Source organism: Rhinichthys klamathensis, unplaced genomic scaffold, assembly GCF_029890125.1.
Source record: "Rhinichthys klamathensis goyatoka isolate OS25496 unplaced genomic scaffold, OSU_Roscu_1.1 h1tg000059l_1, whole genome shotgun sequence".
NCBI classification, from domain to species: Eukaryota; Metazoa; Chordata; class Actinopteri; order Cypriniformes; family Leuciscidae; genus Rhinichthys; species Rhinichthys klamathensis.
In genome coordinates, this window is record NW_026606604.1 from 1,088,965 (window position 1) to 1,233,143 (window position 144,179).

The 144,179-nt window shown below is 38.1% G+C and overlaps 3 protein-coding genes across 8 annotated transcripts in view; 2 read left to right on the forward strand and 1 right to left on the reverse strand.

The window, feature by feature from the left end:
- Positions 1 to 33,932: 33,932 nt before the first annotated feature.
- Positions 33,933 to 57,887, forward strand: sulf1 (sulfatase 1). Of its 6 annotated transcripts, none has more exons than XM_056248841.1 (20): positions 33,933 to 34,155; positions 35,792 to 36,031; positions 37,354 to 37,505; positions 40,091 to 40,260; positions 42,613 to 42,763; positions 42,858 to 43,033; positions 43,771 to 43,899; positions 44,202 to 44,258; positions 45,910 to 46,045; positions 47,899 to 48,109; positions 49,248 to 49,503; positions 49,602 to 49,698; positions 49,788 to 49,882; positions 51,523 to 51,600; positions 52,244 to 52,416; positions 52,962 to 53,104; positions 53,400 to 53,523; positions 54,996 to 55,029; positions 55,445 to 55,495; positions 56,152 to 56,321. In XM_056248841.1, exons 1-20 carry the CDS (start codon positions 33,987 to 33,989, stop codon positions 56,183 to 56,185), a joined length of 2,676 nt encoding a protein of 891 aa, XP_056104816.1. In that variant the 5' UTR covers positions 33,933 to 33,986; the 3' UTR covers positions 56,186 to 56,321. The 6 variants fall into 6 exon arrangements, with proteins under 6 accessions (XP_056104816.1, XP_056104817.1, XP_056104819.1 ...); XM_056248842.1 differs by lacking the exon at positions 56,152 to 56,321 and adding an exon at positions 55,581 to 56,085; XM_056248844.1 differs by lacking the exon at positions 55,445 to 55,495.
- Positions 57,888 to 61,365: 3,478 nt separating this feature from the next.
- LOC130083821 (solute carrier organic anion transporter family member 5A1) lies at positions 61,366 to 108,947 on the forward strand. The gene is made up of 11 exons (XM_056248845.1): positions 61,366 to 61,424; positions 61,873 to 61,993; positions 62,159 to 63,140; positions 89,666 to 89,798; positions 90,016 to 90,227; positions 93,803 to 93,967; positions 101,820 to 102,018; positions 103,538 to 103,697; positions 104,759 to 105,000; positions 107,391 to 107,455; positions 108,501 to 108,947. The coding sequence occupies exons 3-11, from the start codon at positions 62,189 to 62,191 to the stop codon at positions 108,944 to 108,946; spliced, it is 2,574 nt and encodes an 857-aa protein (XP_056104820.1). The 5' UTR covers positions 61,366 to 61,424; positions 61,873 to 61,993; positions 62,159 to 62,188; the 3' UTR covers position 108,947.
- A 31,618-nt stretch (positions 108,948 to 140,565) lies between these two features.
- Positions 140,566 to 144,179, reverse strand: part of csrnp1b (cysteine-serine-rich nuclear protein 1b) — a 13,165-nt gene continuing 9,551 nt past the window's right edge. The window contains exons 3-5 of the mRNA XM_056248851.1: positions 143,266 to 143,525; positions 142,875 to 143,171; positions 140,566 to 142,127 (exon numbers count right to left, since the gene is read on the reverse strand). Coding sequence (XP_056104826.1) covers positions 141,168 to 142,127; positions 142,875 to 143,171; positions 143,266 to 143,525 — 1,517 coding nt within the window. The 3' untranslated portion in view covers positions 140,566 to 141,167. The remainder of the gene's footprint in view (positions 142,128 to 142,874; positions 143,172 to 143,265; positions 143,526 to 144,179) is intronic.

Here is a 144,179-nt window from a genome sequence, read left to right on the forward strand (position 1 = left end):
ATTGATGTGGCCCACAGAGGGTTTTCCATGCTAGTTCGTTTAGCTTGATACCATCTAAATCTCTAGAGAAGACAAGCTCGGCCACCTCTCAATGATTTGAACCAGACTTTGTGCCAATTCGAGGCTATTTATTGGACTGTTTACTAAAATACACATGGTGGGAAATCGCACATCTGTGCACCAACTGATGGATGAAGTCGTGTCGTGGTGTGAGCGAATTAAGTTTGCGTATGTGTGCGTGAGAACAAGTGTCGGTGGTTTGCTGTTGAAGGTCACTGTTACTAAAATGTAGCAATATGAAGCACGCAAGTAACTGTTCTTTACACTTATTCCCCTTTCCTTCTCATGAACAAGACCCCTCCCTTTTAAACTGTTGTCCCTGAGGTCATTTTCTCACTAATCTGGGATTCCGTCATCTCTAGATCTCTTTGCTTTCCTACAGACAACCAGTGGCCAGAACAAACTTGCAAATTATGACTGGTATGTGTTGATTTTCTTGATTAGGTCCAAGAATATTTCTGGAGCCACGCCAGGAGAATTTGCAGGCATCCCGTTGCTTCATTACCAAAAACTTCTTGACATTGATACTGAAATGAATACCTCTTGAATTCCTTTTTCACAGCGTAAATATCTGAAGTAATGGAAACCAATGGGCGGTAATGGTTTTTGTGGTGTCTTGCTCTCAAAACCTTGCTGGGAATGTTGAGGAAAAACTCATCTGACCTCTCCAGAGGTTAAATACATTTCGTTTTGACCCAACAGCTTTAGTACTTGGACCAACAAAGTGGCAAGAACATGATGAGAAGGCTATGTGTGTCTTCCTTTTTCAGAAGGCTCTTTGTCCTTCATTTGTTCTGGCATTCCCGATGAGGAGATTCTTCTCTGTTTGCCCTCGGCTTTGCCTAAATGTTCATTCTGTATGGTCTGTTGAACAGAACAAACCTTTTTTTTTTCCTAAAAAGAAAAAGCAGCGGTTCACGAGTCTCCGTACAGCTCAAGTCTCCATCTCCGTCACCTGCAGTGACCCTTACTGAACCAAATCTGGGGTTGTTTCTCTAAGTCACCTAAGTGCTAATTCTCGTTAATGCCCCCATTTAGGTCAGCACTGCAGGTCCCTTGCCAAATACCGCCAGAGGATATTTTGCTTTCCCAGTCATAAACAATGACATTCAGTCTCTGGGGGTCCACTCGTTGCCATGTGTGTGTGATCGTGGTCTTTGCGAGCAGAATCAGCTCTGTTTTAAATGGCAAAGAGAACCTCATGCATTTTAATACGTCTTATGGCTTCAAGCAAGAAGCAGCAAACACAAAACAAGGGAGGCAGTTTAAAGGGATAGTAAACCCAAAAATTAAAGTTCTGTCACAATTTACTTTCCCCCACGTTGTTCCAAACATGTATGATTTTCTTCTGTTGAACACAAAATTTATTTTAAAGAATTGGTAACCAGGAAGTTAACAGTATCTATTGACTTCCATTTTTCCCACTATGGAAGTCAATGGCTACGTCAAATGTCTGATTAGTGATTACCAACATTCTTTTGTGTTCAACGGAAGAAAAAAACTCATACAGGGTTGGAACAACTTGAGGGTAAGGGATGACAAAACTGAACTAACCCTTTAAAGTATTGGTTAAACTCTTTTGACTGCAGAGAAGAAAATAACTATTATCAGTATGTATACAGTATGGTCAAGTCCTGAAGATTAAGCTGGTGTCCTGTGGTGGTATTGAATGGTATATCCTTCATGTTAGATGTGATCTCCTCACTTGGAGACTAAGTTAAGCTTTTTCGGTAACACTTTACTTGCAGGGGTGTGCATAAGACTGACATGACTCCTTCATAATCATGACATGACACATGTCATGAATATGAAGGAGGTTTCATGCATGTTTATGACAACTGTCATTAAGTGTCATTCTCTCAATTATGACATTTTTAATGCAAATATGACATTGTTTGAGATGTCTTTATGACAACTTGACATAAACCAATACATCAAAACCTGTCAGTGTCTTGGTAATGACAACTTGACATAAACCAATACATTATAAATTGTCATAAATATGTTATAAACATGACATAGCAGATTAATTATTAAACTTAAGAAACCACTTTTCTTTATGGGTTAACATTACATTAAACTGTCATGTGGTTGGTTTTGACATTGGCTGTCATGAGGCCATTATAACTGTGTCATGAATATTTTTCTTGACCTCAACTACAGTGGTACAAATTGAATTTGTCATTAAAATGTTATAATGGCCTCATTACAGCCAATGTCAAACCCAACCACCTGACAGTTTAATGTTAACCCATAAAGCTAAGTGGTTTCTTAAGTTTGATAATTAATCTGCTACATCATGTTTATGACATATTTATGTCAGGTTGTGTTGTCTTAGTAATGTCAAGTTGTCATGACAAAGACACTGACAGGTTATGATGTTATTGGTTTATGTCAAGTTGTCATGACAAAGACACTGACAGGTTATGACGTATTGGTTTATGTCAAGGTGTCATTACCAAGACATCTCAAACAATATCATATTTGCATTAAAAATTTCATAATTGAGCGAATGCCACTTAATGACAGTTGTCATAAACATGCATAAAACCTCCTTCATATTCATGACATGTGTCATGTCATGATTATGAAGGTGTCATGTCAGTCTTATGCACACCCCTTCAAGTAAAGTGTTACCGCTTTTTCATTACTTAAATTAAATCCATCCATATTTCCAATGGCCTCTACACTTAAGGAATAGTGAAAAATCTGTCATTTACTCACCCTCATATCCTGAACATGCATGACTTCATCATCTGTGGAAAATAAAATATCTTTTAAAGAATGTCTTTGTACATTCAATGGAAGTCAATAGGGTTCAAAAACGAAATTGGGTCCCTTGGTCATTCAATGGACAAGGAGGCATTTTATCAATCATACAGGTTTGGAACAATGTGAACGTAATGAATACAAGTAAATGACAAGTGTTTGTTGTTTTTAGGCAACTGTCCATTTTTAAGTAGACCTTTTCGTTGAGCCATAGCTGAGCATTTGTCTTTTGTTCAAACTCCGCTGCAATGTAAAGCTAAGCCTTGACAGATATGAGCCTAGATGGATGTGAGTTCACACCAACTTGACTTATCTAAGAGCATATGTTGCTACACACATGCAAGGTCAAAGGGCAACTGCTCTTTTCACATCTCCAGTGATCTCATTCTATAATAAAAACCCACTGACTTTTATTGGAGAACAAAAAAATGGCACCGAGACGCCACCGCGCTATGCAAAACACCTTGTTTGGGCTCTGCACCATTTCGAGGGCACATGCAGTTCTACTTATAGCTCAATTAATGATCATTATACTCCTTTCCAGATGTTCCCCTTGTTTAATGTTGCATGCACATGACAATTGAGTTCACCAGCTTGGCTTGGATGCAGCCCCACCACGTTCTTGTGCTTTTTTCTTTTTTTCCAGACCAACGCTAAAACCTGTGAAGGGTTGAGTATATTGGCCTTGTCAGTCAACAGCAGTTCAACGCATGTCTCAGTTCGACTGGTTCATGCTTTGGCATAAAACTGCATAGGACTCTTCATGGGAGATCCAAATCACAGGAAAGGCCTCACGCTTGCAAATGGATGACGTAGGAGAAGGAAGTTGGATCCAGTATTTGGTCTGGATCGCGTTGGCTGGGGACAATACTGGCAAGGTGTTTGGAGATGATTTTCTCCATAAGGTTGTGTTGTCTAAAAGGGTTGAAGGAGAAACACTAGTGTGGAACTTGGCCTGCTGTCAGCGCCATACGGTCTTGGCAGTGTGGTGATGTGAAGCCAGCTGGCTCTGGTTTTAACTGAGAGTGAAGGGAATTGTTTGGGTCCTACAAGGATACGTTCACACAAGTAATCCAATCTAAAATCTGGGTGGTCACTAATGTGCCATTTAGATGTATATTCCTCTTTGAAATGTCACTTTAAAAATGTTTGGGGAGGGGTTGTCTAGTGCCATGGCTACTTCACATCTGATTCCATAAGCAAGAGGGATCCACTGTCTTTTGGAGTTACTCGACTGCAGAGGCTTTGCTGAGCCACACGGCTGATGTAGAGAGGATTACATGGCTGCTTAGGAAAACACTTGGTAAATCAGAGTGTTATCGACTGTGTACACAACCTGTGAATCTAAACCTTTCATAGAAACCGAATCCCACGGTGCACTCACAGTTTGAATTAATAAACAGAATGGCATTTACATGTACTGACTTTAATATAAGCAGTATATTTGGTCAAATGTCTCATGCAGCTGCTGAAATAAAGCAGTTACATTTATCCAGCATACAGGGCTTTTTGAAGCACGAATAGACATTTACATTTGAATTGCTTTCAATCTACATAACATGTTAGACCAACATTATTCCCTCAAATGTGCCAACTAGCATAAAAGCTGTCTGACCGATTTCATATTGAACAATGTAAATTATTTGCTCAAGATTTGCTAAATTTGCCAGCATACATGCATTTTTGCATTGTCACTGTTCTTGAAGTTTGTGGGTTAATTAATTGAGGATTATTTGACTGTATTCAATTACTTTGTCCAATTCATGAATAAATAGTTCACAATGGTTAGGAACCGGTTCATCTAATTCAATTAAAAGATTCAAAAGAACAATTCATTCACTAATCTGATTCCAGATAAAATTTTTGCTAAGTATACATTTTCTGACGAAATATGTAGTTTCCTTGACAAGAATTTACTGGCAGAATGAAACATTTTAGTGAACAAATTCAAATGGGCAAAAACGAAGTAGAGACCATTAGTGAGACTATTGAACTCAATCCAAGTTTTTATAATGCCCTAAAATATCTTGTTCAATTAGGTTTACCTGCTGTATTACAACTCCTGAGTAAAATGTGATTGTAATAGCTTTTTTTTTTTTTCGGAATGTATAATTTCAGGATCTTTTTCCTATATGCATTTTAATCTGTACATTTTAAATGTTTAATGTATCCCTGTTTCCATTTATATAATTTTGTATTGCATGTGTGTGTAGAATCAAGAGGAACAGCTAATACTAGCACACGGTGTTAGTAAAAAAAAGTACACTGTGTTCAGTGTAACCAATGTGCAAATAATTACAGTAACTGATATGTTGCAATGACAGAAAAGATGAGAACTTAAACTGATGAATTCACAGGGATGGGTGAGCCTTTCTGTAGTCTTCAGCAAACAGGATGTGAGATACAAAAAGTATGAGCTGCATTATACTGAGATATGAAAGGGCTAAGAGTCATATTGTTGTCTTAGCTTAGAATTCTGATCCACGTGGGTGGCAAAGAAAATCTTATTCTTGGCTTCAACAACTTATTAACCCTTGTGGGAGCCTTGGTGTGTGTTCTGTGAAAAAGCAGCTCTGAAGATGTAAACCTGCTTGATGATGCCTAACAGTGCTAGCGGTGCTATGACCTGAAGATAATGCAGTACATTTCCAGATGCACTTGGCTTGTGTAAGAATTAAAGACCAAGCTTTTCTTGACTTTTGATTTCAGTTTGTGATTTTTCGAGTGCTCTACAGGTGCTCAACAGATAAGAGGGAAGCAGTTCTTTATTTCTTTTTTTCTTTTTAAGAGACAAACTTCTCAAATGGATCAACCTTTTCAGGGTTTAGTTGCCATGAAGATGAATACTGATGCCCTTTTTCCATCCTTAACAGAGCACAACATAAACACAAATCTCAGGTTTCATTACTAGGATGGACAACAAGCCGCAGTTGATGGATTTCAAAATGTTTTTCTCTTAATTATGTGGTGTATCAATGTCCAATGTGGAGAGAAGGGGAATTTTATTATTTTGTCATGGAAGAAACCATTACCTAGGCCTGAATGAATGCATGGAGACAGTACAGGCCTAAATTGGCATTGTGTCACTGGAAACTTACCCAACACAGACACTCTTCAGTAAGTTAAAGTTCAATTAAAGTTCACCAAATGACTGTTGAATGATTAGAAAAGGATAAGACAGTACAGCAAATCTTCTCTAAGTATATGAGTGAGAGTGACTTGTAGCTCATTGTAATTGTTTAATTTGTAAAGTCTCTTTGGATTTGTGACCTCGGTGCTCTGAGCTCCCATGTTGGGATTGACAGAGAATTGCGGATGATGGCCAATTGGCCATCCTGCTTTTAGACTAAAGGAATAGTTTGCCCAAAATGAAAATGGTAATTTACTGTTTTTCTGAACCTTTCTTCTGTGGAACACAAAAGATGTTCGGAAGAATATTTGAGCTGTTTTTGTCCACACAATGAAAATCAATGGGGTCCAAAAACTGTTTGGACAAAGATTTTTTCTTTTGGGCTCCACAGGAAAAAAAGTCATACAGGTTTGGATCAAAATGAGGGTGAGTAAATGATGACAGGATCATTTTTCTGACTAATTCTGTGGTGTATCAATGTCCAGTATGGAGAGAAGGGGAATTTTAGTTTTTGTCATGAAGAAAACCATTGCCAATTTAGGTCTGCACTATTTCCCCAGCCTCCATTCAGTCCTCAGCACTGTCTAAACATGCAGGATCTGAATCAGCCTTCCACATCGGCTGGAGGAAATCACCTGGAAAGCAAGAGTTCTGGCTGGCTGCTATCTACAACAGAGAATGAAAGTAAACAAGGATAATAGTCGGCAGGAGGGGGGAATAAACTGTTTTTATCTGTTTTCACTGTTTTGCTTTAAAAAAAAAAGGCAATCAAGATCTCTTTTAGGAGGAAGTGCATGGGCTTGTATATTCTTTTATTTACTTCTCTTGTTTTCTGGTCTGAAATGTGGGTAGGCGTTCCAAGACAGTGGAATGGGGATGGTTCTGGATTTGATGTTGAGAACTATTCTTCAAATTATCATGTGAGGAGCTCGGGAACTGCTAATAAGGCAGTGAAACGTACTTCCGTCCAGGATAGAGTGTAGAGTTTTGGCTTCTAGTGGCGGGGGTGAGGCCGGCCGGCCGGTCCTTCCTTCATGCATATGCAAGCACATCCTGAGAAAGAAGCTTGGCTGAGTGTCAGGGGAGCACTACAAAAGATTGGTGCTTGACAAGAGGCTGAGCTCCCTGCCAGCCAGTAGGGTTACAAAGTGGAACCGAGAGCCTCAGCAATGTTTGCTAAGATCTAAAGCTCTTCCCTAAAGCACTGTTTGCATTTCATTCACTTGCACAGCTGAAAAGTATAACCTCTTCTTTTTTTTAGCTTACACTTCCACTGTCCTTCCCTTTTCTTTCTCTTTTGACTCTGCAAGTTGTATTCTGCCATTTGGTCAAAGAATGTGTACCAGAGGAAATGATGTGGCCTAATTGGATTATTAGTTGTTTAGTTCCAAAGAATGCTCTCACACCAGTGGTGCGAAAGCCAGATCACCCACTAGCGGGAAGTTTTTCTTGGACTGCCCATCTGGCTGGAAGAGTCACACTGCCATTCACTGTTTTTGCATGCTGTGCTAATCAAGGTTAATATCATTAACTAAAACTAAAACCAACAAAATTTGCATTTACTTGAAATAAGATCTACATTAACTCAAGTAAAAAAAAAAAAAAATATATATATATATATATAGTTCATGTATTTTTAAAAAGAAAACAAACTGATAAAAGTGACAAACATAACTAAAAATAAAATGAAAAACAAAATATAAAATTCAAACAAACTTAATATTGATTGTACTAATATTAACAAACTTTAATAGTATATTAAAGATGCTAAAATAACATGCATTATTTTGAGAAATTTGAATGGGTGCCGTTGAGTAAATAAACTCCAGACAAGATGGTTATGACAAGTATAAAAGATTTAGTGTAGCGCGTTTTTATTATGCGATTATGGATACATTATGCATTTCTGGTTCAGGTTGCATAACATTGTCAAATTGTACGTCATATGTTAATGCAACCCCCAAATCTACATGAATTCATGGTTGATTTCAGAGGAAGCTCTATGAAGTCCTCCTGCTGAGATGAACCTGATCCATGTCAAGCTCTCGTTCCTTAAATGGAGGACTTTTCTTAGCTTGTTGGGGAAGTGGCTCTGATTGGGCGTTAGAATAGGATTTCTTCTTCCTCACAAACTGGCTTTTTTATGGCTGTCAAGAGGTTCCTCTCTAGTCATTGTTTATTGCCTTTTGTTTAAATGGGCACCCAATTAGCACCGAGATGACAGCGGAGCCCCACCAGCACCTTTTAAGATGTAGTGGGCTTCCTGCTCGTAGATGGACACACATGCACAAAGGCTAAATATAGCCCTGGCCTCACAGTCCTAACATCAGGCTGTGAATTATTATGGGGGAAACAGACAAATCTTGTGTGTTTTTGAAACTGAAGAGTTATACCGGTTCTGAATCAAGGCCGGTTATCCGCCATGTGCAACTGGAATGGCTCCGATAAAAGCACAATACTCCCAAACACAGAGGTATTACTGGAATTTGCACCTGTTGCAGGGCAAGCCCATGTGATCTGTTTCAATGTCCTAAAAGATGACCGCTGCTGGCCACAGCATTGCAGTTCACATTTGGTAGTAAAAATTCAGTTTAACCTTTTTAGAACATATTTTTATTTAAATAAAAAAAATGCATGTTAAAATATCAGTGATAACATTTTTTTTTTCTATTTATATATTGATTTATTTTCTACTTCAATACTTTTTAAAATAAATAAATAAACAAATGAATAAAGATGTTTATTTATTTAAAACATGCAAGTTAAATATCAAATACCAAAGTTTTTGTTTGTTTATCTTATCTATTTATTCATTTTATTTATTTTTCTATGTTCTATATTAATGATTTGTTTAATCAATTTACATTTATTGAAATTGTATTTCTTTAAAACATCCAATATAAAGAGATAAAAATTTTAATAAATAGATTTAACAAATAAATTAATAAATAAAGATCAATAACATGAAATGAATAGATAGATAAATAAGATAAACAAACTTCGGTATCTTTGATTTTTAACTTGCATGTTACAAATAAATTAAATATTTGTTTTTGTTAAAAACATGCAAGTAACATACCAAAGTTTGGTTGTTTATCTTATTAATTATTTTATTTTCAATCTATTTATTTGTTTAATTTTTATTTACACTATTGACATTTACAACATGCAAGTTAAATATCAAAGATTGATAAAGATATAAAAAATCAAATATTTATTTCTTTGTGTTTTGTTTGTTTGAATAATTTGTAATATATCTTTGAGATTTCTGATTTATTTGTTTGGAAATTGTTTCAAATCAACGTACCCCTTTATTTGAATGAGGCATGATGCTTCTAGACCATTTTCAGAAGAATGACATCAGCAGTTCCCAGTATTTCATTTTCTTAACTAAACCATACATTTTTCCATGAGTCTTTGAGTTGACCAACCCCCTCACCATCATTTAATGCTATCTCACACACAGGCACGCACACACACTGTGACGAGGACCTTTAAATGTGGTCATTCTCAGCGTGGCAGCTGCGTCCATTCTCCGAGAGGCCTGGGCGCAGACGTCCTCTATTGTAGCACAGGGCCATAATGTCCCCTTTCAACTGCCCCTTCATAAACAGCCAGGTGTGAGCGCTGTGAGAGGGGAGGGAGGCAGAACGCTGGAGGACTTTGCTGGCACTCACCGCATCTATTTTCATACGAATGCTCCCTCGTGTTCATAAGAAGAGAGGACTCATAAACATTATAAATAACTAGTGATGTAATAATAAAGCCCAGGGCTTGAGCTGTTGTTGTTTAGCGGCAATGCTCCGTGGTAATTATTTCCTCTAAAAAAAGAGCCTCAATTAAAGAGCTTCCTACTCTCATGCCAATCACAATTCGCCGGACCCTTGTCGCTTCCTCTACCCGAAGGCTGAAATTAGAATTAAAAAGCCACAGCCACTGCCGTCTTTTCCCACCACTCATGGTTCTGCACAAAGAGCAATGCACTTGTTTGACAATGTATTGTTTGTGCATTGTATGTGTGTGAGGTCCAAATCTGCATAATATATTACATGTCAAGACATAGAATTGTGAATCATTTATGCGTAGCCCATGTACTGATAAGCTGCTGTAATTATGCATTAAAAAAGTGGCCTGTATCACAATGTAATTATTTAAATGTTGGGTCATGTAAAGATATTCGGAATATCCAGTGTAGCTGAACATTCATTTATATCTTTACATGTCCAAACAAAGGTACTTCTGGTTGATTTTTGATGCAGACAGTTTGTCTAGACAGTCTATTGAAGAAAGGCACTTTAAATAAACAAATATATATAGAATTACAATAAAAGTAATTTATAAGTTAAATAAATAGTAAAATAAACAAACTTAAGAAATAAAATGCTAGTCAATTTTTTTTATAAAAATTAAAAATTTAAATACAAAACAAAAAAAATTCTAATTTTTATATAAATATTTGACAATTTTTGTATTTAATTTTTTTTTTTATAAAAAAAATTGACTAGCATTTTATTTCTTAAGTTTGTTTATTTTACTATTTATTTAACTTATAAATTACTTTTATAATTCTATATTTATTTATTTATTTGACTGGCTTTTCATTTACTTGGTTACTCGTTTATTTGACATAAATTAAGCGCATTAAATATTTATTCAGCTAAAGTCAATAAATACAAAAAATATTTTTAAGTTAAATAGTGAATTTAAAGTTAATTTATTTGCACTTTTTACAGTATCTATTTAACTAAATAATATGGCCTTTAATTGGAAAATGAAAACATTAGTTTTGGTTTGTCATCAAACGTTTCACCTTTTATCTCATCTTTAGTCCTGAACTGTCCTTTTGCTCTTCAGCTGTCCTGATGCATTTAGCCACCCGTTTCCAATCTTCTTATCACTGCCCTAAGCAACCCTAAGCAAAGTTGTGCGGGGGTGACCGTTATCTAGATAACTATCCACCTCACACACACCAAACATTAATTCTCTCTGTCAATGACCTGCTTGCGGCATGCTTTTAGGGATTATACTCAACCAGCTATTTGAGGATGTCGAAGTGCGGACAGGGCCTCCTCACATGAGGATTTGCCTTTTCTGTCTTGTTCCTTCTTTTCACTTCTGGGTCTGAGAGGATTAAACCATGCTTCCGGACGTAGGGCATTAGGATGAGAAAGCTAGAGGAAGTAGCCGGGACCTAGTGATCCCTAAAGATAGAAATATCAGATTTGATACCGTTTTGGAAACTTTAAAAGTTTAGTGTAGTTTCTGTGTAGGGTGAGTAAAAGCTCAAATTAAGTTCACCAAATAACCCAGAAGGCACTTATGTTTGGGGTGAATGTGGAATTCATAGTCTCATTCACTAGTAACATATAATATATACAGTATTATGCTACATAATACTGTATATATTATATGAATAAATCTATAATTCTATAAATTGAGACAGAAATATGGGCATGAAGGTCTGTAACTCATACTTTTCATGAGGTGCCAAAAGTCTTTTCCTGTGGAGGAAGGTTGGCAGGACAGGAAAATTATGAAAGAAAAAATAATAATAAAGGAAATTCCATTAGCCTGGTGTCAGGCCTGATAACCTGCTAATGTATGATTTCATAAAAAGAAGCTGCAGAAATGTTATAAAAGCTTTCCCCTTGCCTCTCAATTATTTTTTTGTCATAAGTGCTCAGTTTGTGCTGGTTTCAGACATTTTACATTCAAGTGAGCTTAATTAGAATGACTCTGTCCCACTTTAGGGCTGCAATTAAATTATACCATGTAATGTGCTTTATCTTGCAAGAATTTCAATTTTTTTAATAGATTCCTTGGTATCTATATCGTTGGCCTTTAAATTCAGTACATTCTTCATGACATTGATTTTGTGACTGTTAAATGTTGTTTATAGTGACAAATAAAAATGTTTTATATGCATTTGACCTAGTTGTATGTTGTCTCATTCCTAGAGTCTTAGAGGATTGGAGTTTTCTTGTCCTGGAGGAATACCTTTCTGTCTTCCGCCCTTCACTCTGACAATGCACCAATTCAAAGCCTGTTCCATTGGAGATAGTGGTTCACACTAATGACCCTTGCTTGAGGTGCCTTTTCTGCAGTGGAAGAATGTTGCAGAATCTTTCTGTCTCTCTTGCAGCTGCTTCCCATCTGCTATGTATGCAAGATTAGTATCGCTTTATTCTTACATGGGCTCCCATGGGCTAATAATTTACACATGCTGTCATGCCACACTGTGCTTTACTGTTTCTTGAGCGCTGAGCAGTGACAGAGCCTGAGGGATTCAAGGGATCTTTGGATTCTTGAGTGCCACTAAGCATGCTAGGGGCATACAAACCCCAGGACAGTCTGGACAATAGCCTGTTCCTTTCACCCAATACATCAATGTCGTCGTTCGTCAAAACAATGGTCAAGAGAACCTGGGTTTGGAACCCAACAGCAAAGTGGTAGGGAGAATGTTGCACAGATAAAGGTTAATTGCCTTCACTTCATAATAAAGTACGTCATGGTTTGGAATTTATAGCATATAGCCATTTATAGACGTATTTTTATACATTTACATTTATTCATTTAGCTGACGCTTTTATCCAAAGCGACTTACAATTGCTATATATGTCTGGAGCAACTAGGGGTTAAGTGTCTTGCTCAGGGACACATTGGTGTCTCACAGTGGATTCGAACCCAGGTCTCTCACACCAAAGGCATGTGTCTTATCCACTGCGCCATCACCACCCTTCTTATAAAAAAAATAGCCTCAATAGGTAATTTAGTTTAATGAATTTCCAATGTGATTTGAGTTAAATCATGTTATAAAGTTTTGCACATGTCTTGGCTGCAATAATATATTTTAGAAATGCTAATGTACTTAACCATGCAGAAGTTTTCTGCCCCAACGTGACTGAGGGGCCCATATTGTGGATCTAGATGATGGTTCTGATAAAGACTACAGAGGAAATGACTTCTATATTCGGTTTCAAGCTCGACGGGCAATGAGGGCCTATGAAACCAATACGCCGTTTGAAGTGTTAGTCAATAAGTAGCCCGTGCGCTCGTTCCCTGATTGCGCATGGCAGCCATGTAGCCCAACAGCTAAAGTAACACTCTCTTCCGACAGTTGTTTCAGCTTAAAGCTAAAAATGGTTATTGCTTGGGATCTGGAGGCATTTAATGTTTCTTTCGTCCAAGAAAGTACTTGACAACGCTCTTAATTTTTCTGGCAAAAGGAACCATCCGCAGAGCGGTCAATCTAGGACATGTGTGGGCAATTAGCTTAAAGTTAGCTTTCCCTGATCTGAAGCATAGACATGTTTTGTCAAGAAATAAAAGTTTGTTGAGTCTTGGCTAAGCAGTTTAACTGCCATTACATGTGATAGCTCTCTAGAGAAGTTTCCTTACATTAGCAGGTCTGTTATTGGTAATTATTTGGTTCCAGTGAGGCATGAATCCCCCTCCGCTCTCTGAAAAAAAAAATGATTGAGACAAATATGCAAATAGTGGTTTAATGTCATTTTGACAGTGTGTAAACACACTTTGTAGTAATAAGGTGAAATTACTTTGATTTAAGTTTCAATAATTGAGGTTCCACCCCATAGTTATTAGTTGATTAGAGCCAGTGACACATGACATTTGTCTGTATACTGATAATTACGTTAACTAGCAACCGGCTTTGATGTTGAATCTCAAAGAACGGTGCTGACAATGGTGACAGTTGTCTGGGAAATCAAAGTGGTGCAATTAGTTTGCAATTAGCCTACTGGTTTACCGTTTGATCTGAGTGATGTCCTAGTCGAATGGCATTCAATGATGTTTCTGAATAGCTTTTGAGTTTTGGTGCATCCAAAGTGAAAACGGTCTTCCCTTTGGGATGTGTTCTGTGTTTGACACCTAAGCTTAGCCGTTTCATACGTTGGCGATAAAGATGTGAATATTTCAGGATAGTGATAGGCTTATTTGCTGAGATCAGAGCATGCTTGAGGTCAAAGCATTAGGCAGCTGACTCTATAAAGTCTTTGATCCAGAGTGCGACTGCATTGCATGCGTGCTTTTGGAAGACTGTGGAAGACAACACCACAAATGTCATTTATGTTTAGAGCCTGTTCACGCTCTCGCTCTCTCTCTCTCTCTCTTCTCTCTCTCTCCTCCTCTCTCTCTTCTCTCTCTCTCCTCTCTCTCTCTCTCTCTCTCTCTCTCTCTCTCTCTCTCTCTCTCTCTCTCTCTCTCTGCTCGTTTGTGCCCTGTCAAGCGCAGCAGTCATTTCTATTACATCACTCACAGATCAAAAAAGTCCGTTTACAGCCATGTTCACTCGGGTATTTCGCTCGCATCATCAAGTGTTTACAGTGGAAGTTCGATCATAGATTTGAGTTCGATGCATTATGTCTGTGGTTCGATGCGGCTGTGTCGGCGCATAACATACGTCATAAACAAACTTATCTGATTGGCTTACGGGTAACCAATGATTTTAAACTTCAGTACGCGCACCCCTAGCGAGAGAGAAAACACTTCTCTATTATGCTATCCCAGACTCTGTGTACGAAGCAAAGTGAAGTAGCAGATCTCTAAAAATCTCCAAATGCTCCACGTGAAACCGCGGTCTTCCGACCTCTTACTATCTTGTCGATTGATTTTTATGAATATGCGCGAGGGAGAGAGAGCAAGACAGCTCTCTCTCTCTCTCTCTCTCTCTCTCTCTCTCCTCTCTCTCTCTCTCTCTCCTCTCTCTCTCTCCTCTCTCTCTCTCTCTCTCTCTCTCTCTCTCTCTCTCTCTCTCTCTCTCTCTCTCTCTCTCTCTCTCTCTCTCTCTCTCTCTCTCTCTCCTTGGCCCAAAGACACCAAATCTCATCCAAGCATAATAATGAATGAGATAAATGAACCAAGTAGGCCCCCTCCAGCTGATATACACATGCACAAGGTTCTCGCTGCACCTGTGAGGCTCATTTAGGCTTGTAGATGGAAGAGGGCCCTTGCAGGGTTAATTATGTGTCCCTCTTTTGTGTGTTGGGAGGGGGACTTTTTTTGGTTTTGCTCTGCACAGCCTAAGTGACCTCCTGCAGGGTCTTTAGGCTTAACTGACACAAGAACAGTTCATAGTGTCCTATTCTAGAGTCCTCAAACACATAGGCTCAAAGATCCTTAAGGTTTTTTTTTTAAGTCTATGGATTCATGTACCAACCATTTCTTTTTTCATCAAGGTGTAAGGGTTTTATATCTTAGAAAATAGTTTTGTTGAATTATTTATTTGAATAATTTTTTGTACTACACTGTAAAGAAAAGTTGCTGCCTTAAATTAAGTACAATCAACTTGGATGTTTAAGTCATTTCAACTTAAATTGTATTAAACTGACTTAAAAAACATGAGCAAAATCTTGTACAACTTATGAAAAAAGTTGAAAATTGCTTAACTTATTTTGATGAGTTAAAGCAGCGTAAAAAACCTGGCACAGATCCCATTTCAAATCTAGAGGTTTGCAAAGAAACTGCAGAGTTTTACAGAAATAAATGAAATGTCTTTGTTTCGATGACAGTGCAAGGGTAGAAAGACATTTGTGGGGGAGCAGAGAGGACTCAGACTCTGAAATAGTGATGTGCTTGCTCACAAGGCTATGACTCTGACAAATTAATTCAATTCAAATTTTCTAAAAGATGTTGTCATTTATATTTTATAAGATACTTGCAGTTCCCTTGAGATCTAAGATGGGTTTATTTTAGCCTTGGGACAGAGAGGGGTTTTAGCTGGCAAAAATGCGGGAAACCTTGTTTTAGATTAACAAAAGACCATACCTACTGGTACAATAAAAGACATTTCTTGTCAGTGATCAGTGAGTCCACTAAAGAATAGGATTGTTTGCCACTTCTCTCCCTCAAAGGCTTTTAGAAATAGTGGGGGTTGGGGGGGCTGGCTTTGGGGTTTGAGGTGCGGCATGTACTAAGTGTGTAGTTGTAAGGGGGTGGGGTCACACTTTGTGAATTCAGTCAATCTAATTTGAGCTCTTCCCCTGAAGCCCTCATCTCATTCCCCTTTTTCCAAACCTCATGTGAACCAAGACCGGGGGTTTGCATGCCCCTGATGAAAATAGCCTTTGTTGCTCTTAATCTAATATCCTGTGCATTTAAACAGCAGTGAAAATGAGAATCCTGCTAAAATGTTGGAAGTATCTGTTTTCACCCAGTAGTTCCGCTGAACACGCTGGCCGGAAAATGGATCAGAGCGAGTCACACAACAGCATGCAAATGGAATTAAGATGTGTTGGATGCATTTGCTGGAAATTTGTGTCCTGTTGCATTGGAAAGAAACCCTTTAAAAACGAGACTCTTTGAGTACACGCTGGTTGTGTAGAATGAAAAAACGTGTGGTGGTATCAAACCTGAGTCACCCTGTTCTTTCCATTAGATATGCTATGCTAAAACTCATGTTTTGTCGTCCGCTGGTTCTTATCTTCCCTTACAGCCTCTCCTGAAACTGTCACCAGTCAAGTATCTCTCCCAGATTGACACCCATTAGCACATGGAAGATGAAACAAATGTAGAATTAAAGTATAAGACGTGCTAGTCTTCTCTTTGGCAACCTGAGTAGGGTACGTGATGAAATGCTCAGTGTTTGTTTGATTTGGGGCTTTTGAGGGGTTTGTCACAAGTGAAGATTGATCAGTGTTTGAGTTTGGTCTGGGATAACTGAAACTTTTACCAGGTGTGAAAGCAGCTTTAAAGAATGCTAATAGGTCACTTAGCAGCCTTTGTTTTCATTTCCTCAACTGATGAACTCAGTTGCTAAGATAGCACAGAACCAGGGTTAGCATGTTTATTGAGCTGAAGTTTCATGAAAGAAAAGCCACTTTCTATTGACCTTCTAACATGAGAATGAGAAATGATTGGCTTTCAATTGTCAGTGCACCAACATTCAAACTGTTTTTCTTGAGTCTTGGTGGCTAAAGGGTCAGTGGCATGAATTTGTTTTTTTAGGTATTAAAATTGCAATTCATACATACAAGGACTTGTCATTTTGGAATTAATTTAGTTTATAAAAAATAGTTTTTAAAAAGTAAAAAAAAAATCTCAGGGTTTTCTTACTGTCCTGATATAATGAAGAAAAAAAGCTTTATTATAAGATTTTTTTTCAGTACAAGGTTAGGTCAAGTTTTACAATGTCAATGTAATGTAATACAATTATTATGAATTAACTTTCTGAAACTTTCTTTTTAATATATTGGTTGTGTATACAAAGTGTTACACATTTTTCTTGGTTACACCAACACAACATTTTTAGAATCCATTAAATTTAAACTTTTGTTAATGCTTTGGTTGAAAGTTTTTCAAAAATTATCATTGTATTTTTTATTTTATTTTCTTGGACATTCCTCTGCCATTGACCATAAAGCAAATGCTTCACTATAGTAAAATTCAATGGAAAGTATGCTATTAACATTAAATATTTAGCCTGTCTTCAAATAAATGACAGTGAAGCTATTTAAATCCCACACAGCATTACAAATGACAGTAGCTAAAATAAATGAAACTAAATGGCGCTAATGATCCTGGCTCAGTCTCTTATCTCTGGAAAATCTCTTTCTCGCTTAACTTAAGGCAGTAGATTGCGAAGGACAGGAATGCTGCCAAGACAGCTGAAGATTTATAACGGGGAGGTGTGAGTTGGGCAGATGTAACAGTGTAGTACAAACAGCAGTGCATTGTGGTCTATACAAGACGTTCTTTCTTTAACTGACCATACTCTTTTGTGGAGTTATTTTTTTTACCCCATCTATGCCTTAGAGGTACTGCATTTCAACTATATGTGTGAGTGAGATTTGAGGAACCCCAGGCTGCTTCTATGGGATTCCTGTGAGCTACAAGTGGCAACATAAATGTTCATAGACGTGCTGCCCTCCCTCCTTCACTCGCATTCTCAATCCCCTCCCTCCTCTTCTCCTCTCCTCCCTCTCTCTCTCTAAATCTCAGGTTACCGTGGCTGGAGTTTTTAGACATCTCTGACTAGTGTTTCCCTTATGTCCTTGTCCCTGCCTCCAGCCTGGGAAGAGCCACCCAGTACCCTCTCTGATTGGACTGGGTAGTTTGTCTTGACGCACCACTGTGCTGAGTGCTGGAGGACGTGTTTCAACAGATGGTTGGGGTTAGTGTGTGTCATCACATTGGAGAACGGATTAGAGGAGGAAGGTTGTCTTCCAGGAGCAGTGTGGTCCCCACAAACACTCTGAGAAACTCAAGAGCGAACAACCCACAGCGAGAGAAAGATCAACTCCATGAGCAAGACTGATATCCAGGTACTAACACTTCTGATTCTCACTCTCTCCAACTAGTTTGTTTTTCCTTGGAGGGTCTGGAATTTTTAGTTAATCTGTATTAAATGTTTTTGGCTGTGTGAAGCTGAAGTGCTGTCAGGTTTGGGATTTAAAGAGGGGTATTTCTGAATGAGAGATTGTTTCTGACTGACGAGACGTCTTTTTGCATGTTATGCAAGTTTTAATGAACCATGTAATTGGATTTTCACTACATGAAAATGACATCCCCTTTAGCAAAACTTGATTTAATTGCCGTTTCTGTCATGCTAAAAAGTTGAAGGGAACATCTCACTATGGATCGTGACCTTTAGACTGTGCCAGTTATGCATTCACATAAGTTTGATTTGAAGTGAAAGCAAAACCTTGCGACACAAACTATTTTTCAGACTGATCCCTGCACGTGTTGCCGGCAAATCCGTTCAATTTTGCATCAGTTGTTCAAATAAGCTGTGTCATGCATTAAGCTGACACTGTCTTCATACTGAAGAAATGTGGTGTTAAGAACATCCCCTGGACCAGGTTGCAACATATGCACATGCTAAAGAAATCATGCCACAAGTTTCACTCAACTCCAGTAAACCAAAAAAGGCAGAACTGCCAATGAAGAACTAGATGTCTAGCATTAATATGTTGCTGCCGGGCATGTATACAGTGTGAGGTGTTTGCTGAGGGGACTGTACAGCTGTAAGGGCAAGGGGGGGTAGAAGAATGATGCCAGGAATGCCACAAAGACAGAGTTGTGTGAATGATGTTTATTTACACACATTAATCAGCCATGTCAACATCACTCACTCACTCACACACTGAAATTCATTTGAGAAAACCACAAATACATCAGCACTAGTGTTGAGATTTTTCAAAGAGGGCAGTCATTACCAGTGACGACTGCAGGATTATGAAGGGACGTGATTTGAGAAACTTGTTTCTTTTCGTTCAGTGTGTTTTCGTAACTGTAGATGTACAGTTATGCCTTATTAGCTGAATTTTTTTTTGGCTGTGACTTCATTAGTGTTTGAAAAATCATTTGAGAGATGAAGCTTATGCAGACATTACCTTTCGTTGAACCAATTTAATGCACAAGTGGATTTGATTTAATGTAAGGTTAAAAATGACCTTTCTAAATTGATCTTGATGGGTTGCATTAGTCGCCAAAAACTGCTTTTCATTACATTTCTTTAACATGAGCCATATGTAATTAGGTGTTTTAGCTCTGAGGTCTTTGAGGAGATCTGAACTAAAGACTGTTTATGGTCTCAAACCCTTGGTTAAGTTTGAAAGCAGACAATACCATTGACCTGTTTGTTCTCTGTGAACAGAGCCATGCCGTAAACTTGTCAGTTACAGTTCTTCATCAATCACTTTCTCTAAGTACAATTAGTTTTAAAGATACAGGCCTGCTTCTTATTTTTGTGCACTGTTTTTAAATGAATGGTACTGTCAAAAAGAAAAATGTCAATTACTCAAATGTTATTTCAAACGTGTATGAATATCTTTTGTGGAATGTGAAAGGAAATGTTGAATGTCCTGGTCCCTCTTTATCTTAATGAAAGTGAAAGATCGGGAGTGTCGAGCTTCAAAATCACAAAACAACACCATGAAATGTTGCTCTTCTGTACGGTCTTCTGAATTATAGACTCTTTATTGATAGCTTTGTGTAATGAACGGATGAAAATTTTGGAGCTTGACAGCCCGGATCTCTATTCACCTTTTTCATTGGAACACAAAAGGATAAATATTTCATAGCTAATTGTTTTCCATATAAGAAGATGCAAACATGTTTGGAATGAGACAAGGGTGAGTAAATAATGACATAATTTTCAGATTTGGCCAAACGGATATATGATCTTGATCCCAGCATCTTTGAGAGATTGTTGTGGTTTTGTCAGTCTAAACAGTTGCCGCAGCTGTTGTGAATAATTTGCAGTTCTAGATTTGGGTCTGCCAACACTAATATTGTTTCAGTAGCTGTTCGGTCTTTTGGAGAGTTATACCGGGGATCAGCTGTACCGTGAGAGTGGGACCACGAAAGAGCATGAACTCTAAGCTGTGTGTGCGCGCGTGCATGTTTGTATGAGAATGAGAGAGAATATTTGTCTAACTGTCAATAACCATTTCAAACTCTATGGTCTAATACCCTGTATGTCTTCTCAGTTTTCCTGAAGCTTTGGACATGTGTTAAGTATTTGACCCCCTGCCATTCGTGTTCACTTACCAACTCAAATCAATAGCAGCGGGAACCCATGTGCCACTGTCCCACATGGCTCTTGTGCCGTTTATAAAATGCCTCTTTGCCTTTAACTAGTTGCATATATTCACTGCTGTTCTGTCAAACAAATCACAGTTGCCAGGGTGCTGGACATTTAACAGCCCATATGTACGATCCTTTCTGTCAAGTGCTGGAAAAATGGCAGCATGTGGAGGTGGCCACCGGTGCCAGCTGTTCCCAGGATCCTCTGAGGAGCACCATTGTGTTAGTTGACCAGCCATTCCCACCACATGGACATTAAAAGTATTGTTTAGATAGGCCGTGAGAGAGGACATTGAGCCACACTGTGTAGTATCTGTTTATCTCTGCTTAATAATAGTGTTCCTGTAGGAAGTGAGGTGGTAATTTAAAAGGGAAGGGTGGGTGACATCAAGGCTGTAATTGAGATTTGACAATGCTTCGGCATGATGTTGTCTCGCTTATCTGTGGCTCTTAGTCCTGTGCTTTGGGTGTACGGTTTATAATTTCACTGTGAATGTTATATAATCGATCTCTCTTCATAGAGGAAGGGAGGGGGTGTTTGGATGATGCTTTCTGCTCTAGGAACAACAGGCTCATGGGAAACTGATGGCACTCTCAATAGCGCCCCCTAGTGTTTGAAGAGCATCACTCTATCGCACCAGGGTCACGGTAGGCGAATCCACTGTAAAATGCAAAGATACTTGAGATAATACTTGAGTTCCTCAGATTGCCACATTGAAAGAACCATTAGGAGAATCTCTAGGCAAAAAATAGCTGTTCTTTCAAAAACATATGGCGACTAGTGGTTCCTCTAATAACTCAAACATAAAGGAAAGGTTTTAAGGCACTTGAAATGATTTTGAGGCAACTTAGTATCTAGAGGTTCTCAATGGTTCTGGCAATGGTCTATCCACGTATTTCGTTTTTACAATAATTCCCTCCTTAATTCAGAGAGGCATTCTAGAGTTAGGTGCTGACTACTTGAATTCCTTGGGGTCATGATAATTAAGGTAACTCAGCCAGTCATTATTGACCTTTGAGGTTCACATTGTAGCTGTCTAACAGGAGTCCACTGCCCATTCTTTGACTTGTCCAAAGGCAGGCAGCTTTGCCGACAGCTCACCTAATAAAAGACAGCATGCAATGCTTTCAAAAATGTAACCTCCCACCCTTCTTGCTTAATATTTGTATTCCACCTCTGCAAGAATGAATTGAGTGGGTCCATAAAGGCCTCTTTTGGACATGACAGCTAAGCATGCAACGTATCCAGACTCAAACGTACTCTGTTGCTGAACGACTTTGATTTGCTTTCATGTCTCTTTCTCGTCTTTACCATGGGGATATGAGTCTGACCTCTGCTGTGGCTTGCTCTTGAGTGGAATGCCTATAAACCTTTCATTGCTTTGGGTTTGTCTCGCCAGAGCCCAACAGGCAAGCCACTGGAGAGTCGTACCATCCAAATGAAGTGGTTCTGTGGTTTTCCTGTTTGGTTGCCATGGTGTGATCGATGTGGCAGTGAAGAAATTAGACGTAGATCAAGGGTAGGGAAATTGCATTTGGTTTTCTCTTTTTTAATTAATTTAGCCAAAATGTTGTTTTTAGTTGAGTGACACTTTTTTTATGATACAAAAAAACAGCAGCTTCCATTTTATTTATTAACTGTTCCAGGACCAGTATGAATGCCTGTTTCTATCTCGAAGGAAAAAATAAAGGAAGATATTGACTTAACCGCTTAATTGCGATTTCAGATTTGGCTTTTTTTGTAATTGCAAATGACTCCCGACTATCTCAAAATATTACTTGTTCATTATTGCAACTTTTTGTCATAATTGCAACTATTTCTCATACTTTCTCTTGTGATTGCAACTTTCTCACAATTGCGTCTTTACATCTCACGATCGCAACTTCAAAATTAAGACTTTTTCCCTAATTACAATGGACATAGTTCTGACTTTTTCTTTTGATTGCGACTTTCAACCGTCTCAAAATTGTTAACTTATTTTCTTATGTGACTGATTATCTCACTATGTAACTTTCTTATTTAAAATTTTATTGTATATAAATTTATATACATACTACTAGATTTTTTTACTCTTAGGTTGAAAAAGGCTTTCATTAGAAAAAGACTGGCCAGCTGAGGTTCCCAGAGGGCATTGCAGAATTCTGCTCAGGCTAATTTACATATGGCATGTTTGTCTCTGGCACTCAGCGTTTTAGGTTTGGCCTGCTGACTGTGGATTCATAAATGCATGTGAATATATGGCAGCACAGCTTTTGAAAATGAATCCTGTGATTTTGAAAAGATCATACAGTCGGTGGATGGGGCGTGACCTGTAAGTACAGGTGTCAGAAAAATGCCAGTACACTCAAAGTTAATTACGTTACAAATGATGTGATCGCACGCTTTAAAAAAAAAAGCCACACGCATTCACGCCTCAAGCGCTGGCAAAGTGAGCATCAGAGTACAAATTACAGGTTGCATTTCTGCGTGTGTCTGTGTGGCTGAAGGGATGGATAGCAAAGTTTTTTCTTTTTCTTTTAGGAGTAACATCCCACTCGTATCTATAGCAGAGTGACAGATAGGGTCAGGGATGGGTATTCTCATTGTCGGTTTTTCTACATAGATTCTGTCTGTACATGCCCCACATTCTGGAAGTGTACCATTACACACTAGGACAGAAATGCTCTGACTGGGGCCTGCTGACAGAGCCCTCTATGCACCCACTTACCCCGCCCAAAAACAATCTGGAATTCAGTTCCTAAGCGCCCCTAGTACATTTTCAGCATTCAGGTAGCCTTCGCTTGAATAGGTAGTCTCAAATTAACATGCACTGGACAGTGCTGGTGGCTTTGCTAGCATCAAGTTTGTGATTTCCAGCCCATTTGACTTGTAAAGCCATGTGATCACGCTTTGTCATTTGAGGTGCAGCAACTAAGGCTCTGTTCACACCTGATATTAAGATGCATTTTGGTCGATCAGATCACAAGTGGGCGATGCTAAATACAGGTGAAAACGGGGTCTAAACCATTTTGAGCTTTCGGCCACTTTCAGAGGTAGTCGAAAACGCATTCAGCAGGATTGCTTTTGTAGTGTAAACGCTCATGTGGTCCGAAGTGTTCGAACAGCCACAAAAGGCCGCCTACTCTCTGCCTACTGACCTAACATGTAAACATTGCGGGAACCGCGCTAACCAGATTTAACTTTGTCAGCTGAAGACCCAAAATTTGGTTTGAAGATGAAAAACGTACCAAGCACAACGTTCCCTCACCATTCCTGATTTGATTTCTAACGCACTCACAGCGTTCGGCAGGATCTTGCGGCTGTCAGAGCAGAAACGAAAGCTGCTGCTCTCCGTATGTTGTTCCGTCTTCTCTGGGTGCATTTATATGTAAATTGCGTGAGCTTATTTGATCCATTAGATTGAAAGATCAGAAAAAGACCATACATTTACCCCCACCATACACCCTCCCATCAAATAAATCAGGACAGAAATGGTTGAAAGTGGACAAAAGAGACATTAAAATACCAGATGGAAACAAGTATGTGTCTACCTTGTCTATTTATGATTCGATCGACCAAAACGCATCATAATACCAGGTGTAAACAGGGCCTAAGTCCCTTACTTTGGAGTTAAGTGCGAGTTGAAAGCTGATCCTGGCATTAAATGGAGTAACACTGCCTCAATATCTCCACTTTCAGACAGGCCATATGGTCCAGTGGTGAGGCCTGCCGTGTGCGCTTGCTGGTAGAGCAAGTATTTATATTTGGAGTTTGAACACATTTCAGTTTGGCTCATTAATGTAGAAATAAGGGTAATAATTCAAGGGAATCAGTCTAATTCTGTTTTTACCAGGCTTTTTTTTTCTCCTCCTTTTACCTGTGCTCTTCTGTGACTGATTATGAATTGACCACGTCCACATTCCTTGTTGAAGAATTGTGTTAAAAAGTACTAATTTGTTTTGACAAGTGTTCCAGTATGAATATTCATCAATCCTTATCAGATATTCATGGGTCATTTAATCTGTATACATCTATGGCCAGGTCTCAATGACTAACCTGCTCTCCAAGACACAGAACCCCCATGGTATAGATGTGGCCTGGTGGCACCTCTTCTATAGTAGTGAGGGATTTATGTCTTCAGATTTGTAATGGTGCCACGCGTCTTCAGTCAGCAAACTGCACATAATATTAGGATCACTTAAGCGTCAAGGATTCTCCAGCTCAAACAGATTTGCTTGGCTCCCTACGGTCTTCATGTGGGAGCTGGCCACTGATTTCATGGAAAAGACATTGATTTATTTATTCAAGACAGTTACGTCAGTGGAAACTCACTGAAGCAATTTGAATATTTTCTTTGTGGCATTTTAATGTGTTTGGTGTATTTGCCACTGTGGTAGAGAGGAATATTTCTTTAAAAATGAAATTAAGATGAAACGTATTCTTTGGGAGGTTCTCTTTAACTGGTTTTATACTGCAATCTGGAGTTTTAAAAGTCTTTTTTTTTTCTACTTGTGATGTACGTTTTGTGGAGAATATGAACTATACGTCAAAGGCTCTGAAAGAAGAGCATTTCTCAAGACAAAGAGGCACATTTATTATGGTATGGCTGGTTGCAGCTGTAATTAATTTTTCTCCCCCTCCCACCAAAGACCCATAAAATGCTTTTACTGTGTCTGTTTCTCTGTTATTTGTCATATACTGAGTTGATCAAAGGCCAAATGTTTGACATTGCCCCTCCTCCTTTATGCTGTCTATGGAGATCTGTTTTTTTGCTTCTTTCTTTAACCACATACTTAAAGGAATGGCCTGAAAACCTCTCCAGCGAGACCTCCCAGCTGACCGAGAGAGGCGAGGATGGCTTGCTTCGGCTGCTCCAACTCGAGCAAAAACGCCAGGAAGAATCTCTGTTAGGCTTCGCTAGAACTCTGCCAAATTTGGTCAGAGCTGATTTCAGTCCTACCTGGCAATTTCAGTCGATTGTACTTGCGTTTAAACAGCAGGGTAAGTAGCCGGAGAATGTCGAGGAGGTCTGAAGCTTTGACTGGTTTATGCTGTGCCGACTTTGCAGGTGGCTAATGAGTTGGGCCTTCATAAGAGAAAGCTAATCTCTCCCAAAGCCAAGCCGAGGAGGAGCTGAATGGAATTTGCTTAGCTCTGAATTCTGTGCCCTGTATGTTTAAGCCTGTGAGCTGCTCTCTCTTTCTCTCCCACAGTCATTGAGATGCTGTACGGCACCCACCGGCGCTCCTGAGTCATGTATGCCACAGTACAGGTCACTTATAGCTCCACCGTCTCTCTCAGACAGTGTGACTTCAGGGGCCTCTCTGGTGCTAGTATATTGGATTATGGAAAAATCATAAAACTCTCGAAGGTGGCTCCAGCCCCCCTGCCTTGGTATTTAGAAATAAAGGGTAGTGATGTGTGCTTAGTTTGGAGATTAAAGAGGGGTTTTGGGTGGGCTTTAAGGTGCGAGTGAGGCCCAGTGGCTGGGGTTCTTGTGCGATGGCACGCTCGACTTCCATCAGCTGCAGCTGGGTGAGGGTGTGTGCAAAGCTGGTGTCACTGGAGAACATGTTAATGTGAGCTGGCATAGCAAAGCAGCGTGGCAGCCTGGGAGAACTAAAGTGGCCATGGCATCAATGTTTAAAAGTATTAGATCTCAAACTGTCTCCACAAGTTCACAGAAGAATAAATTACTTAATCTGTTCTACCACTGTCCTAATGTTTTCTTTCTGCCATCTTAAGGCCACGACTTCAAGCAAATCAGCTAATCAAAGAACAAACTGTTGTGACATCTTTTGAAAAAAAATCAGATCAAAACGAAGTTCGATTAAATTTTGCTTCTGTAGTTTTTACTTGCCACTTTCAAACTACCGTTGGTCCGTGGCGATTACGTAATAAGTATGTGTGCTCTGGAACTCCCTTCTTTGATGTGGAAATCTTCTCCGGTTCATTTCATCTGTTCAGTCTGTAAAAATGTGAGCATATAATAAATATGCTGGAGATGCTTTATGGTAGAAATTTAAGTTGTAATTCTAATTGAAAGTGACACTGTTTTTTATCTTTAATACTCTAAAGCTTTCTTTAAAGCAATCTATTATATAAAGTGCTTTATAAATAAACGTGACATGATTAGTTTGGAATGCTGAAATGGAGATACATATCCACATCATGCTTTGTTAACTGTGGTTTTGTCACCACTGTCATTTTTGTTGTTTACTTTCTGATTGAGAGGAAAGCACTTATTTACATATTAACTTCCGCTCCCAGCAGCGAGGGTGGTGTTGGGATGTTTGCTAACAGTATACCACTGCAAAGGTATTTCACACATCTTTTTACCCTTAGCGAAGAACAAAAAATAACTTTGCCATGAGTATATCAGTGCCTTAAATCTGGGGTTTTGTCCTACTTAAATCTGGGGTTTTGTCCTAGCTGCCACAGGATAATTTTGTCCGTTGCCAGGTTTTTATTTGTTGCGTCATGTTGGGTAGCCCCAATTCTCAATGACTGCGATTCCTGCTCCCTACAAAGAGCCTCTTTAAGACAAAACTTTAGGCCTTTGAAGTCTGTGGGAGGCAGATTATTTTAATGATATTTACATACATTTATAATTAATGAGATGGAGCCATCAGGTAACAGGACCCCAAAGCCTGGGGTTGGAGACTAGCATAAGACCTGTTTTCGATGATAGTCACTGCCATTTGCTTTGAAACCACACTGTCAAAGCATTTATGCCATTTAATGTGGTGGTTAAACACTAACAGTTCTCTGTTGAAATGAGTTTTTATAAAAGCTTCTAAAAATAAACAGCAATCATGAAGTAATGGTTCATAGTAGTTCATGTGTATCTTGTAAAGGCCTAAGCTTATTGCATTTTGCCTTAAAAAACAAAAAAAAACACAACCACTAGAATTTGGTTGTTTTAGTCCATTTCTTCAAAAACCACCAGTTCCCTCGGCACAAGTCAAGTCATAGATGCGCTCACAAACATGGCAAGTGCCAAAGAGAAAAGCTACATAGGAACATCAATTGGATGTTTCAAGCATACGGCTTGCATTTGAAAGAACTTTTTTTTTAAAGACCTTCTCCCATTGGGGTTGTGTGACTACCAGGGCAAAGCTCTGGCTTGTAAAGGTGGCTTTTGTCATGGAGCTTCTGTAGTAATTCAAATGTAGAAATTGGGCTTTCTCTGTTTGTGATTTAATTTTTTTTTCATGTAGAAATGCAATACTCATCTTGCTGTACACATTAGCATTTTGCATAAGTCATTATTTACGGTACTCTCATTTCTTTGTTTTTAAGTAATGGGAGCTTCAGAGACGCACGTTATATTAGCATTAAATATTGGAGTCTTTTTTAAAATTAATTTCTCATGTTCTGTTTAAAAAAGTTTATATTTTATTTTAGACTAATTCAAAATCTTTATAACAATTAGTACACATAGGACTGCAATGTAATAGAACATCATCAGCTGAAGCAAGTTTCAGTGACTAATCTGAAAAAGTTTCTTCTGAGCTTTCAGGCAGAGAAGCAAAGCTGCATGTGCTTTTCCCATTTAGAAAAGGTGTTTGCGTGCGAGTCGGTTGGCATGGCTGTCGTTCATGCGACTGCAGTGTATCCATTCACTCTACAGTGATTAAGCAGAATGGTCCAGTGGCGTGAGAACAAACTGAAGCCACTTCAGTCGGATTCACATTCTTGTTCTAACCGCATAATCAGTCGTCTGTTCCATCAGTGAGAACAAAATGTGCCCTGAAAGTGATTGAGCAAAGAGGAGCTACACACTCTAAAACTGGTCACATCACACTAGTTTTGTTGGCCTTTCTCGCTCCCATGTGGGAGGTTGGCTCTTGTTGACGGAGGCTCGTGCGGTGTGCCCTGGCCACAGTCCTCCACGACACAGTAGGGTAGGGTTTGACCCTGCGGATGGAGCAGCGAAGTCCTGGCTGATTCCTAAAAAAAGAAACGTTGCAAAATCCAAACCTCAAAATTCTGTGGCTAAGTAATCATTTCTCCCCCGATGGGAATAATCAGCATATAATCAGATATATGCAAACAGCCTCTGCAGAAATAGTCATTTATGTGCATGTGTATTTTATGTAAAACTCACCAGATGGTCCTAAAGAAACAGTTCACCCAAAACAATTTTTTTTAATTTAATTACTCATGTCAATCAGTGATATCTGTAATGGGATATTTTGAGCGTCGTCCCGCAAAAATTGCTTTAACAGCACCATTAAAGTTAAAACAAATCTTGTCTTGGGCTCTTTGATAATTAAAATGCAACTGTCACAACCAATAAACTGTGAAGTGCTCTTACTGCTGATTGTTCTCCAGTGATTTGGCTTCTTTACTGGGAGCGAGCAAAGTCTCTATAGTGAGGGAATGGAAAGGGGGATTAGCCCTCGAGACTGTTTTTGTCTATGGAAACCTTGCATTTATGAATGGCTGACTCACTATTTAGCTGTGCCATCTGGTTTGATTTATACTCGTTCTTGGCTCACAAGGGACTCTCATTTGCAATGAAGATGCACAAACAACTTTGCCATGGTGAAGGACGAATTCTTGCATGGTGCTTTGCTTTAAAAGGAATTATTTCAAGCTGACAGGGATCAGGGTTTTCATTTAAGTGATTTTTAGAAGCTGATCACACATGTTACAAATGCGGCCTTGCCATTTTCGTCTTCCTGGACGAAGGATTGACAGAAACCAGACTATTCGTGATGCAGTCTAGAAGTTATTAAACCCAGCGCGGTTGGAAAGAATGTGCCGGGTCATGACATTCTGATCTTAATCGTGTGGCCTCTTCCTCAGGAACTCATCTTTCCTTACCTGTGAATTCGGCAGACCTCGTTTTTGGAGAGTCTTCTGAGAAGTCCAGGTGTTTGAGGTTTGGGTTAACCACTCCACATTACCACGTGGGTCAAAGGGGGTTCAGGGCGCATGAAAGTACATGGTCTGGGCCTTTACCACAAGCAGCAGTGGCGGTTTTTTGCTTGCCAAGAACCTCCGAGTCGCTGTCTCTGATAGCACTACATGGTAGAAAACACCGCTATGTGGGTAGGAAGGTGGGAGGGATTCTGGATGCTTTAGTATACATGGAGGGGGGAAGAAAGCATAGTGAAATCATAAAAGTACAGAATTTGGATCGCATTGAAGGACCCTGGTCCTGTCATCCATTAATCTGAAAATTGCACCTCTTTCACAAGGGGTTATTTTTTGGCAGCTGTGTGTCAGGCTTGAAAAGTCCAATAGTAGCCTTTTTGTTTTGCTCCTTTGAACCTTCGAGACCTTTTTTTTCCCCCTTAATAAATCCCAAATATTATTCGACCAGCTTAGCCCTGATTAGTACAGTAGAGGCTAATTTACTGGGTCATTTCCTCTAATCCCTAAAAACAATAAGGAGCTGAGATGATGCTTGCTCTGGTGCTCGTCTGTGACCCAGAAGAAAGCTTTCTTGTGTTCCTCAGCAATGCAGGTCTACAAAGGCATAGCGCTTGGCAAATGTGCGCAGCCGATTGGGGTGAATGAAGACCATGAACTACAATTTGAAATGATTTTAAGTTATGAAATTGTTATAAATGCGTTTATAAATAATTTTCCTTTTAGAGTAATTTGCCGTCATCTAGTGCTCACTAGGTTTTTTTCACTAATCATTTAACACAAATGTAATCTTTAAAAGATCTCAGAATTAACATTTGTCTTCCATACTTAAAATTGTGGATTTTTATATTTTGCTTAACTTTTATTGTTTTGAACTCAGAATAGCTCATTAATATTTGCCAGAATTCATTTTTGATGATTAAATTATATATTTAATTTTTCAGAATATATTTTTAGGAATTTGACACTTCTTTATGACCTCTCCAGAGTTTATTGCAGAGGTCTGGACACTCCATCTACAGATATCAACTGTAGTTAAAAGTACAACATGTTCCTGGATCATCTTTGTTGATCCTGGAACAACATTCCAATCAACTAATCAGATTTGAGGAACAGGTTTCCAGTTTATGTCAAGTTTAGGCTTTAGGATTTTCTGACAGGAATGTTGTTCCAGGATCAGTTGATCCAGGAACATCTCTGTTTTTGCAAAATCACGGTGACCGTACTGCAATATAACTGTAACAAATTTATAACGAATAGTTGCATAAGACATATTTAAAGCGAGTGAGTTGGAGGTGCTTTTTGTTCTGCACATTACAAGAACATTAATCTGAATAACCATTCAACTAAAGCCAGAGGAAGTCACCAGGTTTTCCACTGAAGGCTTCAGACACAAACATCACATCTTTTTTGCAAACCAGCCCAGTGCTGATTCAGTGTCAGGGTCAGGGAGCCATGGGAGTGTGGATCTTTGTTTCCCATTATTCAAGGAAATGGAGGATAGCAGGTCTGTTTTTCGCAGGCAAAGGGTCAGAGCGTCAAAGAAAAGCAAAGTAGTGGTTTATGTGCTTGCCAGTGCCACCAACTGGAACACATTTTCACAGTAATAAGGGTAATTAAATCCAAATTATAATTCACGACCCTTTTCCCTCCAGGGAAGAAAATAGAAGAGCTATTTTGGGTCGACTGTATTCTAAAATTACAGTGCTGGAATGAGGCTGAATGTGTCATCATTGAGGGCAGAGACAGTTTAATTGATGGTTGCTTGAGGAACACATGATTTCGCTAAACAGCACAGTATTGGCTCATATCTGGAGATTTTTTTTAATATATTTTCTTTTGGCTGAATTTAATAATGTTAGTTTCAAATTGCTGGAGGCACATCACACAATAGTTCATCCTGTAGTGTCACATAAGGTCAGTGAAAGGATTTAGCACTTTAAATTGAATACTGATGAGAAAAGTCAATCTAATTTGCAGAGTTTAGACATAAAACAAATGATGGAAAGGAAGCATACGTCTAAATGAATGTTTGAAGGAGTTTTTCTCCATATATTTTCTGGGCCTTAGGGCGATTTCATGAGATCTGGAAGTCACACTGTGTGTGTGTGTGTGTGTGTGCGCGTACTCTGGTCTGACTGGACCCTGCCATTCCCTGCTGTTTGTCTAAACAGCGCCAGTGTTTGTACAGTGCTGTCAGGGTGACTGGACTGACTATCCCTCATGCTGCCTGTCTGAAATCCACTCGGTCCAAAAAAGCACTTAGAGACCCATCTGAGAGGCAGACCATCATCTGCACAATGATGGAGAAGGACAAGCACATGGTTTTCCATTCAACGGCTCCTTATCGGATGTCACATTAGATGTACTCAAAGAGTGAAACTTAAAGGGATGGTCTAGACCTAAAAATTATAATGGACATTATTTACTCACCCTAATGCCATTCTAAATCCATGTGATGTGTTTTTTTTTGTTTTTTTTTAACCTTGGTATCAATCCATAGTCACAGTTCATAGTGATCAAATCTGTTAAGTACCAAAAAAGCAATACAAAGGCAATGTAAAAATAGTTGTAAAATACATGACCTCAAAAGTTTGAACCTAGCTCCATATTGACTACTTTTATGCTTCCTATATTTAGTTTGATATATATGATAACAGCATTAATGTTTTTGGGAATGTCTTTAATTACACACCGCTCTCTGTGTTGAGATGATAACATTTCTTAGGTGTTCTCAGTTGGTTTAACAGCACTTGTCAATCTCATTTTTTGTGAAATGGCCAGTCGACCGTACAGAAGCCAAGCATGAAGCTTCGGTTTTAATGGTAAAAGAGTGTTAGGTAAGATATAAAACAAGAAGCTAAACAATTAATGTTTGACAACTTTTTTACGATAGACATGTTACACGACCAACAATAATATTCAGTGATGCAAAGTATTTGACTTTCGATTGTCAAATTTTGCCATTTTGAATTGAAAATCCTTCAATCATATATGTGATTCATGTAATTTAATTTATAATTGAATGTGATGAGACGAGAAACATTAAACAGAGCTGTTTTAGTCTTGTTTGGCTTATGATTAAGAGTGAAAGTGCATATTTTAAAATAAAAACTAAATGCAAATAATTTGCAGTAAATTTACTTTTTACCATCTTTGTCTTTCTATTTTTATTTATTCCATTAAAGTCTTTTCATTTTAATTTCTTTTAATAAAAAAAAAAGTATTTACATCACTAATTCTGAAGGGATATCCCGCATCTTTCTAAATGGAGTATTGTTAGTTTGAATATGTGGACACATTGGCCTTGAGTTGATACTGTAACACCAGTGCTGACTCTAATTTACTCATTTATTTCTACTCTCACTGGCCTTATTGTTGCATAAATGACTTAAGCCATTTTCATTGCAAGCAAAATTATCAAGCCAAATGAATGCCATGCGACGAGCCTCAGGTGCATAAATGCCCATATTGTTTAACAGCTCACTGATTGGAGACTAAGATCAGCTTGAGGCCACAGGCAATATGGTCCTCCATAAGGTTTATACAATAAACTCAAAGAGAAATTGGACGGTATATCAATCAAACCTACTTTTGCGCATGTTAGTCGTCAGGTAAATTAAAATGTGAAAAATCAACTCATGCATAAGTACAAAAACTCAAGACATGGCTTTTTAGGAAATTGAGCATGTCTGTGGAATATGAAAGATTTAATTGAGTAATCTTTGCTGGCGTAGAGCGAATGCAGTGCTGTGTAAAGGGGTCCAGTGTGTAAATCTGTGACTGGCGACCACAGCACAAGGGTTAATGTAGCGGAACCCTCTACCCCTTGTACTGGCTTCGTAATTCCCACCGGGTGTCCGCTAGGGGTCACAAGCTCTGGGCCGTCTGACTGACAGCTCTGCCATAAAATGTGATTGGCTGGGTTTGGGCCAGAGCAGCCCCTAATAGCCAATAGCAAAGCCTCAATAGTACTGAAGTAGTGTGACTGATTAGAAAGAAAGAACTGGCTTGTCTGCACACACGGAGAGAGACACTCAGGCCTTTCTGACTTGAAGAAAGTGTCTGTAAATATGAGTGCAGGACTGAAGTAAAGATATTGGGTGTATTGTTGCCACATGTGGTGCTGCTAAGCTAAGAACTGTACAGGTAGGGTTTAGAGTTTTTGTGTGTTACTGTTCGTTAAGTAGCAAATTTTCTGTAAAAGATTGAGCTAGTGTTTATAAATGTTCTTTCATGTTGATTTTGGTGCATGCACATCCTGAAAGCATGTTGGAGTTTAAAATGTGTTGACTCCTTTAAGAGGGTGTGCTGTGTTTATTTTCAAGTGCAAAGGTTGAGGTTTTCTATGGTCTGCTCCTGTGCTTGTGGATAGATGTGAAAATAGATGGCATCGAGCTTAAAACAGATGCGAATGAATTCGCAAACAATGATCTGGAATTGTCGTTTGTCTTGTGAAGGAAGGAAAAGTGGTACTTTTTAGTCTCTCCAATTTCTGTTAATCAAAGTAACATTTGTTTTGACCTCTTTGGAAATCATCTCTTTGCTATTTTTCCAAAACAGATTACCTTGAGGATTCCAGCCTTCTAAATAGTGTTCGCAAGACCGGTACGCAGTGCCATGATGCAGCTGGTGAACCTGGCCTGGATGATGGTCCTGGCCGCCCCACTGGTCTGCTTTGGTTTCACCACCCGTGGTCAGGGCCTGCGTGGGCGGGTTCAAGGTGACCGCCGAAACATCAGACCCAACATCATACTCATCATGACAGATGACCAGGATGTGGAGTTAGGTGAGTATACCAGATGCAATACATCATTAATGGCCCATCTGTTCTGCAGACGAATGAGGTGGAGACCTCATACGACTCTCTTGAGGCTTTGTCAGCACTCTGCACGCATCAGTTATGAATAAGCAAGTCGTCTGGAAAGTTACTGTAGAGATCTTCAAATACCATAATGATACTTGGAGAAACATGGGAATGGAACTTCAGATGAAACAGATTTTTATTGACCTCACTGATTTAGATGCTTGATTTTGCTCACTCCACTTCAATATTTGGAGACATTTGAATTAATTCATTTTTAGTTTTTATTTCAAGTTGTTGTTTTTTTTTCTTGTTTTCCAGTACAAATATCTAAACATTCTTAAATCAAGGTACATTTACTTGAGAAAATATTTTTTCTCTGAAAAATTTATGAAAATTAATATATTTTTTGTATAATACAGGAAAGATATCTTCCAATGGATTAAGAAAATAACGTTTATTTTTCTTATCCTATTGTCAGATGTTGTTCTTGTTCTATGCATAAACTTACTTAATTTAGGGGGTTTTTTCAGAAAACAAGACGATATCCAGAGCAATTTAGATTTTTTTTTTCTTTCAGAAAACAAGACTTGATATCCAGAGCAATTTTGCTTAAGTAAATATATCTTAAATTAAGAATGTTTAGTGTTTTTGTTTTGTTTACCAAAACAAATATCCAAGTAAGATAATCTCTTCTTTTTACAGTGCTCTGCTAGAAAGACTGTCTTAAACCAGCGTGAGTTTCCATACTGGTTCAATGCTGGTTTAAGTTAGTGCTGGTCTAGCTGGTGGACCAGTACAGCCAGTCATAGCTGGTAATGCAGGTTGACCAACATGATATTTCTAGTGATAACAGCTGACGAAGGTCTAAAAAGTTCAGTCTTGATCCTGGAGGGTCATGTTCCTTCAGAATTTGTCTCCAACACATCTGCCTTATAACGTAAATAAACACTCTTGAAGCTATTCAAGGTCTTTAAGATTACGTTTATTTATGTTTTAGCTAACGTTAAACCAAGGCAGTCACGCTGGTTAAACTAGTTAAAAAGCCTTGTGAGAACACCAGCACACCAGCATTCAAAACGTGCTGGTGACCATTTATGCTGGTCTTATTCAGGAGGATTGTCACTGTCAGTCCTCTCTTGTAGGAGCTCTTAGTTTAAGTTGTTCATTATTAACTCGGCCTAGGAAAGAAAAAGACTTTAGCCTTCTCGGACTTCAGTCCTGGAAACATTTGCTTGCTTGCTTGTTAGTCTACTTGATCTGCCACCCAAGTCCCTCTCTTGGTAACTGTCCCATATTGTAAGCATGTTGTAACTGGATCAAGTTCCTTCCTCTCAGAGCATAACATCCAATGGGTCTCAATCTCAGACTGTCATCACAGGTTTGACTTATTTCCTATTTCAATATTTAATGGCTTCCCTCAGACATCTGAGAGGATAAGGGCCTTAGTCCTGGAACCACAAGCAGTCGTTGCATTGCCACAGAACTGCAGGGATCCTTTTCCACATCTAACACTTTCAGGGGCTACTTTTGACAGCATATGAATATTAAGACGTGTAAAAGGCTTGAACTTCTCAAACATGCATAACTGAACTTGCATTTGTCTGGCTGTGTGTGTCAGGCTCATTGCAGGTGATGAACAAAACTCGCAAGATCATGGAGGATGGTGGAACCTCATTCACAAATGCGTTTGTAACTACCCCCATGTGCTGTCCATCACGCTCTTCCATGCTGACTGGGAAGTATGTCCACAACCACAACACGTACACCAACAACGAGAACTGTTCCTCGCCTTCATGGCAAGCTCAGCATGAGCCACGCTCCTTTGCCGTTTATCTCAACAACACTGGATACCGAACAGGTGAGAAACCAAATGAAAGACCGATGACTCATTCTAACCTGCTTGATTCAAAACAGGGTTGAATCCAGTTTGCATCATGTCCTGTTTCATAAAGGTTGTTCACTTCCCTATAAAATAAAGGCAAAAAGCCTATAAATAAAAGGTTTTTATTTAATATAGCTGTCAAAATTACGGTATAATTTTTTTCTATTTAACGCGTTAAAAATATTTAACGCAATTTACGCAATCAGTGCAATTAATTTATCCTGGCATCCTTTGGCTACCATTACAGTATATGATCACGCTATCATTCATTCAAGTGCTTTTAAAGCATTTAAGTGCGATTAGACGCAAAAGAGAATTCAAAACTGTATCTTCTTTGTTTCCACAATTAATCGTGTGATTTTTTTATTTTTATTGATTGACAGCACGGGTATAAATATATATTATATTTTTGAAAAGTCAAAAAAGACTGCATGTTTGATCAACAATACAGTAAAAAAAAACGTAATATTGTAAAATGTTATTACAATTTAAAACAACTTTTTAAAATATATATAAAAAAATAATAGTAAAAGTCTATCACTTTTGATCAAATTAATGCATCCTTGCTAAATAAAAGTATTAATTTATAAAAAAATAAAATAAAAAAAATCTAACTGACTGCACACTTTTGAATGGCACTGTACATTGTTGTGTGTGTGTAATACTGGGAAAATCTTACATAAAATAAAATCAATAAATATCTGTTGACTGAAAATGCTCAAATTATGCTTAATGTTTTGACATGAAGGTCTTCATGAAAGTTTATTATTATTAATAATATTATTAGTTTACATTATCATATCTCATCTATCTTTTATCATTAGCACGATTCTGAATATTTACATGGGAATTTTTGTGTTCTGCAATTTCACAGGATTTTTGCTTCACATTTGTTCCTCAAAGTCAAATGAAAGTTGTACAGGAATTTTTAATTTGTCTGGTTCGTGGAAGCTAAACATTCTGGTAACCCAGTGCTGTGTGTCTTGAGTGGCAGCAAGTTCTGACCCTGAATAGAGGGGTTCAGGCCTTACCACTGCTTGTGGTTTCCAGCTGATGTGTTAGTCTACAATTAACTCTCCAGGGCAGACTGGCTGTGTGCCCTGCTCTTTTGGAAGATGTTTTGGCTTGGCTTTGAGGGGAAAGGGTAGAGAAGACATGAATACAATGTAAAGACAGATATTTACAGGTACTGTTCAAAGGCAGTGTGTTGAGACAGTTGTCATGAAATGGTTTAGTCTTTGCGTCGACCTCACTGAACATACTCAAGTTTATATGTTGTCTTTATTTTTTCCCCACAGCTTTCTTTGGGAAGTACCTCAATGAGTATAACGGCACCTACATCCCACCTGGGTGGCGTGAATGGGTGGGGCTGATCAAAAATTCCCGTTTCTATAATTACACCGTCTGTCGGAACGGGAACAAGGAGAAGCACGGCGCAGATTATGCCAAGGTATGTGCGCCTGGTCACATAAGTTCACAGCCCTGTCAGCGTGCCAAAGGCTTCTTTTAAACTCAATTTTCAGTTTATGCTCAATTGTATGTTCTGTTCTCAACTAATTTCAGGCCTCTAATTACATATAAAATTTGGGTTGGTTGACTCCACATGGAATGTGGTTAGATTAAAGGGGGCATGGGGAGTTACACCAGTGTCTTGTGTATCATCAGGTGGGTACGTTGAATAAGACTTGGTAGGCAAAGAGATGATGTCCTCGGGGCAAAGTTTCTTTTGGAAACAACCACTGTTGTTGTGGTGTTGATTTGAAAGGGGTGGACATTTAGACTGTTAAGAATGGCATACTTCTCTAGTACTTTCACATACTGCTTTTACATTTCTTTAGCAAGCAGTATACAGAGTAGTATTCCATTTCAAACAGCCATAGTTTGCAGGTCATGCAAGACTTTTACCATCCTTCTGCAAGACCTACAATATAGTGAAATGGCCACCTTCCATCGCTAGAGTGTTTTGAAGCTGCTGTCAAAACAAGGTTTTGGATCTTCTCATGGCTGTTTCTCAGGTAGCATGTTTTTGGGGAACGTGGAATTTGTGCTGAGGTTTCATGGTTTGGGCATAAACTCAATGCCCATGGTTTGGGCATCGAGTTGGAGGCAGTCTAAGGGATGAGCAAATAAATGTTTGGACTGTTACTTGGATGTCAATAAGCTGCTTGTTGAATTAGATGAAGGTGTTAAGTTAGAGGCACAAGGCTGAAGGTTTCTCCGTTAGGTCTGGAGGAATTTTGTGGCTAGGTGTTCAAGTGGTTCCTGGAAACCCTTAGGAACACTTAAGTTCCTGTTTAAAGGATAAGATTCATGCTTGAAGGGATTAAATAGGTAGGCAGAGCTATAAACGTATAGAAGAACATCTTGGGCAGAAATGTTTCCCCAAAGTTTGCATCAAAATGAATGCACTATGATTCTTATTGTTGAAGAATACCACACATTTCAAATCACCTGTAGCCTTTTAGTCCTGTTTAGTCAAGTTTAGTCAAGTGAATCATTAAGAATTTGCTGCAAAGGCACAGTTTGTGCCGCCTTCAGTCCAGGCAGAATTGGACAGGTTAGGTACATTCGGATGCTATTTCACTCAAACATTCAATATGATGCTGAATAGTTTTCCAAAATAAACAAACATGCTGGTTCAATTAGTGGTAGAACAGAGACTAAAGTGACATAGATGTGTTTTTAGATCTGTAATGCTGAAGAACAAGGTCCACTGAGCACGTCTCTAAACAATAACTTCCACAAGATTTTCACTCCCACAGATGCCGGTAGCTGCATGTTTTAGCAATGGGGAGGGTAGAAGGGGGGGATGGAGACTTTCCCACAACCAGCCCAGACCAGGAGCACTGCCATCAAAGGGCTTACGGCCTCAGTATCACGTGATTTTTACCCCCAAGCACGCATTCCTGCTGCTGCCTCATAGCAGTAAGATTGAGACCTTAGTGTTGTCAAAACACCAGACCCATGGAGGGCTACAAACCTCTATTACCATTGAGTGACGCAGTCAACACCCTTGTCGTGCTCAATACCGAGTTGTTAGCATCAGGGCATTAGTTCTGTTGGTGTGTTCAATAACAAATAATAGTGTCCATGATAAAGAATCATCATAAATAATGGTTTCATATAGTTTTGAAAAACTTCTATACTATTTCTAAGAATACTTGAAATGTAATGACTCTAAAATGTCATGAAGTGTAACCAAGTAAAAAAGTAATTTCAATTTTCCTGACGCATCCCAATCATGATTGTCCAAAATGTATTAAAAAAAAAGTTTTCTCTCCTGCGTGTTGGTTGCATCACATGAATGATTTTGGCTGACTAAAGTTTTTTTTTTGTTATGTTTTTTCCTTTTAAGAAATAATAAGTGTCAAACTACTTCGGGTTTTTTGGTTACAGTTTATTTTGATGGTCCACTTTAGATATTATAACTATGAGTAATTTTGCAGCTACATGTCAATTAATTCTCATTAGAATATAAGTAGACTGTTAGGTTAGGGTTAGTATAAATCTACAGTTTTTGGCATGTTATGTTAGCATGTTTGATGTTAGCATCAAAACAAAGCGTTACCTTTTTGGTTATGAATATAATATTCTAAAATCTATTTTCAAATACTTAAAATAAAATTACAAATACATATAGAAAAATGCAATAATTCAGATAAATTCATAAATGCATAAATACGTATACATTGTAAAAAGTTATATGATCAATAAGTTCTCAACATAGGTTTTTACATTGCTTTAACTCATAAAAATTTTTAAATTGCTTAACTTATTTTGAAAAGTTATACAAGATTCAACTGATTTTTTAAGCCAGTTTAATGTAATTTAAGTTTTAATTACTTAAACATCCAAGTTGATTGTAGCAACTTTTTTTACAGTGAATAAAATAGATGAATAAACAAATTGAATAAATTCATGAATACAAATAAATAGATCTGTACAAAAATACTTGTTTTCATTGTTCAAGCCTTGAAAGAAAGCATATCTAGCATTCAGTTTATGTATGCCTGAATTTATTCTGCCCATTTCCAGGACTACTTCACTGATTTGATTACCAATGACAGCATCAACTACTTCCGAATGTCCAAGCGCATGTACCCGCATCGGCCGGTGATGATGGTGATCAGTCATGCAGCGCCTCATGGCCCAGAGGATTCAGCACCCCAGTTCTCCGAGCTCTTCCCAAACGCTTCCCAGCACATGTGAGTGACTCCCAGAACATTCAGTTACACTCTGCTAGAGCAACAATGCTGAACTCCACTGAACCCAGTGTATCCTGTCCAAGAGCCATGCCCTGCTGGAATATGCCCTGGAGCTTGAATTGAGTCTAGATATTTTTATTGTCCTGTATGTATTTATAATAGGATATTCCAAGGGACACATATTTCAGAAGAACAGTAGCATTCCAAGCAGATCATTTTCCTATAAATTTTAAACCATTATAATTTGGCTTGCAGGTAGATATAAGCTTGTAGCTTTAGGAATTTTTGTGGCCTCATATATTTGGATACGCCATTGAAATTAGACTCTTAAGAGATGACAGTGCACTGAAATGCACTTCACACATGCCACTACCACCATGAAACTGAAGTGATTTATCATCCAAGTAAAGTTCTGGCACATGCCAAGTAAGATGATGGGGGATGAGATTTTTATGGTCCTCTCTTTGGTGCCAAGACCTTGATGGCTTCACTGCACTATCATCAGTTTTGTGGCTAGGCTCCTATTCCACACACTGTGCTGTGGCAACAGGCCATCCATCTCCAAGTCCTTAACATCCAAAGCATGTCAGGATCCTGGTCAGGGCGACATCACACTTTTGTCCCTCAGGCCTATCCAGTTCTTTCTCACAATTCTTTCAGCTTGTCTTCCTACACAACTTTCTGGCTTCTCTCATATCAATCATGCCTTTCACTATATAGGTTTGTGGAATGCATTGTCTTTGAAGACCCTTTTGTGTTATTAATATGTTTTTAAGTGCATGGGCTCTGAATAGATCACACTTGGATACCCCGAGGTTCACATCGGCAGGCAAGTCGCTCTAGTGCAGAAAGGGTTGCCTGGCAAGTTGTGCCAAAAGAACAGGGAAACAGATGGCAGGCGCAGGTTGCATTTTGGAATGATGCAGCATGGTTTCAGACACTTTTGGGGGTTTATTTATCATCTGCGTGAAACATGAACAAAAGCATGCACATCCAAACAAAAGAAATAAGGTGCTCAAGCAAAAATAGAAAGGTAAATATAAAAAAAGTTATGGCTCCAAGAATATTCATTTATTTATTCATTCATGTGCATTTATATTTATATATTTATTTAAATATATATATTAAAAAAATTATATATATGCATTTATTTATACACTTATTTATTTACACATTTATTTATATTTTACGCATATATATTAATTTTATATTTTACTTTTCATTATTTTTTTTATTTTTTTTATAGGCAATATTTTGCCTATATTATTCATTTTCATAATAGAATATCATAGTAGTTGGCCCTGCTAACGTCATCATGTAAAGGGTAAATAAATCCACAGATCATTTTTGTGCCAGTCTGGAAGAAAAGCATTACATAATCATGTGAGCTTTCTAATGTGAGGATTGATGCAAATAATCGTAAACGCATTGTTTATATTGCTATAAAGTAAACCTGCTTGTGAAATTGATTTGACAAAGTATTTTCAGTATTAGTTTTCAAACAGATTTTCACAGTGTGAGAGTTTTGCGAACGATTCATGAAAAGTGATGCTTTCAATGTTAAAGCAGAAACTACAAAGGAGGATTTAATCTCAAAGACAAATGTTCTTCACCCTGCCTTGTGACAGGTGTCAAAGTCAGACTAATTCTATCCTTTGACCTCCAAATTCCAAATTTGCTCTACCTATGCGAACAGACAGGTTCCTTTTGTGTGGTATTAGTGTGCCTCACTAGCTGGGTGAAGAGTTCAGTGAGCGGACAAAGACGAACTGAGGAGGAAAGGGCAGAAGCCATCCACTCAGACAGAATGGAGCTTTCCTGTGGCCATCATTCATTATGACACCAGGCACAAGAGTATGGTCAGAAAAGCAAAGGAAGACCATGTCTTTCAGCTGTGGAGGGAGGCCAACTGCAGTCAACAGGTGGCCATCTCGTAGCCTTAGCTCTACAAACAAGTCCGCAGCCTCCTGTTTACCCAGCTTTTTATTCTCCACTTCAAATGCAAATGAGTTATAGCCCTGTCGTTGCTGGACTTATTACAAACTTTATTTTGGGCCTGAAGGCTGGGGAAGCTATTATTTTTCTTCTGCATGTGCCAACCCTCAAACGATTAAATGCTGCCAAGAAACCCTGAGACTCTCAGCATGGTGTGAGGAGAGATGGAGAGCGAACCCAAGAAAAACACCTAGCGAGGAGAATTAGTGCGTTTCCGTGGAGGGGGAAGGGCGACTGCTCTGTTATTGATGCTTGTCAAGTATGTTATACAACAGACAACTTTAAGGACAAGTGGTTGTGAAATAGCAGACAGGTGCATGTTTTCCTCACAGTAGCATGTTGTGTTTATTCGCACAGAACTCCCAGCTATAACTATGCACCAAACATGGATAAGCACTGGATCATGCAGTACACCGGCCCGATGAAGCCAATTCACATGGAGTTCACCAACTACCTGCACAGGAAGAGGCTCCAGACGCTGATGTCTGTAGATGACTCGGTGGAAAAGGTCAGTGGTTTAGGCTTTCTTGCTCTGAATTCTGGATATTCAATTGGCTTTGTATATGAATTGAAAGGAAATGTGTGTTTGCTCTGCGTTACAGATATATAATGCTCTGGTCGACACTGGGGAGCTGGATAATACCTATATCATTTACACAGCTGACCATGGTTACCACATTGGCCAGTTTGGCCTAGTCAAAGGGAAGTCTATGCCATACGATTTTGACATCAGAGTGCCTTTTTTTGTCAGAGGTCCTAATGTGGAGCAAGGGGCAAGGTAAAAACAAACTACACAACTTCAAAATCTCAATTTGAAATGCACCTTTTGCACAATACAAGTTCTTTCCACACTTTATTTATATAATTAATCGAAATTAATTTAACTCTTCTACGTATAAATTATCTACATACCGGTATTTATTTTAGGAATTACTGTTACTAGTTTTTAGCAATATAGTATAATACACATTTTGCACAATACATTTTTCACACCTTATATGTCTTTACTGATATATTAAAAATAAATATATAAATGTAATATACTGTTTATGTATGTATGTATGTATGTATATAAAAATAATGATGATGATTAGCGATATAATATAGAAAAAAAAAATGTGCACAATATAATTTATTTCATTTATTGTATTTGTATATTAAAATATATTAATTATTAATATATACCCTTTAGAGATGAATTACATTTATATATTTTTAAATTAATAGTTATTACGGTCACACTTGAGCTTAGGATCCTATTCTCACTATTAACTAAATACTAACTATGACTTTTGCCTCACTAACTATTAATAAGCAGTAATTAAGAATTTATTAAGGTAGTTGCTGTTCTGGTCATGCAGAATAAGGCATTAATATGTGCTTTATATGTACTAATAAACAGCCAATATCCTAGTAATATTTAGCTAATAAGCAACTAGTTAATAGTGAGAATTGGACCTTAAAATAAAGTGTTGCCGTTAGTAATATAATATAACATAATATAATACTCCACAGGAACCACCATCTTGTGCTAAACCTCGATCTAGCACCCACAATCCTGGATATAGCTGGCCTGGACACTCCACCCGATATGGATGGCAAATCTATCCTGAAGCTTTTGGAGCAGGAAAAGACTGGGAATAGGTGAGCAAAATCCTCTCCATAAACACATTCCCAGTATAATATATGGTTGGGTAGTATCTGTTTATTGCTTTTAATTTAATTAACTCGAGTTTAATGGTTCATGAACATTTGGAGTTAATTTATAAAGGGTTTCTGGCGAGTAAAGAACGCTGGAAATGTTCTGGGGTCACTGCCACTCACGATGGCAGGAGATGTTGAGCAGATTAAGGTGTCATAATTCAAGCCAAGTTAAACATCTGCTTATGGTATGCAAATGACACGAAGATTGAGTGAAATAAAATATTTGCGTTTTCATGTTGCAGATTCAAACCCAACCGGAAACCCAAAGTCTGGAGGGACACATTCCTCGTGGAGCGGGGGTAAGACAAACAATATTCCCTCTCTTCTCAATCATACTATAAAATCACTGCAGAATGTGCAAAATAAATTTGAATTGATTTATTTTGTAAAGGAGGCTCACCGCATACAATCCAAACCATTCCAGGATTTCATTGTAAAATCGCCAAAAGATAAGATCAGAAGTACTTGTTATGATTTTAGGATTCCATTGCACAAACATCCTTCTTCCTTGACGTGTCTTGGTTCAAGTTCACCTAAAAATGAAGCAAAACATTTTCTTATTTTTCCAAATTACCATTAAAAATCACTACAGCATCACAAGTAAGATCAGACTTTTACATTCTTTGATCAAATGTGTTCTCAGGAGCTCAACTATTCACATGGCAGATTTAGACTCTCATTATCGGATAGGTTTCAGTAACCTACTCGAGACAGAAAAAAAAAATCCCTCCCCAGGGGAAATATATGATATTACCTGTGGTATCAGACTCAAACTTGATATGTGTGTGTAGTGTTTCCGTTGATTTCTGTGACTGATGTTAGGAATGTGGGTATATGGTATTGAGGTTACCCTATTTAACTCGCGTTGCCTTTGCAATCTCTTATATATTGTAACTGTGGCCGTGGGCTCAACCACGCAGCTATTTCCGTCTAACATTCCTCGTGTCACTCACATGGAGCTGTCAGTCTACATAATGGCACATTATCGCTCCCACAGTCAGCCCGTGCTTAGTTTCTCCTTAAGGCTAAGTAAAAGAGAGATGGCGCAATCGTAAAGCACGTCGTTGATCAGTGCCGGCTGTTGCTTCCGTGACTCAGTAACTGTTGTGTATAAAGCCAGACCGCGGATTCGAAGCGTGTTTATACCAAAATGCCATTAATTCAACCTGTTTTGCATGGTCACGACAGCTCCCATTTTGTGAGAAGTCAGATTAGTGAGTACTTCATTTATCAGCCGTGGTGAAATCATGCAGAGCACTTCATTTCAGTAGATGATGGCGAAGGTAATTTTTAAATGTAAAAATAGGCTAAATGAAATTTTGTATGTAGGTAAAACTTTATTTTAAGGTGACATAGTTACACGTTACTACATGTACTTACTATAGAAATAACAGTAAATTATGCATAATAAACCAAACCGTAACTCTGTACTTAATCAAATAAGTAGAGTAATATTAATTAACTACTTACTACAATGTACTGTAACTGTCACCTTAAAATAATGTGTAACCAATATCTATTATTGAATTCCATAAAATATTTTTAATTCATGCTTTTAGGGGGACTTCATATTTTAAATCAGAATCATCACATTTTTGGGTTCGCTCCACTTCAAATCCTAATTCTACCTTTTGAATGCTTTATTGTTATGGGTGGCTGGGCTTAACAAATGTCTTATGTACTATCTAATACACAGATATTGTTCTAGAAACAAGTTTACTCAGAAATTGCTAGTAAGTTTCACAAATATTTACAGGAAAACTGTAAGTAACACTGAAATATTTTCTTGTAAAACTTATGCGCTGTGAAAGCTATACGCACTTATCACACCAATTGTGAGATGCGGACCTGGACGGGACGGTCATGATTTCCAGGCTTCCGAAACTTCAGTGAGGCTGCCAACTTCAAAACGTGGCCTAGCAACTCACCCAAGCACATTTGTCATTCTAGTAAAATCCTGCGCAAGAAAGATGACTCAGGAGGCAACCTGAACACACAACACTCCAACAGCTTACCCAAGTACAAGAAGCTGAAGGAAGTGTGTCAGCAGGCTGAGTTTCAGACGCCCTGCGAACAACCAGGACAGGTATAAACTCAAACACATGCATCACTGTTATTCTCACCCACTGTATATATCTGTATATGTGAACTTGACCAGTTATGTGCAATGTTTGACCTCAAACATTCACATAGTCTCAACCTGGTCCTTGTTTCTTCTGCTATGGGCTATGTGCTAAGAAATGAATAGAGTTATAACGAAGCTTATAATGATTGAATACATTCATTTGCACCTTCAACATGAAGCCGGAGATTGGAGTGTGCAGCACATGGCCGATGTCCTGTGAGTGGTGCCACTGTAATTTAAACCGATATTTACAACAAATGAAGGATAATTGGAGATTGGTCGTAGTTTTCTTTCATCAGCACACTGTGTGCCTGCTGCACCAGAACCTCTGTGGCGTGGCAATGAATCAGAGACAGCTGAACATTTACAAATTGGTACAATTTCAGGTAGTGTAAATGCAGACAGTATTTCAAGGACTACACTAATGCAAACCAGATTCGTTTTATGGTCAAGTTAAGTGTTTGCCTGCAACACTTTGTCTGGAAATTTGATTGAATTCAGAAAGGTCGTTTGTGTGCGCCTGGAATAACACACAGGTTTCCGTATTCACATTTTAGTCCAGTCACCTGCCAGAACAAAGCTGAAGAAGTGTTGGAGAAAGATCTGAACATATCTTTTATGAATAGACCTCATTTCATTATTTACATGTTTAAAGTCAACATGAAAGTCATTAGATTAGACGTCATTCGCTTTAATACAAGTCCCTCGTTTTTATAGCGTTTTAAGCTTTAAGTTAAATGTATTGCATGTGCTTTTGTTTGTGTTCACTTTAAACAGAAAAATATATGCACAATGTAGAATGTATTTTCTTCCCCCTCACCACTGAACTGACATTGACATTGTCGATTTTGTGTGAAATGCACACTCTTAGAAGACTGACATGGTTTAGGTGTTGAGCACAGACAAAGCTTGAAGTTGTTATGGTCTACTACTTCCAGCTCAAGTCTTAGCTTGAGTAGAGTATCAGTATCTGTTTTTCCAATATACTCTAGCTCTTTCTTTTTGACTAGGAATGTTGTTGAAAAAGCCTAGCAAAGACGGCGTTAACGCAGTCTTACTGCCTGCAGCGGGGTCAATGAGGGCAGTGTGTGAGAGATTGAGCCTGTGTGAAAGTTTATGCCTGTTTTTTCCTGAGTCTGAGTTGTGTCTCCGTCATTCAAGAAGTGAGGCCTTACATAGTTGGCTGTGGTGCTGTTTGCTTATGTCTGTTTGACGTCTGGCTATTTGGAGCCAGTCTCTGTGTGTGGATGTGAGGTACAAGAAATACTCAACGTGTGTGTGTGTTTACTACGTTTGGAGGAACTAAATGAGTGAAATGCTCAAGCTAGCCTTGGCTAACTCCTTTTTGGTTTGCCATCCATCAAACAAACATCCTTGCTGCAAACAGATACAGCATCATCTGTAGATGCAAAAAACTCATTGACGGGACTCCAGCGTTTCACAGGGAATCAGAGCAGGGTTGTGGCCATTGTTTGGATATGGTTTCCCATAGTCGTGAGCACATGTCTGAGCTGTGGTCAGTTTGCAAAGCAAACAGCTCTGCGAAATTAGGAGATTAAGTCTAAATTGGCTTCTGATTGCTTCTTTATGGGAAAGAATTGCGAGGTGGGTCTTGTGCCGTATAATTGTGAATTAATGGGATTACTCTACAAATGCAGATGTTTGACCGCTAAGCTCACCGTTCACAGACAGAAGATTATTTTAATTCATAAAAACAGCTGTGGTTATGCAAATGAGGCGGCTCTAGCGCAATAAGTGGTTAGCCAGACAAAAATGTCTATACTTAAGCTGAATTCCTTCCCTTTTTGTTACAGAAATGGCACTGTGTGGAGGAGGTCAGTGGGAAGTGGCGTTTACAGAAGTGTAAGAGCTCTCTGAAGGAGGGATCCAAGAAAAGAGCGAGGAGTCTGCGCTCTCGAAGCTACGAGAGCCGGGAGAAAGACTGCCACTGTGGAGAGCGACCTTACAAAACGGCCAAGGCAGCGCGGCGGGCACACCGACAGTTTGCCCACAGCAGTAATCCACGTAAGTATGTGCGCTCAAATGAGGTGGAGAGATTGAGTTCATGGAGTGGGTCTGCTAGCTGTTCAAGACTGTGTGGACAAACACTGGACCTTTTAGACTTAGGTTGAAAGTCACTCACAAGTCGCCATCTACTGGTTTAACAATATAGCCTATACAGGAAGAGTCACTCATCAAATTGGTAAAGAGTGAACTGATTCAAAAGTTTTGAATCACTGAGAAGAATCAAAGTCCTCACTACTAATGGACTAATCTTGTTCAACACTGAAACTGTATCTTCCCAAGATACAAACTACTCATCTTTTAGTTTAACTGGTAACATTTTTCAATAAGGTTTCATTTATTAACATTAGTTAATGTATTAACAAACATGAACTAACAATGAGAAATGCATTTGTTACTGTATTTATTCATCTTTGTTAATGTTAGTTAATAAAAATCCAGCTGTTCATTGTTTGTTCATGTTAGTTCACAGTGCATTGATGTTAACAAATCCAACTTTAGATTTTAATAATGCATTAGCAAATGCTGAAATTAACATTAAGATTAATAAATTCTGTAGAAGTGTTGTTCATTCTTAGTTCATTAACTTAAAGTAGTTAACTAATGTTGTTAACTAATGAAACCTTATTGTAAAGCATTAACATTTAGCTACTTAGCTACACTGAAACTTCATAAAAAGCTATATATAAGCTATAAAAGTAATCTATAACTGTAAGAATGTACCTGCTGCGACCCTACAGAGGATAAGTGGTTTGTAGGATGGATGCATGGATGGATAGATAGATGTAGTAATGTAGTAAGTAATTTTTTTTTAATTTTTTTTAAAAATGTTTTTGAAAGAAGTCCTTTATGTTCACCAAGGCATTTGATACAGTAAAAACAGTAATATTGTGAAATATTATTAGTTCAAAATAACTTATTCATTTCAATATTTTTGATGGCAAAGCTGGATTTTCAGCAGCTAAAAGTGAGAGAACTCTGAATCATATTTTTTGGTGCCATCTATTGGTTAGGAGCTGAAGTGGCATATTTTTGTGGAAGTGGAAATTTAAGGAGTTCCAGTAATATTTATAAATATTTAACTATGTGAAATGTGAGTATTTAAGTATGTGTAGCTTATGCTGATGTCCTCTCTAAGGCTACAGACCTCGCTTTGTGCACACACGGCCTGCCAGATCTCTGTCAGTGGAGTTTGAGGGCCAAATCTATGATGTGGACCTGCAGGCTGATGACAAAACCCCCCTTGAGCCTCGACCAATCAGCAAACGGCACTATGAGCCTGAGGGAGGTATTGATTCGGACTTTGGGCTGGAGTCTGATGACGGATCGGAGGAGATGCAGTCGGATGACACTAATGCTGTGGGATACCCCAATTCTCTCAAAGTCACACACAAGTAAGAGCTGCAAGCCTTTGGACATTCAGTATTATTGTAGTTTAGGCTGCTAAGTGTGGTTTGCTCATTTATTGTTAATTTTGACTTTGGGATCACAGGTGTTTCATATTAATGAACGACACTGTGCGCTGTGAAAGAGAGATTTACCAGTCTTCCAGAGCATGGAAAGACCACAAGAACTTTGTAGACCAAGAGGTGAGACCCACTGTCCCATATTAACTTAAAGATTACTGCTGTTTAAACCACATGACATGAATGATGTTTTTCATACACTTGTCCCATAGATTGAACTTCTCCAAGATAAAATGAAGAAACTGCGTGAGGTTAGAGGTCATTTGAAGAGGAGGAGACCAGATGAGTGTGACTGTGGAAAGAAGAGGTGAGTTTTGACATTTGTAGGCAATGGGAACTGGATGATTTTGAGGCAACTCTGAGCGTACAATGGAAACATGATTGGTCATCATTCCACTCATCATCTCGCTTGTATTTTACTTCTTTAGATACACTACTGTTCAAAAGTTTGGGGTCAGTAAGATTTTTTTCTTAAGCAATTAAAACTTTTATTAAGTGAGGGCACATTAAATTAATCAACAGTAAAAACTTTTACATTATTACAAAAAATATATATTTAAAATAAATCCTGTTCTTTTGGATGTTCTATTGACTGTTTTCAACATTAATGATAAAAAAAATTATTCCAAATTACCGTAATAGAATGATTTCGAAAGGATCGTGTGACACTGAAGACTGGAGTAATTGCTGGAATAAACCATACCTGTCAACACTCCCGTTTTTCCCGGGTTTCTCCCGTTTTTTAGCCCTATCTCCCGGACCCCTCCGGGTTTGTTATTTCTCCCGGGAAACTCCCGTAATTTGTATGGCCCAAACTCCTTTATGAATAATCGGAACAATATGTTTGTCTAATGTTGACCAGTTGCCAGATCTTGTATTAAATGCATTATATTAAATGACTAGATTTGATGGCCGAGTGCGAGCGCGGGCGGTAATGCACTCACTCTGTGTGTGTGAGAATAAAGCGATTCGCGGGACTCCCGCAAACTAGAAATATTTATGAATAAAAAAACAAATTTTTATTTTTCTAATACATTTTTATTCATCTGTTGCAGAAAAGCAACAATAACAACAAAAACGATTTGCAGGCCAGAGTTTATATTTATAACATGTTTGCAGCGTTGAGCGATGTAGCCAATCACAGACATATGTGTTGATTTCTTGAACGCAATGGCCAATCAGAATCATTTAAGATAGACTCCCCTCACCGCTCAAAACCTTTTTGTTCAGTGCTGAATTCTGTATGCTGGCAAATCCTCTAATTATAACAAACAAAGTGTATATATTATGAAAGATTCACTGTGCAGTCAGCTACATTGATAATAACAGGAATGTGTGAAAGAGAACACCCCCGCCCACCCCACCCCCGCACCGAACACATCTCCCGGATTTTGAAAACCAAATGTTGACAGCTATGGAATAAACCACATTTTAAAATATATTCAAATTGAAAACGGTTATTTTAAATTGGGATATTACTGCAAGAAATTATTTTTTAAATTAGTTAAATTAATTTTTGTCTTGTTTTCCTGTAAAAATATATCGACATTTCTTAAATCAAGATACATTTACTTGAGAAGCAAAATAAAAATGAATTTTCTTTTTTTTTAAACAAGAAAAAAATATCTGCTAATTGAATAAGAAAAATCATCTTGTTTTCCCTTTGAATTAAGTTTGTTTTCTAATTTTGAATATAAACTTACTTAAATGCAGCCTTGGTGAGACTTTGTTTTAAAACAGTAAAAAATCTTACCAACCCCAAACTTCTGAATGATAATGTAACTGTAGTTTGGATATTGAATATCTGAATTCTTCAATCCGGATTAAATAGTTACAAATTCATCATTTTAAATCTGAGCAGCAATATTTTGCAAATCAATCTGAGTTAGTCAAAGGGCTTTTTAGAAATTCCAGCTGAATTTAGTGCTGTTCTCTCCTTACAACCAGTTACTATAGCAAAGAGAGAGAGCAGAAAAACAAACCCGAAAGATTGAAGAATAGGAATGACCACCTCCATCCCTTTAAGTGAGTTCTTTTCGTGTGTGTCTGTGCCTCGTCAGTTTGTCTGTACTCTGTAGTATTGTCTCTTTGTTAGTGTGTTGGATTAATGTCTAAATCTGTGTAGCGTCTCTAACACACTTTACACAACACACAATTCACGCTGATAATGTCTCTTCTAAAGTCAACGATTGTTCTATGTGAAATAGTGTATGGACATGTGTATCATGTTTACAATCGGATTGGTGGAAATGTTGGTGAGTTTATAGAAATCGTGGAATCTAAGAGTTCTCAGTTGGTCCTGTTGCATGTGTAATGTTGCATGCATGCATGTGTACATTGTATATTGACTTATTTTCAGTCCATGGGTCACTGTTTTATACCATACAATCCCAGCAGCAGTCTCTACCCATAAACATTAGCATTCCAAGTGTAAACAAATCACTACAATTGCAAAGTGAGATTATGAAACGCCCTGATCTGAAAATAGGACAAGAACCTTGTGGTATTGGGGGAGGGTGGTGTGCACGATCCTTCCACTTTCTCACGACCTCTGACCCCATCTATGTGTGGAGCTGACTGGTCTACCTCCCCCTATCATTGTGTAACTCACCTGGGATGGCGTTCCCTTTTGCTCTGGCTCTAATGTCTCATTCATTTATGCCACCAGAGAGGCCACGCAGGAAGTGGACAGCAAGGCTCAACTCTACAACGAGATCCGCCGCAGGAAGAAAGAGAGGAAGGAGAGGAAGAGGCAGAAGAAGGGTGATGACTGCAGTCTTCCTGGTCTCACCTGCTTCACACATAATAATGACCACTGGCAGACCGCCCCCTTCTGGAACTGTAAGGAAATGCTCATTGTTTTTGCTCTTAAACAAGGTACAAAAGATACACCTTTGTACCTTATTTACCCCTAAATGCTGCATATTACTAACTGAAGTACAGTTTTTGGATATTTCTACTTTTACATGTATACATATTTTTGTACTCCACTACATTTTAAAGAAAAAAAATTGATACTTATTCTCTGATATGTTTTTCCAGACATTTTCGTTATATTTTCAAATGCAAGGCACAAACAAGAAAAACTATGCAGATTGGTCATAGCGATATCCAGTTCTCTAATGAATCGTCTGATTTAATTCAGTTCCTTTGAATCTTTAAAACTGGTTCACAAAGAGGTCTGAATGATTAATTTAATCACAAATTCGAATCTAAACCCCGACAAGTACATTGAATAATTAGTACCTTTTGAAAGGGTACTGCCCCGGTGACAGATTTTGTACCATTAATTGAGAGTGTAGTCTATAAGTCACTAACTCTTTTGAAACGTATTTTTTTTTCTAGTTAATATGTTCATTGACAAAACTATTTCTCTTTTTTCATAGTGGGTGGCTTCTGTGCCTGCACAAGCTCTAACAACAACACATACTGGTGTCTGAGAACTATTAATGACACTCACAACACGCTCTTCTGTGAATTTGCAACTGGCTTCCTGGAGTATTTTGACCTAAACAGTGACCCGTATCAGGTGAGGATGTGTGACATGTTTTCAGTTGCATTTGAGGACAATAAATTGCTCTATTGAGTCTGAGATTATGCAGTAGTGCTTTAGCGCTGCTGTGGGGATGCAGGTTTGAATCTGATCCTTCTGCCTCACTACTTTCTTTGTATGCTGTGCACTGTTAAATAAAAGCTTTAAAAGCCCATAATTTTAAAAAGAACTCTGAGGATAATGAGTCTTCCTGTAAAGGCATGCTATTATCCTTCATCTACATTACAGCACTTACAATAACTGACTCAATAATACTTATCATGTTTTGCAGTTAACCAATGCCGTTTACACGGTGGAGAGGGACATTCTGAGCCAATTGCATTTACAGCTGATGGAAATGAGGAGCTGTCAAGGCCACAAGCAATGCAACCCCAGACCCAAAAGCTCAGATGCAGGTAACACTCCTGTCCAGTCTCTGCACCACGTTCCGTGTTAAATGGGGGGAAAAAACATGCTAGCACACCTTTATTTTTGATTGTAAGATGCTTTCAATGTCCAAATCTGAAAAATCCAGTTGCATCTCTGGTGAGAAACCAGGTTAAACCAGCCTACGGTGGTTTGCTGGTTTGGTTTAAGATGGTTTCCCAGCATGTCTAAGCTGATTTTTTTTTTTTTAGCTGGTCTTCCAGCCTGAAGTGCCATTTAAAACCAACCAGCTATATAAAACCAGTGCTGAATATTTAGCAACAATTGGTCTAGCATGTTTTGGCACACGGATGCATGAATATGGGTGAACCATGTGTTGGATCTCTAAATGGTGGATGATGGATTGGTCACTGAGTTTGGTTTCTCTCTAAACCGCCTGCTCATCTCTTTATTTCCCTTTAATATTTTCCATTTTATTCCCTCAACAGGGGACAGTGATTTCAGCAGTCTAGCAATCACATCATCTCATAGTTTTTCATTTTTTCCCATTCCTGGTGAATATGAATGGCTCCTGTGAAAGTTTTGTACCAATAGAGATGGTTTATTTTTATATATATTTATAGGTGTAAGAACCTATTTATGTGCTCTGTAAATTTGAAAATCTAAATCTATAAACATACTGACACACATTCCTCTCTGAGTGTTTTTTTTATACATATTTAGCAGTGGAATTGTGGTTTAAAAATTCTAGCAGGGATTTTGTCTTTATTCATTACTGGGAAGGAAGAGGTCTCTATAACATTGTGTAATTGGCTGTATAAAACCTGCAACCATCAGAACCACTGAGATTTTTACTATTCTGAAAACAGTTTAGAATTTCCTATGAGGAGAGACTGACTCGTCATAATGACATCATAATGACCAGTTATAAATGCTACTGAGATGATTTGCAATATTGAATATGTCAGCTTTTCAACAACTAAAGTAATAATGTGGTCAGCGCCGGTGTTTTGGGGGGCAAAAACAATGGCATTGATTTGTAGTAAACGCATATTCTAAAATTAATAGTTTGCCCAAAAATAAATTGTCAGCATGTACTCATACGCATGTTGTTTCAGATCTGTATGACTCTGTTCCGTTAAAAAACAAAAGAGAGGCAAATAAAAAAATAGGATTTACCACTTATATCACAAAAACAGATGCATGTTATATTAGTCTGCATGTTGGCATATTCTCATGTTATTTGTGACCTTAAGTCATTCATCGTTGTTAACAGCCATTCCGTTCTTAACACTACACTTCCTTACTATCTTTTTCTTCAGGACCATCAGAGGATTTTCCTCATTTATCCTTTAAATCATCATTCCTTCATTGTGTCTTTAACACTACCTCTCCTCAGGAGCTGAGGGTTATGCATGAAGATCTGCTATGTGATTTACTTCTTTTTTTTTTTATTACAATAGACATTTAACATGTTAAATGCTTTTATTTTCCTGATCAGGAAGTAAAGATGGAGGAAGCTATGATCAACACAGGTATCCACATTTTTGAATCCCTCATTGGCTTTTGAAATAACTGCATGGGCAGCTTGTTTCCACTAATACGCCATGTTTCATTGAGCTAAGTGTGTGGTTGCATGCTGGGTTGAGCTAACAATTTAAGTATATTTAAAAATCACATGAATATTAGTATTTCAAGCCCCAATTACAAGTTCATTTTAACTCTTGAACAGTTTGTTGCAATTTATGTATGCCTAGATGTCATTTAAACCAAAATTTTGAAATTTAAAATCCAAGACTTTTGACTCTTCATATACACATCATTTAGTGGGAAATAGCATCTCATAGACATCTCAGTGCACAGATCATCAATATTTGAGACTTTTTAATGACATTTTTCTCGTTCACGCCTGTCTTGACATCTCTGTTTTTTGGCTTACCTGCTTACCAGGCAACAGCATCGAAAATGGTCAAAGTTGAGGAGGCCAAGCCTTTCATTCCTGTGAGTCTTTGAGACCATACAAATCCATTTCTGTTCTCGTTCCACTTTCAAGTAGTTCTCCACACCGCATACCATATCTCCATAGACGCTGAGTGGGAGTTCTGGTTCAGCGCGGGCCGTGTCTCTTAGGCCATCAGTTACTGCCTGACCCACTCGGGGAATGCTCATTTCATTCTCACCCTCCTTTAACACGCTTTTGTTTTTGCAGATTTTCATTTCCTGTACCTCTCACCCACCCTTTCAGCCTCATATTTATTTCTTTTTTCGGTTGCTGATTTCTTGGTTCCAGGATTTTCCATCTTTTCAGTCTCTTTTTGGATGTTTTACTTTGATTTGAACCTCATTGCACAGATTTTCAGTCTGTCTGCGCACCCTTTATTTATGATGTATTGGTTTTGGGTGTCCGTTTGGAGGACATTTGTTGTCTTGATCTGCATTCACACTGCTTTACTGCTTCGAAATAGAGCTTTTCTATTGGTCTAAGGCTTAAATAAAACACTGCAGTGGTGTGTGGGGCACTAATTCAAGACCCCTCGGCAGGAGTAGGCTGGGAATAACTGCATGTTTTAGACTCATTCCAAAGCAAAGCTTTTCTGCGCAGCTATCGCCAGCCCTTACTGACTTTTCTCGCTTCCCCCCCCTTTCCCGTTTCCCAGAACACAACCAGCCTGGGACGTCCACAAAGGTTAAGCTTCCCAATTTCACAGAGGACTTCATCTGGCAAGGACTGGCAGATTTGTACAGCGTGAATGAGAGTCTGTACGAACACAGGCACAACTACAGTCCCGTTCTGGATGACTGGATGAACTTTTGGAAGGATGTAGATAGTATGTTTGCACTGCTGAGAAATTTAAAGACACTCAACCAAACCGATAAGCTTGACCCCCTGGCTGAGCTGGGCTCCGGGGTCCTGGAGGAGGCCAGCGGTGCTGGTTCCCCCATCCAAGAGGAACGGCCCCCGAGCCCCGTCACCACAGGTCCCCCAAGAGGTCTGAGCCCCAAAACGCTTCAAGAGAGTCTCTTAAAGTCTCTTAATGAACTCCCGGAGGGCCGCCCGACCAAACCGAGCGCTCTTCCAAGAGGAGACACCTGGGTTCATCAGCTGGAAAACGAGTTGGACAATGACGGAATGACGTTTAGTGGCAACGGAGTCACCGAACTGGAGACCCGCCATGACTTTCTGTTGCGCAGCTCAAAAATTGTGGATCTCCACCTGCAGGAAGAAGAGGAGGACATTTTTCAGGCCCAGGGTTACCTTCCCCTCTCACCACAGCCAGCCAGACCTCCAGAGCCTACTCTGGAAACTCTTCCAGCATGGAGTGAAACCTTACAGGAGAGGTGGAACGGAAGCTCCAAACCTTTTACCCACAAGCCCAGGGACGTTCAGGAGGGCAGTGCCACGGGCCCGTCCCATTGAGAAAGGACTGCTGCCATGCACTGTGAAGCCAGCCAAGTCAGAGACACTAACCCCACGGAGCATGGACTGATCTCCTGTATAATCCAATGAATTATTTTATTTTTTACAGGTGCTTCCATTTATTAGAATTCAGTGTTATGTATTTTGTAAAAAAAAAAATATATATATATATAAATATAAAAATTTAGAGGTAACGTATTGGATGCATCTTAAATGTTGGGTTTGGTTTTAAATCTCAAGTGGGAAAATGCCATCAAGGTAAGGTTTTAATATATTTTTAATCAAAAAGAAAGAAAGAGGTTAAAATGGTGAAACCATTGCATTCAGTTTTGAATTAACCACATGCAGATTGTTTCCCCAAGATATTTGATGCACTTTTGTTTCATGTTTCTCGACTTCAACGCATTCTTCAGTCTCATTTAGACATAAACAACTCCATGTTGACACCAACACAAGTCATTATTTGTTGGATTCACGTTCGATAATGAGTATTGTTGTTCTCCTCTTCTGTTTACTTCAGCTTATTGGGTTTACTTTACACTTTACTCTATAAAACACAGCTTGAACATGTTTTATACACTTGGATTGTGGGTTTAATGGTTTGACTTCTTGGCGAAATGTTTTTCTCACAAATTTTGTATAATTTGGTCCATATAATGCAAGAAGGGCATTCACTGTATAAGTGCTTTTGTCATGGATGACTCTAACGTTTTCACTAACCCACAGTAATTACTTCTAAAGTAGCTTGTTTCATTTGTGAAGAATGTGAGATGGGCCTTTATTCAGAATGTTATGACCATTTTTGTCTTGTCTTTTAGAATTACAATGTCTAAACTAATTTTTGAAGAAATAGTTTGAACACGAGGTGACCTTCCAAATTTGCAAATATTACGTTACTTTTTAACCAATGGTGTTGGAACAATTCTGGCTTCTGGAAAGCCAAGAAGCTGTTTTGAAATAAAAATCTTCCAAACATTTGTTTCACCTACCTTGTGCTTTTAACTTTTAAGTTTATTTTTAATAAATTAGAATTTACAATGCAATGAATTTACATAAAAAAAATGTAGGACACTGCAAATTAAAGTTGTATAGCTTTTTGTAATGTACAATAAACAATTTTATAGTTAATGTTCCTATCTGGTGTAATTTGGGTGTGGAAGGTGCGTTTCTGCCTTCCAGAATCCTACAATGATACGGAAATTAAGTACAAAGGTATGTCCATATGATGAAAATGCACTTTTTTTTCCTTCTTTCATGTGTGTCATGCTTGTGGACGACTTATGATTAGTTTTAAAAAGTTGCCTTATAAATATGTACACTCCAGAAAGGCAGCAGAAAGCAGTATTTAATTTTATTATTATTATTTAACCGTATACTCTGGCAATATACATTTTAAACAATTGCAGTGGTAATCATTTATTAATTTTAATACAGCTTTTAAATTGTGTAAATTAAGATTGTAAAGGATTCAATCTACTTGATTCCAGGCACGTCCTGATTTTGCCGAGTTAGACGCATTCCTAGGCGAACATATTTTGTTGATCCTGGAACAACATTCCTTTCTGAAAATGGCACAGTTTAAACCCTAAGCCTAATTTGAGGTATTTTCAAATATTAGACATTAGGCCTTCCTGCAGTGAGCTTTTTTTTTTACACGCTGATTTTAACGCAAGCTATGTTGTTCGTTCGTTTATTATTTACAAATAGGCCTACAAGTGTTGTTGCTGAAGCGTTAATCTACCATTAGAGGGCAGCACTATAGTTTGTCTAAACCTGGAAATGATCTTAATTTGGTTTTCGTTGCTCAGTTTTTCAAAGTATCGTTTTGCTGTTTTGGATTTTGGATGTGGGATGGTATGGTTTTAATACATTTTTTAAAACAATGCAATGAAAAGTCTCGGCTACAAAAAAAGCATTTTAATAACATCACGTTGTTGAAAAATTCATTATCATAATATTTAATCATATTTACGGCGATCTGAGAAATGTAGATGTAGTAGACGAATCTGCCCACCAGGAGGTGCCACTGTAATTGATTATTCCACAAATTAATGGGAGAGCGGGGACGACAACCTAACGCTTTTTAACTTTCTCAGTTGGTGTAACTTAGGGTACATAGTATTTATTTTTCCCCACATTATTTTCCCACATGTCTAGTACAATTATTTGGTTTTGTTTTATTTATACAGTGTATACTTTTTTAGGCCAACCCCAAAACAATGGAAGTGAAATGTGACAACGTGGCCCACATTGTAACGTGACCATATGACAGCTTAAAATACTATCTGATCTAATCAAAAGAAATATACAAGACAAGCTAAAATATTTTCTCACTAAAATATAATTATTAACGTTTTCATACAAAATAATGGCCTTTTTTAATAATTAAAAATAAAATAATTTTTGAGTTTGACAACAAACACACCAGAAAACACAGCTATACAACATAGTTCAAAACATAATAATGATTAATAATTTCTGAACATTGACTCTCAGTCTTTATTCACCTTTTTCCTCATGTTTTGTCAATAGAATTCATAAAGGTATAGAATAGAATAGCATAATTCTATTAGGGGCCCATTGTAACGAAGTGATACAACGTTTCCCACCTGCACAACTGGGATTTAAACCCTGCTAGTGTCTTCTGCTAGTTAGCGAAGCATTAAAGAACCATATCAACTGTTAAATAACATATTGGAGATTAAAATAATATCAGATTTGTCTAACTAATTTAAAATAAACACCAAAAATAGAGATGAAAAATTAACATAAGTAAGAAATGTTTTGCTATGGTTAAATAAATGTTCAGTGATATCTTCCAAAGATTTTTGAATTTTGGAGCAATTTTTTCTCTATATAGTGTTGATATGGCAACTAGTAAATACACTAAGTTTCGTCTTGCTAGCATGTGTTGAAGTATTTAAAACAAGGGTGTTACAACTAGCCCCGCGTTAGGTTGTGCCCCGCTCTCCGTTATAACTTAAGAAGAATGTGGGAAGTTATAAGGGGTGGTTTGCTTTCCTCATCGGATGACACAGACATGACTAGGACAAAAAACATTCCTGGAAGAACTATTTAACAGTGATGCAAGATTTTTGTAGGTCTACCTGAAGCTACAATAAATTTTATATACAATATATTTTATGATAATCAACATGCTTCTCACAGACTTTCATTACGCTGGACAAACAATGGCACATGCTCATTCTACGACTTTTTCAGTGAGGGTGGTGATGAACACTAAAAAAGAGTGGCATTGTCCATAGACATGGGTCAAAGGTCAGCTGGACACCTGGATGAGAGAGACCCCATGAGGAAGACCATAAAGTTTAGGTTTGCCTCTATAAATACACCTTTGTCTAAGTGACAAAACATGTTTTAGAAGTTAGTTTTTATTATTTATTAATACATTCATTATAAACGTATATATTTGCAGATAAAGGACTCCACTAATGAACCATGTAAGGGAACAGGTTTTGCTGAAAATGTTTTTCTAAAATTGTAGGCTACATTTATTCACTTCATAACTTAATTTCTGTCAACTCCGTCAGACACATTTAAAAAGCAAGCTATTTTAATTTGATTCATCCAACAACAGTGTAAAGTCTTCAAATATGTAATAGCACACTGGTGTTCAGTAAAGAAGCTAAGTGAAAAAATTCTCTAAATGTTTTCCTGGGTTAGGGTTATAATGAACAATCCAGTTCCCAAATTCCTTAAATCTCTGCCCTCCTTTTTAATATTAAACATGACCAATGTTTTTAGGTAAATCAAAATACAAAACTTTCAGGACTATGAGATCCACAATGAGCATCAAACATGGGGCGGCAAATAAGAAAGGGGTCCTCGGAGTTAAAGATGATCATGACATTGCCTGACTTATTAAGAATTATTAAAAAATCCTGACGGAGTTGACGCAAAGTGAGGACACAGCTTTGATAGGCATTTTTTATGGAAAATATAATTCAAGATTTACTTTTTGTATTGTTTGATATATTACCGATCTCTTCCTTTCAATTTAAATGTACATTTTTGAATTTGTTGCACTTTTAAACACTTTGTTTGGCAGTTTTACATTGTGACCTCATGCTGAGGACAGGTTAAATGACTTAAGTGTATTTAAAATAAAATGAAATTATTTAGAAATAAAAAAGCAATAAATGTCCTGATGTTGCAGATTAGATGTAGCCTAACTTTTTAAGTATTTCTTTGTATTTTGATGGATTTCTTTATTTTTAGTAATTATAAAGCTTTTGTGTGACATAGTTGTCCCTTATCTCAAGAAGCAGTGATATGTATAGGCTATGTATGAGCATCATGTGAGAAATATTCGTGAAAAATAGCGATTGACGACAGTTTTAGAAACAATGGTATTTGGGAAATACATTTCCCAGAATGCACCTGGCGAGCTCCGTGGTCACCCCCTCCTTCATCAAATCCGCAATCTCGAATCTCACACTCACTGTCCGTGTCGAGGACAACTCACTACCTCTGTCTGTCTCTATCGCTAGTGTAAGTACACTACTCTACATTCAATTCACTCTTCATGCTGTTTATTAATGTTATGTCTCGATATTTTAATTAGAGCTTAGAGTCGGGCTGAAAGAGATGTGTTGTGAATGAATTCAATGAAAGAATCAGTGTGTGGACTTCTATATTTCTCTAAATTAAATTAATTTATAAAGTCGTAACTTCATAAACTTTAGGTCGGTAATTAGTTATATTAGATAAACAAATAATTCTGGCAGGTTGACATGGTTTTAAAATGTTCTTGTAATGTTCTATCAGTCAGTGGTCTGTCGCACGTTTACTGTTATTCTTTGTCTTCCTCGACCACTAATCTACCAGACAGCAGCTCGACTTCACAAAACAAATGACAGGCTATGTAACGCTGTTTATGTTGCTTCTTGAACAGTTGGTAAGCAAATACTAATACTTGTTTTTCCCCCCTTGTTTTCAGGATTCAATCTCTTCTGAATCATTCAACTACAAACAATAATTTCAGCACTATGACCAGAAATCAATTCCTCCTATTTATATTAACATGACATGAATTGAACTTCGTGCTGCTACACTTATAGGTGAGGCAGCATATGATATGACCACTTTCAGATTTATTATGATGAGGAATAAGTAGAAAAACAGTTGGACAGCTGTACAGAGGGATCATGCTTGGAAGTATAGTCTTCTTTGACCTCTTAATTGTGTGTCTGTGTAGTCTAACTTAATTTATAATTAAATTATAGTTCTAATTTCATTGACTCGAAGCAGGCAAAATGACTTCATATAACGATGAGCCCAGAAGTGATATATCAGAGTCTCTGGAAGTCTGTGAATTCGAGGGACAGTACGGAGATCCGGGTGGTTCTTACAAATCCAAAAGCTTGCCTGTTCTTAATGGCAGCTGTCCGACCGTCAATGAGACGTTGGAACCGAGGCTGGTTAGCACGACACAGACTTTAGTAAACACCGACCAGTGCTTGGTGTTCAACGAGCTGCGGCAGAAAGGAGACTCAAGCGAACTGGATTCACCCACCAGGACTGATTTTTCCCCTTCCATCTCCAGTATGGTGGGTCTTAGTAGCTCTATGAAAACTGAGGCCAACCGAGCTGGTGGCAAAAAAATAGGCTTTTCATTGGCAAGATTCATCCGCTTTCCTGTGAGGAAGTACGTGAGGATGATTCTGTCAGACTCTAGGTGTTTTCTATTCTGTATGTGTTACCTGACGTTCATCCAGTCATTGATGGTCTCTGGCTATCTTAGTAGTGTCATCACCACTATAGAGAAGAGATACAGCCTTAGAAGCTCTGAATCAGGACTGCTGGTTAGCTGCTTTGACATTGGAAGTCTGCTGGTAGTGGTCTTCATTAGTTATTTTGGGGGTCGAGGCCAGAGGCCACGCTGGTTGGCGGTAGGTGGGGTGTTTATCGCTGTGGGGGCAGCTCTCTTTTCCCTTCCACATTTTATCTCTCCACCCTATCAAGTCCAAGAGGTCAACTCTTCCACGGGGAATGAGGGCCTGTGCCTGAACGGGAACGGGAGCAGAAGGGACGGTCTGGACGTGTCATCCTGTCCACGAGACCAAGAGGGCAACGATCACTCCATGTATGTTGCCCTTTTCGTCTGTGCCCAGGTCCTGGTGGGCATGGGATCCACTCCCATCTACACGCTGGGACCAACGTACCTAGATGATAACGTGAAAAAGGAGAATGCATCCCTCTACCTTGGTAAGAAACTTCTTTGTAGTTTTGTGCCATAACCTACTTACTGTGTACATTACCTAGCTACTACTTGTTGATCACAGGGTCACCTTTAATATCTAATATATTGTAACATTGCCATCAATCCTTTTTTCTGTGTTATTATTATTTTTTTAATTAAATTTCTTTAAACAAAAATAAATAAATATTATATTATATATACACACACACACATACACACAGTATATTCCAAAATATATAAAAATGTACAGTATAAATATTAAATATACACAATTGTTTTAATTGATCTGGTTAATTAAATATATATAAATATATATAAAAGAAATATATATATATATAAAATATATAAAAAAATGTGTATATATATAGGTTCAAAATCAAGAATCCTTAAAAACAAAGGAGCTTAAACACCAAAGGGGCTTCATACAAATTCATCAGCATGCTCAAATCACAGGGTGGAAGGAATGGGATTTGGAAAAGATTAAGGATAAAGGTATATGTAACAGAGGAAAGAACAAGGGTCATGTGATCATGTAAAAAAAAAAAAAAAAAAATGAAAGAATGGTTGGAAGGGAGCATGAACAATCATTTTTACACACGAATTGGCACCTCTGAGTCCAGACCTTAAATTCATTGAAATTATTGGGATGTGCTTGAGTAAACTTTGTCAATACAAAAAAAAAGCATTATCAATTCAAGATCTTGACCAAAAATTGATGCACCTCTTGATGGAAATAATAGTTCACAACATTTATTTGGTGGATATGGCCATGATGTGTCTTCCTACATGGTTGTTTAAGAAATGAAAATATATACACACTCCAACAATTAGGTTTAGAATAACTGTTATAACATAATAGAAACATAATAATCACTGCAATGATGACCAAATCATATTCTCTTAAGCACATTTTTTTAAATTGATTAATTTTTATATATATATATATATATATATATATATATATATATATATAAAGGTGCCAATTCGTGTGTAAAAATGATTCTTCATGCTCCCTTCCAACCATTCTTTCATTTGAGCTTGATGGACATTGACATTGTCATCCTGGAATATGGCCATGATGTGTCTTCCTATATGGTTGTTTAAGAAATAAAAAAATGACATACTCCATCAATTAGAGTTAGAAGAACTGTTGCCAAACATATAACATGTTACAAACATAATAATCACTGCAGTAATGATCCAATCATTGACTCTTTGCATGTGTCTATTTAAATCCAAACAGTGACATTTTTGTTTTGGCTGGGCAGTATATAAATAAACATACACACACTTTTTTTTGGTGATTTAATTGCAAGTCAAGGTTTTTTTTTTTTTTTTTTTTTACATGATCACATGACCCTTGTTCTTTCCTCTGTTACATATACCTTTATCCTTAATCTTTTCCAAATCCCATTCCTTCCACCCTGTGATTTGAGCATGCTGATGAATTTGTATGAAGCCCCTTTGGTGTTTAAGCTCCTTTGTGTTTAAGGAGACTTTTGTGGAAGAAATGCTTGGAAACAAATGTGACATCCATGTTAAGTAATATTCTTGTTTTGGTTTTATTCAGCATCACAGTATTTTCAACGCCTTAAGTCATAACCATCAAAATATGAAGTATGCAGAGAGTGTGCCCAGTGACAGGTTTTGACATAACAAAGCTGCTTTAGTTGTATGATTGATTGGGACGGACCAGTGATTTTGAATGTTATAGGAAGACCCATTTATCTACAGTTTGGTGAGTAAGTGGGGCAGTGACGGCCCTCTGTCTGTGGCACCTCTCGTGTCTGACTGTGTTTTTCCAGCGTCTTTCAAAGAAGCACAGGGCTGATCTAGGAACAGGGTGGGGCCTTTGTGATGGGTGATAATGCTTCAGTGAACATGCACACAGTCTTTGGAATAAAGAGCACCCCATTATAAAGTACACATGCTGCAGCCTTAAAGTCAATGTATTGATCACCGCTTGCATCACCTGAAGCTATTCCAGTGAGCGTGATGTGAGCTAGAGAGACAAAACAACTGGCTTTTCTTTGTATTTGCACGCTACATTCTGACAGCCTGGGGTTTTCATTCTCCCGTGAAGCTTTGCTTCATAGCTGAGAGAATTTTCTTTTACTATGTTGATGACTTGGTCTTCCTGATCTTGTATAAAGCATTACATAGGTTGATTAAGATGATAAAAAGGCAGTTTGCAGTAGTGTAATTTGTTTTTAAATGTTTTTTTTTTTTCATTCCTGATTTACTGTATGATTGCTTTACCATGTGCTTTTCTTTCTATATGATATTTTAGATAAAGTAAAATGACTGAATTATAGGAAAAAGTACATATATTAGACTTTTGGTAGAGACTCACTTCAGAGACTGCAACTAACTGACAGCTAATAATAATATATGAATCATAAAACAAAGTACCATTATTGTGTCAAAATTTTGCCTACTTTCTTTCTGGCATCTCACTTTTCCAATTATTTCAAACCCCATCAGAATTTGTGAAAAGCACTTGGGGCAAAAAGACAAATTGAAATCTCCTGTACGTTGAGAGCAGGGATGGAAATAAGCACCCGCCACCAGCCAAATGCGGGTGATTTTGTGTTGTGGCGGGTAAACTCGCTTCACCTACCGGCCACCGTGGCGGGTAAATAAAAATAGCATACTGTTTCACCCGGACGGCGGACACTTTTAGAGGAGGCACACCTTCAAACAAAAATGTGGCGTTACATCGCAGGCGTAGAGGTCTGCAGAGAAAACATCATGGTGCGTTCACACCAGACGAGAATAGAGCATCTGGCGCGAGTGATTTCATTGTTAAGTCAATGCAAAGACGCGTTACGAACGTAAAAAATTCCTGCGGCGCGAATGAGGTGTAGAGCGCGCCGTGGTAGATGCGAATACGCCTCATTCGTGCGGCAAGTTCGAGCGTCTGACGCGTTCCGCGCGCATGATTTTATTGAGTGGTTTTGTGCATTCACGCGTTTGACGCGAATTCGCGTCTGCCGCCCGAGTTGAAAAATCTGAACTTTGGCGTCAATTCCCGCCGCGTTAACCAATCAGGAGCCTAGCTGCTGTCACGTGGTGAAGTATCTGGATGCTTCAATAAATTATTTTGTACTAAATGCCTGATGTGGTTCTAATGCACAACAAAGCAAATATTTTATCACATAAAACTTGATTTCAATATATGAGACATATTCATTTTGTATTGAATGCTATTTATTCCATTTCATATCTAGATTATATTAAATATTATTCTAATGTAAAGGCAACCAACATACTATAGCTCATAAATCCGTGTCTGGAGAGAGTTGTGTGAGAGAAAAAAAAATCACAGGACAGGTTAATTACTTTTGGAGGCTGGCTCAATTTATCATCAAAACAAAAATAAATGGGTGAGAGAAAGAGAAAATGTCAGTATTTCATTGAGACTTGAGATTAAATAAACTGCTTAAGTATTCTTGTAGTATTAATTTTCACATGCAGTTACACATTGTCGGTTAAAAACAAGAAAGTGGCTGGTAAAAACATTGAGTGGCTGGTAGATTTTGAAATCCACCAGCCACAGTGGCCGGTGGACAAAAAAGTTAATTTCCATCCCTGGTTGAGAGGAATTGGATTGGAATGTTTGCTTCGTCCTCAGCTCTTGTTTGAGCTGCGCACACACTTGGATAGTGTCGCTTAGAGCCGTTATACTTCCCTCTTCACATGGTTCAGGTAGGGTTTATCATTGCAAAACATGTTTATTCTCTTTTCTCTGCACGCTTTCATCTGCCGCCTTTTACCTGTGGTGTCTGAGTTAGTTGCGCTCAACGGACAAGGAGTCCCAATGAAAACAGTTACATACCACAAAATCCCTCAGGCAAATTCATTTTAATGAGCTGAAGTTAACCAAATCCACCGCCTCCTTTTTCTGACACACTTTCACAGACTAAAGCCGACCCCTGTTCAGTCGGCACAGTGAGGCTGACATGAAGAATGACTTGAGAATAGCATTGCACACTAACCTCTTTACTGAAAGACGTTGTTCGGCCAAACATAATTTTTTTTTACTGTCATACTTTTGCGTTTATGCTTTTAGCAGATGCTTTTATGCAAAGCAACATAAAATAGAAGAACATAAGCAATTAGTCTAAGAGCCAACAATATTCATAGTTTACATATTTAAAAAAATTACAGTTACAATAAATAGTAGGCCTATACATAGTAAAACATATTTATTTACTCGCACACAAAAGATGAATTTTTAAGAATATCCTGACTACTCTTTTTTTTTTATCTCCAATAATGAAAGGAAAAAAAAACCCCAGCAAATCAGTTTATACCACTTGAGCATTTTATTCAGTCATCTAGGCCAGAATATTCATCTAAAATATCAAATTTTGCTCTTTACAGAAAAAGACATAGAGATTTGGAATGAAGGTAAGTAAATAATGACAGAATTAAAATGTTATGGCTGAACTATGCCTTTAATGGTTCTTCATTTGAACAATGGATAGAACTTTGACCCTCAATTGGTAGCTTGCAATTTCCTCTTAGGTGGCAATTCATTAATGAAGCGGGGGCCCAGGTGTTTCTTTGTCTGATTTACAGCTTATCGCTGCTTATGGACTGCAGTCAGCCGAGGGGGTCAGTTTTGATTGGATTGGTTCTGTGTGCTTGAGTGTTTGTTGCCAAATGCAGAATGATGAAGTAATATTACTTCAGTAGGCAGCTCTGCAACTTTAAGCTCTGACACTATAATAACTAAGGCATTATTTCTGTTTTGGCTGTTGCGCTTTTTGTCAGAGATAGTTAATGCGCTGACGGCTCCCTGGTGGGTGAGCAGTTTTATTTGTGGTAGTAATTGAGGAATACTGCGAGATGCATGAAGGCTCTGTTATATTGGTATGCTGTGCACAATATCAGGACGCCCTGTGTTAAAACACCTACTCTGTCAGCCCGCTTATGTTAAATTTAGAAGGGGGTAACAGCTGCTGCATGTTGTGTGTGCGTATGTGAGAAGGAGAGAGACTCTGACTCTGTTGGGTGTTTCTTCAAAAATAGGCACTTTTGGTCCTGTGGGTTTAAAAAAGGAAAGAAATTGTCTTAAAACATAATTTTAATACTCACTTTTTTCTTTTAATTTTTAAATAAAAGTAATACAAATTTCAACCACACCATCACTGTTTAATAACATTCTGATAAAGATTGTGATTTTAATAATTTTATACATTTTTGTCTTATGTCTTTATTGGGACAAAATTATTTGTTTGTTGTGGTTGAAAGGATGCTAAAACTCTGGAACATATTTTCAGTTTTATGATGAATTATCATATTAGAAAGATTAAATTATTGGACAAGGGTAAAACGATATAGATTCTAGACATAAAAAGCCCTTGTAAAGTGAAATTGTATTTTAAATGATGCTAAAAAGTTTCTAAGCCTCTTGTAGTGTGATCTTCTAGTTGAAGTCTTTTTGAAGTCTAATGCATTGCAGTTTCTTCTCTTTATGTGCTGAACAGTTCTTAACACACACACACACACACACACACACACACACACACACACACACACACACACACACACACACACACACACACAACACACACAGAGCCACATCCATTCGTCCTCTCTTGCTCCTGAGTTTAATATTTTCCTCCACACGCTCCATCCATTATGTGCGATCATGTTCCCAGGGCTGTGCTTGTGCTCTTGTGTGGCCTTACAGAACATTGGCACACATATCACGGAACAGCCACTTCCCAACTCATCCACAGTTACACGTTAAGGGTTACTCAGCAAGTAGCCAGCCCCACCATTACAGTCCCATACTCTCCTCATCGTCCTTGTAAATGCTTCACGTCACCGGACATGAACTGTATTATTAGAAAGTCTTCTATTTCAATACAAACTCTAATTGATTTTCTGCAGAAATGGATTCTAATCCTGGGTGTCCGAGTGAGCGAATTGCAGTGTTTGGTATCGTTAAAGGTCACATGAAAACGTGGTATTCAATTTCCGTATGATCTGAAACGGTTGGCTTGCTTTGGGGCGCATTTTATAGTAGTGCCGCTCAAAAATCCACATAGTCTATATCTGGACTGAGTGAATAATGTATGAATGTGTGTTAGTTTCGAATGACTTGAATGACACAATGATTGTACATTGGCATTTTATATGGCTTGAACATTACAAATGGGGCCATTACACCTATGTGCATGTGAGCTGCCAGATTGGCTCTGACAGATGTCACATAGAGTTTCAAATGGGATCAGAGCACTTGTTATGGCATTAATCGTAATTAGTGCCTGTCCGCAGGGGTTGCGAACAATGCATGTCAATTTGAACAACTCAGATTAAACAATCTTATTCTGCAAATTTACCCTAATTGCAGATCCGGGTTTTTCACTAAATGACAGCGGGTTGAGCTAAATTATTACAGATCACTTTATTCATTGCTTTATCTCTTGGAGAGTTACAGCCTTCTGCCTTTGAAATTAAATTGCTGTTAAAACTACAAGAGAATAGGGCGAGGAGTTAAATTCCATCTTGAGTCCTTTAATCTTTGTTTTTGTAGTGTGCCGGTAGTCTTTTGTTGATGTTTACCTCAAAGCATTTTGAGATTACTGCATTCCAGGTATTTATCTTAAGCTTATTTTAAGATGAGCCAAGCAGTTACTTAAGACTTAAATAAGTGCTCTTGTGTGATTCTTGATGTTTGAATGCTTCTGAGTATATTTCTTTGATATACAGGTCTATTTATCAGAGTAAACACTTGAATGGAAGACCGAAGGATTGAGTCGATTATTCCACACTAAAGGGGAATTCACTCCTCTCACAAAGAACAAAGAACCTCTTTTAATTTTGTGAATTGGATATATACACTCAGAAAAAAAGGTACAAAAGCTGTCACTGGGGCGGTACCTTTTCAAAAGTTGCACTTTTGTACCTCTTTTGTACCTTTTTCTCACTATGGTGACTTGAATTTCTGTCCGTTTCTCACATAAAGCTGTTGCCTCCAGCTTTGTGTGTACTGTGGACATTTAAATCTCTCCGTTACATCATTGGTCTGAAAGACGGCTATTGTCTCTGCTGACCTCCGTTCTCAAGAAATACATCTTGTTGCTGCTTGTTGAAATGGCACGATATGCGGTTGGAATCATATTAAACCTGAACGAGAGGAAAAAGAGGTTATGTAAACCCTCACACCCTGTCCATCTTTTCACCGAACCCTGTTGTTTTGCTATAAATACATGGTAAGGTGATGATTTGCAGCTTCTCGGTGCATTTGCCATGGCTTATTCCCTTAATCACTCTTTGGCCTGTCTGGGGTTTTGGATGTGACTTTGTCTTATCTAATGGCCTTCCCTCAGGATATAAGGCTCTCTGAAACACAGAATGTTTGCCACATCTCAGTCCCAGCTCAGAGGCTGCAGAAAAAGATACTTTCTGAGGTTCTTTGCTAGTTATGTATCGGTGAAGAATGCCTGTGGGATTTAAAGGTTGAATTTCTGATTTGTTATTTAGAAAACAAAGTCAGGAATTTTGCATGAAACGTCATTTGTCTAGTGTGCGGAGTCATATAAAAGTAACAGCACTTTTGGCTCGCTGGTTGACTTTAGTTGTGCAGTCATTGCTGTAAGACTTAATTAGCCCAAATTCTCAATTCTTATGTTAATCTGGTTTTGAAAACCTTGCCCCAGTTCAGAGCAGCATCTGCATGTTGATGTGGCATCTGCTACTGAAGACTGGCTGGAGTATTTATTGCAGGGCTTGCTTAGTTACTCTTTGCATGGATGTTTTTTGGCTATATGACTCTGAGGAATTCTACTGGGTTATGTTCCTCAGAATCCTCACATTGCTCGTTTTAGGGTTTGGGGGACTTTGGAGATTTGGTTTGTAACGTGCACCCACATGCTGCCATTACAGATGGCCATCCAGGGATTAAACTTTCAGTAAACCCCTGAATTACCTTGTCTTTCATAATTGGGGATGTATGTCACATAATAATAATGTTTAAAAATGTTCAGCGCAATTATGTTACTGTAATTCAGTTGTAGTCTTACAAGCTGAAGAACATTTGCAGAACTTATTTAGATTTCCCTCCATCTCGATCAGTAGTTATTGAGTGTTTTAGAGATAAACTACTGTTTAAAAGTTTGGGGTTAGTACGATTATTATTATTATAGAAAGTGATACTTTTATTTAGCAATGACTCATTAAATTCATCAAAAGCGACAGTAAAGACATAATGTTATAAGATTTCCAGTTAAAATAAATGCTGTTCTTTTGAATTTTCTAAAGAGTCCTGAAAAAAAAAAAATGCATCACAGTTTTGACAAAAATAGTAAGCAGCACTTTTTTCAACATTGATAATAAATGTTTCTTGAGCAGCAAATCATCTTATTAGAATGATTGCTGAAGGATCATGTGACACTGAAGACTGGAGTAATGATGCTGAAAATTCAGCTTTGCCATCACAGGGATACATTACATTTTAAAATGTATTAAAATAGAAGTTATTTTAAATTGTAATAATATTTCACAAAATGACTGTTTTACTATAGTTTTGATCAAATAAATGCAGCCTTTCATGGTGAACATAAGAAACTTCTTTAAAAAAACATACAAAATCTTACCAACCCCAAACTTATTAATATTTAAATGATTAATATGATTGATATTTCAGAGACTGAAGAATAAACCATAATATTGTTGTGCCTGAAGAATTTGCTAACTTTAAATCACAAGCATGGACATTTACAGGTCTTGCAAAACTCTTTTTGAAGCCAGAAAGGTCTGTTTATCATGCATCCAGAAATATAAATGTAGCACTTTTGAGTGAGTCTTAGGGTGAGTTTGAGTTAGTTGGACATTTTTTTTAACTCCACTACTACTGAATTTATTTAATGATAATGAAAAATGGTTTCTAACCGATGTAACATTTCAACTTGTATTTCAAATTGCACCTATATTGAAGGATGGTCCCAGATACATCCACAGATGTCTGGTCTAAGCCCTGAATATCCACTGACCCCGACTACACCAACCTGTCACTGATGCTGCAGGTGTATGTGAGTTCATTCTTATACACCAATGCCCAGACGCACACAAAAGAGTGGGTGCCCGTCTCACTGTCCCTTCCTCCATTGGGCCCTCATTGTCTCTGACCACTATGCAGATAAATACAGTGTGCACAAGCCAGTCGGTCCAGATGGCTCTTTTAGAAAGAATGTGCCGAGGGATCATCTGTCAGTTAGCCCAGAATACTGTGTCATGGCAAAGGCATTTCTAAAGCTCATGCAATCAGTTCAAAGCCAGTTTGTAATCCAGCGTGAGGAGGAAAACATAGGCATGCACTCCGATGGCCTGTGCATGTCTTCATTATAGACTTCCTCTGTGATTGTGACCCTGTCAGCCTATTCGACTATTATAGAGTTGACATAATGTATGGCACATAATCACATATATAATAGTGGCATCAAAAGTTACCAAACGCATCAACATTTAGGCAACCTGATTATATTGCCTCTTGGCCAAATTGTAAAGCATCATTGCATGTATCTTTCAAAATTGTGTTTTATTTAATTAGTTTTTTTTTATAACTTTTATATGTTTTATGTTAATATTTTTCATTTTATTTTATGCTATAATATGATCTTATGCTGTTTGTTTTTATCTTGTGTTTTATGCTAAAACTTTATCTTATGCTGTTTATAATTTTTTCATTTTATTTTATGCTATAATCTTTTTTTTAGGGTGTTTGTTATTTTTAATTTTATTTCATTTTATTCTGTAATTTTATCTTAATCTGATTATTTTGTATTGTATGCTATAGTTTTACGCTATTTTAGTTTTTATTTTGTCTTATGCTGTTTATTTTTTTATTTTATCTTATTTTATTTATGCTATGCAGTAAATACAGGTCAGCTATTTCAAGCTGTTTCTTGTTCTGTCTTTACTTTCCCAATTAAAGTTTTCTGTAGCTTAGTACCACATGTCTTATTTTATTCTATGGTCAGGTGACAGAAAGAGTGAGTGGACACGAGAAAAAAGGAAAGGAAAGGAAATTCAGAAAGCGAAGCTAGAGCTCCCAGAGTGGATGGGATTACAGATTTAGGAAACCAGAGTAGGCATCTGACCTCACGGTGAATGACCTGACGCAGTGGTTGGCAAGGGGAAAGGTACAAAGGGATTACCAACTGTTTCTTTTGGGCAGTTCCACATAATAACATTCCTGCGCTAAAGCCCTTTAATGAGTGCTGCACGCCTTTGATCAGCAGGTCACATGGAGGTGGTGATCGCCAGAGTGTATTGAGCCATTTTGGGCTAGGACGGTCTTTAGCATCAGCCATCCCCTTTCTCAGGTGCTGTCAGAGGATGTGATGAAACATCAGCTCTGTTGATGCAATACATTTGTCTCTTCTGAAATGTAACTGTTTTTAGTTCTGTGTGCACTCACAGAATTCCACTAAAAGAATCACAGATTTCCACAGAGTTTAAAGCCCTATTCAGATGGGACAAGTTTTCTAAATGATCTACAAGTCATAATTCTTATCTCCCGACATCTGTGATTTCATATCGAATCGGGCGGGACTAACATCTCTGTGTTAATACAGAGGTGGCAGTGTGTGTTTACTAGTCGTGGGCGTTACAGCAGGTCATCTGCTGTGCTTGGGTGCATCACGTATGACGTGTTTTTTTATTAATTACTTTTTAATATAACTTTTTTTTATTATTAAAACCCTATTTAAATAAACTTCACATGAGTTTATAGAAGTGGCTGTTTATAACAGAGACATCTAGACAAGTATCTTACCCGACACTTATTTTAAAATGGGCGTTCTTTGCAGTTTCCACGATTTGGCTCTATTTATTAATTTTATAATTGAATTATTTTGTCCGACACCATCCATATTGAAATGAAATAAAAGCACGCGAAAGATTGGTGTTAAAACGGTAGCTCAGGTTGGTCAAAACACACATGGAGAGAAGCTTTAGTATAATACAATATAGCACAGACATTTGCTTTCGGACGGGACTTAAAGTAAAAGGTTGTGTGAGGAAAAACACACATGGCAGATTCGGGCAGGATTAAAAGCACAAAGAACACATGTGAAACACAAATGTCTCTAACATCCTCCATAAAAACTAGTTTTGTCTAAATAAGTTCTGCATCCTCATCCACTGTGTTTTTTTGCCTACATATGTCTCAAAAAAATTGTCTGTGAAAAAAGACACTTCCTCAGTGAGAATGAAAGTCTGTTTTTTACAGACATCACTGTCATAAAAACTCGCCCTATATTTATAGTCCTACTACACAATCCGATTTCAGATTCTGAAAGTTTCGTTTATGAACCCTAAATATTGCAATGAGATTCACGTTAGTTAACATGTGCATGACATGTACTTGTTTTCCAAACACTTCAGCGCATGTGTATAGTGCCCAGTCGCCACGTTCAGAAATGGAGAAAGCCAATTATAGCATATAACATTTATGTCAGCAGAGCTTTTATTAGTCTCATCCACTGACCGTTCAATCGCATTGATTGAGGTGCTTTTACATGAACGTTTTTCAGTCCAATTAACCCACCAATATGATTATCAATGGATTATTTGACTGCACGTAAACGTAGCTATAGTTTACCCCAAAATGAAAATTTTTGCAGCTTGGCACTGTCATTGATGTCAAAATGTCATTGGTTCTCGCTGAATACAACATTGCCAGTTTTACTACAGGTTGTTTTAATTAATAAGTCAGTTTATATTAGGTTAAATTAGCAGGTAACGTGTCCATCCAAACGAGTTTTTCTCTTGCTTTAATGTCCTTTCTTACCTTACTGGAAACTGGTTCCAAGTGCATTTCTTGGCAGCCAATAAAACCAAAGCAGCAAATAACATTAAGGTGGCAATTAGTCTGTGGAACAGGAGGTCAGGTCCACGAGGAGCATATCAGCAGTTTTAGCACCAACACAGAATGTAGGAGGGTGATGGGAGTCCCCTGAAAGATTACCTAGTGATATCTCCAGCTGGAGGAGAGCACATGGGGAATGGAGTAGACCACTGTGCCGCTCCCACACGCCACTTTACATTGGGAAATCGTTGTCTTAAGCTGAAGGCTTTGCTCTTTCTTCTTTCAGTAAAAATAGCATACTTTGCTCAATTTTATTGTTGGGATTGTATGGACCACTTTTAATGGTGCTTTTACATTTTTAAAGCATGAAATCATGCTGATACTCTCAAATATGGACAGTTTCTGGATCTGTAACTACTTAACTTTGCAGAACAAAAGGAACTAGACATGATTATTTTATTGTCTATATTGAAAGCTTTTTTTTTTTTCTCCTTCCACGTCCACTTAATGCAGTGAAAATCTTAGTTTGTAAAGTTACAGGTCCGGAATTCCTGTAACAGACCAAAGCATTTTTAATCAAGGCAATTCCTGCCATGGTCTTCAGTTTAGGATAGAGCTTGGAACATCAGCAGTAGTGTTTCAGATTTGTAGTGAATGTTGCTGTCAGCATCGGTCGGACTTCCACGCGTTTGCATCAGAATCAGCAGAAGCCGTTAAGGGAGTCAGCAATGTGCTGCAGAACCCCTGGAGAGACCCACCGGTTCAGCAAATAAAGTGCTCAGTCGCTTGTTGTGAGTGAAATGTTCATGGCTGGGTGCCCTGTCCTGATTATTTTTCTTTGACTTTTTTATGAAGGAATTAAAGAACCTAGAACAATCTTTGAGGTCTCATTTTGATAATGGCCTGTGCAAGTTTATCTAATGCATAACAGACAAGAGCATCAATTATTTCTAATAGCTATTTTATAAACGTGTTCTGTGCTTGCATATTGTGGCTCTAGTTTGACTTATAATTATTACAACCTCCATAATGTCATAACCTATAGACAAATTTAATTTATAGCTGAGCAGCGGAAGTGCATTAAGAACATTTTGTTGGTGTAAATGTTTAATACTCTCTTGATAGCTTGACTCCCTCAAAATTGATTCTGGTGCTGATTGAATATATTAATCAAGCAGCTGATCTAATGTGTGTCCATTGGAGAAACAACAAAGTCTGTTTTTCGAACATCTCAACTTATTTGCTCTATAGAAATGTATCATACTGTTAGTTGAAATCACGTTTTTTGAGCATAAGCCAAGTTTGATTTTGGATAAGGCCAGGAAAACCATAACTTTGACTTACAATTTAAAATAACTTTTTTTTCTGTTTAAATATATTTTAAAATTAAATTTATTCCTGCGATGACAAAGCTACATTTTCAGCAGCCATTACTCTAGTCTTCAGACATGATCTTTCATAAATCTGCTGATTTCGTGCCCAAGTAACATTTCTTATTATTAACACATTGAAAACAGTTGTGCTCCTTTATTTTTGTGCTTAGTTTTTCAAAGTTTAAAAGAACAGCATTTATATGAAATATAATTTTTTTTGTAATATTATAAAGGTCTTTACTGTCACATTTGACTGATTTAATGCATCCTTGCTCAATAAAAGTATTGAATTGTTAAAAAAAACTGACCCCAAACTTGTGAACGGTATACCGTTTGTAGTACTACCGGTGTAGTTTGGCATCAGATGTAGGCAGAGGGACTGACCATATGCGTACAGGTGGACAGCTTTACCAGCTTGCTTTGAAAAGGTTAGAATATATCTGCTGAAAGTGAGAGCTTCTAGAATAAGATCTGGTCTTATGATACAGTATTGAGTTGACCCAGTTAAAACTGATCTGGCTGTAGCAAAAATATTTTTAAAGGGGTAGTTCACCCAAAAATGATAATTCTGTTGTCTTGTACTCACCCTCATGTCATTTCAAACCTGTATGACTTTCTTTCTTTGGCAAAACTTGTTCTGTTGGGGTCTGAACAACATTGATATTTTCCAAAATGACTTTCTTTGTTACATAGAAAGGCACAGTTTTTCCTCTAACACCCTCTGAAGTTTTCAAAGGACATGGTAATAATAATAATAATAAAAAAACAACAATGACAGTTAAGATTAAGGGCTGTCACTTTGATTATACATCAGCTTATGTGAAAGAGATAGTTCACTTAAAAAATTAAATTGTCAATTGTTTGCTCACCCTCATGTCATTCCAGACACCTACTGTATGACACTTTCATTGGCAGAACACAAAAGGAAGTGTTTAGCCGAATTCAAATCACTTCTATTCATTTCACGAAGTGGAAGTGAATGGGGACGGACGCTGTTAAGCTCAACCTTTAACAACAAATGAATCACAATAAAAGTACTATAAATTTAGTCCATACAACTACTGCATTGTATTTTGAGTCTCATGAGGTTATATTTTAGATTTGGATGAGAAACAGACTGGTATTTAGAAGTGACAATTCATATTCTTAAATATTTTTGGAAGGATTCAAATGAGTTTTAGTTTTTATATATTGTGGGTATATATAGAATCACCCATTTCTCACATCCGAAACTCATAACCTTCCTGTTGACCATTCTGGGAAGTGTTTGTTAGTCACATGAGCATTGCATCATTGTTTCACTAGTAACATCTCTACTCCCTAAACTGATGTCTTAGAGACCTGGGGCCTGTACCATGATGGTTGAACAAACTCAGGGTTACAGGATTAGTTTTGAGTTGACAAAGCCAAACCAATCTAACCAGGCTTTGTTGGTACCATGATGCTTATCATCAACTTTCTCTGTCAACTCAGGCTTTGATCCTGAGTCTAGGTGTGACATCAGTAGCGAACAGCCAATCACATGCTGAGAAAGAGTGAAACCGCAATTCACTTCTCTCTTCTGCAGAATATTACGAAATTGAAAAATATTACGAATTTAAACAAATTTACACAGCAAGAAGAAAATAGCTGTCTATGAAAGAGGACAACTAAAAGAAAAAGTCTTGCTATATCAGTGCAAGTTAAAGTTGTGAAGTTAGTTTATACAGTTGATAAAGGTAGGCTATAGAGAGAATTGAACATTTAAGCTCATATGTAGGCTAGTCATTGTATAGCTTTATCTATTGATTCTAAAGCGTTAAAGTTTCAACGCAAACTAAACGCAAAGTTTCAATGAATAAATATATAAAGGAAATATAAATACCTTTATATATTTATTCGTTGAAACTTTGCGTAATAATAATTGATAAACTAAAATTGTACATGTGTGATCAATTAAGGGTGTAATAATAACATAAATAATATCTATATCATACAAAATTATTATTATAAATAAGCATTACTAAAAGCCAGACGATTTTGTCTTTAAAAACCATTTGCTATAGTTAGGCTACCTTTAATTTGGAGTAGAAACAGGTAGAGTGACTTTATCGCATCAGACATATGTCACTTTGCTCACAGCTGATTGGTCCAAGTTCGGTTTGCAACCTCTTACCTGGAACTTAACCTGCCCCGGACCAGGTTAGCCGTGGAGCGTGTTACTATGGCGATGAACACTGCTAAAAGCCAAACCACTTTCATGGTGCCTAAAACCCAGGGTTGCCGCAAACTAAACTAAAACATTCCTGGCTAGCCACCTAAACCGGCTTCATGGTATAGGCCCCTGGAAGTTGCTCTGTCAGTATAGTTAAGATATTGTTAGTGGGTCAATGTCAATGAAAAGTTGTGAGATGTATCATTGGAGTCCTGCTAGTTGTTTGCTGAAGCACAGAGTTTCTCTCTCTCATTTTTCTCTTTCTGTCTCCTCTGTGTCAGCTACATTGCTCTTTTTGTCTGATGGATCATTGCTGCTCTGTGGCCTTTGAGGCCCCTGTGTCCTCTCTGCACCTCATTAGCCTCAAAGTCACACCTGCCCCAGGGACGCAAATGCCCTCCGAGAGGACTGTGGTTTCCTGCATTCACAGATATGTGCTTGAGGTCCAGCTTAGTGAGTTATTGCTACTATGCCTTGTGAAGTTTCTGACCATAATTTTAGGAGTACCTCAAGGCTTTGTAGTCAGCCCATTCCTATTCTTGCAGCTTCCTATACAAAAGGTGTTGTCTGTCCACTTATTTTTCTCTCTCCTGCCTGGATGCAAACTACATATAAATACATTTTATGCCATTAATGCAAAAATGTATAGTAATTATTTAAATGAATAGTTTCAACTTTAAAATCTGATTGGATGAGATACATTTAAAGACATTTGAAGACTTTGTAAAGTAGTTGTTGCTTAAAACACAATATTTTCTCATTACTCTGTTTCTTCTTCACTCTTGCTTGAGCCTCATTGATATACACACTATGTGGTTTTAACTGTATAGCACATTTGCAAGTCTCACAGTTTATAGCATCATAGCACCTGGCCCTAGTTCACACTTTATTCATAGCTCTTTTACACCAGAATAGTTTGCGTTCTGGAGCCAGAGCCTGCTCTCCACTGTGTTTCCACTGACTTGAGGAACGAACGGTGACGTAATGCTGCTACGTGTTGTTTACGTGACTAAGAATTAGCGCTGATTAAAGCCAACTGTGTTGTTGCCTCGCGTCGCCTGCGTAGGGGTAAAAAATCTGTCCTTGAAAACAGAAAGAACTACAGGTGACTGTCAACTAGCAAGTGCATTCTGCGCCTGCGTGAAAAAAGATAACTGTCTATTTAAGCAGATATTCGTCTATATTTGTCATTCAAAATGGAAAGTGAAACTAAGACTGCAGGTATACAAACCATGGTCAAAGCACCGCTTGCTTACCATTTTGAATATGGTAAGATCTTGTTCTTTATTGAAAGAACTTATGTTATTATGAAAATATTCGCGCAGTAGATTGCTCAGGTAATATATATAAAATTATAACAGCCTTCTGTCTGTGGCGTCATGACTTCTTTGCTTGCTTTCATCACTTTTGCTCGTATTCGCGTCTACTGACTTGTTCACTAAGCTGAACAGCCATTCAGAGTTCTCTCTCTCACTGATGGCCCGACTCTGCTCTCTGGCACACTGGGTCTCTCTTTTATATATTTAGATATAAGGAGCAATGTAGTGCAATGTTATTACATTGCTCAACGAGGCTGCCATACAGTAGACAGCGACAGAATTTCTTCACCCCCCGCTCCATTTGAAACCAGCAAGTTTTTAGGGCTGCAGTCTGAAAACTATAAACTGATCTTTCTGGCCCGAAACCCCCTTTTCTGCAGTGGAAATGCGTGGAATAGTTCGCGAACGGAACTAAGGCCAGGAACCCGCACCGGAACAGTGTCAGTGGAAAATCAGTGTAGTTCATATTACCCCATATGTTCTCTGAACTTTAATACAGTAAAACCACAGCTGTCCTTCAAAACTCTTATTTAGACACTTTCTCTGGGTAATGAGTGTGTTTGCTATCCTCTCAAAGCCACATCCAGCGCTCTGACTGGATTGAACTGGCAGCACAGGCCGGTGAGGGGACAGCTGTGTCAGGCCATTCAGATGGGGCTCTCTGGCAGATATATATAAGGTTAGAACTTGTAAGAAGACACTGCTGCATCAGCAAGTTGCCATGACAATGTCATTCCCCATTTCATTGTCTTTTACCCCTGTCTCCTAGCAAGGTTACAAGGTCGAACAACCACAGAGATTCAGTGCTATATACTTACAGTTGCTTGGAATTGTTCCCTGCCATGCTATATTTTACACATAATGCTGCTTTTCATTAGTTACATCACTTCCTATCGTGACAACAAAAAGGCTGAAAGGCTTTCTCTGAATTCCTCTTCTGAGATATTTTTGGGCTTCACCCCATTGAACACTGTGTGATGAATTGCTGCATATTATGCTGTTGTTGTGCTCAAGCACAATTCTCTCGGGGTACAAGGCTTCATTAGAGCCCAGTGTGAGATTATACAACTCATGCCCATATTTAATCAGCTCCATGCTCATAACAGGACAGAAGTCTTGCAATAAATCCCCCATAGGGCACAATCGGTGACATCGGGGGATGTTACAATGCTTTATTTCGTCATATGCTTTATGCCCAGTTGTTTAATGGCTGTTAAGGGCCATTCATTATTTCTGGCACTATGGAAATCACCTTGCACAACCTTTTGCTCCCTTTCGCAGAAACGTCAGTGTGCACAATCTGACTAAAATTTTTCGGCATGTAATGAAATCAATTTAATAATCTTCCCTAATTATTTTTGCCACTGGGGACACAGCTCATTTAGCATGAAAGGTGCTCGCTTCAGACTTCATCTTCTTCTGTAGAGATAACAAATCCTCAAGGAGTCAGTCGGGGTTGGGAGTGTTTCAGTCAACCTCTGAGAGCAGTACCGTGTCTGATGCCGAAAGTTAAGTGAAAAATAGCAGTTCCTTGCCCCATGTTACTAGCCATATCTACATCCATCAAACATGGGAAAAGAGAACACACACAGTGTGTGGTGTTGTTTTAAACTTTTAATCTACTATAAATTAATGTTTCAGTTATATTTGATGTTTAAAAGTCATAGGGACACCTTTAATCTCACACTATTACACTAAAATTCTGTAATTTATTATATTATATTATGTTTTATTTTATTTTGTTTATTTATTTATGTACTGCATACTTTTATATACTTTGACAATATTTTTACAAATTAAAGTTTAATAATATTAATTAATATTAATATCAATCCATAAAAATATGATATTAATTTATATAAAAATCATAATGCAATTTAAAAATATTATTAAAATATTATTTTCAATACAATATTCAAAGTATGAAGTATATACATTTTGACCTTTTTCTTCATTGCTTTAGATATTTTTTATAAATATAGTTTATCATATTTTATTTATAACAGGCCACTAATATTTATTATATTATAATTATGTCCGGCATACACTCACCTAAAGGATTATTAGGAACACCTGTTCAATTTCTCATTAATGCAATTATCTAATCAACTGATAGAAGAGCAACTTTGCTGCATACCTCGGTTGTAACGAGTGGTTATTTCAGTCAAAGCATTTGTGAAGCCACAACACGCACAACCTTGAGGCGGATGGGCTACAACAGCAGAAGACCCCACCGGGTACTACTCATCTCCACTACAAATAGGAAAAAGAGGCTACAATTTCCAAGAGCTCACCAAAATTGGACAGTTGAAGACTGGAAAAATGTTGCCTGGTCTGATGAGTCTCGATTTCTGTTGAGACATTCAGATGGTAGAGTCAGAATTTGGCGTAAACAGAATGAGAACATGGATCCATCATGCCTTGTTACCACTGTGCAGGCTGGTGGTGGTGGTGTAATGGTGTGGGGGATGTTTTCTTGGCACACTTTAGGCCCCTTAGTGCCAATTGGGCATCGTTTAAATGCCACGGCCTACCTGAGCATTGTTTCTGACCATGTCCATCCCTTTATGGCCACCATGTACCCATCCTCTGATGGCTACTTCCAGCAGGATAATGCACCATGTCACAAAGCTCGAATCATTTCAAATTGGTTTCTTGAACATGACAATGAGTTCACTGTACTAAAATGGCCCCCACAGTCACCAGATCTCAACCCAATAGAGCATCTTTGGGATGTGGTGGAACGGGAGCTTCGTGCCCTGGATGTGCATCCCACAAATCTCCATCAACTGCAAGATGCTATCCTATCAATATGGGCCAACATTTCTAAAGAATGCTTTCAGCACCTTGTTGAATCAATGCCACGTAGAATTAAGGCAGTTCTGAAGGCGAAAGGGGGTCAAACACAGTATTAGTATGGTGTCCCTAATAATCCTTTAGGTGAGTGTACATCTGCCATGGTGATTCTTATTCGTTGTCTCTGATGTATCGGATCTGAGTCTTTTAGTCCTGGTTTCACAGACAAGGCTTAGATTAAGCCAGGATTTGGCCTTAGTTCAATTAGGATATTTAAGTAGCTTTTATAAAAAAAATTATAAAACATTACTGGTGTGCATCTTGAGACAAAACAGTGGCACTGACATATTTTAAGATATGTCAGTGCAAGTTGCTTTCAGTTAAAACAGCTCAAACATGCATATTAGTCTGGGACTAGGCTTAAGCCTTGTCTGTGAAACCGGTGGATAGTGTCCTCTACGACATTTCTGCTGAGAAGGTCTGTTGTGTAAGTTTCATCGCAAAGGTTGATTTGAAATTCATGGAGCATAGCATGCTTTTGTGACGTCAGTTGTTGACGTTGGTTATGACAGTAGGGTATTGCATAGCCAGCATGTTTTTCTCCTCAGCAAACACCTCCTCTATCCTTCCCAGGAAGAGGGAGAAAAAGCACATCTATGCTGGTATTCTGCCAGGCAACAGGCAACCTTGAAGTATCTCCAATTAAATGACCCTCCTTCACCCTCCATTCACGCATAACATTATTAACATGATCAATTGAGCCAAACAAAGCCGTTACACAATTAGGAATGAAATATGTGCAAGCTCAACTGTGACTTTTGAGGTGAGCTCTTTCAGTTATGGAGCGGAGTCCAGTAAAGATGAATAATATATTGAATTCTGGTATATATGTTGACTACTAAGTGATCAATTGCTGTGGGACTTATGTTAATGATTATGGATTGGCTCTGTGGGCTCGAAACCTGCTTTTCTGTATGTGTCATGATGTTAATGAGATTGTAAATTACTTTTAAAAATGTATATTAATTAGTATAAAGTATCAAGCATATACATTTTTTGCCTTCTTTACATTGCTTTAAAAAAGAATCGATTTTTTACATTGATTTAAAAACCTATTACTATTGTTACCTAAAAAAACAATAGTAAAGTTATTATAATATTTTGTATAATTTAAATATTTGTATATTTTTACCTTTTTTTATTAAAACACTGCAAATTATTGATGGTGGTGACTGAAGAAAATTAATTTAGTAATTGGCTTACAGGTCATATAGTGTTTTAAGTCCATTTTGATTGTGATGACAAAAAACGAGTGAGTCAGTTGTTTACTTGGTAATTAGACCATCCAGTTTTAGTAATATGTGGCTCTGCCTCCTCTCATGTAATTTTTAAGCAATATTCAGTAAATGAATGAGATTAAAAAAAAGGGATTTATTTATGATAAACACGTTCAGTTTATTAGTACTATTAAATAATCTTTTATTGTTTCTTAACTTACCTGACAAATGCATCACATTAAGGTTGTTTATTAGTTTGTTAAACTAAACAACTATGTAATCCAATTGAATGGAAACCTTATATGCAATTCGAATACTTAAATCTTAAATTTAGGCCTAAATATGTTGGAGTGTGCTGTTAAGAATAGGGTTAGGACTATATTTCTATGTTCCAGGGGGGTAAAAAGGTATATTTTTTCATGAGATTGCAACTATATCTAACAATAGGACTTTATATCTTGCAGTATTTCATGTAAATGTGACTTTTTATCTCACAATGCAACTTTATTTCTTATTTGAACGTCATCTCGCAATTACCTGTTATATATATATATATATATATATATTATATATATATATATTTTTTATACACACTGAGGCTAAAACTGGCTTTCAAGCATTCAGGACATCAAGTAAAGTCTATTTCTGTGACGTTTGCTATGCCAAAGAATTCAAAACTGGCTCACCTCAAAAGCTCTCGACTCGACACCAACTGATAAACTGAAATGCTGGGTTTGTTTTTACGCAATAGAAATGCACCACATATTTGTGTCACTATATCAAGGTTATATCTGGCATTTCATGACCACATTTCACCCCACAAAAATGTGAATATTATTGGACTGATTTAATCGGTGTGTTTATCCAGGGACATTAGTTTACATCTGTTTCCTGTCTCTTCTGTTCAGTAAGGAGATCAAATTACACATCATTTGTAGTTTCTCAATTACCTGACATTGAATCAAGATTTAACTTTATTAAGTGAGACTCTTACTAGTATTTACCAATATTCATTATGTGCTCAGTGTGAGCACTTGTTATTGTTAAAGTGGATTAGTATTGAAGCATTAATGTAATGACATGCCATTCTGATTTCAGATGCTTTACACAGACTTGTACTCACTCTTCATGTGACATTTTGTCATTAGAATACATTTCCATCTGCTTATGCAGTGTAAGGCCTGCTACCACAGAAGCACTAATAAAATGGCTTGGACTGTTGATGAATTCATTATGAATTAATTGATGACTTTAATGCTTCAGACAAAGGCAGTTTATTATTTTGTATCGGACTGTCTGGTAAAGGCTGTGCATGTTTCCTCTCTCTGTTTGTAAGATGTTGGATGGCTGTTTGGTTCTGTGTGCTGGGCATTTCTGCTTTGGGCTGATAAGAACATTTAATCAGCAGCTTTTGTGTTTTTTAGGAATAATTTCTCTCCCCTCCCAATATTCTCCAGGGGTATTTTAAAGGAACCTGTTATTTAATTAGGCTGTAGATAAGGCTGATTGAATGTTTAAGAAGTCAAAACTAAACGAGACCCTGGTGTTCCAGAGTTTGCAAAGAAAGCCACCCATGTGAATAAACGAATAGCATTATGGGGAAAGCCTGTAGCATTATTTTCTCGGCTCACACTTTAAAGTCCACAAGAAAATTATGGTGATATGTTTCAGACTCTATGCCATTTTATTTCTCAGCTGTGCACACTAAAGGATGAAAGTGTTTGTGATTGAGATCAATCATGAGTGCTTCTCAAATGGAAGGCTTTGTCCTAGTGAGGCTGTGTCCTTCCTAGTCCAGTCCTTCGGAGGCTTGTAGGCTAGAGTCCTCCTCAAAATTAAAAGCTAGAATGAGACGGTTAATATTAAGTAACCTTCTAAACATTATAAATCGATGTCTGGAAACCTCTATGGTACCAGAAGCTTTGAAACATGCTATAGTTCGGCCGCTGTTAAAGAAACCAAACCTAGACTTACATGTTATGGCCAATTTTAGACCTGTTTCAAATTTGCCTTTTATTTCTAAGATTTTAGAGAAGATAGTGTTGAAACAATTGCAGAGGTTCCTGGATGAAAATAAGGTATTTGAGCTCTTTCAATCGGGTTTTAAAAAATATCACTCGACAGAGACTGCACTCTTGAAAATTCTAAACGATGTGCTAATAGCTGCCGACTCTGGGGTTTCTACTGTACTGATATTGCTAGATCTGAGTGCGGCCTTTGATATGGTAGATCATTCGATTCTTCTTGCTCGTTTGGAGCATTGGGTGGGAATCAAAGGACCTGCCCTAGAGGGGTTTAGGTCGTTTTTGTCAAATAGGAAGTTTAGTGTTAATATTGGGGAATATTCGTCAAAGGCTGCTTTTTTGTCTTGTGGTGTCCCGCAGGGATCCATTTTAGCTCCAATTCTTTTTTCACTATATATGCTTCCATTAGGCTCTATTTTCAGAAAACATGGGTTGTCGTTCCACTGTTATGCGGACGACACTCAAGTTTACTTACCCCTAAATCCAAATTGTGATGGACTGAAAAAAATTAGGTGCTGTCTATCTGATGTGAAAGCTTGGTTATCTCTAAATCTTTTAAATTTTAATGAAAATAAAACTGAAATTATAGTGTTTGGCTCATCAAATTCTCTTAGTCAAATAACCCTAGGTAATTTAACTCTTTCCGCAAAATCTTGGGTAAAGAACTTGGGTGTTGTTTTTGATGATGGTCTGAAATTTGACAAGCAGATAAGCTTAGTGGTCAAATCCTGTTTTTTCCAGCTCCGTCTTTTAGCCAGAGTAAAGCTAATCTTATCTTTTAATAATTTTGAAAGACTTATTCATGCATTCTTAACATCGAGGCTAGACTACTGTAACTCATTGTATTATGGGATCAGCCAATCAGCTTTATCCCGGTTACAGATAGTACAAAATGCGGCGGCAAGACTTTTAACAGGTACTAGAAAACGGGACCATATTACTCCAGTGCTACGTCATTTGCACTGGTTGGGCCTAGACTTTGTGTTCTGCTTTACTTATGTAGTTTGTTTATTTTGTGATTAAAGTTCACTTTTACTGTGATTAAGGTTCCCGCCTCCTCCTTCCCTGAGCCTTTAACATTGTTACAGCCTTCATCTTCAAAATATTTTTTTTGTCTTGCATTACATAGTGAAACTGAATGAGCTCAGTTTCCGATAATTCTTTTTTGTGAATTAGAATTTGTGCAAGTGATTTTCAGTGATTGGAGGACACGAATGATACACTTGATGCATCCTTCAAAATAGGCTGAATGAAGTATACGAAACGAAGGTTGCCTTCAAACTGAGACGTCCTTTAACGGAGCTTCACGGTGTGGCAGCTGAGATATGCGGCCTTACTAGTCTAGGACGCAGCTTTCTTTTTTTTCTTTTTTTTTTTTTTTTTTTATTATGACAACAAAAAACATAAAGGTCTCATACATAGACAATAACATGTAAACATGAAAATAACATACATAAGCGTGTGTGTGTGTGTGTGCATGTATTACTGAGTGTGCAAGTGGAAATAACTTAACAGAAGAAAATCTTACAGATACAACAGACATGATAAAAATGAACTAAATAGTAATAATAATGATAATAATAATAAAATAAAAAAAATTAAATTAAAAAAAAGAAAATAAATAAATAAATAAATGAAAAAGAATTAAGGCTAATATGATAAAAAAAAAAAAAAAAGATGTCTCTGATCTCCCCTTGGCCAAGACACACTACTATGGGCTATAGGCGATAAGACGATGTGCACCGGAGCCTGGGGCCCAAGGACCCCCCATCACTCACCACCAAGAACACTCCCCACCTCCGGCCGTCACACACATGCCATGCTTACCCTATTTGTTTGTTGTTGTTGTTGTTGTTTTTTTTGTGTGTGTGTGTGTGTTTTTTTCCTTCCCTTTTTTTTCTTTTTTTTCTTCTTTCTTCTCCCCTCTTCTTACTCGTGATAGATGTATATGCATGTCAGGACGCAGCTTTCTGATTGAGAAGCACCCTTCACAATGTAAAAATGCCGAATATTGGCCATGACATCTCTTGAAGAGTGCTGTCCCATTAAGAGTAAATGCTTGAGTGAATTGCTGTATCGTCATGTTGTTATGCCTGAAATTTACTTTACCTCTATTTATGTTTTATGGGTGTTTTCAGTGCATTTAGAATATCAACCGTTAATTGGATACGACTATAAAATTCACATCATTAATGGTCAGAATTTTATTATAAGCTCATCCAAAAGAAAAGAAACAAATAAATTGTTCTCATTTGTAAGTCGCTTTGGATAAAAGCGTCTGCTAAATGAGTAAATGTAAATTGCCCAACACACCCATTTTATTTAGTCAAGAATCACTTGAAACTCAGTTGTATTGGTGGTGTATGAACCAGGAGGAACCAGGCAGCATAATATGTGATCAAACAGACAAAAGTCAACCTGTCTCATATCGCAGTGTGATCATCACCCGTTGCTAAATATGGTTCAGAGTGTGAAATATCTGTGCCCACATGTCATGCCTCTCTGCCCAGTGTGACTGTGTGTGTGCATATTAGATTTGGCTCATTCTCTCTGCTCTGGCTTTAGAGGTCTCACGTAAGGACAGGAGACAAGAGTCTAAGCCAGTGTAGTCCTGTTTACATCAACTAGAACGTGACTTATCTGTCTCCCTCAACATGTTTGTACTTGTGTTATATAACCTGGCAGGCCTTTGGCCAAACCTTCTCCCATATTGAGTCAGATTAGAGATTAGGCCTAGTCGTGTTGCTGCACCTGTCTCGGTTCTGGGTGAACTTCTGGCTGGATCAGAACCAGCTTGGCAGTCGCGTTGGCCATGTGGAAGTGGAGTGCACTGCTGCTTTCTGTGAACAGGCGTAAACAGATAATGCTCTCCCCACAGTACACTCACCCCTTCAGCCTCGAAAGCAACAACACAAAGCAATCGAGCCTTGCATATGCACCTATCGAGGATTAGGAAATGCCACCGAAGTCCTTTTTAAAGATTGTCAGTGCTCTCGTCAGTCATTTATGTACTCAGCCATGGACTACCTCCAGTCATGCGAGTACAGCTTCAGTTTACTTAAATGGATGATGGTTGAAATCTCCAAAACTGTTGGCTTATCTTGTTGCAGTGTCAAATAAAATTGTCTTACATTGGTTACGTTACACTTTATTTTTTTAATTCAGTCAGTCATATTACGTTGGTTGTGCTGTTTGTTGTTAATTCACCAAAAAAAAGATTTGACTGGAATTGGTTAATTACACTGGTGGCACTGTATGTGTCTTTTAATTTCTAAAAATATCTCGTAAGAGTCATAAGAACTCATAATAGTTATTTGTTCTGGAATCAGACTGCACAGGTCATGCAGTTTATTTTTGATTCCCTAAAAATAATCGCTTGGAAGAGTCATTTGTCTAGAAGCAGACTACACTGTCGCACTGTATGTTTTTGATTCACAAAAAATAACCGGCTTCTCCATATACTGGTGTATAAACAAAGCTTATATCAGTTAGAAAACTGCTACTATACATGATGTTCCTCAACTGAGTGGAAGCATGATGCACTATTAATGATCAGCCCGTCATCTCAGTGTGGCTGACTCATTCGACCCAATGAGTCAAGAGTCGGACTAAAAGTGGAGAGAATATTACCTGCCTTAATCAGACATGCTGTGATATGAAAAAAAAAAAAAGATTTATGTGGGTGTTGTTTTGTAACGTGGTTGTTTTTGTGTCTTTCAGCTATTATGTATGTGATGGGTGCTCTGGGACCAGCTGCGGGGTACCTCCTGGGAGGCGTTCTAATCGGCTTCTACGTGGATCCCAAAACAATTGCCAACGTTGATCAAAGTGATCCACGCTTTGTTGGCAACTGGTAAGATCTGTTCTGCATTTAGGTGTGTGTAGCTTCATTCCAACCTATGAAAGAATTATGAATTACATTTTTACCACTTTTTGAGCACAAAATTACGCTTGAATTTCCCATTTCAGTTCATTTATTTAGGTTTTTGGTCACTCTTTATATAAGCCGCCTGTAGCTACTATGTACTATGAAATGTAATTATCATTAATGCATATCGCCATGTTCTTAGGTGGAGTGGTTTCCTGCTCTGTGCTTTCGCCATGCTGTTGGTCATCTTCCCCATGTTCACTTTCCCCAAAAAACTGCCCCCTCGTCACAAGAAGAAGAAGAAAAAGCACGGGTCGGACAGCACCTCTAATGATGACGATGTCCTGAAAGAGAAATCCAACAGCAAAGGCCAGACCGTGGCGTCCTCCATGGGCTTTGGGAAGGACATCAAAGGTGTGTGTCTGATAAAGGTCATGTGATGATGCACACTACAGGAAGCATGCATCTTCATATTAAAGTGTTACCTTGAAAATGTGGCTATTTTTGTCCCTCTAGCTCTCAACACATTCTAAGAAACATCAGATTAGCAGAGATTAGCGCTTCAGTCATCATATTGAGAAGCCTTTGACCAATGTAAATCTGCTTTTCTGCAGATTAGTTCTTTTATTTAGCGTAATTGTGTTATATAAAGTAGTGACTTGATGCTTTTGTCCAAAGCATTACAGTGCAGTTATAATAAAGACGGGATTTGAACCTGCAGTCTTTCAGTTATAAGCCCAGATCTTGATTCATTATGCTCCACCTCTCTCTCATTTAATTTTACAGCGCTGCTGACCAATAACCAATGACCAGTCTTTATAACTAAAGACTGCGCAAGCTTGCAGAAGTTGCCTTTCATTATTCATCTGGGAAAAGCATTAATGACAATTCTGCCATCCTCATCACTAATATGGTCCTTTTCATTACCAAACCGCAGTTATTCTGCTGCTGAGGAGAAAATATTGCTGAAACTTTATCTAAGAGATGATAGAAAGCTGTTTCTGCCTTACAATGAGAAATAAAATGGCCAATTAACTGAGATTAATGTATAAAATAAGAATTAAAGTCACGTTGGGAATATAAAGTCATTTAAAAGAAATAAAGTCGGAATTGTAAGATTTAAAGCAGCATATGTAAAATATAATGTGCTTTTTTTGCCTTCTTTTACTTTTATGCACTGGCATATATGTATACAGTACAGTAGCAATTGTAGTGGCACAATACATCAAAATATCATCATAGAGAATTACAAATGACCGAAGGCTTCAGAAACAAGGAGATTGACTCTACGAAAAGTAGAGCAAATAAAGTCAGTAAGTTAATTAATACTTTTATTCCGCACAGATCTATTCAATTGATCATAAGTGACAGTAAAGACATTTATAATAGTTCAAAAATGCTGTTATTTTTTTATTGTATATTCATCAAAGAATCCTAATAAAAAAGGTATCACAGTTTCCACAAAAATATTGACCTTTCTTAACATTTAAGAAATGTTTCTTGAGCACCCAAGCCCCTTTCACACAGAGATTCCGGAAAATACACGGATAAAGCGACCCGGGATTTGACCCGGGTTCGTTTGATTTTGCTTCATTCACACTGCCAGTGATTTGCCGGAATCAGAGAGCGCGTTCACACACAACCCGTGTATGTTCCGGGAAGACACGTGACATCGATGTGACGTAATGTCTCAGCAACGTGTATAGTTTGCTTATGAGCTGCGATTTCTCTCTGGAGAAACCACGCTTGTGCATTTTTTTCTCTGATTCGATCATAAACTAGCGCATTACGTACCGTTTCACTAGCCTGCTTTCACTTCACTTCAGCATCATCATTACGACACGGCATTGGTTACGGCTTTTGTTCACACAGCGCGCGTTCCGGGTCTGAACACGGCAATGTTGCTAGGTCCCCAACCCGGCATCGATCCCGGCATCAGTCACGGGTCGTGTTTGCGTTCACACGGAAGGCACTCTGGCAATTTGCCGGCAATTTGCCGGGTTCAAAGCGCTGTGTGAAAGGGGCTTTAGAATGATTTCTGAAGAATCATGTGACACTAAAGACTGGAGTAATGATGCTGAAAATTCAGCTTTGCCATCACAGAAATAAATTACATTTTAAAATAAATTCAAATAGAAAACTATTTTAATTGTAAGAAAAATGTTTTAAATTGTATTAGCATTTCACAATATTTTTATTTTTTTATCAAGTAAATGCAGCCTTGGTGAACATAAGACACCTCTTTCAAAAGCATTAAAAAAAAATCTTACTGACCCCACACTTTTGAACAGTAGTGTATATTGAGTGATCTAAATCTCATAACCAGATTAATGGCAACTTTTGTCCTGCTTTGAAAAAGTCACACAAGTGACTAAGACAAGCCCTGTTCTATAAACCCACTGTAACCCACTTCCATTCCCCCCTGGCCTGCATGTGTTTGCATAAGTAGGCTTTCAACATAACTGCAATGCTTACAGTAGAGTAGAGTAGTTTCTGGGACTTTGAGGTAGAGACAGACAGGCAAGCTGTTTTGTTCATTAGTAGGTTTAAGCATTTAATATGGTTGCTTTGTACCAACTCCTGTGTCTCTCCTGTCAGTCCCATAGATGCTTTGAGGGGTTAAGAGTTCAACATTCGGAAGCAAATTAAAGTTTGATTATAGTCGGTTACCATGGAAACAAAGCTACAGCGATAACTTGCTAATTAAAAGAATTGGCTTTGTTGGACATGATGAAGCATTAGCTAAAACCTATGGGATTTAAATGGATTGAATCCAGAAGAGCTGTGGAGACACCATGTTTAGGTTTAGCTGGCTTTACTCTGTTAGGACAGTAATCATCTGTTAGTATGGATTACGACTGCTTTAAGAGCTGACTGGTAGAAGAAAGCATGTTGCGTCTGTGACTAAAAGCATTTCATGAAGACTATAGAAATTAGCACATTTCTAGTGGTCAACCGATAAGCTTAAGGGTTTTTTATATATAAGGGTATCACCTTGCTCTCTGCTATGTTTTTTTTTTTGATAACCAATTTTATAGATAAGCAATATATTGTTAATCAGCCTATATTAGTTTTTTTTATATGAGAACGTTCTCTCTCTCTCTCTCTCTCTCTCTCTCTCTCTCTCTCTCTCTCTCTCTCTCTCTATATATATATATATATATATATATATTGTTCATGCTTGTTTTTTTACATTTAGATTACCTTTGTTGTCATGTAATGATAATGTAATGTTAATTGTTAAACTTAATGTTCTAACACTGTAAAATGTTATCTTTAGCAAATCTCTAAATGAATATATATGATAAATTATGTTTTGATGCCTAAATTCACTTGTTAACTGTTTTTAGTCTTTAGTGTTTTATTTTAAATGTTTTAATATAAATATAAAAAACAATTATATTTTAAATATATTATTATTAATATTGGCCATTTAATGGTTATCAACCATAACATGAAAATAATGATCATCTTATCGATATTGGCCTGAATTATAATAACGATGCAGGGTAAACAGAAGCTCATCCTTCCTTGATGTGCGAGAACAAACCTCATTGGTTCTTGCTGAAGCTCAAACGTGCTGCGTAACTTGAGAATGAACCTCATTGGTTCCCGCACGTCCGTTTACCATATCTGGTGTGTCCATTATATGATGAACAGGCTTTTATTCACATATAAACATTTATCAAAGCGATCGTGTCTATTCAGAAAATTCATATAGATTAGATTTACGATCTCTTTATGAAATTTTTTAAGCGTCAAAGTGGCAGTTGCATAGACTGTCAATGGATGGACAGAAATCTCTCCGATTACATTAAAATATCTTCATTTGTGTTTCGAAGATGAACAATTGTCTTAAGGGTTTGGGGTGAGTAATTGACATTTTTGGATGAACTAATCCTTTAATGTCATCTATAGCCAGGGTATGTGAGCCAGTGTATTTATAGTTGCTGATGCTGTTTTTGTTTTTTGGTTATTGCATTGGACAGAGCTCCCCAAGGCTGCCATAAGGATCCTCAGCAACATGACGTTTCTATTTGTGAGTCTGTCCTACACGGCCGAGAGCGCTATTGTCACTGCCTTCATCACCTTCATCCCCAAGTTCATCGAGTCGCAGTTTGGAATCCCTGCCTCCAATGCCAGCATATACACAGGTACACGATTATCCTGTTTTCAGGATATAAGTAATTAAATCTCTCATTCTATATGCCCTTTTTTTCACTTTTACGTATGGTTTCCTTTTTTGTCATATCACACATTTCACATGATTCACACTCTGCTCATCACATTAAAGAACATGTGTTAAAAATAACGTGTGAAAACGTGATATTTCTTTTCACTGCTGTTCCCACTTATTTTGTAGAGGCATATTTGATTGCTATATAAAGCTGTACAACCTTCTTTGAGCGTTTATCACTGGGTTTCAAGATACCATAAAATCCCTTTCTCACTATTTTATGTTCTTGCTCATCTAATAAGCCCTCAAAAACATCTTGCCCTCCATCTCAGACTCAAGATCATTATTAAGCCATGCATATGTCCAAATATCTCAGCACAGATGCTCTCTCATAAGGTAACTGGAGACTGGCCAGGATCCTTAACCCTCTGGGGACCAGAAACGCGCCGGCGCGTTTTGCTCGTTTTTTTTCACATAGCAGAAAAATAGACTTAAAGTACTACCATCATTTCTGTTCATATAGAGTTAAGAAATATGAGAAAATAATCTGTTAAATGTCTACTTTTTTATGTGCCCACATACAATCGAAATAAAATATTGTGCTTTTGTAAAATAAAGAAAATAAACAGGGTGTGCGTTCTGCCTCTCGGTCACCGTGAACTTTTTTTCTGGAGCACGTCTCTAATCTTCAACACAACTCAGCTAATACTATTCACCCAGCCATAAGCAATATATCTTTTAAATCATTTGAGTTTGTACTTTTAAATGATCCGATTCAAAACTAAAATTATTATTCTCCGTTTATGTCATCTATATAAAAAGAGAGACGTGTCAGCCCATCTCATTATCGTTCTCTCAGCTGATTATCTGTGGTAATGTGACACGCCTACGGAGAGCACGCGCTATTCAAACGCAAATATGTGAAGCAACACATTGAGACGCGTTAACGCCCATGAACTCTGAAAACACACATTATTTTTTAGTCAGATTAATCTACTGTCGTCTTGCGCGGCTATATGTGGAACAATCCTGGGACATTTACCACTGGGTTATTTTCACTTCGAGGATGAACAGATTCAGCTGAGAAGTAAGTGTTTTTTGCAAGTGCTTTGTTCTAATCGCGATATAGAATAACGTAGTGTCTGTAAACGGAAAAATAGCATACTGTTAAATGTGAATCATGTTTGTGTCACACAGTTTGTGTGTGTGTGTGTGAATGAATGAATGAACGCACAGATACGCACTGTTACAGACTAAATAACAGACAACATTTCGTTGACTCGTTTTGGATAAAGTTTTTACTCTAAAATAGACATCAAATAAGCTTTTTTAGGAGTTTCTGCTCATATGTTAAATATATAGTATGTTTTGTCAATAAACTAATCAACTAAGATGTTATAGTGTTTGTTCAAGCTATATCAAAATAATGAATCCTCAACTTTGAAATATGTATGATCAAACTAAGACATTTATGGAGAAAGACAATTTTCTTTTCAAGATGTTTCCAACTCTAACTTTGAACTGAAATAAAACCATGTCTATATGGTGAAGGGTGTGTGATAGAAGTGTCCAGACGTATGCACCCTGTATTTTCCTTATAATATCCAAACAATCTAAAAGCCATTCTTTTTTAAATCTCCTCATTCTTTGTGCAAGGCTCCTGTAATGATATGGCCTGATAGCACCTAATAGGGCCATTATGGGAGGGTCTTTGTCTTTCTCAGGTGTGGAATGCCATACATATTAATGAGAGATCAAGCCTCCTGCATAAAGCTTTCTCAAACAAAACACGTCATTAAAAATGTAAAAGACTTTATTGACTTATCTGAATGAGTAGTCAGGATGATTCTCACATAGTTTTGGAGCAAATATTCTAGGCTATGTGATACAATTTTCAAAAGTCTTGTGAAGAAATAATCAATATGTGTTTTGTGGTCTTATTTCAGCAACTTTCATTTTTATTTTTTTCAATAACCACGCATAAACATTATTCTATTAAAAATACAAACATGTACATACATGTTGCTCAGATCTCATGGTAGCCAAGTTTGTGCTATATAGAGTGAATTTACACCTTTGCCATTAACATGTTTATAAATAACTGAAAAAAGCACAAATGTCAGTGCATGTCAAAACATCCCAAGGGCCCCAAAAACACTCTGGTCCCCAGAGGGTTAAACAGAGTAGAGGGCATGATCCGCTTCTGTCAGCATGGGCCACTGCTACTTTGATCCAGTTTATTTACTTCATAAATACTAATGCAAATTTCTATAGTATTATATAATAAAGTATCAAAGTATGTAAACTAAAAAAAAAAAGAATGAAAATTGAAAAATGATCTCTATTCATACAGTAGTGGGTAAAAGTGAAGCCCGGAGGGAATTGGTTTGGGTATTTGTTTTTAATGACCTTACAAGTTTGATTAAACCATCGAAATATTACAATTTTTTTTTTTTTTTTATATATTTTAAATATGAGAAGAACAAAACTTGGTTAAGGTATTTATCTGACAAAATTATTGGCAAAAAAGGCAAACTTCAGCTACAGGTTTCATTTTCCTATGAACAAAATGCATAGAAAAACAAAAATCGGTAACACTTTATTTTAAGGTGCTTGTAATAAGCAGTAATTAACAGTTAATAAGACACTTATAAGACCTTATAAGATGCATATAAGCATTAACTAATAATAATAAATAAATTAAATAAAATAATAAATTTCGCAAGTATCAATACATTGCACTTTTAGAACAGCCGAACAAACATAAATGGTAACACAAACTCCCAGTCCCTTAAAAATTGACCTTCCCAAGAGGGAGTAATTTCCCTGATCTCTTCAGGGCCTGGACCTTTAATTAACCCTTATATGAAGTAGTTAATGTTCATATGCATCTTATATGCATCTTATAAGGTCTTATAAGTGTCTTATTAACTGTTAGTTACTGCTTATTACAAGCACCTTAAAATAAAGTGTTACCCAAAAATCTATCAGGAAAAAGCATACATTGATTACAACATAATCAGTTACTAATATTTTATTGGTTCTCTTCTGTTTTTGCGTGTTCATAATTTCTTTGTATGACAGCCTGGCTAAAAATGTATTTATTTATGAACACTTATTAGAGGATCAGCCCCATGAGATGAAACATCTTGTTTTCATGGGGGTCCTCATTTGGCAGATTTCATTTCGTTATTACAAATAAAACAACTGACTCCAAGCGCAACTACCCAATATGCTTACAAAAGCTTTAATACATTTGCAATAATTTGAATAAAGGGTGAAGATTTTCTAAGGCCGGACATCACTTTTGGCTTCTACTGTACGTGTAATTTATAGGGCTCTGTAGCAGAATTAAATGCGAACTCAACACCACCATGCTAGTTTGTTCTTGTAGTGTTTTTAAAAGATTTTTGCTTTTGAGAACAAGTAGCTCACAGCAGCGGGTCGTGTGTGTGTGTGTATATTGGCAGTATCAAGTCCCGTACTTTCTTTGCAGCAAAAATGAACAACAGCAGCAGCGTAGCAGATCTATTCCAATAAGACCAAACATTTCAACATTGTCAGACAAACACTCTGAGAGTTGTCATGACAGAATTTTCATCATTAGTTAAGCTTTTGTTCAAATACGAATAATAATAATGATGACTTTGTTCAAATATGACCAACAATAATAATGAATCATTGATCCTTGCCTTAGGAACCCTAATAACATCTCCATGAACAGTGTCTGTATATTAACTATCAGAATTCTGATTTCGAGTAATTATTGTGGCCCCTAAGCTTGTTGCCAGGATACAGGGGGAGAAACGAATTAATGGTATGCGTGCTATGTTGACTCTTAACTATGCTTGTGTGTTCTTAGATTATAACAGGAAAACAACTTGTTGGCTAGAGCTGTCAGGACTTAACCTCTGATAAACTGGGTAGAAATGTATGACATCCCAACAGTCCCTCATGGATAAGGTCTCTCCTTCAAACCTGTTCTCTGATTTAAACCCGTGCTATAGTAACAGCAGATTGATATGCCTGCTGAAGTCAGAGCTTTCACAAAGGCCTGGATGTTTTACACATCAATAGATGCAAGCAGTTTGTCGTTTTATGCTGTTTCCTCAGTTATGGCTGCCAAGATTCCCTTCACCCTATAAGACTGCAGCTGCAGAAACTAGAGACGGACAGAAGACAGATGGTGTACCATAAAACAGAAAACTGAGGCCAGGCCAGGGAGCATCAGAACTACATTTACACGCCATCTTTCCTACAAATTAATTACAGGAATTTAAGGTGCTATAAATCAAAGAATGATTCAACTGTTCCTAGATCTCCTATAATCCTATGATTAACATTTATTTAATTAGCCATAAAGGTGCAAACACATTAGTGGAATTGCAGTTATATTTGACTAGCAAAAAAGGTCCACTGTTTATTGTCAGTAGCACAGAAATGTGTGAAGCATTGCTCACACAGAATTCACTTTCAAATCAAGCAGTTTTCTGTTGGTCAACTTGGCAAATTTACGTGACCAACTTGATAATGAGCCTGTGTTTTCGCCATCACTTAAAACTCCTTCAATATCAAGCAGTGTAGTGTTAATTTCATTATGTAAGTCTTTTTTTATGTAGTCTTTTTCGTTTTTATCCTATTTATTCAACCTTCTCCTGGTTTTGTCGACTAGAGCATTTTAGTCTAGTTTTAGGGGCTGTTTGCACAACACCTTTTTCAACTAAAATCAGAAGTTTGGCTATTCATTTACATGACAACAGCGTTTTCGTTTGGGGTCCTGAAAACGCAAACGAAAACGAGTTTTAAAGTGCAAAAACGTGAATTTGTGAAAATGGTGACTTCATGCGCATGCATATTTTGGCGAGTAGTGTTTATTTTCAAAGTGGCATCGCCATCTACTGGCCTTGCATGCATAATACAGCGTTTTTAGTCTATTTCGCGGATAAGTGTGAACGGGAATCTTTTTGAATGAGTGCGCTCGATCCACTATGGTTTCGGACACCACCACAAATGGCTGTCCCCTCAAATAGTGCCCTATTTAAGAGTATAGGGGATGATATCGGACAGCCTGTGTCTTCAAGTCCACATGACCTCGGCATGACGGCACTAATGACAGCGGTGTGTGTGTGTGCGTGCAAGAGGGATCTGTCAGTAGGCTGTGGTCATTAACACCCTGCTTTGCTCCAGCTTGTGGCCTACAGGAATTGTTGTGCATGTGCATGGGCAGCTCTATGCCAGCTGTGCACGCAGTCTCCCAGGACATCCTCTCAAACTTTCCCTGCTTGAGGGTTTGTGTGAATAGTGCTCGTTTCTTCTTCTCTCATGATAGGGAGGTGTTCCTGACGCACTACTGGCTAAATATAGCCCAAAGGAACATTGTATTGGCTTCACACAGCCGTGGTTGTCTCGTGAATGGGTGTTTTTACCACCTTGTCAGGTTGGAAGGGTATGTGTGTTTATCCATGTGTGGGTGTACGAACATTTGTTGGAGTGAAATGAATGTTAGGTTTAATCAGCTTGAAGCTGAGTGGCATGGATTTTCATGCTTGTTTATGCTGGTTAGCCGGTGTACTTCCTGATGAAGTTGGCTGATCAAGTAAGCCCCGCTGGTTTAGCTTTGAGGCCAAAGTTTATCTGGTTAGCACGATCCAGTTAGCACCTGATGTCGCAACTACACCATCTGGTAAATGTATTCATTGAAAACCTTTCAAAAGTAGCTGTGCATTCTGACCGTTTTTATATAAATACCATTATGTACCATTTTAGATTTTTACCAGTGCAGTGTTTTATCTGTTATCACTATGCTAAAATAGTAGGTTAAAGTCACCATGAAATCAAATTTGACAATTCTTTGTTTTTTTATGTAATATTGCAGCCTTTGTTATAAATTATTTGTCTGTGCACATCATTGTTTTTTTATTTTTTTTATTAATCATGTGCTCTCACAATATTTAATCAAACTAACTTTCCCTTCTCATGCAGTGACATCTCTTTTCTTTTCTGATGGCGTTTACTGGAGCAAGGGTGGGTCAACCTGTCACTCACATGAGATCGACCAATAGCAAACCACAATGATCCAACGATCCAATCAATTTCCGATGTACAGAATCAAGTCTTGTCCTATATTTGTTGTTGTTCGAGAACCCGTTTCACTCTGTCACAATAGGGAAGGAAAGACTATCGCAACTTCCATTTGATGCTGACTTTAAACCGTTAGCTAAGGAATATAAAAATAGCTAATATTTAATTTTGTACTTTTCAGGTAGCGCTATACTAAGCTTAAAGCAACACCAAGTAAGATTTTTGACCTTAAAATAATGTTTCCAAAATCGTTTCAGTGGTTCATCAAGTCGTAACGGGGTGAAAGGCACTTATGCCTCCGCTTTGCGGTCCTATATCTGCAATAACCACGCTATGTAAGATTGCCAGATCGGGTCGCGTTTCTGTAGTTCTAATGAGACATAAGAAAACTACAAATTTGACTTGCGTCAAGCGTTACAATAGTCATTATTTAGTTTTTCTTCGTTTCTGATGTCGCAAAACTTTCATGAAATCATGCAACACACTCTTCCTTGTCTGTGGACATCATTCATTCCAAAGCCGGTGCTGGATAAACAGCGAGAGTGCATGCGACAGTAGGCTGCGGTAGACTAAAGTTATATTTACAACAGCGGTAATGGACAATTCCGCTTCCAACCTTTAGGGGGACCGCAGAGGAAAAGTTACTTGGTGTTGCTTTAAGCTAAGTTGTTAACTTACTAACTGAAATCAACATTTTAATTTGACAATTTTTAGCTTCTGTAATACATGTAATAAAAAAAGATGTTAATTTTCATTTTTTCAGCATGAATATGATTAAATAAGTGCTTTTATGAGGAGCTCGCTCTTGACCGTGCTGAAAGCAGACATGTGCTTGCCTTGCCCACCCAATGGATTTACACAGTGACCTCAGACTGCCAGCAGTCAGCTTTGACTTTCAAATCCCAAGCTGTGATGCCAGCACGTGTGCCACGCTGATGGAAGCTGCTCTGCCACACTGTTATTCTGCCAGCCTGTGATGTCCATCTTTGCTTCTTAGTCACTCAATCTTATTTTGCTAGGTTTTTTTTCTGCTTCAGTCTTATGTCTAAAATGTACAGCCACATGGTAGTGGTATTGTGAGCATTTTTTTTCTTTTTCATGATGGTCCTGTGAACCCGCTCAGGATGTTCACATTCCTTCAGGTCTTTGTGTCAACTTCCACCAATAGAAATGTTGACATTCCTTTTTTGAGTCGCATTGTCACATTTTGCTTCTCTACTTATGAAGATTTTTTTTGTCTTCTCCATTTTTTAATGATAGACGATGTTTATTCCACCCAAAATATTATATATACACACTACCGTTCAAAAGTTTGCCGTCATAAGTGACAGTAAAGACTTTAATAATGTTAGAAAAAAATTAAATATGAAAAAAATGCTGTTCCTTTTGAACATTTGAACAAGAATCCTGTAAAAAAAAATGTCGTGGTTTACACAAAAAAGAAGCAGCAGAACTGTTTTTAACATTGATAAGAAATAAGAAGAAATGTTTCTTGAGCACCAAATCTGCATATTAGAATGAGTTCTGAAGGATCATGTGACTGGAGTAATGATGCTGAAAATTCAGCTTTGCCATCACCGGAATAAATTTAATTTAAAAAAATTAGTATATATTTATATACTGTGCCTTTAAGACTTCTGTTCTGATAAACGTGGACATATTGATGTGTTCATTCAAGTCTGATATTTATTGTGATATGTGGCTTTCTGGACAAGCATTACGACTGATCTCTCTTCTTTTTCTTTCAGGGGTCATTATTGTGCCCAGTGCAGGCGTGGGCATTGTACTGGGCGGCTACATCATAAAGAAACTAAAGCTTGGAGCTCGCGAGTCGGCCAAGCTGGCCATGATCTGCAGTGGGGTTTCTCTTCTGTGCTTCTCCACCCTCTTCATCGTGGGCTGTGAGAGCATAAACCTGGGTGGCATCAATATCCCTTACACCACAGGGTAAGTGAATGCACAGGCATTAAAGCCTTTCAGTGTAAGGTTTGAGGTATATTGCATGGATATGGGTATCCTATTAATGTTATGTGGTTTCAATTATATTGGGCTTTTACAAACATGAAAATACTATAAACAATGTAAGAGGCATATGCTGAACAGCAGGTGCAAGGGCAGTTTCTTGCATCATTGCACATTTCAATGCCCTTACATATGTCAACACGTATGGTCTGAAAAGACTTTTTTTTCAGCTGACAAATCCTACAAAACTTTTTCCCTCCTTACAATTCTGTCTGTTTGTCTGTCATATATTATTTTTTATTTATTTGAAGAAACTATAACTCATTTTTAATAACTACTTTTTAGACAAAATCCTTCTGAAAACAAAAAATGTTTTTTTTTTAAACTAAGAAAACGATATGTATAGGCTCTATTGAGTGACACAAGTTGATTTCTAGGGCTGAAGTCTGCAGTAGGTTTGCACGGCCCTGACTAGCGAGACAGCGTGTTTGAGGAACACATGGCACTAAAGTGTGAGGCTATTTCAACAGATAGAGCTGCCCTGTGAGACACAGGTATAGAAATACAAAGCACTTGTGCTCAGTCAACGCTCACATTCCACATCCGTCCAAACAGTTTGTGTTTCTTTTCGCTAGTCTTCTCAAGGTTAGCCTTTCTCAAAGTGACGGTATTTCCTTCGGTTAAAGGAGACTCGCATGCACATTCAGAAGTGCTTATTTATTATTTATTCATTTATTAACCACAGCCACTTCAGCTCGGGTGACCTTGACGAGAAAACTGCTTCCGTTAACTGAAGCTTAAAGGAATCATTTCCCCACATATTTAAACCCATATGACTTTCTTTCTACTTTGGAACACAATGTAGAAGAACTGGCCATACTTATCCATTTAATGTGAAATTAAAGAGGATCTGAGCTGCCAAGCTTCAAAATGACAAACAAAAGCACCATGTTATCCCTTTAAATCCTGTACGGATGAGTGCTGACTATTATGGTGTCTAGTTTTGTCGCAGAGAGGTCCGTCTCATTTATTGTTTAAAGACTGGATTCCATTCGGTCCATCCTGCTGGCTGTGTTATGCCATGATTCATCCCCTCATTCTGCTGTAGATCTGTGAGGATAATGTAAAGTCAACCAGAGCTGTTGCTGTGTTTAATGTGGGAAAGTGCTGTTTGAATTTGCCTGACATTCCCACAGCATTAAAATAACTGTTTATACAGTATCTCTATTTATTTAACTGTGTGTCTCTTTCCTTCTCACTCTCTTTTATCCACTGAGGGAGATGACCGTTTATATATACACATACACACACACATAGTTTATACATTCTATCATTGGCTTATGCTTGAATACAATGCCTAGGGTTGTCACAGAAACAAGTGTGATTTCTCAGAACACAAGGTGTTGTGTTGTACCTTATTCCAAACATTGCCTAAAGCAGCTAATATTATGCATTTTATTCCCAAACTAACAGCTCTGTCCGCCCTCTGCTTGTTTTTCTTCAGGCCGACACTGACTCTGACCCACAGAAACCTGACGGGAGGCTGTAATGTGAACTGTGGCTGTCGGATCAACGAGTATGCTCCTGTTTGTGGCTCCGATGGCATCACATACTTCAACCCGTGTCTGGCGGGATGCAGCACGGTTGGCAATGACAGCACTGCGGTGAGCCAGACTTCATGTCTTTCTGGAGGTGGTCTGTATTTTAAGGACAGCAGAAGCCTTTTTAGGTCAAGATTTAAAACCACAAACATTGATGATAAATCTTAATCATCTATTCTAGTTCAGTCTGTACAGATGTTCTGTACAGTCTTCCATTGCAGCTATTTCTATTAACATGTAAATATCTTATCTCATTATCCTTGCCACTTGATCTGGATCATTGATACAGCGTCCCTTTTATGGACCCTTTTCACATTTCCGGGTGTCTCAGAAGCGAAAAGTCATCATAGTTGGCTAAACTTCTATATATAATAGAATTCTAATTCTATAATAGCAAGAAAAACCTCCATAATAGCGTTTTCACAACTTTCAAAAAGAGGGGATAAATGGAGAGATTGATAAATGGCAGTCAGAAGAGAGAAAGGCGTCCATTTGTCCGTCACTCCGACAGCTGCTGTATTAGAAACACCCTCACAGCAGCGCTAACTAGTTTTTCAAATTTGATGCAAATGTAATATAATACAAAATATAGCTTTGCAATGTACATAAAAAATCTTTTAAATGAAAGTATAAAAAACAGATTTGAAAGCTAGTTGGTGTCAACTTGTGTAATTTTAATGCATACAATTTTTTTTAAATAGCAGATTCAGTGTTTGAATTTTAAATTATTATTATTATTATATTTTTAAAAGAGTGAAATGAAGGTGTTTAGTTTAACATTGTTTTCCTCAAGTAATCTCGGAAATAAATAACTGTGGTAATGCCGTGGTCACCATGATTTTGCCAAATAAGACGAGTTCATGGATCAACATTTCTGTCTGAAAATGTTGTCCTATCATACCCATAACTCTAAAATCAGAGGGAAATGATTGGTGAATATATAACACTGATGTAGAAGCACCTCACCCTGGTTGTACTGTAAGTCTAAACTTGACAAAACTGTAAACTTGTCCCTCAAATCTGATTAGTTGATTGGAATGTTGTTCCAGGATCAACAAAGATGTCGATGATGTACTTGGTTGAATCTCGTTCACCAATGTGTCGTGTGTTTTTTTTTAATGTAGATCAGAAACTACACAGACTGTGCATGCGTGCAGAGCAGACAGGTCATCACCCCTCCCACCAGCGGCCAAGGCAACCAGCTGCAGCTGGTCATAGTGAAGACCTACCTGAACGAGAACGGATTCGCTGTGTCAGGGAAGTGTGATCGCACCTGCAACACGCTCATCCCCTTCCTCATCTTCCTCTTCATCGTTACGCTCATCACAGCTTGTGCACAGCCCTCCGCCATTATCGTCACACTCAGGTAGGAAACGGTAACTAATGTATATAGTTACTAAAGAAATAGAAATCATTTGGGAACTTTAAGCACTTTTTGAAATGTTTAAATATATATTATTCAACTGTCTGAGAAAGAAGTCTCTTATGCTCACCAAGGCTTTTATTTGATCAAAAATACAATAAAAAGTAATATTTTGAAATATCACAATTTCAAATAATGGTTTTCTACTTTAATATAATTTTAAAATTGTAATTTATTTCAGGGATGTCAAAGCCTTTAGCATAAGTACTTGTCACATGATCCTTCAGAATTAATTTTGATTTGCTGCTCAAGAAATATCTCTTATTATCAATATTAAAAAAGGTTGTCCTGCTTAATACTTTTGTGGAAACTGATATATTTTATTTAAAGGTAATATTAACTACATGTACTTACTATAGATTTAGGAATGCAATTATGCATAATTTATAGTTTTTTTTTTTTTTTCAACATTGTATTTATTGATTTTAGAAACATTTACATAAAAAAAAAAAAACAAGCACACAAAAAAAACAACAAAAAAAAACCATCTATACTATACATATGTCAAGACAATGGTACATTAATATCATAACATGGTAAATGTTATTCCTGGCTACACCGAAAATAAACTATTTGGTTCAGCTTCCTTCAAAAATTCTATAAAGGGGTTCCATACTTTGAAAAACTTTCCAGATTTTCCTTTAACAATATATGTGAGTTTCTCCAAAGCCAAACAGCCTGACAATTCTTGTAACCATTGTTTAAAATTAGGGGTTTCTGTGTTTTTCCAATGACGAGCAACTACAAGTTTTGCTTGTAATAAACAGAAGGTCAACATTTTCTTATTAGAGTTAGTTAGAGTGCAAGTTACAGGGAAAATATTAAATATACAAAGTTTAGGACATTTGGGGACATTCTGTTTCACCACCAGTGACAAAAAGTCCAAAACCTTTTCCCAATAAAGTTGAACTTGAGGACACTTCCATAAGCTCTAAGTTGCATTTTATACATTGATTGGGGATGTTGGGATTAAATTTATGAAGCAATTCTGGAGTTATGTATACTCTCATTATCCACTTGTACTGCAGAAGTTTAAACCTGGTATTAATTGTCTGGGTTTGGGCCTTTAAGCAGATACTCTGCCATTCATCTTCTGTTATATTCTCACTTATATCTTGACACCAAGCCAAACGCTTTTTCTCCGTATTTTCTTTACAGTTAGTGGAGATCAGTTTATAAAACAAGGAAACTTGCCTAGCACCATTAAGGTGGTTTAAAGTAATTCTTTCTAAAGGGGACAGCTCTGGTAAGAGAAGAGAAAGATGCTGTGTTTTATTGATAAAATTCCTAATTTGAAGATATTTTAAAAAATGGGTTTTAGGCAAATCAAACTTGTCTTAATTCCTGAAAACTGAGCATAGTTTCATTGTTAAATAAATCTGCCACCTTGTTCAAACCTTTTGATGCCCAGATTTTAAAACCACCATCATGTGTCCCCGGTATAATTTATAGTTACAGTTTTTCTCAGTCGCTTTGGTACATTTCTCGAATCATCCTCGACATTTGCAAAACAGTAAGTACATTTCTCAAAACAATTCGTGCAAAACACCATGGATTTCCTGCAAAAGCCAGTCTCTTGCTCAAAATCCTTAGTTCATCTCTCAAAATTAAATATGTGTCAATGAACATGTCAGGGCCATCAGAATGACAAGTCCTAAGACAGTCAAATTGCTGAGTCATGTTGTCAATATAACAGTGAACTCTGGATGGCTAAAGTTTTGATGACAATTATGGTAAATTGTGGGTTACACCTTAGTGTATGTGGGAGTTTGATTGCAAGAGACTGGACAAGATTCACATTTACGCTTTTACTGTTTGTACTGTAATTTGTTGACAAACCATGTCATTGCGATACAGAAAGGAAAAGACAGCACTGCATAGAAAAAAAAAGTAGAAATGTGCAAACATAGGACAATCTCCTTAGGGAAACCTGTACATGCATATTATGACAATTTGTTTAAACCATTTTGCATGTAAATACTTATGCTATGAACTAACTATTCAACAGAGACCCATTATAATACATTTTGATCAACATGACATAAGCAATTGATAATGTAGGAAACAGCAGAGAATTGTACATAATAATTTGCATGGATGTACCAAAGCATTTGCAACTTCTTCAAAGAACTGAGAAACTGCTTTTTTGATGTGCACTAATGACAATGATGTGAAGATTGAACAGGTAGTTTTGAGAATTTCAATTCTGATCTGAGAAATGTACCAAAGCGACTGAGAAAAACTGAGATACTATAGTTATCTATACATAAGGGATTTGAATAACACTACGTACATGGTAGTACATGACAGAATCAAATCTTTTTCTGTTGCAGGTCAGTAGAAGAGCAAGAAAGACCGTTTGCTTTAGGAATGCAGTTTGTGCTGCTAAGAACTCTGGGTAAGTCAAAATGATTTATTTTTTCAAGGAAAGCTAAGATTTCAATATTAACTTTGTCATGAAAGCAGAGCTCCTAGTCTAAACTTTCTTAAATAACAGCTCAGTACTAAGCATTATACATTTTAATTAGTTAAGATGAAGGGAAAAAATACAGCATGAAATTGAAAGCTTAAAGGGATACTCCACTTTTTTTGGAAATAGGCTCATTTTACAACTCCCCCAGAGTTAAACTGTTGAGTTTTACCGTTTTTGAATCCATTCAGCCGATCTCCGGTTCTGGCGGTACCACTTTTAGCATAGCTTAGCATACATCACTGAAGTGGACAAGACCATTAGCATTTCTCAAAAAAAATGACCAAAGTGTTTCGATATTTTTCCTATTTAAAACTTGACTCTTCTGTAGTTACATCGTGCACTAAGACCGACGGAAAATGTAAAGTTGCGATTTTCTAGGCTGATATGGCTAGGAACTATACTCTCATTCCTGCGTAATAATCAAGAAACTTTACTGCCCCGTACCATGAGAGCAGCAGGCGTAATGATATGACGCAGCGCCTGAAAATAGTCCCCAGCTCGGTAACTTCCAACGTTCCAATATCATTATGCCTGCTGCACTCATGGTACGGCAGTAAAGTTTCTTGATTATTACGCAGGAATGAGAGTATAGTTCCTAGCCATATCAGCCTAGAAAATCGCAACTTTACATTTTCCGTCGGTCTTAGTGCACGATGTAACTACAGAAGAGTCAAGTTTTAAATAGGAAAAATATCGAAACACTTTGGTCATTTTTTTTGAGAAATGCTAATGGTCTTGTCCACTTCAGTGATGTATGCTAAGCTATGCTAAAAGTGGTACCGCCAGAACCGGAGATCGGCTGAATGGATTCAAAAACGGTAAAACTCAACAGTTTAACTCTGGGGGAGTTGTAAAATGAGCCTATTTCCAAAAAAAAGGGGAGTATCCCTTTAAGTGAATCCACAAGGAAAAATCTATTTAAATTCAAACTCCCCTTTACCATAATTCTCATCATCTTCCATGTCTGCAGCCTACATTCCCACGCCCATCTACTTTGGGGCGGTGATCGACACCACCTGTATGCTCTGGCAGCAGGACTGCGGCGTTCACGGCTCTTGCTGGGAGTACGACGTCACTTCCTTTCGCTTCGTCTACTTCGGCCTGGCTGCCAGCCTCAAGTTTGTGGGCTTCGTGTTTATCTTCCTCACCTGGTACTCCATTAAATACAAAGAGGATCGGCTGAAGCGCTGGCAGCAGCATCTGCCTCCTCTGGGCACCGTCAGTGAGCTCATCTGTCACGCAGGCGGCCACAAGAGCCACGCTCGCACCCGCTCCTGCCCTGTTTTCACACCCCGTCCCGAACCCCCTGAGCAGCCCGCTCTTAACCGCGGACACTGCAGCCAGAGCTGCCCCGGAAACAGCCTCAAAGCAATAACCCCACCCGCCCGCTCAATGCAGGAAATGAATTACATTTGAGGACGCGTGCCCCGACATCTGCCTACATGTGCCTTCATGTCAGGTGTCGTCATCCTCCTCCTCCAAAAGGCAGGGCCAACGTACGCCTGTTTTTCCTCCCGCTCGGCTTTGTCAGGGGCTTGCTCCGCTCACCGATCTCAATGTCACAGCAAATACACGTCACGTAAAAATCATAGAGTATTTGCTGTAGAAGCGTATGGAAGACATCTCATGGTGCTAAATGGGGAAGAGGGAGGACATTTCTCCGTCTCCAATCTTGGATGACAAGATGATTATATCAAAGACGTACCACAAGCACAAATAGAAATCAGTTCTATGCAACACCGTATAGCATTAAAGCCTGCAGGCAGTGTATTATCATCATTCCCAACAGCAGAACATCGCATATGGTCTTTCTGAACAAATCTTTGACAGTCACATCGCAATGGTGTTAACTCCCTTCGGGCTAGTTTGGAGGGGTTGGTTATCGCCAGTGTGATTTGGGTGTTATTCAAGGAGCTGTACTGGAACATTCAGCCTCCTCCAGACAGATCACACAGCGCTGTATGCGAATTCAGTGCCTCAAATTGCCCTGTCAGCAGTGAGGTCTGCTGGATAACAGGCTGAGCACTGAGTGGACTGCTAAAATGCATTTGGAGAAGGACTGAAACCTTGTCTAAGGAAGGAAATTCTTCATCTTCATAATCATTCTGTTTGTTCAGTGATTGACTCTCAATGGCGATGTGTGTTTTGATGCATAGTGTGGGATCAGATGTTAGCATGATTTAGCAGACATGTTCTGTGGTCCAATATCAGGTCTCAAATGTCAGGCTTTGTTTAGACCAATTTGATGGATTTTTTGGTGAATCCGTATTCTAATCAGTTTTGTTTTTTGTAGTGTTAACAGCAAAAAACATGAAATCTGATGTTTACAACCCCCATCTAAACAACATTCACATCTAGTTTGAAATATGATTTGTTTTCCAGTCTGAACGGTTAGATCAGACATGGAATGACAAATCGAACGTGTGTTTTTGCTCTCTCTTCCCTTATATACCCTCATAAAAATAAAGGGTCTTTATTAGCAATCTATTGTTCCATGAAGAATCATCTACAGAACCTTTTTCGACTATAAAAGAACTTTTAGTTCAATGGAAATTTGTCTTTAAAATCTATAGAACATTTTCATTGAACTAAAGGTTCTCTCTTCCCACAAAGAAAAACAATTGGGCTTTTTAAGAACTGTCCGCTGAAAGGTTCTTTTGGGAAACCCAAAATGGTTCTATGGTATCGCTGTGGAAAACCCCCTTTTGGAACCTTCATTTTTAAGAGTGTGTAGCGAACTGAGACATTCACTATGTAGTGAATTAGTGAACAAGTCAGTGGTTTTCAAGTGTAAATGTCATGACAATTCTTTAGGTTTTATTTGTTGTCTTGCCACTCTTAAGGCCTGTACACTCCAAGAACGACAACTATATAACAATAACTGTATTAGCATTCACACCAACGGATGATAATCTGTTGGGGTTTTTTTTAAGCGTGAGCTGCAACTATGTATTTGCCGCTTTAAATACTCAAGCACATTAAAGTCAGATGGATTCTGATTAGTTGTCAATATTTGTGTTCATCAGCTGGAGAAAAAAAGCATTTTGAAAGTGATCTGTGTCATTATCATTGTGGTGTGGAATTAAAATGTTTATCAAAATTTTACAGTATTAAAGCTATATTATTATAGTTATCGTCCTTGGTGTGAATGGCATCATTATGTAGATACACCCAAACATTGACTACAAATCAAACGTGTCATTCCTAAAGATCCGATTTGAAAACAAAACTGGATTTGTGTGCTGTGTGAACAAAGTGAGTCAAATTCAAATGAGGAAGACTCCGTCTACCGCTCATGCCGCTGCTGCGTTCAAGTACCTAAGCATGTCTGAGCAGTTTTAGCGATAGCATTTGTAAAGCCATAGCAGAATCCGAATTCTCAGCTTTGGTTCGGGAGCTGCTGACTTATATGAGCATGTGCTCCGGCTGAAGCGTGGTCCTCAAGCACTGGCTGTATTCTTATGCACCAACTATATACAGTACACAATTCAACTTCTGCCTAATAATATGCAAACCTCCAAATTTCAGTACTCTGTGATGGGTTTATAATGCTAGTTTGGCAGTTCATTAGAAATATAGCATTTAGATCAATACAGTACTACAGAAGTCATGACATATTTAGCCATGTGCAATGATTTACATAGGCTAGGTATTATCGGGTTCAGTTATGATTTATGAGGGACTAACATACTAGTTAAATACTTAATGCTTAGCATGCAAACAAAAACACCGAAAAATGTAGACTATGCTGTATTAATTCCATCCTTTCACAAATCTCCACTTTAAAATTATTTTGTAAGCTGTACTGCATTATGATCACAATCTCAGAACCACATTACAAGTACACGCTTTTCCGAGGCCTCTAGAATGTTTATTCTCAGTGTTTTTCATAAAACAAATTGTATTTCAGATGCTGACTTCAGTGTTAGAATGTGACATTTAAAACTAAGATGGTTAAATCAAGCCCTGCTATTATTTGAATTTGAAATGGCTTGCTTTTTTATGTTAGAAATAGGTGTACAGTGGTGACAGTCTGAGCGCTTTCAAATAATCAGGAGCTCCCCATTAGTTTGAGCTACAATGTGAGCTGCTCAAAATCAATAAACATAAAATAAGTAATTCTACACAAATTGCCTGCAACATTGTAATGTGTTAGTTGGTCATGTTGGTCAAAATACTACATTGCAGGACTCCCTTAGTATCCTGTAATTTTTTTCTGCTGTGTAATCAAAAATATTGAATGTGTTGGTGTCTCTGCAGGGCTGATTTCAGATCAGTGTAAAGGCCAGCTGTGTTTGTCTATCTCCATACTCATGGACACAGATGATCTGAACTCCCACATGTGAACTCTTCATCTAGAGTCAGTTACTTTAATTCTGTCTTTCTTCAATATTTTGACATGTATTTATTGAAATAAAAGATTTTAAGAGAAGTGGCAATATCCATCTGTCTGTCATGTATAAGGAAGTACACTGAATGTATAAGGAAATGCGTTTTTTCTCCTTGATAAACTAGGCTTTGTCTTCCAGTAGACAGTGGCGCCACCTACAGTACAGGTCACCCTACGACCACAGACTTGACTCCTTTATAATGCTGAGATAAATATCAAGAGTTAGAAAAAGACAGAGCGTGAAAAGAGTTAGTTAAAGGGATAGTTCAATCAAAAATTTCATTATTTCCTCACCCTCATGTTGTTCTAAACCTGCACGAGTTTCTTTCCTCTATTGAACATAAAAAAAAGATATTTTAAAAAAATGTTGGTAACCACACGGTAGCCACTGACTTGTAGTATTTATTTTTCCTTCTACCGAAGTCAATGGCTACCGCCAATTGTTTGATTACCAACATTCTTCAAAATATCTTCTTTTGTGTTCAACAACTTGAGGGTTAAGTGATGAGACAACTTTCATTTTTGGGTGAACTGTACCTTTAATCTTTCTTTACATCTTTTCATTTGAAGGGAGGCGGTGCTTAGAAAATGTTTTAGGTGCATTAATAACATCAATATGCTGCATTTATTGCATTTTTTTTAAATCTCATTTTGAATCTCAAATCCATTCAGCAAGCATTTCAGTACAATTGAAAGCCATCGATTTTAACATTTATTAGGCTTTAAATAATATAACAACTTTTAATTTAAGTGAACTTAAAACGGTCTTCACATAAACCCATTATAATAAGTCACATTCACCTGTGGCCTTCAATATACAGGTCCTTCTCAAAAAATTAGCATATTGTGATAGTTCATTATTTTCCATAATGTAATGATAAAAATTAAACTAATATATTTAAGATTCATTGCACACCAACTAAAATATTTCAGGTCTTTTATTGTTTTAATACTTATGATTTTGGCATACAGCTCATGAAAACTCAAAAATCCTGTCTCAAAAAATTAGCATATCATGAAAAGGGTCTCTAAACAAGCTATTAACCTAATCATCTGAATCAACTAATTAACTCTAAACACCTGCAAAAGATTCCTGAGGCTTTTAAAAACGGTTTCATTACTCAAAACCGCAATCATGGGTAAGACTGCCGACCTGACTGCTGTCCAGAAGGCCATCATTGACACCCTCAAGCAAGAGGGTAAGACAGAAAGAAATTTCTGAACAAATAGGCAGTTCCCAGAGTGCTGTATCAAGGCACCTCAGTAGGAAGTCTGTGGGAAGGAAAAAGTGTGGCAAAAATGCTGCACAACGAGAAGAGGTGACCGGACCCTGAGGAAGATTGTGGAGAAGGACCGATTCCAGACCTTGGGGGACCTGCGGAAGCAGTGGACTGAGTCTGGAGTAGAAACATCCAGAGCCACTGTGTACAGGCGTGTGCAGGAAATGGGCTACAGGTGCCGCATTCCCCAGGTCAAGCCACTTTTGAACCAGAAACAGCGGCAGAAGCGCCTGACCTGAGCTACAGAGAAGCAGCACTGGACTGTTGCTCAGTTTTGCATGTCATTCGGAAATCAAGGTGCCAGAGTCTGGAGGAAGACTGGGGAGAAGGAAATGCCAAAATGCCTGAAGTCCAGTGTCAAGTACCCACAGTCAGTGATGGTCTGGGGTGCCATGTCAGCTGCTGGTGTTGGTGCACTGTGTTTTATCAAGGGCAGGGTCAATGCAGCTAGCTATCAGGAGATTTTGGAGCACTTCATGCTTCCATCTGCTGAAAAGCTTTATGGAGATGAAGATTTCATTTTTCAGCACGACCTGGCACCTGCTCACAGTGCCAAAACCACTGGTAAATGGTTTACTGACCATAGTATTACTGTGCTCAATTGGCCTGCCAGCTCTCCTGACCTGAACCCCGTAGAGAATCTGTGGGATATTGTGAAGAGAAAGATGAGAGACGCAAGACCCAACACTCTGGATGAGCTTAAGGCCGCTATCGAAGCATCCTGGGCCTCCATAACACCTCAGCAGTGCCACAGGCTGATTGCCTCCATGCCACGCTGCATTGAAGCAGTCATTTCTGCAAAAGGATTCCCGACCAAGTATTGACTATTGAGTGCATAACTGAACATAATTATTTGAAGGTTGACTTTTTTTTAAAATTAAAAACACTTTTTTGAGACAGGAATTTTGGGTTTTCATGAGCTGTATGCCAAAATCATCAGTATTAAAACAATAAAACACCTGAAATATTTCAGTTGGTGTGCAATGAATCTAAAATATATGAAAGTTTACTTTTTATCATTACATTATGGAAAATAATGAACTTTATCACAATATGCTAATTTTTTTTAGAAGGACCTGTATATCAGAGCTCAATTTGTTCTATTGGCCCAGTCAGACCAGTTCAGATTTTTACTTGCCCTGTTAAAAATGCACAACAAGTTATTGTTTTTTTTGTTTTGACCCATGTAACCTTATAAACAGTGCTTTAAGATTTTTAGGTAGGTCGGTCTAACAGGCAGGAAATATACAGAAATGTATTTTCAAAATTCAAAAATATCAGAAATGATCAAACACTTCACAGTCTTCTCTTCACTGCATAAATTAAATAGATTAACCCTTATTAAAGCTACAAAAATGATTCAGTGAAGAGCAGTGAGTGATTTTCTCTTTTTCTTTTGTTCTTTGATTAACATTAATGATAGACAGCATCAGGTTTATTAGGCTGCTGTCACTTTTAAGACCTGATTTTCTCTTTTTCTTTTGTTCTTTGATTAACATTAATGATAGACAGCATCAGGTTTATTAGGCTGCTGTCACTTTTAAGACCTGATGCGAATCTGACACTTGTCTCATTTTCTCAAAACTCTTTACATTTACTTAAGACTTCATTTAAGACCATGATTGTGAGGATACTAGGTTTGACAAAAATGAGTAAAAGCATATTAAGAAAGAACATTAAACATGGCACAAATTCTAGATGTTTTATTGCCTTAAAACAGGGGTGGCCAATCCTGCTCCTGCCGATCGACTGTCCTGCACAGTTCATCTCCAACCCTAATCAAACACACCTGAAGCAACCAATTAAGGTCTTCAGGATCACTTGAAAATTAAAGGCAGGTGTGTTTGATTAGGGTTGGAGATGAACTGTGCAGGACAGTCGATCGGCAGGAGCAGGATTGGGCACCCCTGCCTTAAAGGGTACAATATGTAAGATTTTTGTAATAAAATATTCAAAAGCCACTTGCACAGTGTGTATTTTATGCAGTTGTGTACTTGCATTATCCCAAAAGTTCCCAAGGATTTGTAAATCCAGAGAAATTAGTTTTAAAAAATGGCTCATTGTCGCATATCAATGACGTAATATCCGTGCTATCCTCGGTTTCCGCTTGTAGAAACCATAGACATATACATAGATTATATACACTCACCTAAAGGATTATTAAGAACACCCGTTCAATTTCTCATTAATGCAATTATCTAAATCAACCAATCACATGGCAGTTGCTTCAATGCATTTAGGGGTGTGGTCCTGGTCAAGACAATCTCCTGAACTCCAAACTGAATGTCAGAATGGGAAAGAAAGGTGATTTAAGCAATTTTGAGCGTGGCATGGTTGTTGGTGCCAGACGGGCCGGTCTGAGTATTTCCAGAGGTGGAAAGTAACGAATTACATTTACTCACGTTACGTAATTGAGTAGTTTTTTTGTGTACTTCTACTTTAAGTAGTTTTTAAAATCTGTACATTTACTTTTACTTAAAGCTGCTGTCCGTAGCTTTTTTTGGGTTAAAAATTATCCAAAATACATATTTGATAAAATACATAACCAGCCAGTGTTCAAAACTATCTGCTTGCCTTAGCTCGATGCAAAACGGTAAGCTTGTAATAATGTTTTTAATTTTAGTGGTACTGGTGGATTTCCGCGGGAGATTCGAGCATGTCTTTGCGTCATTACGTCACATCTGTACACATAAAGAAGGAGTCTTGGCTAGTATAAGCTATATTGCGTGTGAGGATGTTGGAGGTAGAGATTTATAGCCTTTTCTCACAGCACTTGATATAATTAAACTTATCAATTTGATGGCGGATCCAGAAAGGTTCAAACGACGATTATCATCAGTGACAACTAGAGACTCACCCGCTGTAACATGCAAAAGACTTCGTTCGGACTTCGGAGTGGCTACAGAAAAAAAGAGACTGCAACCGGACCCATGCGAAAACAAGGATAATATCGGAAGGACATTACATGTAGTCACGCAATGCTTGCTGACGTTGTTAACATTAACAATTAGAGAACATACACTCACCGGCCACTTTATTAGGTACACCTGTCCAACTGCTCGTTAACACTTAATTTCTAAGCAGCCAATCACATGGCGGCAACTCAGTGCATTTAGGCATGTAGACATGGTCAAGACAATCTCCTGCAGTTCAAACCGAGCATCAGTATGGGGAAGAAAGGTGATTTGAGTGACTTTGAACGTGGCATGATTGTTGGTGCCAGAAGGGCTGGTCTGAGTATTTCAGAAACTGCTAATCTACTGGGATTTTCACGCACAACCATCTCTAGGGTTTACAGAGAATGGTCCGAAAAAGAAAAAACATCCAGTGAGCGGCAGTTCTGTGGGCGGAAATGCCTTGTTGATGCCAGAGGTCAGAGGAGAATGGCCAGACTGGTTCGAGCTGACAGAAGGGCAACAGTGACTGAAATAACCACTCGTTACAACCGAGGTATTCAGCAAAGCATTTGTGAAGCCACAACACGCACAACCTTGAGGCGGATGGGCTACAACAGCAGAAGACTCCACCGGGTACCACTCATCTCCACTACAAATAGGAAAAAGAGGCTACAATTTGCAAGAGCTCACCAAAATTGAACAGTTGAAGACTGGAAAAATGTTGCCTGGTCTGATGAGTCTCGATTTCTGTTGAGACATTCAGATGTTAGAGTCAGAATTTGGCGTAAACAGAATGAGAACATGGAACCATCATGCCTTGTTACCACTGTGCAGGCTGGTGGTGGTGGTGTAATGGTGTGGGGGATGTTTTCCTGGCACACTTTAGGCCCCTTAGTGCCAATTGGGCATCGTTTAAATGCCACGGCCTACCTGAGCATTGTTTCTGACCATGTCCATCCCTTTATGGCCACCATGTACCCATCCTCTGATGGCTACTTCCACCATGTCACAAAGCTCTAATCATTTCAAATTGGTTTCTTGAACATGACAATGAGTTCACTGTACTAAAATGGCCTCCACAGTCACCAGATCTCAACCCAATAGAGCATCTTTGGGATGTGGTGGAACGGGAGATTCGCATCATGGATGTGCAGCCGACAAATCTGCGGCAACTGTGTGATGCCATCATGTCAATATGGACCAAACTCCCTGAGGAATGCTTCCAGCACCTTGTTGAATCTATGCCACGAAGAATTGAGGCAGTTCTGAAGGCAAAAGGGGGTCCAACCCGTTACTAGCATGGGGTACCTAATAAAGTGGCCGGTGAGTGTAGTATAGCTACTTTGCACGGTTTTGTGTGAAATGATAACTTATAAGCAATTGTTAGATTTAATCAGCGCGATTTACTGCAATGTCAGAACCAGAACAAAAGTGAATGTTTCTTACTAGTTCAGATGACATTTCCCGGTGAAAATTCTTATGTTGGTCATACTTCCAAAAAGAATAATCTGTGATTCTGAATGACAATATCCACATCGGCGCGGTGACTGACAGCTGCACACTCTCCTCAAACACTGTGTTCATCCGCGCTGTGCCGTGTCCAGGGTGTTGAACTACAACCCACGTAAAGTTGATAATTCCGCGAATGACTGCAATTGCAGATTTCGAACAGAGATGGCGACAAAGAGGAAAAATGCCGGACTGCAGCTTTAAGTACGTTTTGTTTGAAGTATTGTAATTCGCTACATTTGAAATCATATCCGTTACTGAGTAAAAAATAATAATACAAAGAAGAAGCAAAAAAATCTAAAATCACACTCCGGCAACTACTGCATTGGTTGAAGGGCGGGAGAACAAACGCGCAAGAAAGGTGACGCAGACCCAGCTGAAGCTGAAAGCGAAGCGCCCTCGAATTCTTATGAAGCAGATTATGGCCAGTATGAAAATACTTTGTAGAAAAAAAGCGTGGTTGTCCTCGAGGATAGATATCAAATTTGCAAAAAATGTGGACGCAAAGTGGCTGCAAAAGAAGGATACATAGGACACCATCCCTCCTGCAGATAAAGGTAGGCTATGTCCCGATTATAACTTAAGGCCGAATGATTACGTGATGCAGAGGGAATCCAGTCATGAAAATGGAAAATTCACTTAACGCAGATGTCACGTAAAACACGCAAAATAATGGATGGATGAATACTTGGAAAGTAGAATTGTGCAATAAATCCAATCGCGACATGGTCTGTGAATATTTAAGCACAAAAATACTGCATGTAAATATATAACCTATTTGTTCTGCTGAGCTGCGCCACTTTGTCTACTAGCCTACATACTCAAGTACGCGTGACGTTCATGGTGTTTTCAGCGTCTCACAAACAATTTGAGGATATGAATACATGAACATTTCCAGAGCTGCTCTGAGAGAACGCCTAATGAGCTTTTTCATAATTTTATTTGAGAAAAACCATTGTCAAATACACTTTGAAACACTTTTTTACACTTTTGGTCTTCACTACAACCCGTCAAAATAAAAGTTCGGTTAATTAATACTGTAAACCGTGATATTTTTTGAGAGATTATCATACTGTGAAAATCTTATACCATTACAACCCGGGAGAGTCCCCCGCCCCGCCGTTAAAAAAGTAACTCAGTAACTTTTACTCTGAGTAAATTTTAAATGAGCTACTTTTTACTTTTACTTGAGTAGATTTTTAGACCGGTAATTTTACTTGTACTTAAGTAAAATTTCATTGAAGTAGTAGAGAGCTACTTCCTGTTCAGCTACTGTTCGGACGCTCTTGCTTACTGCTCCGCGCTTTGCTCTATCGCTTTTTTATTTTTTAATCACTCTATTGCTTCTATATTTTTAAATTTTATCTCCTTTTATCACCTAATTTTAACTTCAACAAATCAGCACAGTGCTCAAACGCTTGATTACTACAAAAAAGCAGAATTCTTTTCTCCGACCAGCCTCCCACTGAAAGCTTACATTCCGGGGAAGGGAAAACACAACTGCAAAAGGATAAGAGAAAATGCCTCTTCTGGAATCTACTTGCTGCACTAACTGCCAGAGACTTTCACAAAGGATTGCAGTTCTTGCAGGGCATACTGAGTGTCGAGAAACAAGCCGATCGACTTACAAATCGATGGCACAAACAGGGAGCGAGACCCAAAGGCACTCGAGACATCAGATTGTCACGAGCATCACATATTGCTGCAGTATCATCCTCTACCCCAGATACGGCTCTGACAAGGATTGCAAACACTGGTCTACTACCGCCGCCTATACATCTTGAGAACAGATTTGAAATATTAATGAATGAGGAATCCCTGAATGTGATGAATGTGATCGAACACAGACTGAATCAGCCAGTTACCAACACTGCTAACTGGCGCTCAAGGTCGAGCAGACAGCGGCACTCAGCTCAGAGCGCAGCCCAGCCCAGGACTCTGATAGTGGGTGACTCCATAATCAGAAACATTATTAGCAGGGATACAACTACGTGCTGCCTTCCACAAGCAACGACTTCTGATGTAAATAGGGAACTTCAGAACATTCTGATGAAACATAAGACTGCAAATCGACTCATCATTCATGTGGGGAAAAATGATATTCATAAAGAGCAGTCAGAACTCCTTAAGAAGGATTTCAATGAACTTTTTGAAACACTTAAAAGACTGAAAGTTCAGCCATTCATCAGTGGACCACTCCCAGCAAGAGGAACAAACAGGTTTTCACGGTTGCTTGGGCTCAACACATGGCTGCAGAAAACCTGCAATATAAAAGGAGTGAACTTCATTGACAACTTCAATCTTTTCTGGAGTCAGAGGCAACTGTTTCAACAGGATGGGCTCCACCCAAACAAACTTGGTTCAAGAGTGCTAAAGGACAACATCTACTTCTCTCTCAATCATCCTTCTGCAGTGTGTGCCAATCCACTCAACCTGAATGGCACACACACACCTGGACACAGTATGAATGACCACAGGACTTCACTTCAGCACCTGAATGGACATGCGGTTGACATATCACACAAGGACAACGATAACACCATGCAGCCACAACAACTTCTGCTCACGGACACAATCTCAGCAGAGCCCCACCCACAGAGCTCTCCACAGACAGACCGGGACATATCAGAACTGCTCCAAGATTCAGCTCCCAAGGACACTTTTCTGGAAAACAGCGAGGGAAACCAGGACAGCATATTACAGCAACAGCCCCTCTCCCCAGACACGTTATCCCTCTCTCCAGCATCTCCACTTCTGTGCTTCTCAGAGAAAATGGAAAAACTGGTGTATGCTGGAACCAAACTATCGCACTCTTTTGCTGCAAGTCCCCAGATGTCAACCAAAAAACGGCAGGCCCCACAACCACCAAAGCCTGCGGGCCCAGCTCGCCCTCCCCCTCCTCCTCCTCCTGTGAGAGCTCTTCGGCCTCTGCCACAGCGCCAGGGCTCACACCCTCCTCCAGCGGCTCGAGGTGAACCAAAAACAACTGATACCAGCTCTCAGTGATATGTGTCGGGTCCCCGCTATGAAAACAGTAACTTTCTTAAATGTTTACAAAACAAGCAGGAACCCAGTGTGCCTGAATCTTTCTCTATTGCCGTTCAATTACATGATAGAAAATCTAAGGCCTTCAAAAGCCGTACAGCAAACCCATCTAATATGGTGCCTATTACGCACCAAACTAAGATTGCTGTGGGGACAAAAAGTAAGACTGTTAAGTTAGCACTTTTAAACATCCGCTCACTTAAAAATAAATCACTTCTAGTCAACGATTTAATAACCACATACAACCTGGACTTCATGTTTCTAAATGAAACTTGGTTAGAAGACAGCTGCAGTGGAACAGTCCTCAATGAAACATCCCCTCCTAACTTTACTTTTATGAGTGTCTGCAGAGCGGGTAAGAGAGGCGGGGGCTTAGCTGCTCTTTTTAAAGATGTCTATCAATGTAAGCAAATATCATTTGGGAATTACCCGTCTTTCGAATATCTGGGTATTGTGTTAAAAGGTGCTCCACGTATTTTACTTATCATTGTTTACAGGCCTCCAAAATACTCTCCAGCCTTTGCTGAGGACTTTACAGAACTGCTATCAACAATTTCCTCAGAGTTTGACTGTTTTGCCATTGCTGGAGATTTTAACATTCACATAGATAATGCAGAAAACAATATGGCAAAAGAAATCAAAACTGTTTTAAAAACGTTTGATCTGACTCAGCATGTACATGGTCCCACACACAATCATGGACACACTCTAGATTTACTTATCAGTAAGGGTTTAAACATCTCATCGATTGTTATTAAGGATGTAGCACTGTCTGATCATTTCTGTATTTTCTTTGATATATTGATCTCTCCTGCCATTGAAGCTAGATCTGTGTCTGTCAAGAAGAGATGCTTAAATGAGAACACTAGTGTGCTATTTATGAAGGCCATATCTTTAAAACCAAGCATATCTGCTGACTCTGTTGATTTTCTCCTTGATTCTTTTAACTCAAAAGTTAAAAGTGTAATTGATAATATTGCTCCTGTGAAAGTCAGGAAGAATAGTGGTAGACAAAAAGCACCTTGGAGAAACTCAACAGCTGTGCAAAATATGAAAAGACAATGCAGAAGAGCAGAGCGCATGTGGCGGAAGACAAAACTTGTAGTCCATTATAACATCTACAAAGACAGCATCCATGCTTTTAATATTGAACTAGGCAAAGCTAGACAGACCTTCTTCTCGAATATTATAAACAGAAACCTAAACACACGCACACTTTTTGCTACTATAGAGAGACTGACAAACCCCCCAAGCCAGATTCCCAGTGAAATGCTCTCAGACAGCAAGTGCAGTGAGTTTGCTTCTTTCTTCTCTGAGAAAATCAATAATATCAGAAAGGTGATCAGCTCATCCTTGAGTTGCGCTGGGGTCAGACAGATCAGACCACAACCTGAGAAAGTAGTTACTATGTCTGTTTTCGAAGAAATTGAAGGCACAATTTTGGAAGAAACCGTACAGCACCTTAAAACATCAACCTGCGCCCTTGACGCACTTCCCACATCTTTTTTCAAAAGTGTGTTAAACAGCTTAGAAGCAGATCTCCTAGAAGTGGTAAATGCCTCACTTCTCTCTGGTAGTTTTCCAAACTCCCTGAAAACTGCAGTTGTCAAGCCCCTCCTGAAAAAGAGCAATCTGGATAAGACCATCTTGAGCAACTATAGACCGATCTCAAATCTTCCTTTCATAGGCAAGATCATTGAAAAAGTTGTCTTCAATCAGCTGAACAAATTCCTAATCTCGAATGGATACTTTGACAATTTTCAATCTGGTTTCCGATCGCATCACAGCACAGAGACAGCGCTCATAAAGATAATAAACGATATTCGCTTAAATACTGATACAGGCAAATTATCAGTGCTGGTACTACTCGACCTCAGTGCTGCATTTGACACTGTCGATCACGACATACTTATTGACAGGCTGGAAAACTGGGTGGGGCTTTCTGGGATAGTCCTAAAATGTGACCTGATCCAGCAAAATGAGTCACAGTGACCCAAATTTAAAAATTGAGATTTTGGTATTAATGGAAAGAGGAGACCATAAGCTTTCAATTGATATCCTAGTCAAAGTCATACCTTGAATGGTTGTAAAGATATACACATTTGAATTATGGTCGTCTGCCCTCTTTTTCCAATTGAAAACCTGAGAAAATCGCTTTTAAAGTTTTTTGCCCGTTTTTTTGTTGATATCTTTCAAAATCCATTACATTTAAAGGGATAAACTATTTATTTTCCAGCTTAATTTGACCAAAGACATTAATATATAAATGCTATTAAACCAGGCTGAAGCTCAAATAAAAAAAAAAATCAAAAAAAGTTTTTATTTGAATAAATAATTACAGTAGGCCTACCTTTTACAAAAATGTACTAAAATCAGAAAGATTGAACAGAGGTGCTACATTTTTGCTTGAGAGAGAGGGTGTGTGTGTCTGTGTGTGAGAGAGAGAAAGTGAGAGGCAGAGAGACAAGGAAACAGAGATCAAATAATGCTAGTCTATGCAATCATATCTTAGTGTAGGCTAGTTGACAATAGCAGCGTAACAAATTCATAACGGAGATACCAACAGTTAAATATTGGGTTAATCAAAAACATTGCAATGGATTCTCCTTGCAGATAAATAGCTACACTCATTCACATTTGTCAATCACGTTATGTCAACCACGCGTGCACACTACGAAACTTTCATCCGTTATATAAAAACAATCGTAAGTTTTTCGCATCCGTAGCAAGCAGTTTGAATGGTGTTGACAATTCGGAGCCACCGAATCAATACGAAAAAACGCATACGAAAAAAACGCGGACTCAGTGTGCAATGGCCAGGGGGCTTGATGACGCTTTGGCAACTTTGCTCGCTTTTGACAGCGACATTTCTCAAATTAATAATATTTAATCTTTCTGAGGAGATCTGCTAGCTTGTTTATTACACAGAGCGCTCGCTGCGAGTCTGACAGAGGGTGGCTGGACCAATCGCGTGCCGGTCAGTCGAAACGGCTTCCTATCGACAAATGATCAGCATTTGTGTAGATTTCTAAGCTTTTTGATTGGTTCTATACAACGTGTAACACCATTTAAAGAGCAGAGATAGTGACGTTTCAGGGGATACCCGGGAAATGCTCAGAGGTGACGAGAGGAGTTGAGAAAAGCAATGTTCATTTCCAGCGAATTTAGTAAAACTTTGTAAACTTTAATAGTAATTTAAATACCTTTACTCAATTATCTGGACTACGAAACTTTGAGAGATTATTTTTGAATGTCTGTTCTTTGAAATTAGCACACACAAAAAAAAATCTATTATTTCATTGTTTTTCCACATAATCGGCCCATATCTTAAAAAAGAACGTTGCGACTTCCGACTCATTTCGCCAGATCGGGTCACAAATGGTTCAGGTCATACTTAGAAGGGAGAGGTTATTATGTGAGTATAGGAGACCATAAGTCTGAGTGGACATCCATGACTTGCGGAGTCCCTCAAGGCTCAATTCTTGCACCACTCCTATTCAACCTGTATATGCTCCCAATGAGCCAAATAATGAGAAAGAACAAAATTGCTTTCCACAGCTATGCAGACGACACACAGCTCTACTTAGCCCTATCGCCTAACGACTACAGCCCCATTGACTCCCTGTGCCAATGCATTGATGAAGTCAACGGTTGGATGTGCCAAAACTTTCTTCAGTTAAACAAAGACAAAACTGAAGTCATTGCGTTTGGAAACAAAGAGGAAGTTCTCAAGGTGAATGCATACCTTGACGCTAGGGGTCTAACAACTAAAAATCAAGTCAGGAATCTTGGTGTGTCTCTAGAGTCAGACCTTAGTTTCAGTAGTCATGTCAAAGCAATAACTAAATCAGCATACTATCATCTGAAAAATATTGCAAGAATTAGATGCTTTGTTTCCAATCAAGACTTAGAGAAACTTGTGCATGCTTTTATCACCAGCAGGGTGGATTATTGTAATGGACTCCTCACTGGCCTTCCTAAAAAGACCATAAGACAGTTGCAGCTCATACAGAACGCTGCTGCCAGGATCCTGAGCAGAACCAGAAAATATGAACATATCACACCAGTCCTCAGGTCTTTACACTGGCTCCCAGTTACATTTAGGATTGATTTTAAAGTATTATTACTGGTATATAAATCATTCAATGGGCTAGGACCTCAATATATTGCAGATATGCTCACTGAATATAAACCTAACAGATCACTCAGATCATTAGGATTACATCAGCTAGAAATACCAAGGGTTCGCTCTAAGCATGGAGAGTCTGCTTTTAGCTATTGTAAGTCCTGCTAATTCGATCCAAGGGCGGCATTCAAATTAGCGGTGAAGGTCTCAACGCGCGTTCCGTCTCTTCCAATGGCAAAGGGATTTTTGATTAAATGTAATACTTTTTATCTTATGTATTAACTCGTTTCATCTGACTCCATAAAATGAAAGTGTTTTTTAATGATATCTGTGCATCATTAAGTATACGTTAATGTTTGACTATTCCTTTTAACTCCAAGGAAAATAAAGTCAAAGTCTGTTAGAATAATCAAATATAACAATTTATTATGTCAGGTAAAAGTATTATGCCAATTTCATAATCAGTTCAAAGATCATCAATACAAAACATCAAATGCTCTGATAAGAGAAATAGATGCAAACCCAACATTTAAGAACTACATGAGCTAACCTCACGGGCTGATCTGAGATACAGAAAACAGCCCTGAACTCTCCGTTGCATTTCATTATATATCCAGACCTCCTTTGATATGTAATTTACTGTGGTCCCCTCCCCAGACTTACTGGGGCTAGGAGTTGACCATTTGCTAAGAACAGTGGAAATTAGCATTCATGAATTTACACCTTTGGGAGTGCCTAGAAACCACATTCTTTTGTGTGCCAGTTATTCCTAAATTCTTAAAAACCTTATTTCCTTTTGTTTTACTTATTTGGAATGAGACATCTGAACCAGCCACCCTGAGACCTTTAAAATGATACCAAACATAATACTCAATGATAATCATTCACATCAAACCATAGATATTCTTATGTGAGTTTTTATGTGTCACTGCGAGAGTGGGGGATGCGGGGAAGAAGTGTGTGTGTGTGTGTGTGTGTGTGTGTGTGTGTGTGTGTGTGTGTGTGTGTGTGTGTGTGTGTGTGTGTGTTCAAATGTTAATTTGCCAAGGTCCTTTGTCTCATAGTCCAGTGGTCTATCTCTTCACCCAGTTTCCAGTTTTCCAGTCTTACACTATTATGCCAGCCGCAGCTGGAACCAGCTTCCAGAGGAGATCAGATGTGCTCCTACAGTAGTCACTTTCAAATCCAGACTCAAAACACATCTGTTTAGCTATGCATTTACTGAATGAGCACTGTGCCACTGTCCGTCCGACTGTTTTTACTGTACTGGTTTTGTCTTTGTTTGTTTTCTAATTTCTAATTTATTTATTTTTATAATCTCTGGAAGAGATTTTGAAGGAGAGCGGGAGAGTCTTCACCTCCGATGAGGCGAGTGAAGGAGTAAGTTATACTGCTGTATAAGAAGTCGCTGAGAGCGTCGTTAAGGGTAACGGCAGCAGACAGCGCACACGAAGTGTGCTCTGTGGGGGCCCCACTGGGCATTACTGGTGTAGCACCACCCCAGCAGAGTACGTCCCTGGGCTAGAGGTCCAGTTGCACCGTTAACCGGCTCAATCTCTTCCATCTCAGATAGGGGGGGACCAGTACTACTTTATTTGATTTTTTATTCTAAACTGTTTTAATTATTCTTACTTGTTTTGATCATTTTAATTTCTTCTATGTAAAGCACTTTGAATTGCCATTGTGTATGAAATGTGCTATATAAATAAACTTGCCTTGCCTAGTACTTTTACTTGAGTAGAATATTTTATTACTCTTTCCACCTCTGAGTATTTCACAATCTGCTCAGTTACTGGGATTTTCACGCACAACCATTTCTAGGGTTTACAAAGAATGGTGTGAAAAGGGAAAAACATCCAGTATGCGGCAGTCCTGTGGGCGAAAATGCCTTGATGCTAGAGGTCAGAGGAGAATGGGCCGACTGATTCAAGCTGATAGAAGAGCAACTTTGACTGAAATAACCACTCGTTACAACCGAGGTATGCAGCAAAGCATTTGTGAAGCCACAACACGCACAACCTTGAGGCGGATGGGCTACAACAGCAGAAGACCCCACCGGGTACCACTTATCTCCACTACAAATAGGAAAAAGAGGCTACAATTTGCAAGAGCTCGCCAAAATTGGACAGTTGAAGACTGGAAAAATGTTGCCTGGTCTGATGAGTCTCGATTTCTGTTGAGACATTCAGATGGTAGAGTCAGAATTTGGCGTAAACAGAATGAGAACATGGATCCATCATGCCTTGTTACCACTGTGCAGGCTGGTGGTGGTGTAATGGTGTGGGGGATGTTTTCTTGGCACACTTTAGGCCCCTTAGTGCCAATTGGGCATCGTTTAAATCCCACGGCCTACCTGAGCATTGTTTATGACCATGTCCATCTCTTTATGGCCACCATGTACCCATCCTCTGATGGCTACTTCCACCAGGATAATGCACCATGTCACAAAGCTCGAATCATTTCAAATTGGTTTCTTGAACATGACAATGAGTTCACTGTACTAAAATGGCCCCCACAGTCACCAGATCTCAACCCAATAGAGCATCTTTGGGATGTGGTGGAATGGGAGCTTTGTGCCCTGGATGTGGATCCCACAAATCTCCATCAACTGCAAGATGCTATCCTATCAATATGGGCCAACATTTCTAAAGAATGCTTTCAGCACCTCGTTGAATCAATGCCACATAGAATTAAGGCAGTTCTGAAGGCGAAAGGGGGTCAAACACAGTATTAGTATGGTGTTCCTAATAATCCTTTAGGTGAGTGTATATACCTCATTAGCTGCCATTTCCATGGGCATATACGTAAACCGCTAATCTATGTATACATATCTGTGATACAATATCTCGCACGCCGCTGTTGTGTTCAGTCATCATGGTTCAAGATTATTGATTGGCGAGTACAGAAAAAAAAAACGTAAACGTAGATCAACTGAGGAAAGCGGCCTTTGGGGAAAACAGAAATAAAACAAGGATCAATATCGGCGTGGCGTTTTCGAGATGGAGAGAGCGTCGCGACAAACTTGGACTTGATCTGTTGACAGAGACTCTGCTCTCACATGTGTTTTAACAGACAGGTAAGCAAATATATATTTATTGTACACATACAGTTACATTGCACTTTAAGTACTTAAGTAACGCTTTCAGTAAGTATGGTGACCAAGTCTATGGCAGTGAAATTAAATACAGTAGCCAGCGTGTAGCACAAAAATATTTAGCCATTACTTGCAAATACTATGGGTTTGTTCTAAAGTGCTTTTAGTACAATTGTTTTAAACGTGTAAAACTGTGCAACATTAACCCACAAAAACATTTGACAAATAGTAACATATCAGTAACAGGCTAATATAGCATTACATTTCACGTTCCTTGCAGCTAATTCATTACGAAGACAAAGTAATGCGATCAATATGGGTGGGAATCTCTAGGCACCTCGATTCGATTATGATTCAGAGGGCTGCGATGCTAAAATGATTATCGATGCATCTTTTTTTTGTGTGATTACTTCGTACTTTTAAAGCAAGTATTTAAATGACCCATAAGGAATTTACTTCCAATATCTTTTGTTGTAAGGTTACATTTGCCAGCATATGCCCCAACATGATTGCAAAGAACCAACAGGAAAGGAAATATGTGTGCCTGTACAAGCAGCATACTTGTAGTCAATGAATACAAACTTCAGTATATCCTGAATCTCTAACATTTAATAATAGACTTCTAACCAACATCGTCCTGTTATGTGCAATGAGAAATATAATCTTTCAGACAAAAAACAAAAAAAAATATTGTAGCAACAGAAGCTGCTCTTATACACAAATAAATAATAAAGAGTCTAAGACTTATGACTTGAAATTGTTGCTGTATACCACAATCAAAAACAGCTTATAGGCTACAAAAAAAGTAAATGAACATCTGCAGAGAGCAGTCAAAACGTAACTTTTTGTGACTGGCATTGCACTGATACACCTGTGGAGGGCAGTACAGTAAACTTACGTATAATAGATTGTTTACAGCATATTGATGTGAAAACAAAACAGAAAGCAGCTCTCATACAAATATAGAAAAAAGGCCACAATGAATTCATGGCAATTTTCCATAGGTTAGCTTTTAACGAAGAAGGTGCCGTTCGGATTTCGCGCTCTGTCTCTGTTATGTGCACGCCACAGACTGTCCGGGCGCTGCACATCCGCGCTTCAGAGTTCTGCCTTTTGTGTTCCGTCAATATTACGTTATTAGAAAAAAACACTTTTTTTAGAAAATACATTTTTTATATTTGTGAATCGATTCAGAATCATCCACGTCCGCATCGCGATCCATCTAAGAATCGTTTTTTTCCACCACCCCTAGTGATCAAACGTACAGCTAATACAAAAACAAACTTTCTGGTTACCGACATTCTTTAAAATATCATCTTTTGTGTTCAACAGAAGGAAGAAATTCATACAGATTAGGCTTGGGCGGTAATACGGTAATATCGTATACCGCGGGATCTAAAAATAGCAACGGTATCAGTTTCAATATCGTCATACCGTCATAAAAAAAATCCAATGCACTTATATAGGAAACAAGGATTAAATATTAAATATAATTTATTTAATGGCTAAAAATGCTTATGCGTGGTTGTCATCACGTGACTGTGGAGGAGAAAGAGTGGGGGAGTGAGGGGGAAAGATGGCAGGTTGCGCACCGAGTGACCTGGTCTCGAAGAACACGACTTCTGCAGTTTGGCAGGGATGGGCATTTCAAGCAAAAATAATATTTGAAGATCGCCTGGTATTATTTGATTATTATTCGAAAATCGCACCCCTCCACCATATGCACGCACACAGGCATGTAGGCTACATTTGAAACAACTTGAGGTTGAGTAAATGACAGAATTTTCATTTTTAAGTAAACAATTCCTTTAATCATACTGTGCGAGCAAGCATGGTGTATACATTTGACTATTTTAGGGCTGTCAAAATTGCTCAAAAATGACGTTCGAATATTCCCTCTAAAAAAACACATATTCGAATATCTGGTTGCGCATTGTCAATGACGCGCATTACGTCAATAACAGGACAAATTAATACAAACAGACACAACTACTTGTATAGGTAGTTTATTTAAGTTTAAACATATTTGACAACGTATTAACTTACACAAAACCAAGTAAATCAACTAATGGCCAAGACCGCAGACCTTACTCTCGCAGGCTCTCTCAGTCTCTCTCTCTCTCAGTCTCTCTCAATTTCAAATAAGCTTTATTAGCATGACTGTGTAACACAATGTTGCCAAAGCATCAACATATTATATATAAATAATAAAACAAACAGTAAACATATATGTATAAATCATGTCATATGTAGCATTGTAAATATATAGATAAATAAACACAATCTATCTTAATAAATAGATAAATAAATACATTTGATCACTCTGGAGAATTAGCTGTCTCTGGCGTTGTGAATAGCTAGCACATATTTAGCCGCTAGTGCAGCTGTATTAACATCTTCTCCCAGTAAGAAGGACATTTTTTCCAGTGTCGCTCAGTTCATAGAATGATGGGATCAAGGCTTCAAATTTGGGCAGAAAAGTGTCTCTTATATTGGTATATTTAGAGCAGAAAAGCAGAAAGTGTTCCTCATCCTCTATGTGCTGTAGATCACAGTGTCTACAGATCCTCTGCTCTCTCTCTGTCCATGTCTGTCTATGTCTTCCTCTCTCTATCTCTAGATCATGGTCACTCAATCTGTATTTGGAGAGGATTTGTCTGTCTTTAAAATGTTTAATAAATAGATAACTGGCCAATTTAGTGGTTCTATTGAGGGTCGAGTAACATTGGAGTTTATTCTGGAGGTCAAAATGAGCTTTTAGTGATTGATCATGAGTGTCTTTTAGATGTGTGTGGATTTCTTTAACAGTAGTTGTGGGGCTGTAGCTGTGGTCAGTGGGGAGTGTAGTCTGATGGACGAGTTGAAGAGCGAGTGTGTTTAGAGGATGAGGTTCTGCTGAGCTTTCATTGGCGAGGAGGGCTTTATATTGGACTGACTCTGGATCAGACTGATGGAGGTGATGCCAGAACTGAACACATCTCTTCTGGATCTCAATGTTCAGCGGGTACAGGCCTAGCTCAGCCCTGCAGGCGGCAGTGGATGTGTTTCGGTGAACCCCTAAAATATTTTTGGCAATTTCCAATTGTAATTTTTCTACTGGTGTTTTATCCCAATTTTTTACATTTTGTACTGGTCCCCAAATTTCACATCCATATAAAATAATTGGTTTTATTATTGAATTATATAATTTGATCCAGGTTTTAATGGGTAATTTCAAGTGGCCGCATCGTGACTTTATAGCATAAAAAGCCCTCCGAGCCTTTTCACTGAGTGTTTTAACAGCCAGACCGAAGCGTCCCGAAGCGCTGATGTCGATGCCCAGATAGCTATAGCTCGTGCTGTAGGACCTGGCCTTTATACAGGAACTGGTGTTTGTGTTCCTGAGATCTGGCCTTCTTCTGGAACACCATGACTCTGGTTTTGTCCAGATTGACTGTCAGGGCCCAGTCGTGACAGTATTGTTCCAGCAGGGACAGGCTCTGCTGAAGGCCCTCAGGTGTGCGGGACAGCAGGACCAGATCATCCGCGTACAGCAGACATCTGACCCCTGGCCTGTGTGTGGTGTAGAGTGAGGCCGGGCACAGTGGAGCTCTCCAGCGCTGATGCCAGATCATTGATGTAGATGTTGAATAGAGTCGGGCTCAGACTGCAGCCCTGCCTCACTCCACGGCCCTGCTGGAAGAACCCGCTTCTGTGGTTCCTGATTTTCACCGTACTTTTGCTGTTGCTGTATAGAGATTTTATTAAATCAAACGTTTTTCCGCCAATGCCAATTTTTAGGATTTTGTACAGTAGACCATCATGCCAAATTGAATTGAATGCTTTTTTAAAGTCTACAAAACATGCAAATATTTTCCTTTGTTTGCCCTTGATGTTTTCGTTGATAAAACTCTCTCTCTCTCTGCGCATAACGGTTTAAATGAACAACAATAAACAAATGTTGAGTGCTGATCAAGAGTTTTGTGCAAGCAATGTAAGGTCGCGAGACTCGCGACTCTTGTCCTAAATATAGCAGTCTTCATTCGGTGATTGAAAAATATTATTAACATTAATTGAAGTTTTACAGTATATAAAACCGACATTGAACGCTCCGAGCAGGGCATCTGCACACTTTTTAAAGTCAAATATAAGGCTTTTTAAGACCTTTTTAAGACCTGAAGAAATCAAAATTAATACCTTACATTAGGGGTGCGCAATATTGAAAAAAAAATGTCTCAATATTTTCAAAGTTTTGTTGATGATAATTAGATGATATTTTACTGATTGTGTTTGTGTACTGGTACCATGGCTGGTTTAGGCCTGTTGTTGACAGCTGACTCACGAAGATATTCATATTTTTCATATTCTATGCAGTGGTCAGTTCACAGCAGTGAAAGGAATTAACATTTTTTTTATTAAAGGGCAATATTTGCAACCTTAAATTGAGTTCCAGGGGCATTTTCACCCATATATGGACTTTTTTTTTTTTTTTACTTAGAGGTATGCATCACCTTTTATGTCAAATTCTAACATTCAAATTAAATTACATTAGAATAATAACACAATACCACTGTTACCAGTTATATTAAATCATTAAATCAAAATCCATCTTTGCAGTGCAGAGGAGACACAGAAGCAGCATCAGAACTGGCATTAATATATTTATAGTATACTCCATTTACAATTGCATAAATAAAGCTATGATATATTCAATTATTTCAATTCTTAATTCAATATTTAAATATGAACTGATTTCTAATTGTAACATTTTAATTACAGGGTACTTTAAATGTGAAACTAAACCCGCCAGTAGGTGGCGGCAAGTCACTGTCTCAGGGAGTCATTCATTCAAACGATTTGTTCAAACGGCTGATTTATTCAGGAACTGCAAGTGATTGTTCATTGAATCGTTAAAATGATTCGTTCAAAACGCGGATTTCAGTCAAGAAATCATCGCTGTCTTTTGCATTGAGACTCTGCTACGGTTTCATTTTGAAATTCTCGTCAGCGAAATAAAGGGAAAACAAACAATATTGACAATGTTAATTTAACTGTTATTTAAAATAAATATCATATTTGCTATTGTGCACGGGAAAACAGCCCTCTTGCTGATGTAATATTGTATGATAACAACATATGATATATAAAATACAAAAACTTTATACGTCTATTAGGGAACATACATATAACTGCACTGACACATCACGCAGTGAAAGCAAGCATGAGAGACAAATGCGATGTCAGCTCGCAGTGCGCCCTCGTACATAGTTAACGTTAAAGTAAAACAATGATTACAATATCATAATAGACAATACACATCGCACACCACTACGCACATAAAGGAGTCATTCCACGAAACGGGTACGATTTGGACTTACACATTTTTGAATTTTTTACCAACATGTATTACTTTTCTGAACACCCCACAACATTAATAACATATTTAACTTCCAGAAAAACATATTTTCCCACCTCGGGCATTAAATACTTATTATTATTGGTAATTATTTTAAGATATGGGCACTATTAGTCTTCAACCCCGTTATGGACACTATGGGAGCTCTCTAAATATAATTATAAAATATATTTTTAATGAAATCAACATTTTCCTATTAGTCAGATGTCCCTCACACTAATTCAGTAATTGCAAATGTAAAATGTACATATCATTTCACACTTATGCTATACTAAAGCCTGAAATGGGCACTTTGTGTGACAGCAACCTCATAATATTTGATCAAAGATGTGGCTTAACTTCAGAATTTGAACTAAAATCAGTATTCTTGTGATTGCTCTGAACATTTCAGACTGAGTTCAACAAACAATAATTTACTTTTTAATAAACGTAAAAATAAAAATTCATAAAAACGTAGGTGTGACGGGGTTGAGACTAGGGTAACAGGGTTGAAGATGGTAACGGGGTTGAAGAGACAAATACAGCTTAACATATGAGTAGTTGTTTTTTTGCTCAAATTCACTGTAAGATTTTCTATAAGCAATGTATTTTATTATGTTACCAAGAAAAACAACAGATATAAATTGCAATTGCAACTCAGTTTTATTCACCCGACTGCAGGAAAAACAACAATAACGTGGTATACATTAGAACATTATAAAATGACTGAATAGGTCATCAAAATAAAACGTATGACTTGTGTGCATTTTTGATGTATGTGTGGGTGGGTGTGTGTGTGTGTGTGTGATTGAGCGTGTGTTTGTGTGGGTTTTTTTTAACATGTGCGCATGCTTCGTGGCAAAAAAGTAACGGGGTTGAGTGTGACGGGGTTGTGATTTTTTGGCTAAAAATGGCCACTGCTCTATATGTGGTGAATAACAGGAGAGCACATGGAATGCATGACATTAAGAAATCATGTATGCTTTTGAAATAACAAAGATAATTTTCACAAGTAATAGAATTCTATCTTTATTTGATGTAACGGGGTTGAGTCGTTGAGCTTGACAACCACAATATCACAATTCTAAAAAAGTTATAGTTATAAAAGTAGTTGGTAACTTGCCTGTGTCTGCACACAATGTTGTTCAGAAGACTTCTATGATGTTACTTCCTGTTGTTGATCTCACATAAGGATCTGTTCATTATTTTTTATGGGGGGAGAATGATGTGTGTAACGGGGTTGAGGGATTACTGAGGGACGGAACTAAATAATGTGATTTTAATGAATAATCATGAATTTTTTTTTTTTTAAACCATTACCAGCAAAAAAGCACAGATAGATATTCATGGGAATGGCAAAATGTATGGACTTTTTTCTAATTGTATTATTCATAATCCAAGTACACTTTCATAGAAGGCCATGAGGGACATGACAAAATAGGTGGTGTCAACTGAAAAATCAAGATAATTTCTAATATAAAGATAAAATGTTTGTCATTATTTTTAAACTCTATTAAAGGAGACATTTCAATTGATACAAAAAGCTTTTAATAATAGATTTTGGTGACCCAATAGGTAAAATACACTTAAAAAGGTCAGAGGGACTCAAATCGTACCGGTTTCGTGGAATGACTCAAAGAATGAAGTTACAATTCAACTGAAATTAACCAGCTTTCTTCTCCTCTCCTGCTGTTTCGCGTGCAGGAGACAGACGTAATGCTGGCGCGAATGTGACGCGAAATGTCACGTGAACGAGCAAATCCACAAAGAACGATTAGTAAATAAAAAAGTACGCTAATTAGATAGTTTTAATTGGGAAAACATTTAGATATGTCTAACTCAAATTGCCATTGAAAATTTAAGACCTTTCATAAGTCAAAATAAGACTTTAAGACTTTTTAAGGCCATAAATTTTTAAAATCTAATTTAAGACTTTTTAAGACTTTTTAAGGACCCGCGGATACCCTGCCGAGCGAGCTGTGCTGTGGTAAACTCATGGGTAAACTGCTGCTAGCTAGCCTGCTACTATGGCTATTTCGAGGGCGTCTGGCCACGCCCCCTTGGCGGGCTCTGACGTGTCTGATGTAATGCTAGCTCATTGGCGCACACGTTGGAGGCGCCCGTGCCATTGGATGTGCAGTTGCCGCAGCACAGCCAATGAGTGAGCCAGACACTCACTGTGCTATCTGTGCAGCTGGAAAATGTGTTTTACATTTTAAGCTTCAAAATTTTGCCACTCGCAAAGCAGACAGCTGCGCCTCTGCTACCGCGGGCGTGTTTTTCCACATGATTCGAATATTAATTCTCACCTTCGAATTTCTGTTTTTTAAAACTATTCGAATATATATTCGAATTTAGAATATTCGTTGACAGCCCTACTGTATTTTGTATCTGTAATAGCCTGGGAAAACCCAGACAACTTCCGGCAAATTTAGATTTACTCTGCAAGTTAGTCTGGCAAAGAGCTCATTCAAGCCCATTTCTAATCCGCCGAAATCGCGGCACCAATCAGAAACGTTGGGGCGGGCTTTACACGATGACGACAGCACAGCTATGGAACTAGGGGTGTGACAATAGTTTAACACCGTCATTAGAACTCTATTACCGGCAAAACCATGTTATTAAAACATTTTTTAGCATAGAGAATGTTTAAATACTAATATCAGCTTACGAGAGAAACGGAGGCGGAGTTAGTGGTGCTTCGGATGCTGCTACTGCTGGAGATGATTCAGGAGAGGTCTGTGCACCCCCTCCCAAGAAGAGAAATCTTGGAGATCTCCTTAATTAAACGGAGGTCAGAAATCTCTGCCCCTTTACCGATCAGAGCGCGCGCTCTGGGATAAACAAGGGTTAGTTCACCCAAAAATGAAAATTCTGTCAGTAATTACTCACCCTCATGTTGTTCCAACCCGGTAAGACCTTCGATCATCTTCGGAACACGAATTAAGATATTTTTGATGAAATCTGAGAGCTGGATCACTCCTCCATAGGCTTCTTCAGGGATTGAACTTGCCGGCCTCGAAAAGTTATTAAAGACATTGTTAAAATAGTCTGAGTGACGACAGTGGCTCAATCTTAAGTTTATCAAGCGACGAGAATACTTTTTGTGCGCAAAAACAAACAAAAATAACGACTTTATTTCAACTATTCATGTCCATCTCCTTGGGCCTCGAGTCAGTTCACTAGTGTAATAGCGTAAGCTTCTGTTGTTGTACGTCACACGCATCACGCACATGATCAGCGTCGGCCAATAGTGAGCCTACGTGTGACGTAGCTCTACGGAATCACACTACGTTAACTGACTAGAGGCCCAAAGAGAAGGAAATGAATAGTTGAAATAAAGTCGTTATTTTTGTTTGTTTTTGCGCACAAAAAGTATTCTCGTCGCTTGATAAACTTAAGATTGAGCCACTGTAGTCACTTGGACGATTTTAACGATGTCTTTAATAACTTTTCGAGGCCGGCAAGTTCAATCCCTGAAGAAGCCTATGGACTAGTATGGAGGAGTGAGACAGCTCTCAGATTTCATCAAAAATATCTTAATTCGTGTTCCGAAGATGAACGAAGGTCTTACGGGGTTGGAACAACATGAGGGTGAGTAAATACTGACAGAATTTTCATTTTTGGGTGAACTAACCCTTTAAGTAGACATCTGACTGTTGTACTTTTACTTGTACTTGAGTAAAATTTAGCAAGGGGTATCTGTACTTTTACTCAAGTAACGAAGCTGTGTACTCTGTCCGCCTCTGCAACTGAGAATGGTCTGGTTTTAACCAGGCTATATCTCTAACACAAATGTATCAACAATGAATAAATCCTTTAATTTATCCTCTGGTATCAGTAGGCTATACTTTCAACAGTCTCCTTTTATGAACTGTAGATTTCTTTAACACAACAATTCATGAAACAAACACTTGGAAAGGTAACTCCCATCTGATAAACCATTTAATTTTGCTATTATTAATCAGAAAATTAACAATATATAACACAAAAAGCAAGTTTAATATGAAACATCGTACACTCAACACGTGCATTTATCTTAATATTAACCATTATAAACAATATATTGAGTTGATACACTTGATTATTCAGAAAACAACAACACTGTCAGCAAACAGTTTCATCCACGCTTTCCTCGTGGTTAGCATATGTCGGACATGAAGATTAGCACAGTTAAAAACGTCGCCTTGTATATTAGTTGATTTTTCCGATAGGCTATACAAACACAAAAATAAAACCATCGCAAATATACGATCTAAACTCACAACAAATTATAATATATAATTAATTTCACTTTACATACCTGGAAAAAGAGACAAAACCCCAAGTGCTGTTCTCAATGCGTAGAGTTGTCTTGCACTCGCACAGTAGCACCTGTCTATGAGTAGCACAGGTGAGGTGAGTCACGTCATTTACTACCCGCCCGCAACCCAGGCCAGGTCTCCCCCTACTGGATACTCACAGAATGACACCTCAGACATATGGCCGACATAAAAATCAAACACTCTCCTATATCATAATGATTGACATTAATTGCATGAATCATGTTGATTTGATCTTATTTGAATCAAATTTTTATCTTTTTATGGAGATCATTTTTTAAATCACTGGTAGGTTAGCTACTTCCCCTCGTCCTGACATCTTGGGATTTTAGTTGAACTTTATGATGTTTTCCATTTGGACTGTTACTTTACTAAATCAATATTTTCTTAGCCTGTAATATGCCACAGTCTATCTCTGTTATCCATATGCGAGATAGAAAGAGCAAAGCAAAAATCACGGCTCAGGCTTCCTGTGCATGTAGGCTATACGTTATTTAAGGATTTCAACTACTAGGCTACTCAGTCTAGGCCCTGGCCTACCCTACATGAGCGTAGCCTCATCCCATTGTTTATACATATAGGTAGCCAACTAATGTGATGTTTATTAAATCTCATTTATTTATTTTTATTTTATGACTTTATTTTGAATGAAAATGACCGGTGCTATGTTTTTTTTTTAATCTCGTAATATCGTCAGCTAGGAATCCACCCAAATTATAAAAAGTATAGGTTTTTTTTTCTTATGAGGAAAAGAATAAAATATTTAATAGTATTTATTTTTAAGCTTTAAGGCAACATGAAAATCTTGGTTTTGGTTTCAATGTTTTTATGGTATTTTTTATTTATGGTAACACTTTACAAGAAGGTCCAATTAGTTAATAGTTAACTAATATTAACTAACAATGAGCAATTACAATATATTTGTAAATCTTTGTTAACGTTTGTTAATAAAAATACAATATTTCATTGTTAGTTCATGTTAACTCGGGTCAGAAATTAAAAGATAGGCAACTTTTGCTTTTAATAATGTATTAATAAACGTTAAAAGGAACATGAACTAAGATGATTAAATGCCTTTGAAGTGTTTTTCAATGTTAGTTCATGTTGATTAATGTAGTTAACTAATGTTGACAAAGGTAAAGCGTTACCATTTGTTATTTATTTGTTTGCAACAATTCAAAGATTAACCATTGAGGGATATTACTCAACTTATTTAAAATATATTTTAAAATAACAGGTATGTTCTTTTTTTTTTTTTTATATAAAAACAATTTGAATATTTTCACCCATGCACTCACATGCACAAAAGACGACAAACAATGGCAGTTGTAAGAAAAAGCTGGACTTTTATTTTGTAGGGACAAACTACTGTCAAATGACTTGAATGAAATGAATAGCTTTAAACTGTTAAGCGTGAAAATATATAATATAAAAGAACTGCTTGGTTTTGTCTTTAGTTTCACTGAAGCAGAAAATATATACAACAAAAAGGCAGAAGTAAGAAACACTTTGAAAACCATCAGAGATCAAAACATACATCAATCATGACTAATAAATACCAATCATTTCCATTTCATTGCGATGAGGTGATAGATCTTTACAAGGGAATGGTAAGCTGGACTCAAATGAATGAAGCCGTGCCCACATCCTAATCAGCTTTAAGAACAGCACGTGAAGGCAAAATAAAGCAAGTACATTTCTGATTGTGCATTTTTGCTCTAAAAGCATGTAGTACTGAGACAAATGAATGGGTCTTGCATGCAAATGCTCCTATCGGGTCAAATAATGACGTGCCGACAGTTTGAAGTCTAGATGGTCAGATATGTACATCGATTCATTTCCTCAAAGCTCATTCAGAAACATACAAACTTAAACGTCTTCACTGTGAAGTGGAAACAATATGGGCAACACAAATTTGCATAATGTGATAGTGCATAATATATGCAGGTTTTATCAACAAAACGTTTTTGAAACTACTCAATTTATACCCACAATTCGTGTTGTCGTTTGGGTTCAACCAACCCGTCCGAGTACAATCAAATGGAGCTTGGTAAATTAGTTTAGGTAGTTACATCGTAGTAAACTTTATGCCTGTCCAGAATACTTTTTTTTTTTTTTCCCAAGCATAGATTTAGCTCTATTTATATATTACAAATGTTTCAATATTTGAAGAACAATGTGGATTTCATTTCTTAATAAAATAATTTGTCAATAAACAGATTAGAATTCTCTGAAATCTACATAGTTACAAAATGTTAATTCTCTATATGATAGACAACGTTATCGGCGGTCACATTACAGGCCGGAAACTCTGATTTTTAATCAATAGGTAGGTTATATAGAAGTTCATTAGACAGGAAACAGTGGCTCCTCATGTTAACAGGCACAAACACTAAACCTTTCTTTTGTTAAACACATTGTTCTCTTTATTGCCCAAACCATGAATAAATACTAAATAGTCCTAATGCTGAAATGCTAAAGGTGAAATAATTTAACTGAAAGTGTTACTTCATAGTAATAGAATAGATTATTAAATACTTTGCAGTTGGTGCCCTTCCTCCACAGCTGAAACATAAAGATGTGCTTCACACAGGTTAGTAGGTGGGAAACGTGAACAAATTGCATTTTTCCACTTCTCCAGAGCACAGTGTGGCTCAGATAATATTCAGCTGGCATTCGGAGACAAAACAAAATAAATAACTCGGTAAGAATAAATAAAAGCCATTCGAAATAATGGTCAACAGATATCATGACCATATTACGCGATATCTGCGGCGTATAAAATAAATTAAAAGCAAATCGCTCACTTTTCTCCACCTTGTGCTGATGATCCAACACCAAAAAAATGGCATGAAAACAATCTTAGACTCAGAGACAACGGGGCAGGCGTGAGACCGACCCATCTGCTCTCTGATTGGTTCATTTTTTCACAGATAAAGTGCTAACTGAGGAGCCTCTGGGGGATTTGTGTACCGTTAGAAAATCCCGAGGAGCCGTTTTGTGGAACAGGAGTCCTTCCTCTAGCTTTGCAAACAAAGGTACAGACCACCATCTCAAGTCGAAAAAGCGACCGAGACAGAAGGCCCTCCAAAAGAGGCCATTTAAATGCTGTTTGTTTAGGTGGAAATTCTCCGAAAAACGCCAAATAACAACAGCGATGGTCAAAATGCATTGCTTCTGAAAGCTAGAAAAAGTCCCTGAGATACATAATCAGCATTATGACTCCCATTGGTGCCCCTTCTCAATTCATATAAATAACCTTAGCAATAATAATAATAATAATAATGGTAAATGTTGATGATAATACCACCAATGTGGGTGAGAAGTTCTTCACCTTCCTGGCCATATGTACAAGTATTCAAAAATCAGTCGGCCAGACTTGTTTTTGAACTGAAATGTTAGCTGCCACTGCGATGGCAATAATGATAATAAAGATTGTTACAATAACTTAATGCTTCGCTAACATCATAAAGGCAGATAATGCAAATATTGATATCCTGGGATGGAGGGTCTCCATTCATAAAATAAAATAAAAAAACAAAATGGCATTCATTTACAATCCCATAGTTAATTTGTACAGTGATCATACAAGAGCCCCCATTAGACTTTTACAGACTCCATCACTGACAGCTTCATGGCGTCTTCTAGCATTTGATTGTCCGTGAAGGTGGCCGGAGGTTCTGGGACAGAATCTGACAAGCCGATCAGAGACTCCAGGAGACAAGTTCCCGGGTCGGCCGCCTGCGGAAGGCTAGGGTAAGTAGGCAACTGGAACTGAAAGAAGTTGTCCATGTGCTCGTACTCCTTCAGGGAGTTGTACAGCGAGCTCGGTCCCAGACAAGGAAAGCCGTCGAAGAACTCCAGGTCCGACTCGGATGACAGGCTCAGGTCCATGTAGCTGGCGGAGTGATCGATGGATGGTGAGGGCGTGTGAGGGACAGAGCCATTGTGGAACAGAGCGATACCTTGATTTGCATTCTCGTCTAAGAGCTCAGACATGGCCGTGCGGCTGTTGTCCGTCTGTGACGTGCCGAGCTTGTCGTCCGCCGCGCTGAAGATGCCGTAGCCCATCGCCTCGCTCTTTTTCTGCTGGTAGTCGCAGTTGTTGTTACACTCCCTGACAGAACAGTCCTCATTGTCCGCGTCACTAAAGCTTAGGATTCTCGTAAGTCCATTTTCGTCGACGTCTAGAGGCGACTGCTCGCTCTGAGCGTTCCCGGCGGATTCGGAGTCGTAGCTCTGGCCTGAAGAGCTAGATGAATCGGTCATGTCGCTGCTGCAGCTGTTCTCTCCCGCAGCCACTAGCTCCGAGCTGAAGTGAAATGTGGGCGTCTCTGGCGTGGTGCTGCTCTCTGCTGGACGGCTCGGGGAACTGCAGTCTGGCTGATTCTCAGGCGACTCGCTCTCTGGCGTGTGCTCCTCCAAACGCTTCTCAAGCTCCAGTTTCATGATGGTGTGGATGTAGTGGGTCTGAACTCGGCTGGAGTTGAACTCGATGCGGCCCTGCGTGTTTCCACAGCCGTCTTTAGTGCAGCCGCATGGAAAGGACGAGTGGTCCATCTGTAAAGCCAGGAAACATTACATTAATGTATTAAGGAATATATAAATTATATTTGATAACACAAATACATAACGTTATAAACCATTTTAACTTTTATAAAATATACATTTAAAATATTAAGTACATTTTTAAATAGACTATTAAATTAATACAATTTATTTTTGGTGTATTATATGCACTACCATTCAAAAGTTTGGGGTTGGGAAGATTTTGTTATATTTTCAAAAGAAGTCTCTTATGCTCCCAAAGGGCTGCATTTATTTGATCAAAAATACAGTGAAAACAGTAATATTGTGAAATTTTACCCTTTAAAATAACTTTACTATAATAATATATATTAAAATGTCATGTTTCTGTGATGGCTGAATTTTCATCAGCCATTAGTCCAGTCTTCAGTCATGTGATCCTTCAGAAATGATTCTAATATGCAGTTTAGTGCTGCTTTATTTAGTGAAACCCGTGATACAACTTTCTCAGGATTATTTGATGAATAGAAAGTTATAAATAAATAAAAAAACAGCATTTATTTGAAATAGTACACATTTAGAGTGTTACAAAATTTTATTTATTTAATACATTGTGTGTCCTTTCGGGAAAAAGAAAAACGTACTGACCCCACAATTTTAAATGATATTGTATGCAAAGAATTTAGACAATTGGCACATTCTCTCGAATTGGAGCAACAGGAATGATACCTGTAATAACCTTGTGTTCTCAAGGAAGCCTGTCGGGACTCAAGCGCTCACCTGACATTTGATCCCAGCCAAACTACAGCTGCAGCTCTCCGGCTCGCAGAAGCCCTGGCAGTCGCATCCGCAGTCTTCTCTCGATGTACGCAGCTCATGCAGTTGACGCTTCTCCTCTTTATCGATTTTTTTCATGCCGGCGGCTTTGAGGATGGCATGCCTTCTCTTAGATGGGTAAGGATGCAGGAAGGAGCCATCATCCAAATTCACTCCACTGAGGTCGATTTCATCTTCGGGGATGTCATCGACAGTCAACCTTTCAGCCTCTTCGGACACTTGGGTACCATTTTTGGTAAGCTGCCACAGGAAAAAGATATTTACATGATTATGATGATGTTTGGATTTAAATACAGCTTGTTTGACCTCAATGTGTGAAAAAAAAAAGAGCTACCTTTAGCTTAAGAGCTTCCAGTTTCTCCTCCCTCATTCGGTTTTTGAGTTTCTCTCGCCGTAGGTGGCGCTGTGCTATGGCAAACTCGGCTAACGTGTAGCGGCGCTGTGCGCTGTGTCTCTGCACCATGCCAAGGGTGCAACCTCCCCGGCTGGGCACACTGGTGAAGCCCTGGCAGCGAGGGAAGAAGAACACCGTGACCTGGTCAAACTGCACGTTGCCTCGCCGTGTGCGCTTGGCTTTCTTCAGGATAGATGTGGCTGGAAAAAAGAAGGACAGAAAGAAAGAGAGGATATATATATATATATATAAGACGTTCCAGCTTGTGGTGGACTAGAAAAGAAAACATTAAGTGGAAAACAGCGGGTGAAACATTCACAGGAATTTATGCTTGGAATTCCTTAAATGAAAATTAAGAGCACATGTCTGAGAGAGTGGTGGAAAAAAGAAAGTTCTGTTCCTAGTGTCTCATTGGGGAGTATTTGAGTAGGAAGTGTGCCAAGCCTAATGGGAAGACTTGGAGTCTCTTGTGTAAACATCAAGATCACATTAACATTATTGTTGCGAGTGCACTACATCGCCACTAGATGGCAGTCCACACATAGCAAATCAGCATATTGTAAATGCCAGAGCTACATCATACTACACTATACAAAAAAATTTGATGTATATATATTTTTCACCAATCAACATCAGAACAGATGTGCTAATAGTTCAGCTAATAGTTTTCGATCAAATCCAGTCACATGCAAAGAAAGACAACTGTGTCTGACAAACAATCCACCCAGGAATTTCCCTTTGGCGCTGAAATGTGCAGGAGGAGCAAAGCGTCCAAAATCACAACCCAGCGGCTGGATAATCTGGAGGTTTGAGGTTTCTGGAAGTGGAGAGGGCACTCAAGACACTTGCTTTTT

What these genes read in the sequence shown, in the direction of transcription:
- sulf1 (XM_056248839.1), top strand. Translation starts at nt 33,987, where the DNA reads ATGATGCAGCTGGTGAACCTGGCCTGGATGATGGTCCTGGCCGCCCCA. An exon ending in CAACACTGGATACCGAACAG is followed by an intron (nt 36,032 to 37,353) that starts GTGAGAAACCAA and finishes TTTTCCCCACAG; the next exon opens with CTTTCTTTGGGAAGTACCTC. An exon ending in TGTGACTGTGGAAAGAAGAG is followed by an intron (nt 49,883 to 51,522) that starts GTGAGTTTTGAC and finishes CCTTACAACCAG; the next exon opens with TTACTATAGCAAAGAGAGAG.
- LOC130083821 (XM_056248845.1), top strand. Translation starts at nt 62,189, where the DNA reads ATGACTTCATATAACGATGAGCCCAGAAGTGATATATCAGAGTCTCTG. An exon ending in CTTTGGGAAGGACATCAAAG is followed by an intron (nt 90,228 to 93,802) that starts GTGTGTGTCTGA and finishes TGCATTGGACAG; the next exon opens with AGCTCCCCAAGGCTGCCATA. An exon ending in TTGGCAATGACAGCACTGCG is followed by an intron (nt 103,698 to 104,758) that starts GTGAGCCAGACT and finishes TTTTTAATGTAG; the next exon opens with ATCAGAAACTACACAGACTG.